Source organism: Gymnodraco acuticeps, unplaced genomic scaffold, assembly GCF_902827175.1.
Source record: "Gymnodraco acuticeps unplaced genomic scaffold, fGymAcu1.1, whole genome shotgun sequence".
NCBI lineage: Eukaryota > Metazoa > Chordata > Actinopteri > Perciformes > Bathydraconidae > Gymnodraco > Gymnodraco acuticeps.
In genome coordinates, this window is record NW_022991320.1 from 638056 (window position 1) to 776866 (window position 138811).

General features: G+C 41.4%; 1 protein-coding gene and 2 long non-coding RNA genes across 8 annotated transcripts; 2 read left to right on the plus strand and 1 right to left on the minus strand.

Moving 5' to 3' along the window:
- Positions 1 to 8895: 8895 nt before the first annotated feature.
- mef2cb (myocyte enhancer factor 2cb) lies at positions 8896 to 79727 on the plus strand. 6 transcript variants are annotated; one of them, XM_034240313.1, is made up of 12 exons: positions 8896 to 9137; positions 16446 to 16575; positions 39834 to 40047; positions 50141 to 50344; positions 64409 to 64552; positions 64733 to 64870; positions 67423 to 67600; positions 68410 to 68457; positions 73591 to 73763; positions 75082 to 75211; positions 75593 to 75728; positions 76000 to 79727. In XM_034240313.1, exons 3-12 carry the CDS (start codon positions 39994 to 39996, stop codon positions 76340 to 76342), a joined length of 1548 nt encoding a protein of 515 aa, XP_034096204.1. In that variant the 5' UTR covers positions 8896 to 9137; positions 16446 to 16575; positions 39834 to 39993; the 3' UTR covers positions 76343 to 79727. The 6 variants fall into 6 exon arrangements, with proteins under 6 accessions (XP_034096204.1, XP_034096199.1, XP_034096203.1 ...); XM_034240308.1 differs by lacking the exon at positions 64733 to 64870 and having other exon boundaries at positions 67420 to 67600; XM_034240312.1 differs by lacking the exon at positions 64733 to 64870 and having other exon boundaries at positions 67420 to 67600; positions 75082 to 75205.
- Positions 57898 to 65188, minus strand: LOC117562479. The gene is made up of 3 exons (XR_004571548.1): positions 65035 to 65188; positions 58927 to 59074; positions 57898 to 58805 (listed from the first exon to the last, which is right to left on the minus strand). It is a non-coding gene; the product is annotated as an uncharacterized LOC117562479 (long non-coding RNA).
- A 6191-nt stretch (positions 79728 to 85918) lies between the features above and the next one.
- On the plus strand, positions 85919 to 121054 carry LOC117562478. Its single transcript, XR_004571547.1, has 4 exons — positions 85919 to 86258; positions 100183 to 100242; positions 117748 to 117842; positions 120688 to 121054. It is a non-coding gene; the product is annotated as an uncharacterized LOC117562478 (long non-coding RNA).
- Positions 121055 to 138811: the final 17757 nt, after the last annotated feature.

Here is a 138811-nt window from a genome sequence, read left to right on the forward strand (position 1 = left end):
ATTATATATATATATAAAACAATCAAGATGTTCATGTAATGTTGTCTGTGTGCAGATAGTATGTATGCATGTATCCTCTTTTGTTCAAATAGATCAACACAACAATAATACAAAACAAATCTTACCCCATTCTTATAAATCTGTGTATACACTGTAATCCTTACAGTATTTTTAAACAAGTTCCGACTTTCTTTTCTTTGCATGCGTGGCAGCCATACAGAATATGCCACAATGAAACAAATGACATATCACTTTTTCCCCTGACATAGTCAGAAGTTTTCTATCTATGTGGTCTGAGTCAGAGTTGTGTTCTGTCAGGTTAAATGCAGTTGACAGAAGAGCCAGGCACCACCCTAAACCTCTGGCCTGAGACTTTGTTTTTCCCTGGGCACGAAGCACTGTATTCCCTCTGGCTTTGGTCTGCTGTGAGCTGCAGGCTGTGGCTGTTTTACTGTACTCAGTCATGTCATACATTTAACATGAATGAGTGTTACACTCCTTTGTCATCATAATCTCAAAGGGTGTAGCCACGTATGGATTTACCTCAGCAGTCAAGAACGTACACACTAGGACTGTTGACAATATATTTTCTAAATGTATATTACTAAGAATATTACAAAGGGTGTGAAGACAAAGATAGACATTTATTATACGTCCTTTTTCTCGTATCAACATTCAAATATTCCAATGTGACATTTGGAAATTAAATCTGGAAGTACCATACAAAGTTTATTTCACATTTAATTCTACAACAATGTGTGTCTGTTAATAAAAGGGCATGTCATACTTACAACCAACAACATAGAATAAGAGAAGGACAGAACATTTTTAATTTCCTCAGTTGGCTAGTACAAAAGAAAATGGGGATTGTTGTTAGCGTTTATGGAGAAAAACACATTTGAGTCCTAAAGTGTGGTTGCAGCTCGGCAGGAAGAGAGCAGATGCAATTTCGGACACGGATGGCTGGCTAATTAGCAAGGTAGTTTCACTGAAGTGAGGAAGAGGGACAGTTTGACCCAGAACAGTTCCAAGCCACCATGGTTCCTGTTTTTACTGCAAAACCTCACCTCAGAGAGTCTGCTACTTGTTGAGAGGGTTTGTGTGGCAGTAAGCCAGTTGTGATTGATGCAATAGCAACAGTACAGAGTGATTTTAGTCAACATATGAGTTTTTTCCAACTGGGTTGATTGTTTTCTGTTACGGTTGAGTGAAGGAAGCAGGACCCAAATGCAGATAACTCTGATTAACCTTTATTTCAAGGATAATGAAAATAACTCAAGACAAAACAGAACACTCACCGGTGAACTCAGTCACCAACAAAAGACGAACCAACACTGAACACAGGAAGAGACAAGACTAAATATAGGGAGGGGTAATCACAGGACGAGAAACAGCCGGGCAGGGGAGGAGAAACACAAGGGCCACAGGTGAACACAATCAGACAACTAGACACACCAGGGAAACTAACGACAGGGAGGAAAAACACAGAAGAGGTTTCTCAATACTCAAATTTCCCCTCCTCGACTCCTATCCTCGACTCCCCTCCTCGAGACTTGATGCCGCCCACAGGAGATGCGACCGGAGGACTGAGGAGGGGAACCGAGGAGAGAGGAGGGGAAGCAGCAGGCGGTTAGAGAAATGAGAACTCCTCTCCTCTGAGCGGTCATTTTAAAGAGACGTCCATTAATGATGACAGGAGGCACAGCAGCCCTCTGTCTGATGGACAGATGTGTTCATGATGACTTATATATTTACTTTTAATTCATTCACAGTGCGGTATAATGCGACAATAACAGGCTACAGATGCGGACATATACACACACACACATATATGTATATAAATATATACAATTTCAGAATCAAACAAGTATGAGAGCACTCTCATAATAACGTAACACAATCAGAGACTGGATATATCCCCCCCCACCCCTCTCTCTGGTCGCTGAAATGGGGAATTTAAATTACGGGCCACAAGTTGTACAAGTATTAAAAGTAAGCATAGGACACCAAACCAACTGAGACCCGTCTGTCCGCCGCATCTACGCACTGTACCACACACACACCTACACACTGTACCACACGCACCTACTGCTCCTAAAGCATAATCAGGCTACAGCCGTTGTGTATTTTATTATGTGAAGCACTAAATGGTCTTAGAAAAATATCGACTCTTTGTTTGTAGATATCTACTAAACTAAAGCAAATAAAGAGAGTGCCTGTTATACTGAGTGATATATATTATACACACTGCTCTGCTTTCTGCACGGACCTCACAGCTGTTCTCTCTGGAAACATCGCGTTGCGATGAAAACAGTTACTAATATAATATCCAAGGGATCCATGCAGAGCTGTCATTGGCTGAGATAAGTCCGGCCGTGCGTCACGCCTCCACCGTTCCCGGAAATGCATCCGTGGAGGAGCCGTGGAGGACCCATCAGTGTATCCTCGGTTATAGCTCCTCCAGAGAGCCTCCTCGACGCTCGATCCTCGGTCCTCGAAGTGCATTTAGAGAAATGAGATGTCCTTCAACATGGCGCGCTGAAATTCATTTCCGGGTCACTACCGGAGGACCGAGGAGTCGAGGAGTCGAGGAGGGGAAATTTGAGTATTGAGAAACCTCTAGAGAGAGGGACCAGACAATACACAAGGGAGACAGGGGCCCTTTATCATTTCATCAAATCCCCCTCCTCGACTCCTCGGTCCTCCGGTAGTGACCCGGAAATGAATTTTAGCGCGCCATGTTGAAGGACATCTCATTTCTCTAAATGCACTTCGAGGATCGAGCGTCGAGGAGGCTCTCTGGAGGAGCTATAACCGAGGATACACTGATGGGTCCTCCACGGTCCTCCTCGGCTCCTTCGTGGATGCATCTCCGGGAACAGAGATGTTTCAAAGAGTCGTGACGCACGGCCGGACTTATCTCAGCCAATGACAGCTCTGCATGCATCCCCTGGATATTATTTTATTAACTGCTCTCATCGCGACGCGATGTTTACAGTGAGAACAGCTGTGAGGTCCGTGCAGAAAGCAGAGCAGTGTGTATAATATATATCACTCAGTATAACAGGCCTACTCTCTTTATTTGCTTTAGTTTAGTAGATATCTACAAACAAAGAGTCGATATTTTTCTAAAACCATTTAGTGCTTCACATAATAAAATATACAACGGCTGTAGCCTGATTATGCTTTAGGAGCAGTAGGTGCGTGTGGTACAGTGTGTAGGTGTGTGTGTTGTACAGTGTGTAGGTGTGTGTTGTACAGTGCGTAGATACAGGTCTCAGTTGGTTTGGTGTCCTCTGCTTACTTTTAATACTTGTAAATAAAACTTTTGGCCCGTAATTTATTTCCCTCATTGTAGCGACCAGAGAGGGGGGGGGGGATATATATCCAGTCTCTGATAGTGTTACGTTATTATGAGAGTGCTCTGTTTGATTCTGAAATGGTATATATTTATATAAATATATATATATATGTGTGTGTGTATGTGTGTGTCCGCATCTGTAGCCTGTTATTGTCTCATTATACCGCACTGTGAATGAATCAAAGTAAATATATAAGTCATCATGAACACATCTGTCCATCAGACAGAGGGCTGCTTTGCCTCCTGTCATCATTAATGGACGTCTCTTTAAAATGACCGCTCAGAGGAGAGGAGTTCTCATTTCTCTAACCGCCTGCTGCTTCCCCTCCTCTCTCCTCGGCTCCCCTCCTCGACTCCTCCGTTCGCATCTCCTGTGGGTGGGACTAAGTCTCGAGGATAGGAGTCGAGGAGGGGAGTCGAGGAGGGGAGTCGAGGAGGGGAGTTAGAGAAATGAGAAAGGGCCAGGGAGAACCGAACAGCAACATAAACCCAAACCTAGACATACAAAACTAAAAACGTGACATAACATGAGAATCGTGATATTTTCAACATTTTGTTCTTAGTTTGAATTAGCTCCAAGGGACCGAGGGTCAAGTAAAACGTCCTCTTCCACACCAAATACATAACACATAAATTGAAGCAAAACCACAAAGATCTTTTTCGCAAAATGAAAACCTTAGCTGTTGAAAGTGATAAATGAATTGGATGTTGGTGGAAATCTAACTGTATATTTGATAAACATTGAAAATGAGCTATCAAAGTGACATATCACTTACAACAAAGCACGGAAATAATGGGTTGGATAACATGAAAGTGTGAATTTCCTGTGAGGTGTCTAATGAGAAATAAAGCAAACACATTTCTCTCCCATTAGAGGTTGCCAATAACTACAAAGTTGCTGTGCTTGTCAAAGCTGTGTGTCTGTCAGACAAAACAATGTCAACTCTTAATACACTTGACTCCCCATCCTGTGTGAAATGTAAAACTATAGATTATTTTAAGAAAATGAAATGTTCTTTACATTTTAGGCTTCCTCTTTTGGGTAGCATAGAGGTTTAGCACATTGACCAACAGTACTCATGAGACGTATACTATGCAAACCATGGTCTGCATAGTAATGTTAATTGTACACACCAATTCTCAGTTAATTAATAATATATACTGCTGTTTTTCAGGCAATGCTGTTATCTTACTTTCATTTAAAGACCCTACAACCCGTGTACAAATAGAAAAGGAAATATTCTTAAACAAAGATGATCTGCATGGTTAATTACACTGACATTTATGGTTATGGTAGAGTATGCAATGCGCCAATTCAACAAGCTTAGGATCAACCCTTACAGTATGTGTTGCTCCTAAATATAGCCTTACTTTGAAAAGTGCACTAATAGGCAATTTCTTGCTTGGCATGCGTTCAAAGGAAATCAGGATCATATACTGAGTTAATATAGCATTATTGAATACGGTACAGTATGTAGTTTAGTTGGGTTCATATGGCATCACAAGTGCATCACTGTCTCCGTTCCTATTGGCTTTTAAACAATATCTGCCATGGAGGTTTACTCAGGGGTGAGAACACTCAAAGGGCAAAATGAGGAGAAAATTAGAGTTTAAAGCATTGAGATTTCATTGATTGATATCGTTTCTTGGTATTTAACGTCAGTGATTACATTTTAAAGCGTGAATATTAATCAAGTGCTTCATTTTGATGTTGTGAGTTTGGTCCAATATACTGTACTTGTGAAAGCTTATGAGATGTGGCTAATCGAGAAGTCATCCTATTCTTTTCTTATTCTTTTGCCAATATCTTTGATGTTCGGCCTAAATTGCAGATATGGTAGTGACGTTTCAAATGGACTGCCCGTCCCTTGAAAATGGTGCCTTAGGCCATAGTTTGAATCACAGTATGGGAGAAAAGGAGGGGAGTCTGTGGCTCAGTGGATAGTGTGCTGTACTTGGAATCAGGGGATAGCAAGTTCGAGTCCCACTGCAGTCAGCATGTTGTTGTGTCCCCTGGGCAAGACACTTCACCCCAAATTGCTCCTGTGGGGATTGTCCACAGTACTGAATGTATGTAAGTCGCTTTGGATAAAAGCGTCTAACAAATTACATGTAATGTAATGAGGAGAGCTTATACTGCCACTCACATCTCTGAGTTCAGAAAGTACCACAGTAAATGTATTTCATTATTTATTTTACAAATATTTAATTTATCGCATCTGTTAATTTGATCTTCAATTAAAACATGTGCAACGTTTGTGTGATTTACATTCTGAGTTCCTGGTACAGGACTTACATTTATTTCCTGTACAACTATCCTTTAGGAAAAATGTCAGAGTGGACTTACAGAAGGAACAGTGTGGGATAAAGAGTTAGACATGGCACCAGTCATAATCCACCCTTCAAAAGAGCCAGATGGAGAGGGTAAGGTTTCAGTCAAAATATTGTTTTTGGATTGAGGTGTGGACTTGCTCTCTCACTCTCTGGCTCTCTCAATCTCCCTATGTCCTTGTCTCTCTCAATCTCTCTCTCTCTCTCTTGTACTCTCCAGCTCTCTTTCAAACCCTCCTCCTGCTGTGTTTTATCAGATCCTGTCACAGGGGGCCTCTTATAAAACCAACAGAGCTCATCAGGATAGAGCTCCAGAGGACCGGTTCGGTCAACCCTCGTTAATCTACTGCGGTCCGGGTTGAGTTAAGGCCTCAGCTGGTATTTACCAAGCATCAGATTTTGAGTGCTGATTTAAACTCAGCGCTCGAAAACCTTTTCATTGAGAGTGATTCGCGATGAAAACGATGGTTAAAGGGACCTGAGCAGTGGTGCTAAATCAGCAGTCTTGCCCTGAGACGCTTGATAAACATACAGCCCCTGGGTTTGTGTCTGGGCTGGTGGGGCTGTGGGGCAGAAAGGTATGTGCTTAGTGGTGATTGTGCGCCGTGGCCTCCCCTCATTCTCCGAGGCCGAACACACACAGAGCGACCTTGTGTGGAGCAGAGGGCTGGGCAGACACGCTGAAGTCAGCTCACACCATGCAGTGTACTGTAGGCACAAGAAGAAATGATCCTTCTGGATTACACACGCACACATGCATTACTTCTACCATGGTTTTCTGCATCATTATCATTTAAAAAACTAAAATATGGCATGTTTTCTTTTTTTTTTACAATTGATTCTCAAAATCCTTCTCTTTAAGTCGGTCTGTAGGGCTGCCTAGGACTACTGTAGAGTTCTTACAGGAGCACTCGTAAATCCACCCAGTTCCATAAACTTGTCAGTGGGTTCATTACAATAATTGCTTTAATTTTCTGTTGATGATTTAATGATAAAGCAACAGAAAAAGAGAGGAAATAAAACAGAGTGAAAGGAGTCTTCAGAGGAGATGCCGTGCCACGTTTCCTGTAGAGCGCCTGTCACCTCTCAGCTGACATAACACTTTGTTTAACTGTTGGCGTAGCCCGAAGTGTTGTGAGCCACAGCACGGACACACGGCCTCACCCTCCGGACACACACTAATATGCGCAAGAACACACACATTTGCACTAATGAGTGCATTTGATAATTACAATACACTTTCATGAACACACACATATATAAATAGGCCACACAAAGTGTATACATCTAAATCAAACAGAGTGTATTTGCACTGAGCAGTCTCCGTTTGATTAGGACAGGATGTACTCTTAAAGTTAACGGACTGTACTGCTGCCACGCCGGCTTCTTGTGGTCGACAGTGTGCAACAGACTGCCATGCGGCTCGCTGTTTTTCCCCTTCTTGACCGTGCCACAGTCATAAAAAGACAGCCAGCCTTTAGTCCTCTGTCCCTTAAGTCCCTCCACAAGCCCCATTAAAAGGCAGCTAAAAATGCCCTCTCACCAGGCCCCTACTGGCAAAGCAGTGTATTAAAAGGAAGTGTTTAGTCAAAATACACAAGGTAATACAAATGAAAGCAGCACACTGTGGATATGTGTGTACATGCAAATGATTGTGTCTAATTCTCTGTTGTATCGAGAACAACAAGCTGGCACAACACAGATCACGTCACCATAGTTAAGCTTTGATCAAGTCAAGTATCCCTCTGTGCTATTGGGATGTCTAATTAAATTCACTCCCACCAAAATCCATCAAACCCCCAAAGACATCCCTGAATTCCTGTCCATGAGGTCATCACAAATACCAGACTGGGCAGACACTGATCCTTCAATGTATAGCGGGTAGTCATGGCGACAGACATTTCCCAAAACAAAAAGATGAGTTGATTACCTGTGCCCAGAAACATGTAAACAATACAACCGGATCAATACAAAATATATTTCACTGTCAGAAGAGTTTGAATACCTATCGTCAAGGGAACACCTCTGTTTTATCTCTTCTGACGCAGATTCCCTATTTTGGATATTTTCTGGGAATTTTCCAATCTATAATCTACTTATCTTTCATTTATTTCATCACTCTCCACATTCACAAATCGGTTGATTTAAGAGGGATACATAAAACACTCATTTGTGTGTATGATTCAGTGTCATTATCTGCATTAGATTTTGGCATCAGGTATAAAACCTTGACTGGAAAATGCTTGATCAAAAATACAATTATCCCTGTGCCACCCCCACACAACTCTAATGTGAAAACAGTCACAGAAGATATTACGCTTTAAGCTTGTTGATACTTAAATTCTACTGAATGTATCATTTAGAAGGAGAAATGGCTTACAGTCAGGATGCCAGCAGCAGAGGGAAACTCAAAACTTTTCTGTTGGATGGAAATGTATGATTTTTATCAGGTATTAATGGAAAAATGACATTTCCTGGGCATTGCGGTTCTTTGAAAAAACAAGACTGTAGGCGGATTTTAGTCATAGATAAACTTGGGTAAATGAGTTTATAATTACCAAATTATAGGTGTATACCATTGCACCTGGTATTTAGACATTGGAGAAGATGCTATCAATGTCGGCTAATCTCTTCTGTTGAGTAATGTATTTATGATTCACATAGATTACACTGTTGCTTGTTATAAAAGTGGCAAAGTTTATTTAATAGGTTTTGCAAGGTCATCAAATTACAGAAATAATAACATTGTAAATTAGCTCCTAAGCGGAAATCCTCTGTTTTACAAGGGCTAAAGATCCGGGTCATTTAATACAGTCATTGTCTGTCAGATGTATACAGAAAGGTTAAGGAAACACACTGATGCGGATCTGTTTTAAAAGATGAATGTCATCTGAACAGTTTCAAGTTGTGGATGTGTGAAGGGGGTAAAAAGGGGAGGGGGATCTTTTTTTGCCACTGTGAAGACGGCGGCATTCTTTGGGGGGGCAATAATCCCCGGCATATATGCCAGTGCTGACAAAGATATGGGGTGTGTACTGTATGTGTGTTTGCTTGGAAGGGGAGTGTGGGGGGGGGGGGGGGGGGGGTGTCACTGATCCCTCAGAAGGCTAAATTTACCCATGAGTGATGGGGGCAGGTGGATTCAGCTGGGACAGTGGGGTGGTGGGGGGGTGGTTAGGCAGCACCGGACCTGGTTTCAGTTCAGACGGAGATCGTTGGAAACACACAACCCAAATCGGGGTTTCTATTCAAAGCCAGCTGGTCTGGCTTTATCACATGCAGGACATTTATTTGAAGCCATTTGTTGGTATATTTTTTTATTTCTTTGGTCAACTATCTCTTTAGTTTTCCTTTCTTTTTTAAAACTTTTGAACTTTTGAGTTGAGCTGGGCCTTAGCTGGTGCTGCGGGGTGTAACTTCCTGGGGAAGCAGAGGAACGGCACGGGTGAGTTTTCACAGCACACTATTCCCTTCCTTTTCCCCTCTCCTCTGGATCTGATTCTGCTGGTGGAAAACCTGTCTCTGCCAAGATTTCAAACCATTCACAGTTGGGTCGTGACATGTTAAACAGATTAAGCCTTAATTTTGATATGTGAGCTGCTCAATTTCACAATCCTACACTGTTGCCTAATTGTTACATTATAGCCTTGCTGGATTTAGTGAATGCTGTCTTTGTCATGTGATCCAATATTAAAAAAAACAGTATGAACTAGGCAAAAAGATACTCTTAATTGTTATTTACTTAGACTTGTTCCTGCTCTTGACAACAAGCCCCCATAGAAGCTCTAAATCTGCTGAAGGAGGAGTCAGGGCTCAGCTGTTGCCAATCACCTCCGTGGAGCACTTGGGGAATAGCCTATTAAGGCTCCTGTGTGTTTAAGTTTTAAAAGTCTACATTTTTATTTCTTTCATGCAAGACAAATGTTTTCAGGCACTTAAGTGGAACTTTATATTGTGTTGTTTCCCTGCTTCTAATTCTTCACAGTCAGTTTATGTTACCGGTACTTTTAAGGGTAATTGCTTAGAACTCATTGCACAATCTGGAATTATCAGCGAGAGAAAAGAGCATAGCCTTAACATGCTGTTTGCTTTAGAAATGACTCATTCCCTCAAGGTAGCTACCTAAGTGGCTAAGACACACTTCAGTAGCAATATGTTTCTCACAGTTTGGAGTTTAAGTAAGACATATTGGGCAAACTTTTGAAACAAAGGAGTAAACTTTTTGTCATATTAAAAGAACAAAGAGGTGTTTATCCCTAACCGAATGGAGACATTAGAAAGGGGCTCTACTGGGCACTCGTCCCAAAACAACCAAATGGAATTTCATACTAGAGCAAAGGCTTTGTTTGATTTTAATGAGTGGTGAAAGCCTCCGTTGGACATTTTCCTTCAACTTTTGATTTCACCATAGGTTTTGGATCAAATAAGAGAAGTAATATTGTTCCTGAATTTGATATCCTCGTATTTCGAGTACATTTTATTTCTGACTTGAGATACTGTACAATATGCTACTATTAACTATGGTAGCAATGGAAATAAAACCCTTAACAAGCTAAAATAGAGGAAATAAACATGTATAAAAATGTATATCGTACAAGTGGACATTCACTTGTGTCCCTTTTTTCATGAAGAGTTACTTGTCCTCTTGCTATTAACCCAAAGAGGCAGGACTTGAAAAACTTCGACCCAGTTTACAGGAACCGCTTAGTCTTCACATATTAGTTTTTCTGCCTCTGAATTCCACGGCTTTGATGGTCAGCCGAGTTGAGGAAACGCGTTGTTTTCCCTCTCTGTAGGGTGGCGAGCGCTCTTACGCAGTTGCCTCTCTGCCTTTGAAACTCTCCTCATCCTGTCACTTCACCTTCACACTCTGCTATTAGTTTCATTGTTGCTGTTCTTTGTGCAGTATGAAAAGCAGAGCGACATTTGTTTATCTTCACTGAAATGTGAATAAAGATGAAATCAAATGTTATTCAAGGCTTATGAAAATGGCTTAAATGTATTAAAGACATGAAGATTAGTGGTTACTTCCTGTTTCAGTCTGTTTAACTTTGAGTAAAATATATTTGTATTTGAGGTTTCCACTGGTGTTTTTGTGTAAATGAATAGGAATATTAAGATACAGTGTAGGAGTAATTTGCTGTTTATTTATTCTGTAACAGTTGCTGACAGAAGCATAGCAGAAGTTAGGGCAAGCGTTTCCATAGTTATTTAGTGGGCTGTACTGATCCAGATTCTCTTGAGTTACCTAAGTATTTAATAATAAAAGGTGTATTACATTTTAAAACAAATTATCAAGACGTATTACACATACAGTATGGAAGTAGTTTAAATTGGGATGGCATGAAAGTGCAAGTTAGTTTCACTCTAATGGGTGACAGTAATGGCATAGTGACTTTCTCTTATTTTTCCTTTTCATTCTCCTCCATTATCCCTATTATTTAATGTTGGAAGATTTCCAGCAGTAGTCCAACCTCCTGTATAAACACTCTCTTTCCATCTACCCCCCTGAGCACTGCCGAGGCCAGAAAACAGTATGACGCTCTGCCGCCACTATGCAACGCCTGTGCGCCAGGGCCGCCTAAATCTACAAAACACGAGTGCTGGCGCGAGGCAGCTCCTTTGATCTGCAGCTAATCTCAGTTGCCTGCCTCCCCTCTGATCATGTCTGAATAAGAATGAGTTGGGGTGATCCTGCAGGCACAAAGAGCTTTAGACGCCGCTGCTCGTCTGCCGCGCTCCACCGTGTAACACGGGCCTGCGCCGATGGTCGCTAGGACGCGCTATCACACATCAGAGCTGGGAAACCCTCATTTAGACACACATTATATTCCGCTCCACTTTCTTTTCCTCACATTGAGATGCTATCAGCTGCTTGTAGAGAGTGTGGGAGAAGTTGCATAGCCATGCTGAGTGATCTTTAATTGTCAAGGGAATTGGCTGAGGTCAACAGCTGCAGGAGGGACTTCTGCTGTGTAATGGTTACTATGGGAATTGGAAACAGTGATGACTGTAGACTTTAATGCCGTATCTGTATGTATTACAGCACATTTGTTAGACTACTGAACACATTTCCAGTAAAATGGTGATCATAAGATGACCTACACAGGTCTATACTCCAAATCATGATCTGAAATCACTGAGATCACACTACATTTAACATAGTCTGAAATTAAGATTTGGTTAAGGAAATATGGTAGTTTTATTTTAAAAACAACTATTTCTAAAGTTTGGAGAACTATCTGTTTGAATTCTACAGGAAATGGTCAACAAACTGCTTTTTATTTTTGATTGGTATGGAAAGAGAGGGGATATTGCTATTGTGGTCTATTAATTCCGGTCTTAACATTTCAAATCGTGACAGCGCTGATTGTCATTTTAAATTTCACATTTTTATCTATTTTATTTCTGCATTATTATATACTAGTTATGTTTCAGTCACAGCTTTTGCATCACTTCATGAAACACCAGAGGACAGAGATAAATACAATCTAACATTGGCATCTCCCCTTTATGGGCACAATTAGAGAAGGGCAGTGAGAAGAATGTGAGAACTGTGCCTGTGTTGGAGCAGTTCAGAGCCTAAGTGTTCAACCATTCAAAAGGAGGAACAATTACACTAGAGTCTGGAGAACACACAGGATGAGGAGAGGGGAGTCGGGGATTGGTATAAAAAGGAAGAACATTGAAATAACAGTAATTTAAATGTTTGCATAAGGAATAATTATAAGAAATTTGGAATTTCTGTTCAATTAAAATGAATCTGCTTAAATCTTTAGATGATTCTTCTAAATGAAAATGTTATTATGGTATCCCCTGAATAACGATAACATTGAGTAAAAATAAATACTGGTTAAACTTTGCATGGGGGATACCTGCAGTTAACCTGTGTGGTACACCAGGTTGTTCTGTGCTGGGAAGGATGCAGAGCTCCCCTGCAGGCAGCACATTGCCCTGAATGCACATTGACAGGCAAAATGTGCCCTTCATATGTAGCAGGTGGCACACGGATGGCACCTGTCACATATACATTTATGACATATATTATATTACAGCATTTTGATTTTAAAATCAGCAAGCAGTTTTGACAGTTTAATCAAGCTAATTGATCAGCAGATTTTAAGCCAGTATAATCAAATAATAGGCAATATGTAGTCAACAGCTGCTTTTTCCTTTAACTATCAAAATGTTATTTGAAAATGTGTCTTGTGGGAATAATTCATTATCATTAATTACATTTAATTGATGGCATGTGTATTCGTTACATTTTGAAGATTAATATAAATCAAACAAATGTGAATTTTCTTAGTAGGCACCACTGTAAGTCACAGTGTGTGTATCTATATATTCACATAGGCATGACAGTAGAACATGCAAGAAAAAGCAACAGGTCTGATCAACAGCGTGGCCAGCGGCGTCTCAGCAGTCAGGGCAGTCACAGGACCATGGGGCTTTTCCTATGATGTAACAGGAGCATCAGGCAGAACAAAGGGAGGGCTTGTTGTTCAGCTTGTGCCTCATCCATAATGCATACAAGGTGTACAGACAGAATACTGTTGGTTAAACACGACACATGCAAATCACCAGCGCTGTCTCTCGTTTGACTCCGCTCGGTAAGGGGTCCTTATGTGGCTATAAGAATGTCAGAGGCCTTCAGATTTGTTGTTATTGCATTGAGTCTGTTCTGTATGGTTAGATTCAACTGTTCTTAAACTGAACTATAAGGACAAGGAAATATATGAAATGGAACAGTGAATTTACTGCTGGCCAGACTCAGTTTAATGGCCAAACCACACAGACAAATGCTTATTGAAAATAAGGCACTGCATGGTTTCAGTGAAAAATGAGTCATACCATTATAAAACGGCAGCTAATGATAAGTAGACATAACTCTTTTCCTTCGCTTTTTCTCTTAGCCGACCAAAGCAGTAATATTTAAAACTACAGAGGTGGCTTCTGGTTTATGAGAAATGTGGGATCACTAAATATCCAGATCAGAAATGTATTAATTTCTGAGTGATTTAATTTAGATTGTTTAAAGTTATACAGATGAAAATAAATGAAATGGCTCTGTTTAATAAGCTTTTATTCAAGACTTGATCATTTAAAGCAATTTAAAAGGTAACTTATTGGCATAACATATCCATAAATACTATATTTACATTACAACTATTTTTCTAAAAATATATGGTTTGGACTAAGACATATACAGATAAACTGTTTTCAGTGGTATAATAATCAAGGTGATATTAAGGCAATCAAAGTTTAGAAAGGGAACTTCACCTTTATATTACTAAAGCTAATTTGACTGTACAAATAAATACTTCCCCAGAATCCTGAATTCCTTTGTTTTATATATTTTGTAATATGAGGACAAATGATTTCAGTTAATTAAAACAAGATTTTCTCACCTTTTCTCCCGTAATTATACTGTACAGTGGTAGAATTCCTGCAACTATAATTACTGATGATATTGCCCTCTGAGTTTCATTATAAACCTTATTAACAAGGATCTCTGAAACTGGTGTAATATAACACTTTTGATGACTTACACATAGACCAAGCAGGGATCGGCAGGGAAATGTCTCACATCTCTCCTACAAAGTGTGAGATTACTTCTAAAGTAACTCTGTTTTCCCTGAGAACAGAACCCAGATGTTCTGGCGGATCAAGTCCTGTACATTATGGATATCATATGTTAATATATGTAAGATGATGCCGATTAAATTCATATTTTATTAAACAATAATATGTTTGTGTCATAAATAAACCAGAAGGTGTTTCACAGTGCTGATATTACACATTATATATGTTACTTTTGGAAATGACTAATTTATTTCCTTAGGTTTCCCCAGTGTTCACAACTTAATATAAACAGCAAATGAATGAGGCATGACATTTTTAACACCTTCAAATGCTCTTCCAGTCTGTCAATAATAATGTAATATAAAATAATTATATTTATTTATTTACAATATCACAATTTAATATCAGCACAATGTAATAAGACATCAGTCTTAAAATGATTCAGGAAGACGCATGAATACACACACACACTGATCCATAGATCCCCAGCTGAGCCTGTGAGTTAAATTGGCCTGCAGGTCTATCTGTAACCCCCGAGAAACTTGGTCGTCACATCATGTCGCATCAATCTAGTGTCAGAACACCAAATGTCTCTCAAATCCATTAGGGAACCAACACAGAAAGAATGACTGAAAGCAGTAAATACCAGATAGAAGATGGAAGCATCCCTCAGACATGTCTGACACACAACAAGCAATCCATGTGTCTCGTAGTGCTTCTGTTATAGCTGGCTAATTCTCAGGAGCAGTGAGGCAGAGTGCTTGACAACATCATCTACTGTGACAGGCAGATTGTGTTTTCACGTGAGCGTGATCGACAACAGATTGCACTGAGCCCGGGCTGTTCCTGTTTGCCCTGGAAATGTGTTAGTGTTTATCTGTTGCTTGAGAGGCATTCCTTTCTTTCTCCTTCCGTTACAAAAAAAACCACATTTTCAGGCGAGCTTTTTTACATGTGTGTGTGTGTGTGTATGCGTATGACACACACTGTGAAGTGACTGCCAGCAGAGGCTTAAGAAACAATCCAAGCAAGATCAATATCAGCAAACCGCACTTATGTGTTTGACTTAACATGCAGTCGCAGTTTCCCCTCTTCCCTTTTTATACACAGCTGATGCCAAACCTCACAAAATTGCATTTACCCAAACGCCTAAAGTGTGTGTATACACAATGTGACATATTTGAAATGACATAATTGTTTTGGCAAACTGTTGATTGTTCTACATCAGGCTTTGATGAGACTCACACTTGAACACACACACACATACACACACACACACACACACACACACACACACACACACACACACACACACACACACACACACACCACACACACACACACACATACACACAAACCAGTACACAAGGTTGGGTTTGCATGTTCTAAGAGTAGTAGTGAGTGACTAATGATGAGTTGAACATGGAAAGTTTCAGACAAAAATAAACTAATAATCTAGTCTGTTTTAATTAAACATAAAATAATTTAGATTCACAAACACAAAAGCAGCAAATATTTCACTTACAATATTTAACTTACAATTATAACTCTACAGATATTTAAGTTACAATGCACTATGCTTGCACACACTTATTGGTTACCTCACTCTAAATGTATTAAGTGTAAAAGGCATAATGTGACTTACTCTGAACAACATTATACAATGTTACAATGATCTGGCTATAATGCTTTGAGTTTTTTTCTATCATATTCAAATGTAGCCGAAGACCCCCACTTGGTAGTCTCAAGAGCAAAATATACATAAGGTCTTCCCTACTTTGCATTAAATGTGTGAGAATAAAACGAGGCTGTAAGCATGCCTTCACCATAAGTTTATCCCTGTAGACAAGTCAGACAGCCATTTATGAATATGCATGAACCAAGTGTTTGCCTCGTTTAATGATTTTTTTTTTAACATTCATATATATTCAGTCTATTCCCCCCCATTTATTTCACTGTTCTTCATATGGACCTTAAACACACACACACACACACACACACACACACACACACACACACACACACACACACACACACACACACACACACACATAGATGCTAACAAGGATCCTGCTCACTATGTGCAAGGTGCATGCAAACAATTACCATTTCACTGGCAGGTTCTCTCTCCCCTCCTCACACTTCCCTATGTTACTTCTCCTCACAGGTGCCAACCTAAGACAACCTCAAGCATTGTGAACACTGAAAGGACCTATCTAATGAACCACTGACAGACAGCAAAGAAGGCTTCAGGACTGAGGGCTCGCGAGACGGCAAAAGAAGGAACATTGAACGTGGTATGTACAATTATCCAGGCACTCATAGGTGACATATTTAATTCAATTGTCGCATGTGCGCAACTGAGGATTTGTCTATTATAGTTGTCAAATCTGTATGTTTCACACGAGGCAATATGTGATGCCATTGATATCTGCCATGTTGCATTTATGAACCTACTGTGTCTAACATACTACACCTTATTGATTATTATGGAGGTCTGGGGGCCAGAGGAAATGCTATTAAAGATTAAAGGGTCAGGTGATGTGAAGGTGGTATTCCAGGTCATCAGACACCAGCGGGTTCAGTTACAGGCTGTAATGTCCGGCCGTCAACAAAATTAGCTTGATTTATTTATTAACTGATTTCATGTCCTGACTGACAGGGTGACTGGCTGCATACATGGCTTATGCTTCACAGGTGAACTTCAAAGGAAGGGAAAGATTAGGATGCTGCTTGGTGTCCACTTACACTTCACGCAGTCTAGTGAGAGGCATGTTCTGCAAAGCTATAAGCTTATAAGGGTAATATTTGTTGTTTGTCTGCATTTGGATACAAGTTCAGAAGTTGGGTTAACATTTACATTTTCTTTAGTAAGATAGGATGATTCAATATACAATTATAGTGAGGATATCATTAAAAGTCCAAACAAATATAGAAATTGTTTTCAACATCTTGAATGTTTTTAGTGTGGAAATGATCAAAAATCCTAACTCTATTTTAAACGTTGACCATCCAAAAAACCCTTCAAAGCTCTCTGTAAATCAAAACCCAGTTGATTCTGTTTCTGAGGATGGGTTGATAAAAAAACTAAAGTGAGATCTGATTATGTATTTCAGTATAACAGGCTCCATTCAATACAACCTTTCTTTAAACTGATACTACACCCATATAATGCGAGTATAAAAGAAGCACAGTATTACAAGGCGTATCTGGGAAACATCTCTGTACAGACTGCCTGTCTGTGTCTTATCTGAAGTGGCAAACTTGCTGTTCTAATTGTTATCTTCACACTAATAGAGTGGATGTTTTGAAATCATTTGGTTGGATGGATAAAGGCTTGGTAATTCCCCCATGCTTACTGTCTGTGTCAGTGCTTATCTGGAGGAGATAGCTGGGTCCTGGAGAATGATTGGCGGCTCGCAGGAGGGGGAAAGTTTGTAAGTGACTGAGAAAGAAGGCAGCATTTATGTTCCTCAGGCGTGGAATAAATCAGTTTAGAACTAAATGGTGGGATTATGTATGGTTTATTGGACAACATAAATTAGTTGAATCTACTTTTAACAATATATTTAAAACAGGTTTTTACCTTCAAATAAGCTTGGAGTGGATAATTCATTTTGAAAACTGTTTCATGTTCTTTCTACCAGTTTCTTGATTAAAGAGACTTGCCTTTTCTGGGTTGTTCTTGTGTGCATGCTTGAAACAAAAGGCCACAGCAAAAACATGAACTTTACCGGCTGGATTTAGCTTTCGAAGTCTGCTAAAGATGCTTAACGTGCCCTCCGTTGGATCATTAGTTTAAGCATTCCTCATGATCTTCCTCTAGTGGTCCTCTGAGCGCTTAATTGTGCGTCCACCCTATCGGGGCTGGCGCGATAATAAAGCAATACGAGCAGAGGCTCGTTCATTAAAGTAGAGTTGGGAACATGTGAGCCCGCCCCCTTTCAGGAGTCAAAAAAAGAGGAAAGAAATCGATTATTTCTCTTCGCGCTGGGAGAGGAAAGGGTTTGGGGGAAAGACTCGGCCAGGGTTTCTCGAAGGAACAGAACCAGCCATCACCATAAGGCTCCAGACGTCCAGCAGTACTCCACCTCCACCTCCACGGCTCCACCACCGCTCCACCAGGTCCATCTCCGCTCACCGGCACCTCGCGGAGAGAGAGCAGCCCTCAGCGCCTCCTGAGCAGACACTGCCCGATCAGAGAGAGGGGGAGAGAGAGAGAGAGTAGAGAGTGAGAGTAGAGAGAGAGAGAGAGAGAGAGAGAGAGAGAGAGAGAGAGAGAGAGAGAGAGAGAGAGAGAGAGAGAGATAGAGAGAGAGAGAGAGAGAGAGAGAGAGAGAGAGAGAGAGAGAGAGAGAGAGAGAGAGAGAGAGAGCAGTTGTCTCTGACATTATAGAGACTCCTACCACGTACTGTAGGTTACTTTTTTTTTCCTCCCGGCGACGTCCTCAGCTAAGTTGCGCTCCTGGATTTTAAGTGCGTCTTGGCGAAAGTCCGTCACCACCGAGCAGCAGCTTCAGCCTTCCTGTCAACCGGCCGGACCCAACAAGCGGCGGACCGCTTGAATCTTTCACTTCACCCGGACAAGATTTCACGCGAAATAAAGTAAGTACCGCGCTCACACTCACTCACAAACATCAAGGAGACACGTTGCGTCATATGATCTGTATTTTTAATCTTCCCGAGCGAAACTTGAGGGTCTATTTTGATGCGCGCTTCCTCAACAACAAAGTACAGTAACTGCGTTTATTGATTGGTTGTGACCCTGATCGACTTATGGCGGTGACAACTCTGTCATATAACTACAGCCTGACATCAAATAGCTGTTTATGATCTATTAGGAGAATTAAGGACTGTCTCGTGTTTTAGTGGTACTGTTTTGTCGACCTTGTCTAGCTTTCGCATGTCCACATGCAGGCGCACAGCCACAGCTACTGAATACGCTGCCCTCCTTAATGTATGATACAACTATGTTAAACCCTACTGCGCTTTTGGTGGCATATTAAAAGTTACATTTTCACTTTAAAATGTAGTGTTTAATCAACTTGATGTTTTCAATTTTACAAAATAATATAATAAATAAAAAAGAATCTTTAAAAAAAGAAAATTACATGCAGTTCAAATGTTTTTAATTGTCAGATAATTAGCTTAATTAAAGCAACAGTATGCAGTGTAACTCACTGTACATATAATGGCCTTACTTTGTGAATATGCAAAAAAAAAGTCATCAGTGGTTTAAACTACCAATCTGAGTAGCACTCATTATCAACATTATCCTATTATTATGCATGGAAATCAGGATAACTTGCATATCAAACTTTCATAAAAACATAAAAAAATGACTGAATTATGTAAATATGAATCATTTCCAAAGTACAATACAGGAGAACACAGTTTTCCAGACTTATTTTAACGTTAGTTCACGCAGACAAGAGACACAGTAAACACTAAATTAGTGTTTTATAAAAGGTTTGACACGTTCAGACTTAATTATAATGTATTCTCTTTGAATTTCTGACTGACATTGTTTCAACTTGTTTTAATAAAGCTATAATTGCATATTTTTACAGTTAAGTTATGTCTTGTGTGGCTCAATTGAACCTGTTGTAGTTAGAGCATTAATAATGACACACACAATTAACCTGTGGCAACTTTCACAGGTTACAGCTTAAGATATCTAATTGGATTTATTTGTTTTATTCTTTAAGTATTTGTATAAGGCCCACTGATCAAATGTGCACACATTTCTCCATCACACTTTATTATATTTTAGAATATGGTTGAACTGACTAGGCTGTGTGCATTTAACTTACGTTCATTAATACAAACATACAAGTCATTATCTTTACCCATATGCTTCTGATTTTGTTATAAAGTTAAAGAGCAATTATTTGTAACTGAAACAATACAATCTATTTTAACAGTTAAAGATGCTATGAATGTTGAGATAGTGGCATTTTTTATCTAAATAAATAAAAGTTTCACTGCACATTTTGGGATTTAAAAAAATGGTTACATTTGAAATAGTCTGTTATTGAGATATTTGTTATGCAAAGTACATTTTTAAAGTGATAAAGTGTTGCTTCCTACTACAGTTTATCAATCTAATTTGTGGCTTTGTAAAAAGCGTACTGCATTCTCTCAGTCACTTAATGTGTTATTGCGTTTCACAGTTAGTATTTAAAAATAAATATGCAGCCTACATGACTTATATGCAACCTTTGAGGTACATTTTATTTGAATAAGATATAGTCTCCTGTGTATTGTCCCATCACTTTTTTTTAATCATCTTTATTTTATATGAGTTGTTTACTCTTGAAAAATATGTAAAACTGTATATAGATTTTACACATGGCCTTCCCTCTTCTGCCCATCGTCAATGAAGTTGTTCTGTGTGGCCTGTCTGGCCTGTTGCTCTCTTGGGATTTAGCGTTAGGTTAATCCGCTCAGAGGAAGGTGAGCGCTCGCATGTGGACCCACGATTACACACAGAGGACTCTGTCAGCCAAGCTCTGTAATCTCAGAGACCCTGTACAAACACACACACACACACACACACACACACACACACACACACACACACACACACACACACACACACACACACACACACACACACACACACACATGCGCGCGCCCGCACGTATGCAGTAGCACAGAAACTCACACAAATGCCTAAGTCAAAGTATGATCTTCCTCCTTTCTCTGTCTTTTTATTACACACACACACATGCACACACTGACACCCACACAATCTGGCCTGCGCAGCTTTTGTTTCTCTTATTCTCTTGATACCTCTCCCTCTTCACAAATCATTTGAGATTTTGGGTGCTGATTCACAAAACCAACATTGACAACAAACTCTTACCCCTTCACACAGAGAGGGATTAGAAGGTCACGTGTCCCTGTGATTGGCCAGGGCATTGAGCCGATTGTCAGGGCACTTTGCTGTACACCAGGGGCTCAGTAGAGCTTTAGTTAAGTGAAGGGAAGGAACACATTGTGTGCCATGCTCAGGGTTTGGACATGTGTTTTAAACATTGCCAAACTAAATATGCATTGGGTGGACTGTTTTTTATATCTTAAATCATATACATCTAATATATGAGCAACATTAATGAGTAATGTAAAATATGTGCTTTCAAGCCTGCCTCGTTGTTTTAAGGAAGTAAAGTATACCACTGTGCTGCCTGACAGCATTGGCATTTAATACTGTACAGAAGGCACTTTTCAAGATAACCTCCTTCAATGAAAACATTATTCTTAATGGAAACATCAGAAGCATTTATGTTTAAGCAAACAATTTAACTTTTGCTATGCTGTTGCTTTAACGTTTTTTTTTCACTAATGATTTCAAATATTTTGGAAGGGGTTAGCAGAGTTTACTCAGTTCAACATCAGTAAAACACTCATTTGCAGATTGCAGGTTGGCAAGATCTGCTGGTAGATATAGAAGTACTGTAATTGGACTTCATGCCCTTTGGCTCAAATGCGAAAGGTAATATAAGAGTCAATTGTAGGGAATCATATGTACCCCATATATAAGGAGAATAACTTAAACTGCCAAGAGACACCCCTGTAAATAATGCAGTATACTTTGCTTTACGTTCTTTCAAATAAATGTACCATGAAGCACCAACTACCCAGATTTCATAGAAAAAATGACAACCTCTGTTTTTAGTGAATGTATCTCACACAAATAGTGTAGAATGTTAAGCCATTTCATAAGATTCACTTTTTTACTGCCTGTTAATAAGCAGATGAAAATACTTTATTTATACAATACCTCAAGGGCATGTTGTATTCTTACGTACTGCTCATGCAGGTGTTAGCTTTTGCTGCATGAAGGAAAAAGTATCTTTTTGGTTTCCATACATTTGAATAGTACTAATGAAAAGTGTAGGGCTCAAACACACCATGTGTTAATTGACTTATTTTAAACAGATCTCCCTGTCTTTGTCCTAACTGTTGTGTATGTCAAGCAAATGTTTCTTTGCCTTAAGATAACTGTCTGTATAGCTTCATCAGAGCTGCAATTACTCATAGAACTTAGAAAAAAATAATTTAAAGTAAATAACAAAGTCCTTGAATGGTTTATGGTGGAGTGAATGCATATATTTGAATATGTCCTGGTTTTTGCATAATGATGCAAAATCTTCTTCTGTCTCTATCTAGTAATTAGCGGTGACGTTCAGCAACTTTCTCTGTACGCTGTAAGTGGATGGGGGTGTATGGGGTTTGTTCACTGGGGTGTTAAAGATCACAGAGGAATATATCAGCCTTTGATGTTTAATTGTATTGTAAAACACACTTTAGAATATTTCTGCATAAAGTAGAGTTCTGACTGTGCTGTGCTTTGTGTTTGCTGTTTCTTTGTGTGTTTGTCTGTCAGTATGTGCTGTGTGTCTGGGAGGTGTGTGTGCGTGCGTGCATTCAAGTTTGTGTGTCGTCTCTGTCTGTTTGCGCGTCGAAATGTTTGTGCTTTTGTGTTTTTTTGTCTGAGTTTTGTGGGGTTGTTGCTGGTGTTTATTCAAATGGAAATGTGTGTATTTCTTTTCTTCCTTTATTCTCACACTGAAGAGGGTAGGATTTGATGTTTTGGATGATGGAGCAGTCTGGAAAACAGTGTCAGTGTGAGGGCTGAAAAGGCAAACTGAGAAGACGGATGCGAGAGAGACAGAGAAAGACACCCACAGAGAGAAAACGCAGTTAGAAATGTATTTGGGCTTAGGCGATTCAAGAGCAGAATGACAATATATTTGGCCTCCACTCAGGTATTCTTCATTAAAAAGTGATGCCTTCGTGATGTCATTTTTAACAAAGCGATCTAGATGAACAGGATGTCCTGCCTTCTTCTTCCTGTTTCCTGTTTCCTGCCCGGCCTGTTGGCCATTATGGCTGCAGCTGCCTGCTGGGTGGTCTTTGCTCAGTAGTGCTGACCACACAATCATATCGTCAGCTGCAGCCCACCTAAAGAGACACCCAAAACACCTCACCATACTTGAGGCCTGCTCCCTGAAATATTTGGACAAGGAGAAAGTCCTGGGAGGCAAGAAGGCAGAAGTTATAAAGACAGCAGAGGACTGAATGATAAGACAAAGAGAAACATTTAGAGTAGGACTGAGGTTGGATTTATTTGTCTAAACAGTGGATATCAGAATGAATGCCTCAGCATCTAAGCATGAAGCTTAACATAAGAGTTAAATGAACATGTTTATAAATGAGTTCATTAACTTCCCCAGCAGACACTTACTTTAGCTGCCTTCCTCTGAGAATGTTCGTCTTTATTCAGTAGCAGTGTAACTGACAGAATCCTAGCAGCCTAGTCTGTAATGCCCCTTACAGTGTATATCTGTAATAGCTGCTCTAAACATGTTTTGCGGTAAATCCAGAATTAACTGGGAATCCTTTTTTAGTGAGTTCTAGAGGTTATTTTGTGGGAGAGGTGTTTGCTGTCCATGTCCATAAATCTGGCGACAGAAGACATGTTCCATCATAAAACACAGTGCCTGACCTGTGAATGGTGTGGGGCAACTTCTTACCCCTAATATATTTTCAGAGAGAGAGCCTTCACCATCTCCCTTTAGTGTGGCACACATTTGGATTAGACCCAATGCCAAGAAAAAGAAAAGAGGTGTGGAGACGGGGAGAGAGTGAGAAAAAAATGTAGAAATGTTTTCCAGTGGCTGTAATTTATCTTTGTCACGACTGCAACATAGCCGAGTCATTCTGCAACATAGTCCAGTGAGACGCACAGAGGTAGCTCTGTGCCTTGGTCTCACACAAGCTCACATCCATCTGAAACCCCTGTTCACTCGGCTGCCACAATCTGCGCCGCTGCCGCCACTGCTCCCAATCCACGCTGCTGCCGAGCTTCACATGGTTATTGCATATTTGTAGCAGGTCTTGTGTTCACACCAGATTCAGAGGAATAAGAACTTGCATTTTACTCAGTCAGGCTTTTGTGTGAGGTTGCTGTTGTAAAGAAAGAGTCTCACACTAAATTGCCGCTAATAGGCGGCACGATTGATACATCTTTCTCCCTTTTCTCTCTATGAAAGAATATAACGGTTTTAAATGTGATGCTTATTTTTCACTTTTTTAGTGTCAGATGTCAGGGCAAAGTCTGTAAGATCAGGAGGCTTGCTGCTAAACTCCGAGGGGAGCATGCTGTTGAAAATGCTAACACCGTCTAAGTTGAGAAAAAGCTAAGAATCCAAGCTCAGTTCTCTCCCTCTTCTGCACACCACACAGCTTCACCAGGCGGTGTCCTGCCAAAGTCCACACCAGTGTTCCTTTCCACTGTCATCTGTGCCATTCCCACACCAAAGGCCAGCCTGTAAAAGAATGCGCAGCCCAGGACTGACCGTAAAAAGAGTCCGAAAAAAGTCAGGACAAAGAATACTAGAAAAAGAAAACGGGTGTCACTGCTACATAATGACATTTGAAATAAAAAAATGAATTGTGCTCAAACCTTTTAGCTCAAGTGTATCTAAAATCAAACGTAATAACATACGGCGATATGAAAGGCCCTGAGGGTGGAGAAGGGTGAAGCAACACCCACCCCCTACACACACACACACACACACACACACACACACACACCTCTCTTCTCTCTCTCCGTACATTTTTTTGTATTCTTTTTCTTTTAGAATTCTTTTTTTTCCGTTTCAACTCCTTCTGCCCCGTGATGTATGGCTTTTTCCTACAGTGGCTCTTCCAAAGTGCAACTCGTGATGTCATTAATTTTATTCATACTTTATGGATGCTCTGTCTGGAAAAAAAAAAACGAGACAAAAAGGAGAGGGACGATGTGAGGAGAGAAGGAGGAAGATAGAGAGGAAGATAGAGGCAGAGTGAGAGAGGAGGAGAGATGGTGTTGCGGAAGGAGAATTTCAGTGCAGTTGCATGTATAATGAATGAGGGGGCACTTTGTTTGAAACTCCAGCCCGGCGCTTCACTTCAAGGTTTGCTGGGCAGAGTGGGGCCTTGTGATCTCACACCAGCCACTCTCTTTATCCTGCCAATAGATGCTTTCACCTGGCACTGTGGTTCGACCCAATGGAAAAACAAATAACCTTGTGTGTGTATAACAGAATCGCACAGAGGGAGAGAGAGCACTGACAATGGAGCAAGGGGTTGGGTGGAAAGGGTGAGGAGCGGGTGAGAGAGGAAAGAGGTGAGTTTGTATAACAGCAGCAGTGCAATGACGCCCAGACGATACTGAGGAGAATACTGGCACCCAGCCCACACTTCCTAAATAGTGCTCTCTACAGAAATAGCTCAGCCTTGATATTGACTTTTGTCTGGTGTGTGTGTGTGTGTGTGTGTGTGTGTGTGTGTGTGTGTGTGTGTGTGTGTGTGTGTGTGTGTGTGTGTGTGTGTGTGTGTGTGTGTGTGTGTGTGTGTGTGTGTGTGTGTGTGTGTGTGTGTGTGTGTGTGTGTGTGTGTGGGTGTGGGTGTGGGTGTGGGTGTGTGTGTGTGTGTGTGTGTTCACGTTTGAGCCTGCTCAATATGAGGATAGAGAGGTTTCATCATCTAGTAAGTAGTTTTTCACGTTGTTAGTATCTGTTGCTAATTCTCGTACAGTGTGGGTAGATATGTTTCGCTCATTGTGCGTGTTTTAGTGTACGAACATTAAGTGTGTGTGTGTGTAAAGAAGCTAGCCAACTTTGTTATTTGGGATAAAAATGGCCTCTGTCTTATTTTTGGCCCTGCTGGACTCATGGTTTTATAAATAGCTGAGGAAGTGCGGGGGATACCTGTCGTGGCTCCAGCCTCCCTCCAGCAGAGTCCCAGTGCCTCGACGTCACATCCATCCAACGCCGGCCCACTCCGGGCGACAGAGCAGCCCCCTCGGGGCCAAGCAAACAGGATGGGACTCAAATTGAGGGTGTGAGAAAATCCGTCTCTGGAGTAAAACACAAAGGAGCTTGCAGTTCAGCATAAGGAGCCTAGCTGACACTGTCAGATTTTGTAGGGATTAAAAAAACACTACTAAGTTAATTCCTTTTCACAAACACTGAGCTGAGTATAATGCTTTGATAGGAGTGTCAAAATGGCAACACAATAGAATGTCTTCAAAATGAGAAGTGTGTTTTTTCGACACTTAGTCTATGAGTGTAAGGTCATAGGGTGGTTTTCTCTCCTCTCTGCCATCTGTGTGCCGAGGTGTCTTGTTAATTTCATTTCTGCTTCTCAGGCATATGCCATGTGAACAGCACTCTGAGTGTTAATTTTCTCTCAATGTTGTACACTGTTTCCCTCACATTCCGCTCTCACTTTCTTACGGGAGGATCTGGCTCCACATTTAAAAGGGTCTAATCAGTGTTTTTTGGGATAACGTAGCGCTGAATAAATCTCTGAATAAATCTCTGAATAAACTATGTCTTCACTGGAAATTATGTTTGAGAGTAGATTTTAAATATTAAAACGTGTTTATAGTTTATCTAACAGTTATTTATTCATGGAAAATGTCAGATATTCTAAAGAAAAACTGATATTTAATGACTTAATCACGTGGACCGATAACAGTTTTCTCTCCTTTACTGGGCATCATATTCCTCCATAATCATTTGGTCTTGAATCCACATTATCACCCTGAGATGCTCTTTTATCTGTTTATCTGGCATCCACCAGAAGTGGAGTCTGTCTTGTAGAAAGTGAAAAAACCGCACCAGTTATGCCCATAATTCAAACATGAGCATCATCCCTGCTGCATCTAGCCCGATATATTGTTCACCCTCCAAATGAGTGGCACTCTACATCTTTGCCCCTCATAAAAGGGTCCTAATAATCACATTACGAATGGGACAGATAGAGAGAAATATAGAAAGGGAGAAATCTTTGATAAGCTTTACGGCCCTTGGTGGACTGTCTCTTTACACCGTGAAAAAAAAATCATTTATTTTTTTCCCTCCGAATGTACTTTTTCCCTCTTTCTCTGTGAAGGGAATTGTGTTGCCTGTTATTAATGTGCTTGTGACAGCTTAATTTGATAAGCGGGCTACTTGTTAAAGAAGCCTTGGATTGTTCTCATAGAAAGAACACGCTTTTTTTTCCCTTCCATGTTCTTCAAAATGCTGCCGCACAGTCTGTCGATGACCCAGTTCTAAGAGATGGTCGAAAACAAGGAAAAGCAGCTCAAAATCCACAGGGAAAAGCGAGGAGAAAGGCAGGAGGGTATAGCGGGAGAGGCAGAGAGAAGTATAGAGAGAAGGGATACTTTAAGTAAAAAAGGCACTTGTGGGAAGTTAACTCAAATGCTTTCCTTTCTTCTCTCTCCCTCTCGCCTCCTCTTCACTCTTCCTCCTCGTGCACTGAGCAGCCTACCTTCTTGCGATCCTCTTCCCTGTAGCCTAATCGGAAAAGAGAAACGCTAGGAACGATAACGGGGATTAACTTCCACTGCTTACCGGCTCCCCTTGGTTAAGTACACGTGTAATGAGTTGTTTATATGGGATAATGCTCAGTAGGTGCAGCAGAAGCCCAGAGCTGCCCTCACCTCCCTCCTCCTCTACTTACATAGACACACACACACACACACACACACACCCCCCCCCCCCACACACACATAAACGCATTCGGTAACACAGTAATGTACAGGCAGCATATGCGGTGTGAACATTGATGTACGCAGGTATGTGCAAATACATATATTCACACACTCAACTCTCACAAACACACCCACTCGTAGAAATTCCCACACACAGCTGTGATGCAGGTCACTTGCTGTGCAGGGGTGAACAGAGGGAGAAAAAAACGGGAGTTTGGAGTTGAAGGGGTGGGTTTAGTGTGTTTGTGTGTGTCAGTCTGTGGCGGGGGGGGGCTATCGTTCTCAGGCCTACATGGGTCATAAGGCCAGGGGATTTTTCTCAGGGTGAAGAGAAGGGGAAGAAATTGAATGATATGAGAAAATATGAAGGGAAGGAACCCGAGAGAAGGCAAAGGGATACGTTGTGCCCGTCTGCGCGCGTGTTCAACAATCTTGTGTGCGCGTACGCCAAGTTTGTGTGTATGTACATGAAGTGGAAAAAGCTGTTGCCTTGTGGAGGGGACGTGCTCTGCTATCATTAGCAGGGGGGGGGGGTGTAGGAGGGGGCAGTGGAGGTTATGTGAACGGTGCAGCTGTGCTCGCAGCAGAGGGATTTGAGTGGAGGGGGGGAACTCCAGGCAGCCAGGTCCTTCGCTGAACCACCAGCTCGCAACACAGAGGAGAAGAGAAGACAACAATTCAGCAAGCAGCGAGTCTTGTGAACCAAACACAACTCGCCGCCGCCCCCTCTGTCCGCCATCCCTCCATCCCCCACTCCTTCACTCCTTCACTCCTCCGCTTCTCCACTCTAGCCCTTTACTTCCCAAATAGGAAAAATAAATAAATAACGATTGATGCTTGATGGCAAGGATAAGAGTGGAAGAGGAGGAAACAAGTCATGATTTATATATATAGTGAAGGCTTTTCTTTTCTGTCCGCCACTTGTTGTTTTACTGTCCATTTTATTCTCTGACTTCCGTCTAAATAACGTTTAATTAATTTTACAACAATGTTTATTTAAAACTGTATTAGAAATACAGCAGTGTTGTTTAAGTTTTCTGCCTTTTTATTTGGGGGGATTTCCCCACGACTTGACGTACAAACCCAAAATCACTCAAATGTGTTTAAAGCTTCCTCCCCTCTCTTATTTTGCACGCTAAAAGAGTCAGAGCCCACGTAGCGAAGGATGGCGCGGCAGACGAAGACCCAAACTTGCTTGTCAGCCCGTGTGATCAGGCGCAGTAGAGACGAGGCAGAGGTGGCTGAGAGACGACAGAACACAGAATGGCATTGGCGCGCACTGCTAATGCATTCAGCTGCCACCATATCCAACAACAAGGAAAAATATCACACAACTCACTTCACAAGATGTTCCTACAACAACAACATCAACAATAACAGACATATAAATGCACACACACGCGCAGACACACAGGCGCACACAGGCGTGCACACATGCATAAATAACCACACTGCGTGTTAAAAACCAACCATGAGGAACAAGAATTTGAAAGCAAACAAACAAGTGAGAATGTAAGCAACTTGTCTGAGACTTTGTGACAGAAAAATAAATGAAAAAACACCTTTTTGTTTCTTGAGAAAGGGAGCTAAATATCTGTGGCGTACCGAGCATTCAAATGTTGTATTAAAAGAGGTAAAAAAACTGTGAACCACATTAAGCACAATGGTTAGCACTCAGCCAAAAATAGAGCGTGGTCAAACAGCAAGAGGGTCATCTCCGTGTGATACAGTGGCCGTCACTGTAGCCACATATTGAGAGTAGAGGCACTCTGCCAAAGCATGTAGCTTCACAGCAGTAATTTAATATTTGTTTGTCTCTATTATTTCATTCACCCGCTCTCTCCTTCTCCCTCTCTCCCTTTGCTTATGGGGGTTAAGTAACAGTAAGCTTTATCAGATTACTGGGTCTGAGGTCTCTTTCAAACCACTCTTTGCCATCTTGATTTTGTGCAGCTGTGCAGACTCTTTAATCATACGCTATCTTTTTTCACTCGCCCTCCCCTCCTCTCCTCCCTTCTTCACGTCGTGCCTCCTCCCTTAACATATGTTAATTGGCTGCTTTCTGTGACAAATTACGAGCGCTCGCTTTGATGAGGTCGGGTTGTGATGGTGCTGGGAGTGGAGTATAGTGGGACTGCCAGACCCTCGCCGGTTCCCCCCTAACCACTCCAAAAGGGACCGCGGCACCCAGCCGATGACTAATGAGAGGCTTGGACTGGGTCTGGCCCGCTCTGGCCTTGGTGGGCCACTCCCCTAAACAGAGGCTGATCTGTAGGTACCACCACACACTCCAGTCAACCTTTATCCTCATCCACCCCTCACTGGGAACTGTAAAGCACTGGGAGCGCAGTCCAGGCTACATGCTGCAAAATAGTTATATCTTTAAGACCCTTATGTATGTCACATTTTTAACCAAAGAGACTGAAACAGTTTTCAAGAGAATAGTTTTTTATTCAATTTGCTTTCTTTTTATGTTTGACTTGAAACAGAGAACACGAGTAACATCAATTATAGATGCAATGCGTCTAACTTGTGTCTCAAGTTTACATTGTGTGTGTGTGTGTTTGTGTGTTTGTGTGTCTGTGGTAAAGAGACGGTGCCTGGAAACATTACACCAGCCTTGCTTAAACAAACACTAAGAGTGGAACAATCTCTGTTTAATGATGCGCAGCGTCAACAGGAAAACAATGCCCACCAATAATCAGCACAATCAGCTTGCGGTAACCTGAAGAAAAAAAAACTGAACCTGACATCATCCTAGTAAGGTTTTTTAAAAAAAAAAACATTTTCAAGTGCTGGGTTGGGTGATGGGGTGTCATATTCTGACTCCCTTCAATATGCACTACTGCTTCTTTTTCTCTCTCTCTCTCTCTCTCTCTTTATTTCTGTCTCTCTCTTTCTCTGTCACATTCCCTCTCTCTCCCTACCCTACGATCTAGGTTACTCGGTTTCCTAGCGGAGCACAGGGACCGGAGGAAGAAAAAAAAAAAACAGAAGGTCGAATCTATGAAGGACATCCTTGTTGAAGTGTGCAACCTTCTACTTCTCTACAAATTACCCGCACGCTGTGCATAGACTCAAAGCAGTGCTCTGGCTCTCACTTCAGCGCAGCAAGGATGTGACCATGACACATAATGCTGTGGCAGTATCACAACTACAGGGAGAGGCAGAGTACTGAGCGAATGTTAACTGTAATTATTTTTTTTGTTTTTTTGAAGATATAGCCAAACCTGAAGAAGTGTGTTCCCAGTGCCATACAAAGAGTCTTATTTTATAGTTTATTTATGTCCATAAGTTGAATCCCACAGCAAATATAAACTCACAGCATTTAACAATAGAGAAGTAGAACAGCTTAAGTTTGTGCTTGTTACGGTCACACCATCAAAAATAATCACTTCACGTAATAGTGGATTCCAAATTTGCTGATCAAGCGAGACTATGAAAAATAGTAAATTCCACCACTTCCCTGTAAGGTTGCTCACTTGCTGACTTAGTTACAACAAGCACAAAAAGAAAAGAAAAAGGGAAATCATTGTATTTACCTCTTCCCATCAGCAAGGATGTAAAATAACAACCCATAAGTAGCACGATTTCCATACCCAGCGAGTTCATAGACACGCACAGATGCACATTCATACACACATGCAGGGTGACAAAACGAAGAAAAAGGAAGTGCACTGGCACCTCGTGGTTGCATGAGGGTTAGCCATGTTAGCATTAGCCTGCGGGCCTTAATTGAGGCCAGGAGGGAGCATTTAATAATTGCTGTCAGAAGATCAAATTTAATTCTCCTCTCTTCACAGCCACCACTGCTGTAGGGTAGAGTGAAACAAATTGTCATCAGAGATTTCTAAATTAACAAAGCTTTTAATTAGGGTGATTAGAATGCTGTGGCAAAGAGAAAGAGTAAGGGGTTGGGGTGTGATGAAATCATCAGCGGATCGTCTTATTCATGATGTCTGGTGTTGATACAATGTGGGTTTGGGGAAAAGCAGGAGGAGCAGGGGCACGCGACTACTGGGAAGTTTGCTGTGCTTGAACATAAGTAAGCCTGGCCCAGGCAGCCCTTAGCCTCCGTTTCAGACCTCTGACACAAACACACACACATACACACACGCTCTGCCCTTCTCCCCCACTGGAGAACATTGCTAACATCCTGAGACATTGTCATACTCGGCAGGGAACATAATTGGGTGAATATGTCAGTGCTTTGTGTTCTTAGTGACATGACTCCCGGCTGTTCCTGTGGGGGCTGGGTACACTCATTGAAGGGTTTATCCTGCAATTCCACTGCATTGGTTCACTGTTCATTACAGTGTTGTTTTTCCCGTTGTTTTATGAACATGATAGATAAGCAGGGGATGAGTTATCAGTGCACCTAGATGTACATTTGTGCTCCTTCATGTACACGTGTGTGTTATTTTTCTGTTCTTCCCCTCACTGTCAGCACCTGGGTTCTGCAGCGCACAGGGCAACATGTGAATTTAAAAAAAACATGAGAGATTTATAAATGACTTTACAATGACTGGAAATAGATAGAGAAAGAGGAAGAAGTGAAATAAATCATGGCAGTGATGATAAAGTGAAACTTGAGAGAAGTGAGTTGCGTTTAGACATCATCTGTGCGTATCACCACAATCTGCACCACTTCCATATTCAAATCCATTTTAATACTTGGCTTTTTAACCTTCTGCCCAACTTCTCTTTGTTTCCTCCTTGTACCGTGTCACCTTTATTAATTTGATTATTTGTTTTTCTCTATCATCTTTTCTATATCTACTTTATACCTCATTGCGTCCATTGCCCCTCCTTATGCTCATGCCATGGAAAGACTGAATGCACTAAATGGTGATTCATTCCAGTCTTTCCGGGGCCTCTGCAAATTGTGGCTTGCCTATGCTTCTGCTTTTTCTTTCCTTCTCCTTTTTTCTGATACCATTTTTCCAGCTTGGCACAGGGGTATGTGTGTGGTGCTCCTCTTAGTTTATTTGTTTTTATAAACCACAACACAAAGCTGCAGACAATCGACAGGGAATGCTTTTCAACCACACCGGCTACTCTTTTTCCCTGTTCATATCCAACTAGATTTGCCTGGCATTCACATTTGTGCTCTTGTTCATCTGCCTTTTGCCAGCAGCTGAGGCTATACAGCCCTTGGCCTACGTTCAAAACGGGGGGTTGACGCAATGTGTCAAGTCATTTTGTCCTTGGGGAAGTCAGCAATGGGCTATGGAAAGATGGTTCTCACCTGCCCCTATACTTGCTCTGACGGATGGCTACCTGCCTTCATTGCGGCTGTGATGGCCCAAGGCCTCTGTCTACTGGTGCTGAATGAGACGTGCAGCTGCCCAAACCAAGGACAGGGCTACGGACTCCCCCCTTATACTATCATACAGCAGTTGGCAAAACTCTTATAAATCTAAAAATACATACCAGAATTAATAATATTAAATTGAACCGAAAGTCTTTTACATCAACAACAGGAAATTAAATAAAATTAGGCTTTTTTTCCCTCTGGAAATACAGCTAGATTCAGCCGGGACCTTTAGAAGAAAGTACATTTTCTTTGGACCGTAGTGAAATGCTACAGAGGCCAAGTGGGGAAACATACGAAGAAAAATACCTTTTTGAATTCATCATAAAAGAAAATAGATCGTATACAGTATAGTGTATAAAAAAGATGTATAATTGTATATCATATTTTACATTACACATAAGTAATTATAACACATCGTCTTTGTCTGAATAGTAATTCTATTTATTATTCAATGTGAAGACAGGTACAAAAAATTAATTGCTCTTTTAATCAAAACGGTTTTATTTAGTTCAAAAGGCTCATCCTGTTATAGTTTGATTGCCGTTGCGATGAAGAACTAGTGCAGCTAAAGGGAAAAACCTGTAGCGTGAAAATATGTTAATGCCAATGTTTTAATCTCATAGTGGGACCAATCAGAGGGACACATTTATCCAAACATATGTTTCATACAAGGTTCAATGCCTTAAATGTACTCAAAAGTTAAGGCAACATTTTTCTTTCCATTTTGTACTTTTCCTTTTTCAAGCCAGTTTCCCAGTTAGTGTTTTCACAAAATGATGTGTTGCTTCATTGACATGTAAACATGAAATGAATAGTTATTTACTTATGTGACCGCTTTAAACAAAATCAGTAATCTAGGGATATTTTTAAGTATTTCATATTCAGAGAGCCTATTTGTTCAGTTCATTTGCACTCAACATCGGAGCCTGGGGAGTGTATTTTGATTCCCAATTTCTTCTCTCTTAAGAGAGAAGTTTACGGAAGGAAGCACCTTTAGCACCTTTGATTGTCTTAGCCTGCTGATGTCACATCCTTCCGCTAAGTGTGTGTGTGTGTGTTTGTGTGTGTGCGTGTCTGTGTTTCCTGTCCTTCTAGACCCCGTAGCTGTTGGATTGAGGGATAAGAGAAAAAAGTGCTGGCAGAGTCTCATTAGTATGAAATCAATTATGTTTAAAGTTAAATATAAAGTTTTTAAGTTGAGGAATTATTCGCCACAAATTTAGAGTTAATCTTGTAGCACTTGAGCTGCTACCTACATCAATATAGTTTCTTCCATAATGTCAATCACACATATAAGTGCTTGACAGTGTTAACACTTGTGCCAACCACAGGCTATTGGCTCACTTTCCTCCTCATCTATAGACAGGTGTCTCAGTTCTAAGTCGCATAGAGATTGAAAATAGAATACATGTAAAACCGTCTCTGTCTCACTAATGATACAAGTAAACCATGAGTTAATAGAGAGAGACAGGTGAAGACGTATCTCCTGCAGTACACACATAAGAACGCACACACACACACCACCACCTCTTAAATTCAAGTTTAGCCAGAACGCTCACTGGGAAAAAAAAGAGGAATGAACACATTATAAGATGATCCACCACTATCACTCTAATCCCCAGATGTACATGTTGCTAATCTCTTTAGCCGCTAACATGTTAAATTAGCCCTAATATCTGCTGAAATTCAGAGCCATAGAGGCCCACCTACGCGTGGGCTACCACCCAGGTTTAGGTCACTCTTTTCCCTCAGCACTTGAAAAAGATACGGATATTGGAGTGGGGGTTGGGGTGGTGGGGGCTGAAGGAAGTAGCTGTGATAGATAGCCATTCGTCACCCTGCCTATCTCACTCTGACAGATGGGGAGTGCAGTGTGCCACATAGAGGAGTCACTGCCTGTAATGACATTAGAGGCACAATGAGATCTGATACACATTTTTTCTGCTCCCATTCTGCCTGGCCATCGACTCGCTCCTTTGCTTGATCCTTCCCCTCCTCTCATTTCTGCTGGTTCATCTCCATCCATCCTGACAGGAGATAAAGTGCTGTGTCCCTCTACATCCAAATAAAGCACAAACTCACATAGATGCACCCACAGACACATTTATACCGGCACACGCGTAAATAGCTACATCAAAAGCAGAACGAATACACCTCCAAAAATCTACACATCTGAAAAAGAAACAACTTAAATGTTCTTTAGGAAACAATCTTCTACATGACAGACATGCTCAAGTAAAAATGGAGCACTGTGAGTGTGTACTGACATTCAGATTGTATTTGGAAAACCATGTTAAAGCTCTTTTTTTCCTCCTCCTCTTCAAGGAAATGGGAGTTTATTTAAAAAGAGAGCGTTTATTTAATGTACCATACACCTCCTAAAAGGTTTACTTACTGCAGTGTAATATGTTATTTCAAATCCTCACAACCACATTTCCTTGGAGGATAGGGGATACTGGCGTTATATATTTATTTTTTTCAGGACACATGCTATTACCAAATGTGTTGCAGATGTACCATGAGCCGAGGCTGTGCTGCCGAGGTGGGGTTTCTTGGAAAAACATCGCCAATCGTGTCATGATAAATCACCTTCCCCAATTTGCTATAACGTGTAGAATTAGGATTGCAGAACTGCGGCATCAGCAGAATTCTACACACGTTGCATTTACAGGCGTGCCAGTTTCATCTGAACATGTCCTCACAGTCCAATTCTGCAGAAGTGATCGGATAAATGATTGGGCGAAACTTTTGTTCTTGGAACTAGTGTTCATCTGCACTTCTTCTACGTTTGCCTAGTTGTTTTCTAAAGTGACGAATTAGTCTCAAGAGTGAGTCAAGCTAAAGGTCCTCTTCCCACCCCCCCTTGATTCAAAGGAGTCATCTTCAGTGTATGTCCTCAATAACAAAGCGACATTAACAAGCACCCTAGAGACCGTCTATTAGAATGTGAAAAAGCGCCATGTGCTGTATATTAGTTTTTAGTGACTAAACACTTGGGAGAGAGGCGACCTAGAATCAAGGCTTGTGGTGCACTGAGTGTATATGTTCTCATCGTCCTCTCAGCTCCACTTCTGAGACTCGGAGAGAGAGAGTGCTCATTAGATCTATGTGCTGAATCTCTGCTCCCTCTCCATCTCTCCCATCCTCCCCCAACCTTCATCCCTCTCTCTCTCTCTCTCTCCGTCCGTCTGCTTAACAGATGGGAGGGTCGTGGGTACAGCTCTTCCCCTCCCCCTGGAGAGGCCTGGTGCCTGTTCAAAAAGATCCCTCTTTATGCTTCTCTCTATTTCCCTTCTCTGTTTTCCTTTCTCCACTCTCCTTCTCTTTCATTGTCACCTCTCCAACTCAAAGCACAGAGAGTTGAGACCCAGGTTATAAAACAAGCAGAGGGGCAGCTGTTGTCTTTCTGTCTGTCTCGGTGCCAGCATGCTCTCTGACCCTAGCAGTCGCTCGCTCAAGCTCCCTTCCAGTTACCAGGCGTGTGTGAATGTATGCATACCATAAGTCAGACTCCGCAGAGAAGATAAATACATTCTGAGGTGTATTCTTCATTGTCCACGGCTTATTCCCTCTACCCCTACGCCTTACTTTGGGATTAGTTAATTGGCTTAATGTGACCAAGCCTGTTAGGTCTTTCTTTTCCTCTGTCTGTCGTCATTTCTCCTCTTGTTTCTTTCTCACCTCATTTGCCCTCTCAAGGTCAGGTGTCAGTGTCAGTCCCCTGCGAAAAAATTCCTGCTGAGGATTACTACCTTGCGCCACTTGACCGTGTTCACTAAGCAGTGCTTGTTTCCTGCATTTCCCCACCTTTTGCTGTCTTAGCGTCATGAGGCTAAATTGGATTGAGTGATTCAGTGGTAATCTGTTAAGTTAACTGATGCTCTATCCACCACGAGGGGAAGGAGAGGGAAGGCAGCCCGATGAGGAGGTGGGCACTCGGTCCTTATCCAGAAATTGCCTGGCACTCATGTGGGACGGGGGCGGGTGTGAGGAAAAGTGGGGGGTGTTGGCGGAGCGAGAAAGGGGGGACGTGGGGAAGGGATCGTTGTGTAGGAGGAGGTAGAGGAGGCAAGAGTGAGAAGGGATGGGGAAGGAGGGGGTGGCTGAGGAGGGGAGGCGCCGACACGGGGCTAAGCGGCAGCAGAGCCTCACCTCGGGGAGCGTTGGCTGGTGCTGGGAGCCAAAAGCAGGGATTAAATGTTCAGGACACGGGCTTAGTCTTAGCGTTAATGTTGCGTAAGGCCTAAGGTGTTGCCCCAGCGGTTGTTGACATTGAGAGGTTCAGCTCGCTCAGTGGGCTGTGGGAGGAACGAGGTGGAGGCGGAGGCCAGGAGGCAGGGATCACCAAGGTAACGCCTCCTTGTTTGGAGCGGTGCCCGGGCTGGGTACTGTTGAGCACAAAGACTGGGAGGGGATGCTGCTGTCAGCATGTGATTGAAGTATGCCGGCTTGATTGATATCCTTGTTTGGCTGTCTTGTGCCAAGCGCCTTAGTGTTGGCTTGTAATCCTAGTTTGTCTGACACGATCCTTCTTTGTTTTCTTCCAGGGGGCAGCTCTTTGTTTTTCTGTCTGTGGATGGGTGTGTTTGCCGAAGCAATGCTAAAATATTTTGGATAGCCTCTTCAGAGCTGCCACAGATTTATTTTAGATATTGTTGTTATTATGATGGTGCAGTCCGGCTGTTGTCCCAACTGCCAAACGATGTGTTTATGTTTGTTTTTCATTCTTCCATAAGTGGGTGTATTCCAAACCATCAACTCAGGAAGTTTTTTGTCATGAATTTAATCATTGTTCAAATTGTATTGTTTCATTTTTTTTGTTTGATTCTTTGTGTATTGGAGGTTTTTGGTAGAGAAAATCCTAAAGAACATTTACCAAATCTTTGTTATGCATATGGACTTTAAAAGTACACATACTTATTTTAGTCTTAGCTCTAACTAAACTGAAGTTTAAACTAACAAATGCTAGATTTTGAAATAACAAATCGGTAGTTCACAGCCTGTGTTTTCTGTTGAAATAAAAAAATACAGTTAATCTCTACTGCTACAGGCCTCCGTCTGTCACTAAGAGACACAGCATCCCTAGATGTCCCTATTACGCACTTTCATTATCAATGTCCTACTCTCCAGCACAAAGAGGTCAAGTGCATAGCAATGTGCTGCACTCACCTCAGGGGTGTAGTGCTTTCTTTTGCTTTCTCATGCATGTTACTCAATAAATACATGGATTCAGGTTAGGTGAAGATAAGGAAAAAGGAAATGCATTACAATATGCATGCATGTGTGCGGGAATGTGCAAAAGAGAGAATATGAGAGAGTGAAGAAGAGAGCAAGGGTGCATGAGAGAAAAGAGAGAGAGAGTGATCGAGAGAGAGACTGAGAATGACATGTCTTTTGGTGAAGCGGTGTCGTCTTCCACATCAATGTCTGATGCTTGTGCTGCCAGGTGCCGGAAATCTGGTTCAGAAAGGAGAGAAGAGAGAAGAAGGGGAAAGTAGAGAAAAAAAGGCAGGGTAGATGGAGGATTTTTTTTATGTGACGGCGCTGACAGCTCCCCTGCATTGCACTGAGCTTAAATAATGGGATGCTCATTTGCATAACGAGGGACGTTATCACCTCTACTGTCAAAAGAAAACACAACAACAGTTCTTCTGCTCCTCCCTGAGATAGATTGGGTTGGCCTACTTTAGCACTCTGGAGAGATGCACTGGAGCTCTGGCTTAGCCAAGCTCACACAAGAGCGCACACATGTGCACACTCACACACACACACACACACACACACACACACACACACACACACACACACAACACACACACACACACACACACACACACACACACACACACACACACACACACACGGATGCACGGACACACGGTAACACACTTACTCAAACTTTTTAGAGCGCAGGTTCTTTCTTTGCACATGCTGTCCAGCTCATCAGTTTCTGGCCTCAACTCCTGAACAGGGGTAAACACACTTTGCCGTGCGCTCATAAACAAATGTGTTTATTCGGATGCCCCTCAGATGCTCTCATTGACATGTCTCCAGCTGGATTTAGTTTGTGTTGGAATTCTCTTTGAATTCTGTCTCAAAGAAATATGATTTTACTGTGTTTTAAAAGATCAGTCTCTGCACTGTTCTTCTTTTTTTTAAATTATTTTGGCTTTATGTTGCCAGTATATGGCAAGACTGAACTCAGTTTTACAGTACATCTGTATTCTATCCTGCAACCATTTTGGATATGAGCTGCAGGAAGAGTAGAGAAATCTGTGTCTGGCAGTTCCACCGTCAATACAGTGCAGTTCGTGGGAAGAAACAAAATGTATTTCTCAGTCTGGAGGTAATGTTACAGTGTCGGTGATTAGAGCGTTTAAGTTAGCGGCACTTCCAAAACACTGTCAAACTCTCTGTGAACGAAGCGAGATCCTGACAGCGCTGTCTCCTCTCATAGTCGGTGCCTGGGAAAAAAAAATGGAAAAACTGATTTGCATGATATCGACAGTGAAAAACACAGCAGTTCTCACAACATTGTTGACAGATTCTTTGTCTTTCTTCACCCTCCCTTGTGGCTGCCATGATGCCACTTTTATTATTTTTTCTCTCAGTATTTTGCCATATTTCATTTCATTTAATGCTGATCCTCTCCTCTCCTCCCCCTCCCCATTTCTTTCTTGCAGGTACGGATGCTGAAATCTTTGAGTTGATTGGAACAAATAGAAAGCAGAAAAAAGACAGATAAAGGAAGAGCAGAAGATTGAAGAGAAAGAAGAAGAAGGAGGACAGAGAAGAAAGCATAAAGTTCTTTAGAAAGAGGAGAGAAAGAAAGAGACGGGGACGATGGGGAGGAAAAAGATTCAGATCACGCGGATTATGGATGAACGCAACAGACAGGTAAGTCCTAGGGGGGTGGGAGGATGGATGAGTGTGAGGGTGAGGGAGAGGAGGGGTGGAGGATGGAGGAAGGAGAAACACCCTACACCCCACATAGCCCTACAACAATGAAGGTCTTCTGGGAGTCTGGGCAATATGTGCACTGGGCGACAGAGGAGTGTATGTGGGAATAGCACAGTTATTGCTTTGGGTGGAAGACTTCCATTGGGTTATAACAGCAGGCCTGTTTCCCCTATAGCTAACAACCCAGTGTGATCGCACCAGTAGGGTTTTTATTTTCTCCAAAAAAGGAATTTGCATGAGGATTCTCCAAAACCGTTCTGCATATCACTGCTTGTTATGAGGGCTGCGGCCTACACGCTTCACACACCCAACCGCTCACACCATGCCACCCAGTTTAGGTCACTGGCAGTGGAATATTACCGGGAAGAGGGTGGTAGCACCGGAGAGTCAGGGTGGGAAAAAACATAAACAAACAACCAAACAGAGATGGGATGGTCTATAGAGACACACTGTATTGGGCCAACAGGGTGGAGATGAAGGGCAGCCTGGCAGACAAACACTGAAACTGTATGCTTTCCTCTGCAAAGCACAAGTGATACATTTTCAAACCAGCAATACTGTACAAACAATCCTGATAAAATAACACACTAGACAAAATGAGACACTTTTTAACAGCAGCTGGCATTACTTGAGAGAGAGACATAATCCATTGTGGACTGCTTGATTCAAGCAGACACCACCTTCTGTGGCAGGAAATAGATAGAGACAGAGCTCTCCCACTGCCCTGGAGGCACACAATTGATCACTTCCTGTGGCACGACTGACCACTGACACTCTGTCAGCTTCCTGGCAGCCCAATTGGATCCATACGCTGCTAACGTGGCCCCTGAATCACAGGTCAAACACGCACACAGGCACACACACCTTGTCTGAACACACAGGCCCACTTCATCGCTTCTTATCTGACATCCACAAGAATAGTCAACAACAGTTTCTCACTGTGTGCTTTATCAAACACAGTCATTTGCAGCCAGAGTAGTGACATAAAAAGGCTTAAGGAATCGATTGGGCAATACTGGAGGAGTAATTGAGACAGATTGCAACCTCTCTCATGACTGATCTCAATGATTGTGATTGCAAGTAACAAGAGGATAGTGAGAGGGGAGTGAGGATGTAAGTGTAAGAAGAAAATCCCCCAGTAATCATGATTTGACTATTGCTGATACACAGCGTGTTCATCTTGAAAACAGAGTGACTTTAGAGTGCAAAAAAAAGAAGGAGAGTGAGAAAAATACATAGGAAGAAATGTTTAATAAAGTGGACACAGCATGTGACGGCATGCACCTATGTGCTCTATAGTCTGATTCATGTGTTTTGGTTTTGAAAGAAAGACGTGCAAACAGAGACAAGAGCGAGGAGGTCACAGAGTTTCAGATGAAGACTAAAGCTATCGTGTTGCTGCAGCACCCACACTTCCTCCTTGCTGTTATCTCAGCCCTTCTCTCTCATCCCACCTTGGACTGAGCCCGCCAGTTGCACCAGGCTCTCCGGCTCCTGCGGATAAGGAGGGAAAGAGAGGGACAGGAAGGACACCTGAGGGGAATCGATGCCTGAGATATCCTGGCTTTACTTACAGAGCGAGGAGGGAGCAGAGAAGGGAGAAAGGGTTCAGGGAAAGGCAAATCAATATATCACTGGATTTTGTAATTCTGATCCCTTATTTGATAGATTACGTATGTATTTGTTTGTTCCTACTAATATGATGTCATGAAATCACGAGGAACATATTGCATACATGATGAGCAAAAGGCGTTTGGCTTCATTGCACCTACACCCTAAATAAATGACATCACTGCATTTTGTAAAGGCAGATATCACAAGACAGAGACTGACACAGAAACTCAAATTGTACTTCTTAAAGGGGAAAAAAATCAAACGGAAGCTTTGCATATTTTCACTTCCTTTTTAAGGAAGCCAAATAAACACTGGAGGAATTTGTTGCGTTGTTTTCAACCTCAGATTCTTCTCGTCAGATTTTTTATTTCTAAAACCTTTTTCTTTAATTAAGTATTTGGCTCTAAGACATTTGGTCCTATCTGATTAACATATTGATATTTTTGTAATGATCAGTGCAACATATAGGTGAAACTAGTTTGACATAATATTAACATCCAACAGCTCATAAAGTTGTATATAACAGAATATAGAACACTTCCTGTTCTAGTCCAAAATAGCAAATTACAGCTACTGTAACATTTCCACAGATTTGTACATGCTTCTTACGGCAATCCTCTTCGGAGTGGCACCACTCGGTGTGCCTGTCAACGCTACCTTGCCACCTACAGGGCAACACAGCCCCCCCCCTGCCCTCCCTGAAGCGGCAGTATCACAGTGGGCACAGGGCCTGGCTCTCTCTGGGCGGCCACTTTGGGCTGCCACCCCCAGACCCCGAAACACTTCCCCAGAGCAGGGGCAGAAGGGCCAGGCCTCCCTGGCGTTGACTGGCTGCCCGGAGCTCCGGACAGTGGGCAGCAGTGTGTGAGCCCTGGCTCCAAGCCCCCCGACCACTCAGACCCTCTCCCAGCCTCGGGCACATGAAAGGGCCCCCTGTGCCATAAACTCATGGGCTGCACACAGAGAGCAGACTCTCTTGCACCAGCTAGTACACAGAAACACACACACACACACCTACAGTACAAGATGTATCCACGTGTGTGTTTTTGTGCACACACATTAATATGAATTTGAGAAATAGCAGATTATACACTCAGACACACACTTAGATAGTGTATTTAGTGCTTTGTTTAAACAGCATAGACAAATGCTTGCTTGTGAGCACATGTACACATCTAAAACGCATCTAACTCTCTAGAGTCGGTCTTTGGGATCGACTAATTTGCCGCAATTGGCTCTAATTAGTGTTACCTCTCCAGCCAGTACACTCAGTGGGCTTAATTTAGGATGACTTGTGTGTGTGTGAGTGTGTGTGTGTGTGTGTGTGTGTGTGTGTGTGTGTGTGTGTGTGTGTGTGTGTGTGTGTGTGTGTGTGTGTGTGTTGTGTGTGTGTGTGTGTGTGTGTGTGTGTGTGTGTGTGTGTGTGTGTGTGTGTGTGTGTGTGTGTGTGTGTGTGTGTGTGTGTGTGTGTGTGTGTGTGTGTGTGTGTGTGTGTGTGTGTGTGTGTGTGTGTGTGTGTGTGTGTGTGTGTGTGTGTGTGTGTGTGTGGGTGGGTGGGTGGGTGGGTGGGTGGGTGTGTGTGTGTGTGGTTTCCCAAAGGGGAAGGGGCCAAAGGTTAAACATGGATCAGGTCATCAGTGACAGGAAGTAAAACGACAGGATCTCCTAACTCCCCCAAACAACAGTCAATATAACGTACTTTGCTGGAGAAGATAAGAACAAAAAAACAACATTATTTTTCATATCTTTCACCATATGGCGCTTCTTTTCCCTCACTACGTTAACTGCAGCGCTGACAGTGAAATAAGGGGTCTTTTTGTTTCAACGACAAAGCATTCTTTTCTCTAATCAACAGCACTGGGGTGAGAAAATTAACAGCAGGAAAATAATGAGGCCCACAGGGTAAACCCTCACCCCTGCGCCCCTCATCTCATTCCATGTTTCCCACCTTCTCGCATCTCCTTCTTTTACCACAGCGTGTGGCACTCCGCTCTGTCATATTATGTTCAGCGCCTAGAGACCTCACCTGTAAAGGGCTTACTCGGCTCTCACCTTCTCTCTGCTGTATTGTTATTCTCTTTTGCCTTCCCAGCTTCTGCCTGGTTTCTTTTCACGTTCACATGTTCTACACTTGGTTCATTTTGCTCTCTCACCTCTCTTCTCTTAATTTTCACTCACTTTAAAGTCTTTCGGCCGTCCACACGGCGGCGTGCGTTGAAGCTTCAACGCTTCTGCCCATTCACTTTGAATGGGGTGACGTCACGCTTTGCCGAACTGCATTGTGGTTCCGTCGCTTCACTTTGCTCGCTTCAAAAGTTGAGCAATGTTCAACTTTTGAAGCTTCAACGGAAGCATCAGCCAATCAAATCATATGCCAGTACAAGCTCTAGCCAATCAAACCGTGTGCTTGTGTGTCCGGGGCGGGAGATTCATGTGATTGGTTGTTGGTCGAGTTTCAGACACGCCTGCCAGCAAGCTTCAACGCACGCCACCGTGTGGACTTTACGTTAATGTTTCATCTGGCTTAGCCTCGTGTTTTTCTTTACCTGCTATAATGCTCATTATGTTATGTTTTCATTTTCAAAGTAAATGTTAGTTTTCTAAAATAATTGTAAATACAGGAATAGGTAAGAATTATATTATAAAAATATGTTTGATTTGTATGCAATCTATAGAGTTGCCATTAATGAATTCCTCTCCAGCCCCCCCTTTTTAACAATTACATTTAGGGACTGGCTCATCATCGACAGCTCATTAGCATATTTTCTCCATATTTTCTTTAGCTTTTTACTACTAGAGGCCAATTCTGAGCTGTGCTTGTCATAAAAAGACTTCACTTAGTGAAAACTGAGGTTAATAGGGTAGCAGCATACATCTATTAAATGTGTTCGGATATACAATCTGTGTGAAAACCAGATTAAACTAAATATTAGATGAAAAGTGAAATAATGTGCCTCTAGCTAAGAGTGGCAGCCTTAGTGCCACGACAAAAGTTTAGCCACCGCAAATGAATGACAACAAAGTTATTTTTGTCATTCCGGCCACTAACTTGGGCCTTGCAATGTAACATCCACTTTTTATTTTAGTCAGTGGGCATACCCTTTTCAAGTTGTGGTTTTTCAACATAAACCGGAGCATACCAAGAAGGAACCGTTACAGTGCTGTCCTGAAATATAATTATGAGTTTAGGTTAGAAGAAGAATCGAAACTGGTATGTATTTTAGGACACCATAACTCAAATCTGCACAATTAAGACACTGCTCAATCAGCTCCACAGGTTAGCTTTTAGCTACTCAAAGTGGAGACTTTCGATTTCGACTGAATGAAGAAATGTTTGGAGTGTGCTGCCTCCTTTTCAGACTGTATAATGAGAAACACTCAAAAATGTTGATGAGTGTTTGAGGAGAGAGAAGAGCAAAGCATATATTAGAGGTTGGACAAAGCCTCTTTTGTCGTAATGCCCCTCTTAACAGCTTCTTTGGCTGCGAGGCAGAGTTCAGGTCCAGGTCCTGGGCTCCTCTTATTCCTTTTGCGTAAGCCCGTGTCTTCCTGCTTGGCCCCTGACAATGGGATAAGTGTTTGTCTCAAGACAAATCGTGCTGCTCCATGGTTGACTGACATTTATGTGAGTGTGTGTGTGTTTGTGTTTGCGTGTGTGTGTGTCCCACACGGCCATGTTTGGTTTGCTAACCAGCAGTTTTTGGTGCCTGTCTCTCCACTCCTCCTCTTCCTCCACCTCCTCCTCCCCCAGGGAAGCAGGCAGGAGGTGGGAAGCAGAAGCGAAGCCATTGTGAAGGGGAAGCCACTGGCCTCTTCCTGTTATGAGAGGAAATGCATACAAATGTGCTTCCTGTGCGTCCGCCCCCTCTCTTCTCCCTCCACTCTTTCTCTCTCCCCTCTCACCCATGTGGCAGAGAATCAGCCACTATCCCTCCTTTCTCCTCGTCCCTCTGTTTATCCTTACCGTTTTTTCTCCCATTTTTGCCAGAGGAAATGTGACAGGTCAATTGTGCAGATCACAACTGATTGTTTTCATTTTTATAATTATGTTGTTCTTCTGTTGGTTCTCCAGCTATAGAATACGTAATATATTATAACATATAATCATTCATATGTGGAAAGAAAAAATAATATTAAACAAAAAGGCATTCAAATGTGTTAAATACAATTTTACAATATAGAGGCATATGCTCTGAAAGGATATGTGACGATAACAAGTTTAGGTGTTTACATGGGTGTGTGTCTGAATGCATTTGTGTGTGCATGTGTCAGAATCTCCCTTGGGATGCGGTTGTGGAGGAGGTTAGGGGTGAACGAATAAGGCTGGTGTGTTACTCTGAGTGTACAGTGTATGTTCAAGATGCTATGAATGCCTATGACTGAGTGCTAATAATGAGCCAAAATACATTTGATATATACTATAAAGTGTAACAGTAATTACAATTATTTTTGAAGGAAAATATTGGCCCATCTCTGATCGTTGTTTCACGCTTTTCCATAACGGAGTAATCTTTTGGAATCTTAACATTTGTTTAGTTTTGATCATGGAGAGGTTAAAAAGTTATTAGGATTGTTCTGCTGTTAGACATGTTGCTTATTTTTAAATAAAGAAAATGTGTCACAAGAACACTTTGATAGTCCTGGAAACGTACAATACATACAAACATACAAGTTAAGTGACCTAACATGACATGGTTTAGTCTTTACCTCAACTAATGCCAAAAATGGTATATCAAATGATTGTGTGTGTGTGTGTGTGTGTGTGTGTGTGTGTGTGTGTGTGTGTGTGTCTGTGTGTGTGTGTGTGTGTGTGTGTGTGTGTGTGTGTGTGTGTGTGTGTGTGTGTGTGTGTGTGTGTGTGTGTGTGTGTGTGTGTGTTAAGATAGGTTACCAATTTAGTGTGAAAATACACACCACACACTCACACTGGTCTCTTTTACCAGTATGCACAGTTGCAAATGTGCTTTAACGTCATTCTCTGTGTTATTAACACAGTGGTGTGTCTAAGCACCCACTAACCAACAAAACAAAGATTACACCCACACTGACACACGGGTGGTTTACAATGTGTTTTTTTGGTTTAACAACAAGGACAGGGGCCTCAAGAAAAGGCTATACACCATTACACCACATTATTTCATGATCATAGACTATAAGATCTACTTTATTGATTACTTAATATTTTTGCAGATAAAGGTTTCAGGGTCAGGTATCTTCAATTGTTTTAAGATAAGGTGTGCCATTCATAAGCATCTGTTTTACTTCTCCACTCAAAACACAGAGCAGTCGCTTATCAATTACAGATCCAGCGCAGTATTTAGCAGCTGCTGTGTGGGCCGGGAGATTTTTTGGAATTACACAAAAAAGGCCAGTGGTGACAACACCAGCATGAGTGTTGATGGGCTGAAAGGATCACATGACAGCATCATGTGAAGTCACGACAAAGTTACCTCTTTCAGTGAAATTGAAAACAGAATATAATATTTGTTAGCACATTTCACATGATGTTTGGCACCATCATTTACCTACAGGACAGTATTGATGTCCAACTGTCCTTTAAAATGGGTGTTAATGTTATATTTGCCTGTGTATTCATGGATCTATAGGCATAGCATTAGTAATATATGTGATTTTGAAGTAGGCATGTTGTACGTGTCAGATTGAGATATGGGGGTGCAGTGTGATATTTATGTAGGTGTTATTGTTTGGTCAGTTGAGGCTTTTCATAATCACACTCATTTTCATCCTGTGGTGTTGTTAAAGTCACTCTATGTGAGAATTATATATTATGTGGGAATTGCACACTCAGTTCCTTATTTAAAGTGTGAGGCTCAAGACAACTTTGATTGGATTGTGTTTTTAATTTTTACATGTTGAATTTAGAAGCAGCACAAAAGTGGGTTTCAAGTTAAAACTTACAAACACTGCTTTGTTTGTATGTGTCTGCGGTTGTGCTGATGTTTGCAAGTGGTCAACTAATATGAGCTATCTAAGCCTGCATGTGGACCTCCCTTATGGGACACGCTGCTATGGACCTCTGGGACTAACACCCAGCCCACTGTGTGTGCCACGTGCCACCTTTTAAAACATTAATGGCCGCTGCAGAGTGTGAGACTGAGTGTGTGGGTGATAACGGATCTGGGCCGGCAGCTAGCTGTGTCCTGCGTGTGCCCCAGTGCCCCTTGAATCAAAACACTAGGGGAAGACAACACTCGACATGTCCCCGAATAGTCTGTTTTGACCTTTTGTCCTACAGTACTGTCATCTTATTGACACTCATGTACAATTTGCACTGTAGCTCTGCGGTTCTAAGGCTGGCAGACCTCTTTGGAGTGAGTGCTTTTTCAGTTTCAGACAATACAGCTCAGGGTAGGTTGCATATGACAATTAATTTTATTGTCACAAGATGCCTTTTGATCTTTCAGCGTTAAGAATGAGGCTTGTTTCTTTTCATATTTCAGTGAGACTGTGTAAATGTCAGCTTGGTATTTACAGCCCAGGGGAGTTTTCTCCGCTGATGTCGTCGGTGAATAAGATGTGTGTTTGTGCCGAGGTAAAATAACCTGACATTGCACACAATGCTTTGCAAGGAGTAAGAATGTCGTCCGTGTCTCTGGTTTCAGCCTCTTCGGGCTGACACATAGCTTGGCGTGACGCAATGACATCACTGTGAAACTTTAGGCGGAAGCTGGTCGAGGTTACGTTTTACCCACTCTCAGTGAAGAAGAAGACAGGGTGGAGTTCATGGTTTGATATTCAGTTTCACTGGTGCATCCTGGGAGATATGATTTCAGGAAATTCAAAACTACCTATCAATATCATTCCAACCCTATCTCCTCTTTCAGGCCCCGAGTTGTAAAGAGAAAATGTGAAGGGCAATCCATGATAGATTAATGCTGCAAGATCGATTCCTGCATTACCCTGGTCTACCACACACAAAGATCTCTTATTTAAAGGCTGTCTTTGTAAAGGTTTTTAGAGCCTTTTACAATTGTATTCAGAGCATGTTTAATGAGTGTTGGGAGGTTTTCATTCTGTGATTTTTGGCCCACTTAAGTGTCAGAAGAGAATAGACAAACATGCAGTTAATCAACAAACTGATATCATTAGCTACCAGCTGGGCACAGTTCTGGCAGTATTTCCTCTCTGTAAAAAAAAAGCTTTGTCAATACAGATCTCCAATGTAAATAATACACACAGTCACAGAAGGAAATGAAAGAAATCTCAATATGAAAAAAGCTGTGTTGCTCAGGGAAGAAAGCTGGCAGTGGCACATTTTCTCGTTTTCCCGTTCAGCCAAAGAGCGTGCACACATGGCTTGGAGAAGAAGCCAGGTGCAGCTCACTGGAATTAACTCACTTTCAATGCTCTAGTTTTGAACCAAACAATAGAGGAATAGTGGCTGTTCTATTTTGACAATGTGGGCACTTGTATGCGTGTGTTATTAAAGGTACCAGTATTGGGCCTCAGACACATACACACACACACACACACACACACACACACACACACACACACACACACACACACACACACACACACACACACAAACACACACACACACACACACACACACACACACACACACACACACACACACACACACACACACACACACACACACACACACACACACACAAATACCCAGAGAGAAAGAGAGAGAAAATAAAGAGAGAAAAAGAGACAGAGGGAACGAGAGAAAAATGCCCTATTAGAGATTTATTTTTGTGTGGTTTAAGTAGAGTGCATTGTCATTATTTGAACACTCACAAATAGCTTCAAGCACAGACAGGGAACCCATCCATTATTTATATTAATGTCTTGTTATTCACTATGAGAGGTAGTTCATTGGGCAACAAAACAACTTAACAATGTGTGTTAATTTCACAATGAAATTCACATTTTGTTTTGGATTACTATAGTTATAGGTCATTCTCTTAGTGTAAAAGCATGACTGAGCGTGAGAGCACAGTAGGGGTATTTAAAATGGAGAATTTAACATTACATATTTTCCAAGATGAACGTCTGTGAGCTTTGATGTACTAGCATTAACTGATCTTCTTTACCGTTATCTGTCTGAGACACAGTATTTTCAGTTCCTTAAAAACAAGCCCAACTTCTTTTTTTCTTCTTTTCCTGGTAGAGTAGGGTGTTGAACTATCAGCAGACTTCACTTTCCTTTAATTCAGTTTCTCTGAAAATTACTCATTTTATTGAGGAAAAGTTGTCACTTCGGATTTCTAACATGTTGAGGGTGGGGACTGTAATTTAATTTAATGATGACTACCATTTAGGGGGAACAAAAGATTGATTTGATTATAGGTGAGCCAATTTTAGTTCAGTGACACTGTATGTGTGAACATAAATCTTCCGTGCCTCTGCCTAACTATTTGTTTTCTATCCGCTTCTTTTTTAGGTGACATTTACAAAGCGAAAGTTCGGCCTGATGAAGAAGGCGTATGAGCTGAGTGTGCTGTGTGACTGTGAGATTGCCCTGATCATCTTCAATAGCACCAACAAGCTGTTCCAGTATGCCAGCACAGACATGGACAAGGTCCTGCTTAAATACACCGAGTACAACGAGCCCCATGAGAGCAGGACCAACTCCGATATTGTGGAGGTAAGTTACAAAAATGATGCACACGGCACTCTTGTATGCACGCATAGGAGCACAGGAGCACAGGAACACACACACACATGCACAGGCTCATGCAAAAACACAGAAACACATAAGCAGACAGATGGTTACAGCATTGTGACTCATTCAGCAAACCATTACTTCTCTCTTTTGGTCTTCACACTTCACATAGTGTAAGAAATAATTGCTCCCATAGGTTGTGTGTCCATATCAATAATGTATTTTAAGAATTATAGTAGGGCTATCAAATAAATGTAAAGAAAATGTGTTAATTTAAATTGCTTGTTTTTGTTGTGTAATACTTTTTAACAAAAGAAGTGGTAGCCTATCCGTGATTTGGACCTCTTAGTCTTTCCCCTGCGGGGTGCAATTACCAGCCCCTGCCCTCTGTGTTTTTACGCCAGTACGTGCCTCAGACAAGGATGTTGCTTTGGACACATGTCGCTACTGTGGCTCAAGGTGATGTTAAACAGCGCTGTAAGGCCAGCCAGTAGGCAGGTAGATAAAGCAGGAAATGACACTGACCCCCTCCAGGATCCTTAAGCTCTCAACATGAACCTGTTATGCAACATTCACACTGTCGCTCTGACAAACCCTATGGGCCACACACACGCATTAATGCACGTGCTTGCTGCTTATCTGCACCTGTCCCACAAAACTAATGTTAAATACATGTTATTTGTCTGCTTGTTGCATTAATTATTTAAAGCAACTTTGCAAACCAAATTACATTTTTAATGCTTCCTGACATTACATATATTTTGTTCTTGTTTTACACTATAAAGGTTAGAAATTCCAAATAATAATACATATAAAATCTCAAAACTGTCTATATCCACTTTTTTTTGTCAATGTTTTTTGTCTGTGATTCAACAGACACCTGATGGCGACAAATTGTTAACATGTTACATTGACTTGATCACAATTAATGCATAACACATTCGTCTCCCATTCTTAGCCTAGCATTTGTAATTATGTTTTACATTATACCCTTATAAAACATGCACACCTGCTGGCTGGCAGATCTGACACAGGATCAAACAGCATGAGGCATGTTTTTATCTTTTCACATGGGTGTTGCTGGGCTTGTCGCCCGCCCACGGGTGGACAAACCCACCGGGAACAGTCCTGCCATTCCAGATGGCACTCTGCACCTGAACACAAGCCTTCTGAATTACCATATTCATATCAAATGTATTTTGTTTTAGAAGAGATTTCGCCTTACGTTGTTGCCATCCTTATATAATTACCTCTTCCTTCATATCATGTTTGGAGGTTCAAAAGCAGCATAAATAAATGTTGTCTGCTGTTGTTATTATTGCTTTGGTTCCATCACCATTTCAATTTGGTGCAGTCAAATATGTACTGGGTAAATGTCGCTCATACATCAAGGGATACAGCACTCAACATATGGCTAACCTTAATGACAAGAGAGAATGGACTAGGTGCATTAACATGGAAAGCATTTAGAAACACAAATAAATGCAATAGAGGCAGCATGACAGCTTATATTCTTGTTTACAATGCATTGTATGCTTTAATTAACTTCCTATAACTCATCTTATTGAGTTTTTGAATTGTAAATGTGGCTGAGGCTAAAACTTTGTAAGTTTTAAAACATCAATGTATTTTTTTTAATAGTTACAATATCATATGCAACTCTTTAATGCAAAACAATTATTAAAGCTGTTTACATCTATGATCTGTCCCCAAAGCTTAGTTTGAGTTTTATTAGAAATCTAAATGAATTGCCACAGTTTGTAAAAAGTATCTCAGTATACAAGAAGGGATAGGAAATAATCCTTTATGCATTATACCATTTACATTAACCCCTTTAGCATCCACTCATAGCTCTAGAGTGCCTTTAAGCACTGATATCCTTTATGCGCCAACCCTTCAGTCACTATATACTCAGTGTATTACCGTGCCCTAGCTGAACCCATGAAGAGTGTCATCACATGTTTCAGCAAGTGCCTGTGACGAGAGCTCCCTGCTTTGAAGCTCTCTCTTTAACTGTGTCTCCATTAGAGAGCAGAGGATGGCTAACGTGTAAACAGCCGTGTCAGGGGAAGACGCTAAAGAGCCTAGTGGGAGAGAGAGTGCTGTGGAGCACTATACCTACACTGTGATCCCTGGAGGACTCTGAGCGAGTCACAGCGGGAGAAATCGATCTGAAGAGGCCTTCAGCCTTAGCAGCGGCGTGCTAACAGGATTGGCCACAGGCCTGACACTAGCACGTTTAGCATGGGTGGGAGGCGGTTCTGTGGAGAGAGAGGGCGAGCGAGGGGAAAAGGGGGGTGGATGTCTCCTGCCGAGCCTTGTGTGCCGCTGCTAGGCTACGTCACAGGTGCAGGAACATGGGTGGGTTGTTGAGTTTAGGGGGAGGCATGAGCGAAGTGGACTTCCTGCTGAGATGGCAGGATGATGAGGAGGAGGTCAAGAACAACATGGACAGCTGGATTTAGGGGTGTAGACAGAGAAGCAATTAGGCTTTAGATTTGACATCTGTCTGTGACATATTTAATTTTCAATTTGTAGGAAAGCTCATGTCTTTAGAAGTAAACAAACTGCTTGCATCTCTCTCCCTCTGTTGCTGCTGTGCCTGAAGGTGTAGTGGGAGGAGAGGCAGAGGTAGGGGAGCGGAGCTCAGAGTGTGGGCGGCTGGCATAGAGGCCTGCTACATTAGCAATAAAGCTCTATGTAATTAGCATGTCTTTGGTTGATAATTAGCGTTGTTGAGAGAGTGGCACTGGGAGCGTTGCACAGCCTCTCTAGCTACAGCATGTTTACAAAAGGCTGGAGGCCTTTTTTCTATCATTCCCTCACTTTTTTTCTATTCATTGTTTTCTCTAGTTTTTCATTGAACATATACAATCTTTAAGAGATTGTTTTGCATTAGGTTGAATCTAAGCATGGGTCAACGGGTTTATGTATGTAAGAGACAGATTGTGGGGGAATGAAAAAGAAAGATTGAGAGAGAGAGGTAAAGAAGGTCTTGATGACTCAGTTGAAACAGTCTCAGTTGGGAATGATACTTCCATAAATATCTCTGGAAGCAAAAGCCAAAGAAACCAAAGCCAACCCTTCTCTGAGACAGTGGTAAAACAAAAGAAAATATCAGCCATCAAATTGACTGCACATTAAGTATTATTATTATTATTATCTCAATGTATGACATCAAGAAACTCTTAACAATCACATTAAAACAGTGGCATCCAAAACATATTTTAATCTATTTTTGTAATGTTTTAAATGCTTTCATTTAATCACAAACATGTATTGCCATGCAGGATACAGTAATATCTCAATTCGCAGAGACTCCCCCAAGAGACTTTGATAAAATATGTAGTACACAATCTTCCCAGCTGGTATATAGTAGGGATGTCCACTTAATTAAAGCTAATTGTTCAAAGTAAGCTCATCTTAGTTCTCCAAACGTGATGAAAGCAAACACAGAGGTGGATCCGCCCATCGTCTGATGTCAAAGCTGGTTCCAAATGTGTCGTCCTGGCAGGTCTACAGTACACTCTGAGTCTGGCTCCAGATAAAACAGTCAAACACGCAGATAGATTTCCTATACTTGCTGTCTGCCAGGCCGGTTTCCTGGACATGCGAACAGCATTAGAGGAGAAATGGGGATCTGTGTTGGGAAATGACAAGAGAACAGATCCATCTCTCCTTTTTCCTCTTTTCTCCCCGGCTTAAGAACAATCACTTTCAGCTCTTATTGGTGATTTATTATGCGGGAACGGGGTTTGCTAATTGCAATAGCACATGAAAGAGTCCTTTCTTTCCCCTCCCCATGATTGCAGATCAACCCCAGGCCCCAGACCTAAACGGCATTGGCTGGTTCTTGCTGTGAATGCCCCAAATCCAACAACACACTTGGGCTGTGCCAAATCCCTGTTCCACAATGTGTTTGTTTTCCTCTCTGTTGAAGCAAAGAACACAGGTTTTTGAAACAACTAAAGGGTTAGTAACTGAGGTGTGAAAAAATGATATCCCCTTAATGCCTGGATATACCTGTGCTAAGACGTTAAACCATTCCTGTGTACTGTATGTGCAAATAAGCTGTGCCTATTTTCACACAGAAAAAGGGTGTTTGGCCTTTGTAAGTGTGTGTTTGAAAAGACTGCACTGCATGGGTGTATGTGTGTGCAAATGCACGGTGACAATTAGCTTGAACCCTGCAGAGCCATCGGCATTGTGATGACCTCAGCCACAAAGCACACTCTGGCTCAAGTATCACATGGAATGGCACATGCCTCTTGGTTCTGGGCTGACCTGCCTACCTGCCAGAGGAAAGGCTGTTGGCCAATCCCATTTCCAGCAGATTAACCTAATCTGAAAATTCAGCTCACCCTGTAATCTTAAACAGCAGCAGCAGGGACCTGCCTCACCACCCATCCTCAACTCATTTCTCTCCCTTCTTTTCTCCTTCTCTTCCTCTGCCCTCACCTAGAAAGAACTATCGAGTTAGAATGAGAAGGGGAAGGGGAGGGACAGAGGGATGGATGAGTGCAAGAATAGGAGGGAGGGAAAGAGGGATGGAGGGAGGAAGGCTGGTAATTATTTCCAAAGGTCATTCTGTTAATGACTACCCGCTTGGCTAATGAGATTCAGCAAAGCTCCCTCACCATGTTTCACCCTGCGTATGTTTCACCCGTGTGCTGAGATGTGTGAGAAGCACAGGTGTGATTTCAGCCCAGTGACAGTCCACTGGAGGGAGGGAGGGTGGTAGAGAAAGGAGGCGTTGGGGGCTGGGGTGAAAATGATAAAACATAAAGAGAAAATAAATCAAGCAGGTATGTCTGGGAGATGGCAAAAAGAAAACGAGTAATGAAGCGCACCCACATCAGTTCACTTCATGCCTCGCTTGCACAATGCTTCAATTGGCAATAAAATATCATTTTCCACACATAAAAAATACTACAGATATTCTTTTAGATTATTTCACTGTCATGTACCTAAATTCCGTTCTTTATTCATTTAAACCCTCTGCTTTCAACACAACATGTGATCTCCCCCTCCGAAGTGCCAGTGGGCTCATGTTCTGCCGCGTTCTTGTGAAAATATTTTCCAGCATGTGTGCTATTCTGTATGCTTATTTGGTTTCTAAACAAGCATGGAGAACATTAGCCTTAAGGAGTTTTCTGTGTTGATCAGGCCACTGAATGACTTCTTCTCATGGCTCTGAAACCCTGTATAATTACTCTGGCCTGAATGCCTTCTCTAATTTATCCTGAACGACTTTAACATGTGTCAGCATCCAAAAGAAATAAAGGCGTCAGGTCATATCTCCTGCCTTACAGTTGTCCATAGTAATTTTGTGGAGAGTCGTTTAGAGGTTTTCATGTTTCATGTGGTGTAACTTGAAGGTAAGGCGTGGGGTAGTCAAATAGATCACAGTACCTCAGTGTTTACTGGCGACAGAGATCAGCAACTTGACTTGTTTTTCCCCGTGAGCTGAGAATTAAGGTCTGAAGCTGCTTTGACTGACTAAGTAAATGAACCTTGTGACATTGGAAAGCTAACAGTATCAGTTTGTTAAAACAAAGAGTCTGATGACAGTCTGTGTACACACCACAGCACATCTTTTAAAAGATATTAGTGGAGAATTACGTGTTGAAGAGTGGGTGACAGAAATCGGATAACTGTTAGTAACTTTTCCCACACCTCTACCCATGTATTTACAGTGTTAACGATAATGGGAAAGTTGGCCCTTAAAGTCCTTCACAGAGTTACAAACAAGCTTTAAGGTTGGTAGAAACTATTAACAAGCACAACATATGATATATATATACTGTATGTGAAACCTCTTTCCGGTGTTCAAAGTGTGGTGAATTCCACAAACAGAGGCGAACCTTTGCCCTCCTCCTCTTCCCGTCTACACCCGCCGCCTCACCTCTTCGGTTTGGACTTGAGGCTTCCAGATAATTGTTTGTTGTATTGCATAGAAAAGGGCGTTGACAAAAAACAAGGCAAAACACGTGTACACATTTAGTTCCTACATTTCTTTTTTTCTTTTAACATAAACAATATATAATGATATGTTAAAAATAAAGAACGAACCCCCAATAAAACCACCAATATCACTCATTTGTTTGATCTACGATTAAGTGCCTCAAAAAGTGGTAGTGGTCTAAAAATAGTGTGTGGTGAAGCTAAAAATAGTCGCCTAGCTGGCGGTCCTTGCTCGAGAGGGTAGAAGAATAGGCATGGAATATCTCTCTCTCTTTCACTCCCCCCTCTTTGTGTTTCAAACAGGGTGGGTGGGGGTTGTTTTTGAAACTATGGCGTGAGTAAGCGAAGTGTCAAGAGTAATCATTCAGCCCCCGTCTCCCTTTCCAAGGAGCGACTTGCCCTTCGGCGACCACATGCATAAGACCATTGATCTGAGACCCCGCTGTGCCTATAAACATTTGATTCCTTGGATAAAGAAGTCTATTATTTAATTTACTTGTTTTTCTACGCCCCATATCTTACCAAACAAGAGGTTTCCTGTCTGGTTGTTTACGAAACATTTTATAAAAGAGAAAATACATTTCTGGCAAGTTATATTATCTATGTCAATAGCATCAAGAGCATTTTGAATCAGCCAGTCTGCCTATGATACGAGTGAAAATGCTATCACAAACATATTAGTCTCCTCACACGGCTGAACCCTGTCTGCTCCAAGTTTCAAGCTGGCACATGAGAACACATCTGTCTGCGGCGCCAGCCTCAGACATAAAGAGAGCAAGTTTACTGAGGTCCTATTTTATAGACTATATGCCTCTTCCACTTCTTAAGACTGGCTAAAAGCAAGATGACAGATAAAGTATGTGATCTACGGGCTCAGCATTATATTCCACATCAGACGGCCGCTGCCCAGAAAAGCAGAACCTCAGACAAGCAACTAAGTACCAGTTGGATCTCCGTCAGAGGTGTTTCTTAAGGTCAATATACTGAAGCGGAAGTCTGAGGTACTCACACAACAACAAGAGGTTTTATAAATAGACTGTTTGAAATGTGCCAATATGTGGTCCCTGTGGTGTGGAGCGGTGAAAAAGGCAGGCCACTTCTGAGGCCACGCTGCCAAATGCAAGGCTTTTCCATTACACAGCCCAAAACAATTCACGCCAGCCATTAAGATGAAATGATGCCTTGTTCTTTGAAACTATTTGTGGAAAATTCAGAATAATGAAGGCTATTTTTATAGATGGCATTCCCTGCCCTGCCTGGAGCTTCCCCCCTGGCCTCAGCCCCTCCCATGCCATGATTGCTGCTTTGGACAGGGTGTGGAAACTCAAGGTCACACTATAGAGGTCAACCGGCTGGACATTGTTACTCAAGGCCTCCCTCAGGCTCCCTTTTCCTGCTGTGGCACCACGCGATAAGAGACAGTGAGACAAAAGACGATAAGTGACGATTGGTGGGGGGACAAAGAAGGAATAGAGCGTGGCTGGAGGGGTACTTGAAGTTTTGCACATATACAACTGAAGTGATTTTTCTGAGGATGTTACAGTGTTTCTATTTGATAATGACTTAATATAAGCAATTGAAGACCTTATTGTTAATATTACAGTGCAGTAAAATAGTGGTGCGTGAATAACTGAAACAAACTGCTCATAAAGCGTTGCAAAGTAAGTATGAGAGTATTTTCCACACATAATTGAGCCTTGGCAAATTGATTTGTATGTTGAATCAGAAATATATAGACTCATGCCCATTCATCTCATGTGAAGAGAGACAAATTATGCAACTGGAGCACAGACAGGATGAACGATGGGTAGGTTGAGGGTACAGACATAAGTGCCCTCTTTATCCAGTTTTACTGAGCTGGCATTGTGTCTCATAATGTCTATCTGGGTAATTATACAGTGCACTGACTAGTGTGAATGACCACTTTGTTCCCAAGGCTAGGATGCTGCTGGAGCAAACAGTGTTGGATTCTGACATGTGCTTAGTGTTTGTCTATTCCATATGGGAAACACTGCACCATCTGGTATTGTGCCGTGTACTGGCTAGCTAAGACTGTCTGTCCATTAGTGGGCTCTCATCCACACTGGGCTCTTTTTAATGGTGAATTCAGCACATGCACCATCACAATGTCACAGTTTGGAGAAATGTGAAGGAACATTAACACACACAGTCTCTCTTACATACTCTTGATCATTTTCACAAATGTTTGCTCTACTTCTTACTCGCTCTTTTTAATGTTTAGTCAATCAAGTAATCTCTAGACAGCTAGTAATTACATACTCAGTTAGCCAGCGTTACTGAACACACGACCACTTTGCCAGAGATGATGGATCCCAGGCGCCAGCCTTTGATTCCTGATTATAGTGCAGCAGGGCACCAGGAGTAAGGGGCTTCAAAGCCACCAATTCACTGAAAAGTCATTGATGCATAGTTCTTCAAACGTCGCCTCAACCAGTGCATTGGGATGCACAGATGATGACTGAAAAAAAGAAAGGGACAGGCTGTGATTTGGGGGTCCCATTGCTCAGATCGGTAACCTACAAAATCAACCATTTCCCTCCCAAATGCTCACTCACACACATGCACACACTCATACACACCATGTAGCCATCATCCATGGGCATGCCCCTCGACATGGTCCTGGCATGTTCAAACCACGCTTCATGAAACTGTGGCCTTCTTGCCTTTGGTCTGCCATCTGCTTCCAATAAGCTAAGCCAGCCTGATCCCTCTGATGTTCCCTCCACGCTGAAAAGCACAGAGAAAGAAAGAGTGAGCGAGAGAGACAGAGAGAGTGAGGGGGAGAGACAAAAAACGAGAGCAAGTAAGATTGAGCCAGACAGACAGAAAAAGAAATAAAAGTAGAATTAAAGCGAATGAGAGCACATATCAAACATACGACTACTCCATCTCTGCCAGCAAGCCCACCCTGAGTGTGCGTATTGTTCAGTGGTTCTGTGGGGTCTTAATACACTGCAGGTCTACTTCATGGCCACCTTCATCTTGTTATTTGTGATGAAAAGGGACAACGTTTCTCCCCACTGCCTCAGTCCTACTGACACTGAGCCACACTGCTCTCAACCAATCTGTCTTGACAAAATTGAGTTAGCCAATAGGTTAAGGCAAGGGAGCTCCCTGATGTCCAGTGGTTTTCCAAACGTCTTCTCTTTACCCATCTTTTTCCACTTTGAAAGTCATGCTCTAGATGGGTTTGTAATTTAGTGTAAAGACCAGTCAAAAAGATGTACTGTATATTTGATAATATATTATTCAGATTATCGTACGTTGTCTGATTTTAAAGAAGCCTGAATTATTATTGTAGCCCTAAACTTTAGATTTTCTTAAAGATTATTTGGGAGCCTTTTAAATTCCATTGTGATTCAGTCTTGGGTCTTAAACTAGCTACTGAGAAGACTGTAGTGCCCACTGTAGATGCACTCCCTGGTTACACTCAACCTACACACATTCTCAGACATTATGAACACAGGTCTGTATAATTTGCATACTGTCGTTTCTTCAAGGAGTGATTCTGATAGTCAGAGTGAATTAATCTGTTCTGTACACTTTTTCACATTGTGACAGAGGCTGAGACCCTGCCAGGCAAAGCTGTGTATTCCAGTACAATTGTATTATACATTAACAGCACAGCCAACATTATTAACCATAAGTGGCACCGTTATAAATGATTTTATATTCTGCTTGTCTGCAACTTGTTTTCCATCGACTGCTGTAATATACTGAAAAACCATAAAATGCTCCATTTATTGGGGGAAATCTTTGTGCTCTAGTACTATAGTGTCTTCTTTTATAAGTCTTTGTTTTGCTTACAATGGTATGTGTATTCTGAAGACCATACAATGTTGGCAAATATATAAAAGGGCTATTATAAACTGGCTGTTTTTGTTGAGGGTTTTTTCACTGATGCTGTCAGCCATTGGGTTGAAGACATTGAGAAACATTCACTGGCCTGGCCGTCGCCAATAGCCATAAACACAATATTGAATGTGTCGTACCCTTCAGCCACTGCCAAAATAACTGCAGATGGGAATGGTCAGCAATAAAGTTCTCTCCAAACACAACCCATCCACTAGCCCGAGTCTTTCAGAAATAAAGATGTAGCCATCAAGCCAACAATGTTTTGATTCAGCTTCTGTTGAGCCGTGGTATTATTGCAGAAAATGAGGAGAAGAGGACAGTGGTAGGGAGACAGAGACAGACTGAGCAGCAGGACGAGACAGAAAGAAGGGGGCAGAAAGATGGATAGAGGGTGAGCAGGGTGGCAGAATGCCGAGCAGACGGATCCTGGTATGGCAGGGGCTCTGGGCAGGCGTCAGCTGTCCCTAGCAGACCCCCTGGGGCCACCCAGAATTCACACCCAAATACCCTCCACAGTTTTTCTCAAGAGCGACATGAAGTTATTACCCACACCCCAAACTATGAAATTAGTATAAGGCTGGACCTTTTCCTGCAATTAAAACATCAGAGAACTCAAATCTTTGACAGATGTACTAACACCAAGCAATATATTCAATACAAATCAGTTCCCCTGTAGCTCATTCCTGCGTCTACTAGCCTTTTATCGTCTTAATCCAGCCCAGGTTGCCTTGCTAAATGTAGTAATATAGCCCATCTTAGGCCAGCCTAGCTGAGGGTGCAAAGCTGAAGGGTACCAATGAGACAGGTGTCTAAATATGTAGGACACTGTCTATGCTGTGCCTGCTTCACACAGGCCCTGTGACAAGTCAACTCATGAGGGAGCATCATGAAGAAGGAGTTTAATTAGGAGCAAGCCTCCAAAGGGGCCACAGAGAAAGACATTGAGACGAGCAAGCATACACAGATTTCTTTGCAGTTTTCCTCTCTGTAATACGTTTTTCTCCTTGCTCTTCTTTTACTAAATTCAATGTCTGTACCAAGCCTGGTGACTTCGCATTGTAGTAGTTTATAGCTTGTTATTTCCCCATCAATCTTTCCCTCTTATGGACAGTTTGCTTACTTCATGTCACATAACATTTTAAACAGCAGGAGCAAGGGTAAAGGATATGTTAATGTGGTTCTTAGTAATGGTAATTAGGTAAGCTGACATGTCAAAAAGATGATTGGGTAAGAGTAAAAAACAATACTTGTATGTAAACAGAGGCAATACAATTGCTACAAACTTAGTTAATGATCAACAAACAAGTGTTCCTTGTATGACAGCAGTCATTTTGTAAGAATAAAAATAATGAGCATTTCCATGTGATATCAAAAACCCCAGTTACTTGTGAAATGTAGTTAAAAAAGAATCGAAATGTGTGGGAATATTTTGTTCATAGAATTATTGGCACAAGTGAACTGCACCGAAGTGTTTTCGCTTAATCCTCATCCTATTAACATATTCCCCAAAGACTCTATTTTGATGCCAGCTCTTCATACCCAGGGTAAGGGTAGCAGCTTCTTTTGCAATGATCATTATTCTCTACTTCATTTTGAAATGTATGTTTGTGATGTGTTCTTTCATATAGTCATGATGTCACTGAAGCCATTTTTGGAGCAGCATTCGATGACTTTGTGGCGCAGAGCCATGAAACACAACACATTGAGGGCACAGATTAAGCAATGGGCTATTAAAGAAGGGGACAACATATAGGATGACGAGAGTAGAGCGGTAGGGTGGTGAGGTGAAGAGCGCAAGAGGGCCCTTCTATGGCTATATGAGCACTCCAACAGATCTGATTGGTTGTTGGGTTGTGTGTCAGTCTTTGGCAACAGGTGTGATGTCTTAAAACAGGTGGGCATAACTGGGATGAGCAGCATACCGTCCTTGTACCCAACCCTCAATGTGCTGAGCCCCTGGGCCACATGCTTCAAAGTCATATAACACTCAAGCTCCCTGCACCCAATCAACACCCAACGCAACCGCTGCCCAACCCCCTGCGAGACCACCAGCTCAGTTTCCCCCATTTGGGTGTCACCGTTACCCAAGCCCTAGTTCTCCTCTTCCAGCAATGCCCCACTGCTAGTCTTCCTAGAATGGAAGTGAATCCCTCATGCACTCTGTGCTGGCGGGGGTAGGTGGAGGAAAGCTGTGCAAGTAGGAAGAAAAGTTATTTCTTGCATGCATTCTCATGCGAAAAGAAAAGGCCAGTGGTTCAGCTCTTGTCAGTTCGATATGATGCATCGCCAGGGTCAGAATGAAACTACACAAAAGAAATAGCAAAAGTTTTACATCTCACGCCTTTGCCAAAAAAGACAGCGTGCTAAACCTCTGCAACCCCTTTGTTCTTTTGACTCATCCACCTCTGATAGAGCAAGAGTGCCTGATTCACTGAAGGTCTGTTAGAAGTCAGATCTCCTGCACCGCCTCGGTTGATTTGTTTGGTGTGATTTCCTGAAGACTGTCAAAGATGTGAGAGACACTTTCAAATTCAGAATTCCAGATTTCCACTCTGGGGGCCAAGTGAGGATTCAGAGAGAGAAGAGGAGAGCCAGCAAATGTTGACACGCTTACAGTAGCTGCCTCGCCACGAGACGCCTCAGGAATCAAACAGTTATCACACACACAAAAGAAGCCCTCTAAGTTCACTAAAACCACACTCAAAACAGGCCTTTGTTGTGCTGACATGAGAGATGACTGGATTGCTATTTGTTTTCTAAGCAGGCAGATCGCTCCCTGTCACATCTGCCGCTGGTTGTGATGGAGGAGCTAGCACTCGTATCTCCTCCATGAGTGAGTACTGACGGAGACAAACAAATGAGAGGAAGAAGTTCACTGAGATTAACTTATCTTAGCATCTATCTTCCTCCTTGCTCCTGCTCAGTCTCTCTTTCTTTTTTCTTGACGCTAACACCCACTCTCACACACCCACACATGCACAGACTCATTCCCCTCTTTCCCCTCCCACACACACACTCACACCAGTAGACACATACACACACTCCAACATGTACAGAGAAAGACACACACACTTGATCAGCATCAAATACAGGGTGTGCTAAAGTAAATTTAATTACGTCTGTCTGATATGGAGCTTCAGATGAAAGTGCGCACAGTGTGAAGCGACAACTGCACAGACAGGAGCAGGCCCGTGATATTCCTCCTGTAGACTAATATCCCTTTATTAAAGCCAGGAGGAGAGAGGGGAGGAGGAGGAGGAGGAGGAGAGTGAAAGTGGGGTGTAGTGGAGGGGAGGGGGGTGCCTTTGATGAGAGCTCTAACTGTCAGCTACTGTACTTTTCTTCTTTTCCGCTTCGTCTTTGTCTCTCACTTTACGAGGCAAATGAACGGAGCACCTATCGGTACATGCCTACTTGCTCAAGCAAACATACCCTTGTGCTATCACACTCAGTAATGTGCTCTGAAACTGATCCCTGTTGTTATGGTTGTCAACAATATCTAAAAAAGGACAGAGGCAGCTCCACCGCTCTCTCTCTCCCTCTTCTTCACTTTGTCTGTGTCTCTCTTCCTCTCAGTGAGTGGAGAGTGCGCTTTCTGCCGGTCTGCTGTTTTCTGGCCACTGTAATGGTGGCAGGTGGCCATCAGGTGGCCAAAACAGAAACTGCCACATTTAATAGCACATATACCACAGAAATTAACTCCACATTAACTGTATTTTATTTCCGTTTCATGACACACCAATAATTATGGTTAATAAAATATCTTTTATTTGTATTCATTTTCCCTGTGTTATTATGAGGTTTCAAGGGCCCGTGATTTGTCATTTGGTCAAGAGTTTGATCACTTTTTATGTCTCAATCATTTGTGCCATCTTGAATGTTTGGCTGCATGCTTTCTTGTTGACAATGCAGCCAATGTATCCTCTTGCCATGCCAAAATGATGAATGTCTTTGTAGAACAATGTCTCAGGAACAGACCATAATTTTAATAGAGAAGAAGTACTTTTGTAATGTGTTAAATTAAAAAAAATCAATATACACTTTTGTTAAATGGTTTAAAAAACTTCTTCTAATTGGTATTTGTCAGGGTTGATTCTAAATGGAAGCTCCTCACAGTTCATCTGCATTTGTCCATCCCAAGCTGTTTGACTTCACTTTTTCTTACCAAAGCCCTTCAACTATGTTGTGCAAATGCTCTGTTTGCAGACATTGAGAAAGAAGGGCCTAAACGGCTGTGACAGCCCAGACCCCGACGCAGACGACTCAGTCGGCCACAGCCCCGAGTCCGAGGACAAGTACAGGAAAATAAACGAGGACATTGATCTGATGATCAGCAGACAGAGACTTTGTGTAAGTACCTCTTGTTAAATCCCTCTCACCTTTCTTTCCTCTGTCTCCCTTTTCCCCCCTATGCTTTCTGTCGCTACGGCCTCGTCTCCTCGTTTTTGTCATCTGTATCTACCACCCCATCTCTCCGTCCCTTCACCTGTGTCTCCCTCCGTCCGTCTCTGTGGTTGTGGGACCTGGCAGGCATTAAGCAAGAAGGAGAACAAAGGCTGCGAAAGCCCGGAGCTCGAGTCTGCTCTCATCCTCACCCCACGCACAGAGGAGAAATACAAACAGATTAATGAGGAGTTTGATCACATGATTCAAACTCATAAGATACCTGTAAGTACTGGGTGACGCTAGCCGCTTCCTCAGCAGGCTAACAAAATGCTGACTGGCCAGTAACTGTTGAGCTAACCCAGCTAACCACAAATGTTTGCCGCTAGACTAAATACACAAAGTGAGAGTGAGTGTAAGACTAGAATGAAATTATATTGTATACTTACATTGAAAAATAACAGTCCTTTGATTTAGCTTGATTACAGTTGAGGAACAGTCCTCTAATTTAACCTAACTGTAACCGTAACTAGCAGGCATTTTGCTATAGTAATTGCAGACTCTCTCTCATGACAAATTTTAACCTTACTGGGTTCCCTCCTTGAACCTGTTACCCATAATGCCTTGCCTGGCTCTCAGGGGAGGTGTGGTCTGCATGCGCTTTTCCTTTCCTTCACCAAAACACAGCGCTCAGTCAACCGAAAAAACAAGGACATGCAGTGTGGCAATGAAACAGCAGCAGACATTAAAAACGCTTAAGCACATCTCCTACCTTACAAAACTCAATTATCTCTCCCCATTGCGGAAATAATTGAAGGCAAAGTCTTTGATAGCCTTTAACGCATCTTTTTTAATAGACTCGGAAGTGTCAAGACATGTGAATCGCTGGATTTAAAATATATAGTGTTAATTTATCAAAAGAACCAAATCTGTAGCTAGCTGCCAGAGACCTCAAAATAAAGGCTGCTTTCTATGTAAACTGAGCCTGCATTTCATTCAGAAAGCACCATATTGGAATGGTTAGTGCTCTAGACTTACAGAGAAAGAGATAATTCCATGGTAGCTCATTTAGAGATGAACAGTAGTGTCTAAGCAACGGGAGAAGGGAGATATGTGGTTAGAAGCAAGGCAGGGGTAAGTGAGATGGGATGGTGTGGCGGTGTAGGGTGGGCTTGGGATCGGAGCTGGGTGGGGATGGGGGTTGGAACAGAAGGGGTGGTGGTGTTTTGGGGGGTGGGGGGGTTGACTCTACACACAACAAGTGGCAGTTCAGTGTGTGGTCAGGGTGGCTGCCAAGCACTGGGCCTCTGGATTGCAGGGGACTGTTGAGGGGACTGTGGGGAGAGGCGGAGGAGGAAGATGAGTGAAAACAGGAAGGATGGCACCAGTTAAAGGACAGCTTACAGATGGGGGCCTTACAACCAGCAAAAGGGATGTGTGTGCACGCAAATGTGTGCACAGAGACAGCTCGCCCACTCTTAGAAAACACTGCATAGGGAATTCATGAGGTATAATATCTCCAACAAGGAATCCGAGATGGAAGAAATGACTGAGAGTCTTCAGAAAATAAAACAGAACCAGAGACAGCTCTTGAATGGTTATAAAAGAAAGCTTCCATAGCGTTTGGCTAGCCCACTGCTTCATAAAGTTGCAGTAAAAGCGAAACGTTCACAGCGCCGCAATAAAATAATATTTGGCCTGCAGAAAGAACATTAGCAAAAGGGAGAAAATTGAAGACGACGAAGCAGCGCTATAAGGCACATATCCCACTTCCACATAAGCCGGGCTGATGATCCCCTGATGCGCTCCCTCCATGGCTCTGAGACACATGGCAATAATTTAGGGCCCTATTTTCTACTTCCTAAAGCTAACATGCAGGATCAACCACTTCCAGGGCACTCCCAAGGTTAAGCCCTTCTACCAAGTGACACAATAAACATGACAAACTAGACGCCTGGGGCCGACAGGCTACCTCTGCTCATGTTGCTGATGAGACTGCTGACGGATCTGAGTCTACCCTTTAATACTTTGCATTAGCTCCATGTGACAGTAAAACAAATGATTCCTAATTACATGCAGTTATCCAGTGTTGAAGCTACTTTAGCAAAAGTAGTGTAGCCTTTTTTTACTGAGGGGAAGACAGACAGGTGCCATTGACTTTTCCTCTGAGTAAACCATAGCCTTCTGATTTAATCGAACAAACCAGGAAAGTTTTCGGGGGAATATAAATGTGAAACTGTGTATGTCACTGTTTGTCCAGGAATTACAAGTGATAATTTATCTCCCAAAGACTCCACTGGCTCAAAAAGGAGTAAACAAAAACATATATAAATACATTTATATTATCTAACATCCAAAGAAGCCTACCAAATCAAGATCAAGTTTGAGTGACAAACAATTGCCAACCCATACATCATCTCCTGGGCAAATGAGTACCTCTGAGAGGAGTCTTCTAGGCGCCTACCCTTTTAATTTCAGTGCTCCCCTCCTAATTCCATGCTCAATCATATTTTTAGTTCTTGTTTTAGTTGTTCTCTGTACAATTCATCTATGCATGTCTATTGTTAGTTGTCCATTTGTCCTTTTGAACTTGGCTGTCTGTCTTTTTTTCTTTTGTGTTTGACTGCTTTGACTGTAGAAAGTCAAACAATTTAAAATTCCTTTGTGTTCCTGGAGTGTTTCTGAGTTGTCATGTCTCTTTCTCTCTTTCTGTGTCCATTTCTTTTCTTGAAAGCCTTGTTGTACTTTTTCACTCACTGCAATCATTAGTGTCCTTAGTCTAATCCAACTTCTCTCTGTTTCTTTTTTTCCCTCTCTCTCTCTCTCTCTCTCAGCAGGCCGTGCCCCAATCAAACTATGACATGTCTGTGTCCATTCCCATTAGCAACCAGAACAATCTCATTTACAGCCATCCTGGTGGTTCCCTTGGCAACCACAACCTGTTGCCACTTGCGCACCATGGCCTACAGAGAAACAGCATGTCCCCCGGAGTTACACACAGACCCCCCAGTGCAGGTAACCCAGAAGGGCATCACCCGCACTCATGCACCCATGTACATGCTGTTATCCCATCTGTCTATCTGTGCCCTTGTCTGTCTAGCTAATGGACTCACACGTCTACCCACAATATGTCCCCTTAAGGCAGCAAATGAATCCAAAGTCCCTCCTATATATAGTCACATATTGCCTGCTCAGTATTTTGTTCAAACTAAGGTAAACATTTAATATCATAATAAATCCCTGCCCTGAATCTTGTTGATTTAGTGTTCTAAATATGGGATGTTTTGCACTATGTATAGGATTTAAGTTGCCGGTGACATAAGCAAATCAGGTCTGTTGGTTTGTTATTGTTGTCCAAAGTCCTTTTTCTTTCCCTCTGGTCTGAAGGCTGCTGCCCACACCCTCACCCTGTCATTACAACTGGATGTTAGAGGCGGTAGCACAAACTCAATATGAGTTTTGGCGCTCATAGCATCCACACCAAACCGCACACGTTCTCGACCCTCCCACTCTTCCACCTCACATGGCTTAAGAATAATAATGTATCATTTTTCTTGGACGGTAGCTTAATGTATCCACTCACAGTGTCCAGTTGCTTAGAGTGTTACTGTTTGAGTGGAAAGGAGTATAACCTCTGGTATCCATACACATATAAAAGTGACACACAAACACGAGCACATGCACACACTGTGGATTGTGATTAAATTGAGTTAGCTTCTGAAAGGCCAGCAAGGTAACAGACAGGAGGCTTAGTGGATGTTATGTGGGTGTCTATCCTCTAATGGTTTTCTCTCTTTTGCTCTCCTATCTCTTTCATCTTTCAGGTGGCCTCATGGGTGCTGACCTCACCACTGGCGCAGGCACCAGTGCTGGTAAGAATGGCCTCTTCTCGCTCACAGTTGTCTGCTAATATGCACACACACTTACACTCACCCACACACACACACACACACATGGCACCCACTCACCCACTCTGGGCCATAAAATGCATGAGTAATAGTAACCCAAACCCAAGTGGAGATTTTGTCCATGATGTGTTGATGTTAGTGGTCGTGGAGTTCATCTGGGAATGTTTGCCTAGTGCTGGGGCTGTGACACATCCTGCCTGGGTTCAGCTATAAAATGGTAGAACAAGTGTGTGGAAACAGAAATAAAATCACACTAAATACTGAAGCAGCAAATTGACTGACGTGCAGTCAGAAAATATGGACTTTTGAATGTAGAGCTGAATTCTCTGTTTCTCTATATGATGAGCCGTCCTTTTTATATTTACCACATCTTGGATTTAGATGTAAATTCAAAATGACAACACCCATAGCTCCCATTTGGAGCACACACAAACGTGTTGCTCAGTAACTGCTAGCATATGTTTTGAGTGGCTCACCACGCCATAATGATCCCTTGGAGAGTGGAGCAACCAATGTTTAAGGAACATGTGTAAGAAATCGTATGTGTTAGCTTCTGTGTGTCAATGGATTTTCATCCCTAAGGACATGTCAGGCGCAAGTTTATGGAAAGAGACTCCCTATTAAAGGGTTACATTTTACAGCCTACGTACAGTGCCGAGTGTAAAAATGGAGAGCGTTGGGGTCAGAGGGGTACAGCTGGGTAGCCTTGTCTGGCCCCTAGGGCTCCATCACAAGGGGTCAATGCCTGGTTTCTCTGTCTGGTCGCTCATCACACACACACAACAGGACCATTTGTTATGGCGTGTGTTCCTTCGACGGCGTGCTGCAGAGCATGCTTCAAATGTACCCTTTGTGTCACCGTGTTGAAGGAACAGAGGCGCTCTGTGTGAGCGGCGCGTCGCTCAGCAGCAGCGAAAAACACGGCGTGGAGAGAGAGTCATGTGGGAGCTAAAAGATTCCATTCAAAGCTCTCTTAAATCTCATCTAGGGGGGAGAGAAAGAGAGTGTGGGGAGGGGGGAACCCCAGTGATGAATATCCACTGATGGTGGAGGCATGTGTGCAAAGAAGAAACACTGGGGAAACACAGATGGAAGTGTTCTGTGAACTTGGTCAGCCATTTTAATGATGTTCCTCTAAGTGACTCAGTGTGAGGTGGCCCAGCCACTGTGGCACCACAAAGGCTGTTTTAATGTTCCTCTTCTCTCCACTGTAAGTTTTGATAAAATGATTGTATAACTAGTTTGTCACGAGAATTCTGGCTCGTGTTTGAGTGTCTTAAGTGTCGTGGCCCAAGTGGCATAGGAAGATGATGCCTTTTGTGTGTGTTTTCTGTAGAAGTGTGTATGAGTGTGTGGTTCAGACATGCATATAAACACAACACCTCCTTTGTGCCTTAGTCATGGTTCCACTGTCTATAAAGACAGAGTGAAGAGCAAAGATTACAACACACATGTATTTAGCATTACATGGGGTCCTTATGTAGTCTGTAAGGATTTTAGAATTAATGTATGCCTTAGTCCAGTAAGAATCTGCAATGTCTTCAATTTGTAAAGTTATAATTCCACAGCTACCACATTAAACCAAACACAGGTCAACTGAGTAAACAACAGTTTTATATGTTATCAGTGTCCATAAAATATTCCCCTATTTGTTTCCTTTTGCTGGGATAACATTGATGAAGTAGGATTATGAGATTTGATGGCTTTTTAAAGGGACAATTCTACAGGCTCATGTAACTATAATGTATGGCGACATGGAGTCATATTTTCCACATTCGTAAGAACAGTGCAAATGGCTTCAGGCTGTTTCACAAGTTGTGACACAAACTGAATTTGTTTTTAAATGTCCCAGACCAGTACTTGAATGTCCTGTACTCAACTTCCCATGTTCATTTTCATTGCAGTATGAGCGTGAATATGACTGTGTTTCAATCCTATCTGTTGATAATCCTCCGATGTGGCAAGTCAAATTAATTAAGACACAGGCTTTTTGTTTATCCTGTGCAAAATCCCAACATACTGGTAAAGTCTAAATCACACAAGGTCCCTAGGTAATTCCAGTCCATTGGAAATGGGGCATGTTACTGAAAGGCTGAGTCATCATGTCTCTTCTATGGAAATATTATGAGAAGTGTATACGTGCAAGCGCAAGTTCGCTCATTTATATACTGTATGTGTTCAATCTGTCATCTCCTTTACTGGCTCGAAGAGAGTGTGAAGTGAGGGAAGAGACAGAAAGTGAGTGAAGGAGAAGAAGAGAGCTGATGAAGGGAGCTTAGTCTGGACCAAGGCCCTAGCTTGTAGAAACCTCCCACCTTCATTTGTGCAATTATGCAGCTGTCATCTATGCTCCGATCAGCACTCTGCTCACCAAAGCACTGCGAGAAATTAACAAGAACCTCTTGTCACCTCTCACCTTGTTCACACACCAATTACTCCCTCAAATGAGTTCCATTCAAGCTACATCTTTAAGACATCTCTGGTCAAAATAACTCAGAAACACAAGCTAAAAAGCATACATAGAAGAACTGACAACAAGTCAGGCTCAGTAGATCAAACAATGTGTGTCTCAATCTTGGCAGCACCTCACACCAACTGTACAAGTTGTAAGCGTGACACCTTAGTTCAGTTGGAGAATTCAGGGGTTGAATGCACGTTTGGCCAAACCGCAACGGAAGAGTGTGTGTGTATGGGGAATAGAATGGAGCACGCCTGTTAGACCACAACAGGACATCAGTAATTTGTTCAGTAACAGTAAAATGTGTGTGTGTGTGTGTGTGTGTGTGTGTGTGTGTGTGTGTGTGTGTGTGTGTGTGTGTGTGTGTGTGTGTGTGTGTGTGTGTGTGTGTGTGTGTGTGTGTGTGTGTGTGTGTGTGTGGTGTGTGTGTGTGTGTGTGTGTGTGTGTGTGTGTGTGTGTGTGAGACAGTGGGAGGATGAAGACTAGGGGTGGCTTGTCAAACACATGGCTTTCGAAGTGCGATGGTTGTAACCATGGCACCTATAGTGACATCTTCCCCTCAGATGTCCCCTCCACACATCAGAATTAGCTAAATGCTGTGTATCTGAATCACAGATCTGATGTCGATCTCTATGTGTGATCTTTATGCAGCAGCAAAACAGACTAAAGGCTGTGCTGTGTTTAATTTTGGTACTTCCTGTAAACGGTTGACGCCAGCCTGTGCCACAGCTCGACCGTGCAAAGTCGCATTAGAGAAGCAGAGTGTAAATTAACTCTGGATATCATGTCCTCCGCTGGTGTGATACTCGAGCAAATGAATCGAATTGAATGCAACTGTCTTCAAAATCAGAGTGATCAAGCTACAGTACAAAAATATTTCAGTCTGCATTTCCTTAATTAGCCAATGATTTTACTTTTGAAGTGCTTAGGGACTGGCCTATGCCACTCATGATCATATCATCTAGCAGATAATTGACTGGACTGCAGCCCTCTTCACAGGGTGGCAATACACAGATGTCTGATTAACTGTCACTGAGATGAAGTCTGTGTCATCTCGACCAAAGTGTGTATAAATGTCTCTCTATAGCTCAGTCATCTGTATTCATTTGTACAGAAACACTGATGTACTTCCTGCTGGGTTATTTACTAAAGTGTGTGTATGTGTGCTGTGTGTGTGTGTTTTACGTGTGTGTGAGGTCTTATTCATCTATCTCCACATGCACCCACTCGATCCCACAAAGGGCCAGCCATGAGAATGAGAGAGCGGGAAAACTGAAGCGGCAGCTGCCTCTTAGCTAATGTGAGATTGACACTGGAACTAAGAGGGTCCAATACAAAACACACATGTGCATCCAAATGCATGGCTTGCGTATAAGCAGTCATACAGAATGTCTCATAGAGTCTCAAGTCGCACTGTGCTTATGTGCACTCAGTGTGAAAAAAAAATGCTTATGTAGAATCATGCACATGCAACATTTTATAAAGTCTAACATACAATAAGGACAACGTCTGTGTTGTTAACACCAACTTCTATGTCTCACACATCACACATGCCAGCAGAGGAACTGCTGGAGTGACTGCTAGTGTGTGTATGTACACACTCCAGCAGTCACACACTGTTTTTCTCGTTTTCTGTCAGACGGCCTCATTTTCTCTCACCGCTAGCGGTCGTTACTCTTCAGATTGTTCAAATTGAGCTTTTGAGACTTTTCATTTCCAAACAACAAAAACCTCGCTCTCAAATTAAACAAAGATCAGCGAGGGAAATTGCCCAGGAAGACATCTGCGACTCATTTTCCCTTGGAGTATATGATTAGGAAATTCATTTATGTCTAACGTATAATTCCTGCCCGTCTTTCAAGTGGGAACGTCCACACAGTGCCCTGTGTTCTACCCCTTGGAAGAAGGAAGCAGAAGTAAGGGAAAAAACAGCCTGTGGGATTGGGTTAGAAACAAAGACTATGTTGCTTGCAAGAATGCTCTACTCTTAGTTATTTTAATGATGTTGCTGGGATTACGCCCCACCGGTTGTTAGGAGGAAATGGGTGCTGCACTGGGCCCTCCATATTTAGGGGAATGCAGTTCTGGTGGCAACCCCAAGGCAGGGTCTTTGTCTCAGAGAACCACACGTGTCTTTAACTCTGATGGCTAAATGATGGGTCCCATCCCTCTGTGGTCTTGCTAGCCATAATTAGATGTTTTTACACAATTTGCTGGCTGTTGCAGGGCACATGTAGCCTTAACTGACAGTGACAGAGGTGGAGGGTGAGGTCCCCTTAAGCGGGTGCCTTCATTGTATGTCTGCCTAGCAAACAGCGGTGATCATCAAGGCAAATACAATATGCTTGTTTGACTATATGCCCCGCCAACCAGCTCCACTTTCATGACACACCATTTACAACTCCTGGTCTCTTTAGCCTGAGATTATAAAATGTCTACCACAGGAAGTGGAGATGAGACAGAAACACTGAAACGGGGCACGAGGTGTAACTTGATTACTGTGGTTCTTCATTAGAGTTTCCAACATTAAACTTTTGTAACAAGTGTATAACATATAGATGGGTCTTTGGTTAATTGATCGTTAAAGTATTTAATGATTCTTTGTCTCTTTCTCCCCAACCTTTATTTACTTTTTTAGGAAATGGATATGGGAATCACCGCAACTCGCCCGGTCTGCTGGTCTCTCCTGGTGGCATGAACAAGAACATGCAGGCTAAGTCTCCCCCGCCCATGAACTTAGGCATGAACAACCGCAAACCTGACCTACGTGTGCTCATCCCCCCTGGCGTCAAGAACAACATGCCCTCCATCGTGAGTAATCTCTCCCTCTTTTCATTTCCCTACTGTATATCTTCCCTATCTATGGGGGGTCTTTATTTGTGTGTGCTATTGTTGATTTCCTTTCATGTCGCCTCCGCTGCTTTCATCTCCTCATATCAGACTTGGGTTGATGAGGTTATGTTTGTGATAAGCTGGACTTTTGGCACATTTTGTTTGTATCATGTGCCTGGGCTGCTTCTTAAACTAACATCCTTTTAGAAAAAAAAATACATTTGGCCCATGTCTGATATACTGTCAGATATTTGTCCTCCGCTGTGTCTGTGTGTGTCTGTGATTTCTTATATATTAGACCCTGATATTTTTCCTTCATCTCTTTCCACTTATTAAGTTAGTATAGTTACAATTGTTTCTAGCATCCTCGCTGCGGTATTTGTATTTCCGTTTGACTAAAACCTATAGCAGCTCCCTAGGTCCAACACTTCTATTTTCTCACTCACTAATTTGAATGTATTGCCCTCCCCTTTTAATGCCGTCAGTCTGAGGATTTGGACCTGCTATTGGTAAGTCAGACTGCCACTCAGATTTAGAGTTTAAAACAAATTACAAATTGGAAAGGAGACACTGGTTATCGAGAGTATGCCTCATAGAACTGAGAGTATTGCTGTCATCTAAGTCTGACGTCTTGATTCACACTAGATTTTTTCCATCACTTCTGAGATTATTAGAGCTCGATACATTTTTTTTTTACTTTCACCTTTATTCTTGCTGACTCTGCTGAAGGCTCCAATGTCATCTCTCACTACATTTTGTGAGGGCACAGTGCCATCCAGTGGAGAGTCAGAGTAAAAGCAGCCTGGCCTCTTTTCTGCCTCAGCCCTTGTGTATCTACTCCTCCCTTCCTTAATTGTATCTTTCCGACTGAGTCTTGCGCCGCACACGTACAGCTCACAGTTTTTATTACTCAGAATGTACAAATGAAGGACGACAAAAGAGTCATTTTGCATCAAACCTCCATTATTTTCTGCCAAACCCTCCCCTCTGCTAAAGTAAATTGCCTCTCCCTTACTGTCGCTACCCTGCGTTGCCTTGGAGACCAATGGTGTTACTATAGCGACAGTGGGCCCTCGGAAAGGGTGGTAAATGATAGGGTTGGCAGGGTTCAGCCGTGCCGCATGTCAAGTGATTAATTTCCCCTGAAGTTGGCATCACATTCATTCTCTCAGCATCTGTTGAGTAAAAGAAAGAAATGAAAGGGAAAAGAACTTTCTTGGTTTATATAGTTTTCTGTTTGTTTTGTCTGGGAGTTGACTTTGTGTTTTAAAGCTTCTCCCGTCTCTCTTGTTCACAGAACCAGAGAATAAACAACTCCCAGTCTGCTCAGTCATTGGCCACCCCAGTGGTATCAGTAGCAACTCCAACTCTACCAGGACAAGGCATGGGTGGTTACCCATCTGCCATCTCTACTTCTTATGGTACCGGTATGTACTGTTTGTACATCTTTATACACTAATTTCAAATGTGTCCATTAAACCCATTCACTGTAATAAGCTTTTATTTATTTTTAGATAATTAAAATAAGTTAAAGTAAGCCTGTTGTATACCGTTAAGCACAAAACATTTACTTTATTTTGAGATGTGTAAAATGTGTGATTTCATTTCATTATACAGTATATGTGCTGCTTTTGAAACCTACTTCTCAAAAGTGTTATACAGCGCTCTGACAGCAGAGGGTGTTATTGTCACACCAATCACAGCAGCATTTATCAGAGCTGCATTCTCTTTGCTACCTTACTTGAACTTCTTTGAACAACCTCTAATTGTCATCGTCCTCTTCCTTTCTCCTCGTTGTTTGTACACAGAGTATTCCCTGAATAGCGCAGACTTGTCCTCCCTGTCTGGCTTCAACAGCGGCAGCTCCCTTCACCTCGGCTCAATGAGCGGGTGGCAACAGCAACACCTTCAGAACATGCAGCATTCAGCCCTCGGCCAGCTAGGGTGAGTGCATTGAACTTAATTTGAGGTGTTGTGTTGTTGTGAAATGCATGATTGACACATCAAGAGTCCTTCACTGTTTCAACTTTCACTTGCGAGGTCCAACACAAATATGACACCTCCTTGTTTTCACGAATACGAGTGTTTGTGTGTCTGTGTGTGTCTGTGTGTGTGTTTGCGCCTGCATGCATATTTGCGTGCGACAGATTGACTTTGAAATCACTCTGTTTCTTGCTCTATAACTCTGTAACCCCTTTTCCTTTCCTTCCTACAGAAATTGCTCTAACTCTCACTTATGTCAGGGTTCAAATCTCTCCCTGCCCTCTGCTCAAAGCCTGCACATCAAGTCCGAACCTGTTTCTCCTCCTAGAGATCGCACCAGCAGCACGGGGTGCTACGGTGGGATGCCACAACCCCAGAACCCCTCTTCCCGCCTGGACTCGGGACGCTCCCCTGTTGATAGCCTGAGCAGTTGTAGCAGCTCCCATGAGGGCAGCGACCGTGATGAGCACAGGAATGAGTTCCACTCCCCTCTGGGACTGGCCCGGCCCTCCCTGGACGAGCGCGAGAGCCCCTCCATCAAACGGGTGCGCATGTCAGAAGGATGGGCCACATGATAGCCCTGTCCTCTCCCCGGCAATGCCCCGAGTTGCCCTGAGCCCCCCGACAACGCAGCGCTACGATGCCCCCACGTCAGCTCCCTCCTCTTCCTCGATATCACAAGCCACCCACCACCCGACCCCATGGCCTCCCTCCTTTTATCTATTTAACGCTGAAGGAAAGAAAAGGGACAGCCCTTTTCTAAAATATGTTTGTAATTTCTTTTCCTTTTTTCTTTTCTTTTTGCTGAGTGTGTGTGCTATACATATTGACATTATATAAACCAGTGGGGTGTTGTAATGGGGGTTTTAGGGGAGGGTCGGTGTTGGTTGGGATGGGATCTTGGGGTGTTTTTGTTGGGGAACTATGCATAAATTGTATTGTGTGTGGCTAAAAAGAATCACGTATGCATATATCTTTACACGTGTGTGTATATATATATGCATATCAACAAATAAACAAAAAAATAGTCAGGTACTCTGTTTCATAAAACGTACTTACACTTTGCCTCAGCGATATATCAGTGACTAGAGAAAAAAAAACAAAAAAAAACAAATTACCTTGAGAGTGAGTGTGTCCAATGGAAAACACCTTAGCACTTGATTTGGACAAACAGTACATGTGTACAGTGTTGGTTGCATTGCTATATACCTTCTCTGCAGTTCTCCCTTGCAAAAATGTGTGTTAACATTAGATGATGTCATGTTGCAGGTTCAACGTATTTATGTAAATAGAGGGTCAAGGGGGGAAGGGCAGGGGTCAAAAGTTGCCAGACATTACAAGATTTATTTACTCACTAAATGAAAAGCTATTATGCAACATTTGAAGGATTGTACAGGTAGACCCAATGCTAGACGTGTGGAACCTTTGATCATTTTAGCGCTCCCATTAAAGAACGGAGCTGAGTGAGGACCACCCTTTGATCTAAGAGCCTCGTTAGTGTAATCAAGAAAACTCTGGATCTAGTATTAATATTCAGTATTAATAAACAAAAAAAGTAAAACAAAATAAAAAACAATTGTACGATACACTTGCTTATATTTTCATATGAAAGGAATACAATGCAAAGCATTTTTGTGGCTTTTTGTAGTTTCTATAAGCCAGAATGTGTTTTTGATAGCTTTGCTAATAAGAGATGGATAGTTCGCCCAGAGGGGAAATGACAGGGCTCCGCAGTCCTAAGCCATGAAAAACAGACTGAGATCCAATGCTTTGCTGAACTGTTTTATCTTTGTAGAGGTTTGTTTTTAAACGTGTATTTCTAATTATATATAATAATGGTAATATTAAGATTCTTTTAAAAAAAAATCTGTGAAATTAACATGCTTGTGTATAGCTTTCTAATATATAAATATATATACTAATGATTTTGGTTGGTTTCTTAGTGGAGTTTCTATGTGCAGTTGCACATGTTGTCTGGTTTGTTTAATTTGAGCCCTGAGCAGTGCTGTTCAGGCGTGTATTTAGTCTAACCTTAAAAACCAGCTGGAAAGCATTGCCAGGGTTTGTGTGACGGAGGAAAGACAGGCCTGAATGCTAAAACACAACCTGTTAGTGGGAAATGTCACGAGACTGGAACTGGGGACGACACAGAAATAAATGTAGACACATGATGTACATGATTGTCACACTGATGAGGAGATATGACCCACCCTCAGTCCATGTATAGATGCATTTGAATGCATCAGATATGTCATTCTTAACTTGAATGATATAATTTAATATATTTAATCTCATCAAACATGATTTTGACGTTAGCGATGTTCAGTTCCATCTTAAATCTTTACCACTTGAGATTTTGCACAAGCCAAGATCAAATGTATACAACATTCATTTTGAATCATGTAATATAATTTAGCAAAGTGCATTGTGATAAATTATCCCCATCATTTGCAAACCTAATTTGATTTGACGTCGTCCTGTGACTCCTCATGTTCCAGTCTTCAAAACAGGGCTCCACATCATTTACCAAATGTCACATAACAGCTCAGCGTCAGATACACAAGGACAGATTGATCATGCTGGTATGAAAGAAGCACAATTGTTTATTTTAAATAAATAGCTGTTTGATTTCTCTTTTTTAAACAATGAAACTATCCACATATCTCTCTGCCTCCCACTCCCGTATCTGCTGTCACTTAAGTGTTATAATCTTTCTGTGTGCATATTTCATGCAGGTTCACTATGTTGTTACTGTATACAGTCTGTGTAGTCAAACAGGGGCAGAGCCTCTATGGTGTTCTTCTCTCTTTTTTTTTATTCAATACAAAAAGGTTGAGAAAAAAATAAACATGATGTTTCAGGCAGCATAAGTGTGGAGAAACCAAAGCCAGTGGCATTTCTTTGTTGTAAACCCAACTTTTATTTTCACATTCATTTATGGTTTTTGCAAGCATTGAAACAAGACAATAAAAGAATTTGCTCAAATGTACAATTGGTTTCACAGTTCAATCTCAGTCATAAAAACGTAGCTTTAGATCTTATACCAACCACAGTAATGTACCTGTTTTGTTGCTCATTTGTCTCCCTGTGCAATGAAAAGGTTATATTAAAAAATCTATTTTGTTTCTACAATTTGTAATTTACTGAAAATCAACTGAATCATTTAGGTCTCATCATGTGAATCGCTTGCTTGCTGTCCACTCGATCAAAACACACTACACAAATTGTCATGCTATTGATAATGGATTCAAAATATACCAACATGTCCTGATGGTTGATTAGAGTACTGTCGTTTTGACAATAAGTTTAACCAAAGACACAGAGAAAACTTGTCTTTATATCTCTGTTTTTTCTTCTTCTTGTGTTTGTTAAATTTAAAGGCGTTATTTTTCATCACCTGTTGATCAGTGGTTCTTTGTCATTCTTATAATAGATGCAATGTTGGTACCTCAGAAGTGACACAAGCAGTACCTCAGCTGGTGTTTTGATTAAAGGGGGAGACCTGTACAGCCATGTGTAATAACCATGTAATAACATTGCTTGAGGTCCCTACATTCACATGGGATTCTTTGTTGCTCCACTGTGTTTGTGGTTTATTTAAGTTGTATTCGAAAGCTCAAAAAAAAGTTTTTTTCTTTAAAAGGTAATATGTTAAAATGCTTAAAAAGTCAGCCTGTAGTATCAAATGTAGCTTGTATAAACCTGAAAATGGGGAGGTTGGAGCTAAGGTTTTCTGGAACGCAAGAGCGGCTTTTAGCGGCATAAGCTGGCCTTTGTCGCCACTTGAGACTAAGATGGTATTCAATTAAATCCACATCTCTGTAACTCAAGGGACTTGATTCAGCTGTATGTAGTGAAAACCTATGGGGATGAAAAACAAAATCTGCTCTGCTGGAGGGAAAGGCTATTTGTATTTTGCAGAGATTTCAGTAAAGTTACTGGCTTTCTTAGTTATCCTGATGTGACTTGGTGTGAATTCATTGTGTGTGACTTGTTTCTGCATGCATCTCCAACTAATGGCAACTGTATAAACCAAAAACATAAAACAAGTTCTGTCTGCATGTTGACACATGGCAGCCTTACAATAGGAGACATTTTATGATATTGAAATAATGACAACAGCATATTTTGAACATTTGCTTCTTCCCATTTACATTTAAAAGTAATGACATTTTGACATATTCATACTGAAGACATTTATTTGACATTTAAAGCCAAGGTTTATCTCACTTAACATTCAGTAGCATTATATTTCTCAGTGTTACATTATTCCTCAGACAACACACATTCACAGGGAAAAACATGTTCATAAACAATGCAAACAAAGTGTGCTGCTCTTACCATTTTAAAGAGATGTAAAAAAAGAAGAAGAAATCCCTGAACACACATATTCAGATGGTCAAGGCCTGCTACAGGACAACCTTGAGTTCCAGAATTAAAAAAGACGAGAAATAGAAAATATCGAATAAAAACATAATGTTCACAGTGTGGCACTTTTTAATGCAAATAAACTGTAGTGGAACTGTAAAGAACTGCATATTAATAATAATGGCAATCATCAAATGTTTAATTTTTTTTCATTCAAGTAGTGGATAAAGATAAAAACAAGCAAACAAACAGACATTCGATAGCGAGCTGTTCTTACTCTTTTGTTTTACGAAGTTTCTCTTCTATATTGTAACTATTAATGATGGTAAGGGGCTTTTTTGTTTGAGTCTTAGATAGTAAATGTTTTAAAAACCAATTGAAATAATTATCCTGCATGCTGACTCCTCCGAAGACCAACCAAGCTTGAGGATAAGTTTGTCTTTCAAATAATTGTCGAGTTCGTTACAGGCCGGTTTGTTTATCTGAATAAATCCGGTTCATTATATTGAATCATTTTAAACTAAAAGTGTGTTAATGGAGCCAAAGCTGTAGGATGATAAAACATTCAAACCTTGTTTCATCATCATGATTCATTTCAAATGTTTATTGTAGACTAATAGCAACACAGTCAAGACATGTTATCTTTCAAAACATCCAAATAAACTCTCGATTTGTTTTTGTCTATTTGCGAATCTTACAATTGAATTAAATGCAATTACATTTTCTGAAAGAAAGACCGAATGTATTAAAGGCCCTAAAGGGTATGATCAGAGTCGGATAGAGCCTCTGGACGTCGATTCTTCTTTTTTAAAGACGCGAAAATTGAAGAAAAATAGGAGTGATAACGTTGCATCAAAGGAGTGGATTCAACCCAATTTAATCTATTTACTTACCTCGAAATTATTGTAACGAAACACACACAGACGCGTCTCTATCATTACACTTGTGCACGAAATAACGAGAGATAACGAAACAATCATTTTTAATTAAAGCCTTTAACATTCAACAGCAGGCTGCAGTCAAAACAATATAATGTTAATAAACGCTCAATGATTTACGTTCCTCAATAGTTGATGACATTACAGTAACGGTACATTTAATGTGCTGTAATATGCACTGCAGTATTCCGATAGGGATCCGTGTATATGCTATTACACATTGAGTTGTATGGTATTTTATGGTAGCCTATAGTATTTTTATCTTGTCAATATTCCTGCAGTAGCCTATTATGATTCCTTTATGGGTCTTCCAGGTTAATGTGTTGCGTGTTTGCAGGTTTTCATTAGGCCGCACTGCATGAAGTCCCTCATCTATTAAGCTTCTCAATTATTTGAAGGGTTAAATTCAGTAGCCTGTGGTGAAGAAGACTGATACAGCCAATGGAGTCATATTATAATGTATTATCTGTCAGAAATAATCGATTCTGACAGCAGTTCACACAATTTCTAAAAAGTTCAGACACGTCCCCGTTTTAACCGGCAAACAGCATCTGACCAATCTCTGGCGAAACACCTCAGATGCGGAGAACATCGGAGAAAAGTAGGCGATGCTCAGAGAATATGAAATAACGAGCACATTAAATATTAAATCTAAATAATTAAAACATATTTAATTCACCCTATTCACCTAATAATGTTTAAACACTACATGAACCATACGGAATTATGTCCCAGTCACGTGCAGGAACTGTAATGTGTAGCACATTTGACTGAGCTGTAGCCATTTAACATTTCCACAAAAACAGCACTTTATTTAAGGTGCTCTTATGCTATGATTATGGATAGTTTCACGCATTCATTTGGGTGTGGTCAGCAGGTGTAGGCTATGTTGGGTATTTCAGTGACCGTGCAGGCCGTCCACGTTTTCCTCATTAACACTCCCTACATCCACCACTAGATGTCACCATTTAGTCGTCTAACCGAACCTCCAGAACCTCCTCCCTCCTCATCCTCAGTCTCTAAATCTATTCATGTAGATCCACCATACATAAATAAGCCTTTGTACTCTCCTCTACTGTTTCATGACATATATAAATATTCCACTCAGAATATTTAAATATACACATTATTTTTTTCAACATTCGATTTTGATAAGAAGGTACTGTGAAAGAAAATACTGAGTAGTGATAATAAATAATAATAATAATAATAATAATAATAATAATGATAATAATCATCATCATAATAATAATAATGATAATAATAATAATAATAATAATAATAATAATAATAATAATAATAATAATAATAATAATAATAATAATAATAAGGAAAGTAGACTTTCACATTGAAATGCAGTGGTCTATAAAAACGATAGTGCATTATTTGTTCCCAATTAATGAGATGCAACGTTTAAAAAAGGAGACAAAAAAAGTGAATCGGTGCATGGTCTATGGTGCAGTAGACACGTTGCGTCGGTAACTACAGGTATGATATTGAAAAAGTATTCTGGCTGCTTCTTTAACTTGTAAGGGTTTCATTACATCAATGTCAAAGTACTGTTTGCCAGAAAAGGCTCGCCTGTTCCTGTTCCCATCTGCATTGTGAGCTGGTGTCTAGCCACAAATTGGAGGAAAAATATGTATTTTAATATGGGATTTGCTTCTTCACTGGACATTTCTGAGAATATTACCCCACAAGCTTATTGAGTTTTCCTCATTTTAAATCACACGTTGAGCCGTATTATTTGCTTACATTACCATACCGGATGGAAATACAAAAATCGGTCTTATTTTGTTTGTCCCTGTTTGGAATCTGCAAGGCTGTTTTATTTCTTTGAATCGAGCACGCGGCCCTTGTGGATGTATTGTCACAAAACGGCGTAATATTGCAACCAAGTCGATTAATCATGAGGAACATAGAGAATACACGGTTTCCATAGATTGTGTGTCTGCTATAGGCCTACATGATTTAAATGAGGATCACTGAGCAGCACAGCGGGCTGCTTTCCTCGCTAACTCCCATTACAGAAGTTGGTCCTGCAGGCAACAGAAATATAGGCTAGACAAATAAAATAATAATAACGTTTACCCTGCTAATGTTGAAGGTTCACCTTTTGCAGAAAAAGGGGATGTTAACAAACGTTTTTTTGTGAGAACATAACATCCATCAATCGATAGTAGGCTAAGAGGTTACATTAGTTTTGTCAAATCATTTACTACCACCATCTTTTCTAAAACCGTACTCGCATCGAGCTGTCATTAAAAAATATATTATATTAGAAGCATTCTAGTTTGATTGTATCAATAGCCAAATCATGAAACAATACACACTCTTAACACTTAATGAGCGTTTTTTTCCATATGTGCAAGTAAACGGTCCTTTAGATGGGGATGAAATGTGGGTGATACAACAGAGGATGATGAGAGGACTATTTAAGCTTATACCAGTAACGTAATATTCTAATATTTTACAACAAGTAATAAGAAAATATGAGTTTGCAGAGTGAGGGACCTATAGGTGGGGTGATGGACTCCTGTGGCTCTGAATATCTTTACGTGAGCCAGCCTGACCACTGGTGTTGAGCCACGAGCAGTTTAGAGCAAGGTTCAATGACGAGGGGAGTAGCCTATAGGGACTGTACGAGCTTTGGCTGAAACCAGAAAGTTTGCCCTTCTGGAAAACGTCCCACCAACTTGATAGAAACATCGCACTCAGTTCCAGCAGCTGCACCGTTGGATTTTGATAATTTGAGGTAAGTTATAATGTTTTTATTTAGGATTTGCTTTCTGTATGGACATCACAAAGATGAATTTTAAGTGATTCTACAATATAATCCAAGTAGAAGTGCTTGAATATATGTATTGTATTTTATATAATGTGGGAATAGATATGTTTCTCTAAACGCAATCTGCACCTGCATGGGCACGCTCGTCCCTGGTACCACTGTGCGCGTGCACGGAGACCGAGAAGACAGCCTGATAAATTGTAGCCTAAATGTCAGCGCTGCGTCACGGATTTTGCTCCAAACTGGGCAAGGGACTTTTTGGTTATAAGTTTTTGCACAGCCAGTGTCATTCTCATGTTATGAGAATTAAAGTAGCACCTCTTCAGCATTGCCTCTGAATCTCCTCCATTGTGTGCCCACCATAGAGCTCTTTGTTCATGCATGCTGTAAATGAGTATTCAAAGGCTTTTGCCGATTCACATCATTCACATTAAAGACAATTGTAACTATTAAGACCTCAACGCTGCCGGTATCGTGTCACTGCAACCAACATCACATTACCTGACAATTAGAGTGTGAAATCTGAGATTTTAGGTAGGCTAATACACTTCATCGCTACAACAGAATTTACATCGATCCAAAAGCACAAACATGTAAAATAAACACTGAGCGACAAGTATAAAATGCAAATATACCCACTGAATATGCATCAATATTAAAAAATAATACGCACACCAGAGCCAACGAAGGAGAATGGAGGAGCGAGTCGTCTCATTATGCATGGGCGGTTTTCCACGCAGGAGCCACGGTTCTCCTCTTCATGCCTGCCTTCTGTCCCGTTCACGTTATCGAAGCCTTTTGGAAAAACAAACAAGACTAGGTTGGCTTTCAAATCGGCAATCAAACACCCAAGAACTGGCTTGGGGGGGGGGAATTACTCCGACTGCGGCCGGGCGGACTATAGTAAACGGGATTTGCATATTTTGATGCGCTAATTGCCTTGATGTATTTAAATATGGCTGCACGTAGCTGATATGCTTGTCTACGTCATAGAACGTGCCTCGCTGTTAAACTAAAACGTGAATCCGGTTGAATCTAATGGATACGCCTGCAATTAGGAAAAGAGGGAGGGGGTAATAACATATTTACGTTCCCAGTTTCTGTATTTTAAGTCACATGATGATTTCTTGAAATTATTTTGTAATGACACATAAAGAAAATGAAAAAAAAAAAAAAAAAAGAGAGAAGATGTTTCTAATATCTGAAAAAAGCAGAGCAGGTGTAGTCTGCTGCGTTTTCACCAAGGATAGAGGGAAGTTATATCAAAAGTGGTCCAACTCGTTTTGCAGAAAAGTCGAGCATTAGTAACCTAATATTCACAAAAACAGAAAAAAGCATGTCATCACCAAGAGAATTAGCTGAAGACACTGATAGGCTACTGATAAGTAGGTCACCTCATTCAAACTTTTTCTATGTGAAAGATCTTTCTTATCTTTATTTTCCCTTCTCTCTCAAGGGCTGTGTGTGTGTCAATGTGTATGTGTCCACTTTGGGAGGGGGCACGCGCCTGTGTGGGAGTCTTATACGATTACTTCTTATTAGGCTCATGGGAGCAAGGTTCAATTCACAAGTCCAGGGCCTGTACACACAGATCCAATCAAAACATTCTGAATGAAGTTTAAAGCCTTGTGTTTTTTCCCTTTTCTTTTTATTATAGACCTCATTCTAGACATAGTTTGGGAATTGCATGTAGCAAATCATTTCTCCTCTGTCTGAAAACCGGTAAATGCGTTCCGTTTGTCAAAGCGTGTTAGCGAAGTGCCTGCAGCAAATTCATTACCACCCAACTGCGAGGCTCACTCCGTAACCTGGTCAGGGGAAGGGACGGAGAGGTCCACGCCAAACCGCGAACAATGCTGCCTCAGTTCGTGCGTGCAACAAAAGAACCGAGGGAACTTGTTTGAATTTCAGAGCACGTCCTCTCCTCACACAGAAGGATGGACTTTACACCCCCCCCCCCTCCTCCTCCTCCTCCTCCTCATCCCCTCCTCCCTCCTCATCCCACCCCACCACCAACAGGGGGAGAAACTTGCACACTCTGAGAGCTTAACTGTGCATGCACTTTTCTATTTGGCGCTTAGACGTTATGGGAAAGTTGTCTCTCTCCCTCATCTCGCTCCCTCTCCCCATACCTCCCTCCTCCTCCTCTTCTTCTATCATGTGCTTGGGATATGCTCATGCTTTGCACAGAGCAGCCGAAGCACGTCTAATGCAGGCTACTGAGTGTTAGCGGCAATTTTAAAGTGATGCCCCCCCTCCCAACCACATAATACGGCTGGGATACTTGAGGGGACCATATACCACATCACGGTACACACGGACCCCACTGAACACTGGTGTACTTCTCCTGCTTGGGACGCTTTCTGGACGATTGCAGTGAACTGACTCTCCTAGGAAGTAAGTGCAACTTTCTGCCGGTGTTAATAGACTGCGTAGAGGTAATTGTGTGCGCAAAGGTTTCCAATGTGCGTAAAAGTTAAATAAATGCTGTCGATTAAAAAAAGTAGGTGTAGTTGTTGTATCAATAGTTTAGCAGGACTGTTGAGTCGTAGGGAGAATGCACTTGTTTGGAATTAATTGTGAAGTTTGTGACTGGGAATGTTTTCTCAGCACACACTGATTAGACTTTTTGCGCATTTTAGCAGCAAATGTAAACTGACCGGTAACTTCAGGTGTGTGAAATAAATGTATATCAATATAGTTGGCTTTATGGTGTACTTTATGGACAGTTCTCGTTCATTCTGAAATAAAAGTCACTTTAGACTTTATTCGACAGTATCCAGAATGTGCAGTATGTTCCTTTAACTTTAAAAAGGAACATCTTGTTAAAAGTGGTATTGCCTGAAATTATTATTAGATATATATGACAGCAAGACACTGTCTGTGGCTATGGGACTTGATAAAGTGTTAGTAATATGATTTCGGGAGCGAAGTGTGACTCATTTACGCGCAGAAACACTTCACCAAACCACATACAAATTGCTTAGCAAGATTTTTTACATTTTAACAAAAGATTTGACAGGCAATAGCAATAGGTTGGGCTTATATGAAAAAAGGTCAGCAAAATTGCCACACAAGATATGTAACAAAGTGTGTATTTTATTGTTTATCCATGAGATATTGCGCACTAATAGCTCGTTTGTTTGAATAATATAGGTTACAATGCGAACAGAATAATGCACATGGTATTATGTTGGCATCTCGGCAATTAATTAACCCTCACGGATATACAGCTTATTAAAACTTCAAGTGGATCAGCAGGTTGTGCGTTTAAAAAATGGTGTGATGTGATTAAATCATGGCCTCTGTGTGGGAGGCCTATTCTGAAGCCTCCTTTACCCTAATGAGGTGAGCTTTATAATGTTGATCTTAATGATATCAGGTTGGCCTTGTCTCATATTCATCAGATCTAGATCAGGAGCACAAAATGATTGTGAACGTGTGAAAATTGGCACACAAGAAATGAAGTGATGAAATACGCATGATACGAGGATTTGGGGTAGTATGAATTACAGTTGATACATTCTTGTATATGTGGCAGGTGGATAGTTTATTTAGAAAGGAATGACTGAAACATAGAAATAGGATTACAATAGCTTTGGCTGGACATTTGAGAGACTAAGTGCTGTTTATAGTAAGTAGTTCCTTATTGAAATGCACAGGCCCTGTGACTCATATTTGCTCATTAAAACACCTCCGCTTGCCCCTCCCACCGACGAATCGAGAGTAAACTTGAAAGCCAGATTTAAAAAGTGAATGGGACACAAACAAAGAGGATGATGCCATTGACAAATAAACCGGTGTTAATTTGTCACCACCTGATACTTCTCCTGTCACACGCACGCACATATGCACTCTCACACAAGACCTACCTCTCCCACACACATATTCATTAAGTTGATTACTGTCAGAGGCTAACTTTTTGCTGAATAGTAATTGATATATGGACATCCATAATCAAAGTTGTGCACAATGTAGGCTACCTTAAACTGACCTGCAGTTTCATGTAATCCTGCGCATGGTGCATCGCATGTTTCACTGCTAGTTATTGTTGACCCACTTACAAATAGCCTATATATTAATCAATTAGTGCAAAGCATTTGTTCACTTCTTATACTTCTGTGGAAAAGTGAGCGGCTTGACACGCGTACACGGTAAAGCTCTTGGGCTTCATTTAGCTGTGAAGCGACATCGCCAGCCTACCTGAACAGCATTGTAGTCTACCGTTCGGATGCGACGATGAAAAAACACAGGGTTTGTAAGGATTCGACGCGAAATCGAGAACGTGAGAGCCATTTAACCACAGTGATGACTGTTAGACTATATGAGAAGGAGCGCAATGAGCGAGCGAGTAGCGTGTTATTGCGATGAGAAAATGCAGCCTGCATTGGATAGAAAGAAGAAGCCCATGCAGCTCCAGGATGCTGTCTTCATAGAGTTGTTTCATTTGTATTATTTATATAAATCTGATTGCAGCTTCCCTTTAAAGCAGTTGAATCGCTCTCATTCTGTGTAAAAAAAACATACGGTTGCCCTGCCATCCATTTTCATCCCTGTGTGAGAGAAGGTGTGCAGACTGCTCGATGCAAGGCGGATTTATTCCAGCGCGCTCAGTGTTATGGATGGATATTGTGCATGCATTGATAGGAGGGTGCATTTGCGATTTTTTTTTCATGACATCATCGCAGTTACATTGTCGTGGTCCGAGGCCTTTGACCTCACCGGGGTTGGTCCATATTTTGGCCACCCCCAGCCCCCTATCGTGTGGGGATGGCCCTTATTCCCCCACTCTTTCCACACCGCCCGGCCGTGCAGCAGAACGGACCCTTTGGCTCAATCATCGGCTTTATCTCTCCTTAAATACACGCTGGATGTGAACGGACAACATGACACTCTTTGGCCAAAAAACAAGCTCCTGTCTTCATAATCCGAAACATTTGCGTCGTAATTCCTTGTGCCGTTATTGCACTTTTCACAGGAAACCGGATTTCCCCCTTCACTATCGTGTTTCTTCTCCGCCGGCCTCACAGGATATCTATTGCTACTGCCACAACGACTTAATAGAGGCGAAAGAGCCTTTTGTGGGATTGGAGCTATTTGCATTGCAAATTAGGGCCCCCTGTGCAAGGATGACTGCACCTTACCCGCGATTTCCAAGGCCTACTTCAACTCAGTAATATGTGGTAATGTCAAGTGAATATGACATTAACATTGGGATTATATATCATTTTTTCCGAAGAATTGCTGCCCTTTTACGCCGGGTGTATAACAGTTCGGGCTGTGCAGTATGGTCTTCAATGGCAAAAAGGGAATATAAGGAATATAATGCACAATGTCACTTGAAAAAGCAACACTGATGACTTTTACATAATATATTTGATCTCGGAGAGATGGAAACACGGGGACCAGAAGAGGAAACCTACATGTGGATTATTGCTGAAGATTGGGAAGTAGGTTGTTATCTTTGGTTATCTAGCTGTATGAGTGTTCTGCTCGTCATAAAGCTAGATAACCGAAAGTAAAAACTACTTCCAAACTCATCGAGGACTTGTGGAGGACTCATGACATATAATGGAAAAGAGATGTAGATGCTATTCATAACTTTATTTTGATATTAGTTTTATTTTTGCTTCTTCCCCCCCATGTACATGTGCATTTATAAATGTTCACCATTAAGGGGCATTTTTGTTTGTCCACTTTGCTTATTTGTTTGTTTGTTCCTATTGATTAATAACTTTCAGGTGGTATGTAGGCTATACAATATTTTCGTAAACACACACACACACACACACATACACACACACACATACACACACACACACACACAGAGAGACACACACTTCTGTTAATACAGTTTACATTTGAAAAGTTATTAAATTCGCATGTTAATCTTAAGATATTTCATGAGGATGAAAGAGTGACATTTAGGGCTTCTGTGGAAACCCACGTGCGACTCCCTGCCATGCAGCATGATCGAGCCCGGCCAGGAAACGGCGCTGGCATCCCAAACAGTAATAATTAGGACGTATACAGAACTGACACAAATTGAGAGAGAGGGAGAGAGAGAGGTGGGGGAGTTGGGGTAGGAAAAGGAGGGAGGTGGCAGAAGAGGGAGGAGAGGAGAGGAGGGTGGGAGTGAGTGAGGGGATTGGGGAAATATGGGGGGGGGGGTCGGGCCTGCTTAATTGATTCCGTTAACCGCAGTGCAGGAGATGTGAACGACTGGACGATCCCATTCCCACGCTCGGTGGGGCAAGTGGCAATGCCATGCCCAGGCCCAATGTGACAGACAGCGCAGTGAGAGCCTGGAGGGGCTGGGAGGGGGGATGGGGGGCGACAGGGGTCATGAAAAGACGTCAAGTGCACCAGACTCATCTGCATCCCCAAAGAAAGAGGCGACGTTTCCCAGCCCCTGCCGACGCGGCGCTCCTAAACTTGGAGTAGTAACGGTCTTGAATGCGTAATGTCTCGCCAATTGTACTGATAATGAGGACTTTGGGTCATTATCTTAAAACTATGCGGGTTTATGAATTTGAAAGAGATGGGCTGCAACTCTGTAATCCTGCAGACCCACTTCACTGCGCGGATCCTGGCGTTGTAGGCAACTTATTCTTCTAAGAATTAGTAAAAAGCACAGATAATGTTGCATACATAAGTATGGGGCATTTCAATAGTGCCATTTATGTGCATTATTTGTATTTGATCTTGAACCCTAAACGGATTTAAGATCAAGGTTGCTGAGAGGACATTTGTTAGCAGCATATTATATATAGGCTAGACAACATAGGCTATATTTTTGGAACAAAAAAAGTGCAAATTGGATCAGCAGTTTTAAGGATAACCCTAACGCTCACTTTTAATGGTTTCCATTTTATCAGACAAAAGATTATTTGGCCGATCTCAGATATGCCTGAAAATATATTAGGCTCTGTTTGCCGCGAATTATTTAATGTGCACAATTTAAAGCACAATACCACTGTAATAAGAATGTAACACTTATAGCTGAGTTGCAAAATTGTATTATAAATAAGTGATATAGTCCTCCCCTAATTTATCCACACAACGTGAGGTGGCTGTTGCACTTGGCGACTGTTTCATACGTCATAAGCTTCTTCCGGTGCAAAACCACGTGTTTAAAACCGTCTTGATTAATTCAAAGACATGTAAAATAATTGTTTATCTTTGTATACATGTTTATGTATTATCATTTCCATGTTTTAAAATGTCTGATTGAGTCATAGTTGAAGTTCACACTATGTTCATAAATCTGTTCTTCTCTTTTTGCAACAGAGGATTATTCAAATGCAGTGTTAAATAGAGTGGCTGAATTCAACACCTCCTTTACTGAAAAGGTCTCTTGCCGACTTTCTCACACCGTCAGGCAAAACTAGTGTCTCTTGTTCCCGACCCCCATCAAAGAAGCCATACAATAAAAGGTCGTTTACCAAAGAACATTTGAGAACACAGTTTGGGTTGAGCAGCGCAGAAAAAAAACAAGTCTTATTGTCCTCGGTTAAGTCGATTAAAATAGTTGTCTAGTTTTATGAAAGGGAACACTGTTTTCAAGTCTGGGGGTCACACTAATGTCAACCCAGAGGACGAAATAACTCAGTATCTGTAGCCCCCAGCACATGCACATTTCCATTGCAGTTGTTTTTTTTACAAATGTATTCTTAAAACAATGCCACATTTTGGTTCTTAACTCAAACAAGAAATGTAATTCAATTTATTTTTCTATTTTGATCAGATCCAATAGATTTGTAGATTTTAAGAAGTTTAAGTCAGTGTAAAAACCATAAACTAAATCACTGACTTTATCATCCCTCCACAAAACTAACCTTTAGGTCCATCCTTAAAAGCATAATATAAAAAGGACCTTAGTCCACTGAATGAATAGCGAATGTGAAGCAATGCTGTGATGCACTGTACTGGCAGAGAGCAGCATCACATGTCTCAAACAGCTGCAAATCACACATGCATGCATCTCCCTTCACAGCCTCTTTTAGTACTCATGGGTTGCATGGAGGAGAGATGCAGTGTGGGTTGGCAGAGGTTAGCATGGTGCTTACTGTCTGTCTCTGGAGATTGAGTAAATCTTTCTAATATGGGTAACATTACTGCTTTTTATGAACACTGACAGCCACTGCTGCCTTAAAATAATGAACTGCATTCTCTATCAGTGATGCCGACTCTATATCAATCATCAATATCATTTCAAATTCACCTGCAAGTGTGAAGGTTCAAACTATTTCCCGGTGTCTTTATAAATGAGGCTGAACTGTGTCTTCTAGTGTGAAGTTGACAAAAGTATGCTTTTATATTATTATTTATAGATGTGTCCCTGCCATACAAGCATGTTGGGAAAAAAAGGACCTGCTATTCCGTTCATGGAGACCCATTTCCATATAAAAAAAAATATATATAGCCGTGTAATCTGACTATTCGTGTTGAAATGGGTGGTGGCGGTTCCCTTTCCTTCTCCTCAGTAAATGGGGGCTATGTGCTTTGCTCTGCCCTCCTTCCACGCTGACAACTACAGTGTGTAGCAGCCATTGTTGTCACGTGATATGTTGAGTAACAAAACCATGGCGACCATGGAAGGTGTTTTCATATTCATTTGATGGGCAATCAGCATATTTTATGCGAGCGTGCCCAGGGTTTTTATTTGCGTCCACTGTGCCTCTGTGCTGTGTATGGCAGGTGCAGTAGCAGGTTTATAATGTGCATCGGCCCAGGTACATTTCTGTTGCAGACAAAGGATGTGAATATAGTTGACATAAGGTTGACATTCTTTAATATGTGCTGCGTGGCTGTATTTATAGTTACTCCCAGAATGTTTTGCACAAACAAATTGGTAAGATATATGGCTTATTTTTCAGTAGGAAAAGTTGTCATACTCAGAGCTACCATGAAGTGTCATCTGCCATATCAGCCATAGACAGTCAAAAATGTTTAATCCAGAGAAGAAATTCAGGACTATATTCATGCTGCTGTGGCTTGTGGTGGGGAGCATCCTCCACGTGTATCTACATATATATGCATGAATGTATGTCTTGGTTTGCATGATGTGTATGTTTTCCTGTGTGTTCGTCTCAACGATTAACTGACGGAAGTGTCTCGGCTAGCTAGTGAGGCCACTACATCATGTTGATGAAAGGGAACAATAGCTGTGTCTCAGTCAACAACGTCTGTCTGTCTGGCTTGCTTGGGCCATGTCTCTCTCTTCCTCTGTGTGTGTGTGTGTGTGTGTGTGTGTGTGTGTGTGTGTGTGTGTGTGTGTGTGTGTGTGTGTGTGTCTCCTGGACATGAACTTGAACTTGAGACAGGCAGCCAGACACCATCTGTGCACCAGGGGTAATGAATTTGGTGCATTCAGGGCTGTGGAGCAAGCTAGGCCACTGCCACCCATTGATGAGCAGATGACCCCTATAGTCTGAGTTAGCTCTTCATTACTAATATAATTCAACAATACCAGCTGGTAGTAGGAGATTTTATTTTGCTGTTTGCCTAAAGAGCAATAAGAGAAGTGGTGCTGCTAACATGCATGTGTGGAGTATGCATATTTGCCCGTGTCTCTATGCTTGTCAGTATTGGAGCATCCTGTTTTTCTTTATCTCTCTCTATATAGCTCATGCTAATTAATTGACATACACCCTTTCCCATCCCATATACTGTCCCTTTCCCTATTAAAGCACTGGCCTGCTTTTTTAACGACACGGCCATGCTGAATTTATTGCCTTAATTGAAAGGGCCGGTTCAGTATTCTCTCTGATGAAGGGTAGTAAGTGAATGAGGCATAAACCTTAAACAAGCCGGGCACAATGTGAATTTCTACAGGCCCTCCTCCTCCTCCTCCTCCTCCTCCTCCTCCTCCTCCTCCTCCTCCTCCTCCTCCTCCTCCTCCTCCTCCTCCTCCTCCTCCTCCTCCTCCAGATCAAGCTTCTGCCACAATCACAAGTGCACGCACACACACGCATGCGCACACACAATAAGGCTTTTCCCTCTGGTTGGTGTCACCACGGCAACGGTAGGTGAGATCACCGTGCGCATGGCAGCATCAGCCCTTGCCAATGCAGGACAGACTGTGTGTGTGTGTGTTGTGTGTGTGTGTGTGTGTGTGTGTGTGTGTGTGTGTTGTGTGTGTGTGTGTGTGTGTGTGTGTGTGTGTGTGTGTGTGTGTGTGTGTGTGTGTGTGTGTGTGTGTGTGTGTGTGTGTGTGTGTGTGTGTGTGTGTGTGTGTGTGTGTGTGTGTGAGCATGTGTGTGAGCATGTGTGTGGGTGAGCATGTGTGTGTGTGAGCATGTGCTGTATGCAAAAAAACATTAAGCCTCTTTAAATGGTTCAATTTACACATTTTAGTTTATAATATGTTTCCTGTCAGGTAAACTTACATTCACTGGTTTGTTTATTTAGTCAAAGTTTCTCTAATTGAAGCCATAATGTGGTTGTTCAATGAGTTGTGCGAATCTGAGGTTATGGTTTCCATATAAGGCAAAACAGATTCTGAGAATATAAGGGCCTTTTACACACATACTGACACACACCCTCAAAAGGTGTCATCGCCTTCATTAATGGTGTCAATGGCGATTAAAAGGGATCTGATCGACCTACTCCATAACAGAGCAGTCAGCCATAATTTGCCAATAATCCACAGAGGAATGTCATGGTTGGACCCTTTTTAATGACATCATGCATGGCCACTTGAGCGTCTTGTTGGGAGCAGCGGGCATGCTGTGCTCTGCCACGCTGTACGGCCCTCCCCATCAGCTAACTACATGGATATGCACGGCCAACATGCTGTATCTATTCCATACATTGCATTATGTGATCGTCTTTGAAAGTGTTGCGTTGTATGTATGGGCTTGTTATCTGGAATTAGCAGATTATTCAGCTCGTGTGGTATTAAAACGTTGTTTTTGGTAGTTGACAGTTGGTAGTTTAGAGTTTTACCACTAAGTACAATTTCAGCTGAGAATAAAAATTCCCAGAAAATGTATGTACAATATAACACTACATGACTGAGATACATTCTTCTGACATTGTGATTGTTGTAAACAAAGTGAAGCAAAAATGATGTTGTCCCTAAAATGAAACCACTAACATCTTATTGGCCAAACTATTGTTTTATCAAAATCAAATCTCCATCAGTATGCTTGCGAATCTGCCACAGCACTACAGCCTACATTCCCCCTTTATTTAAGTGCTGACCATAGAACCAATCACTGCACAATGTCTAAATCAAGAGGCAAGGAAAACAGAGAAAAAGGATATTTTGATATAAGTCTTGAGTATAAAAATATCACTGTGATTATGTTGTTTTCTAAAATGTCTTTAATTGTGTACTGTGTTGGCTGATAATGGCATCCACAGTGCCTCAACATTTAAAATGACCAGGCATTGTTGCTTAAACCATACAACTGGGCATATGATCATACTTACATTCAACCTACATATGCTCTTTTTATTTTAATACAACTGTGAAAGTTGTAAGAGGAGGAAGCATAAGCTATGCCACATTGTTCTCTTTGTACCTGCATTTCCAACCATAATAATGCTTCAGCTCTGTAGCAGCATTGTTAGATGTTAATACTGTAGCAGCAGAAGTGCACAATAAGGCTGTGTGCATAAATGCTATTTTTACACTCCAGGTCTAAAGCTGGCTGTCAGCCTGTCTTCCAAGATATTTGTGCTCCGCTGGCTCTTGATTATGCAAATACTATGCACTATAAATAAATTAGTATAATTGCATCTGAAATATGCTTTGAATCTTTCTCGAAGATGAAAGGGTGTAAATAATATATTTCGTGTCACTGCATTATTCATCCTCTATTAATTACAAACATCGGGGGCTTCTCACCATGCTATATTCTATTCTCATATTTTAGGTCATCGACATCTTATTTTTATACACCGTATACGGCGACGATCTCACAGTATCAAGTCATTTGTTTCTAAATTATGAGGCTAATTGTCTAACTGTATTTACCCTCAACATCCCATTAGTCAACGCTATTAGCGTTATGCAGTTTTCAAACCTTAATTATCTTTTATTGTTGAAATGGTAATTCATGTTTGAACAAGCTCTGACTCTATAAAAAAACAACATACCTGTATTCATTGTCTGAACACCCTGATGTTATGCATAAGCAGGTCTATATTATCATTTCATAGAAGAGGAGTGGCTTCGGAAAACATTAAATAAGCATAAATACTGTAGTGGTGCCGCCACTACAATTAAAATATGGCCGTCTTTGCGCTCTTTGTAGAGCATACGATATTGAGGCCTAGATGCAATTTGAATACGGGGAACCATTTGAAAAATATATGCTGTTCGGCAATTAAATTATATGGGCACTCGGACTAGCCTGTTCCACTGCATATAGAATAGTGAGCAGTAGTTGCTACGCTCGCATTAGCATCTGGCCCTTTTATGTAAATTTGATGAGAAAGGACTCATGCATATACGCCAGGGCTGGGGTGTACTCGCCTAATATCCTTATTAGAGAGGGATGAATTAAATATTTATCAGGGGGGCTAAGGGTTAGGAAGGGGGGCCTGTCCTGTGTTGTCGTGAGGACCCGAGGTGGAAGAAGGGGGAAAGGGAGGAGGAGGTTGGCTTTCTCTGAGTGTCTCTCTCTGCCTCAAGGTGCCACCATCTTAAGGCGTTTGGCAGTAGTGAGAGTGTGAGGAGGGTAGACCTAAAATGTCCGCTGGCATAGACACGTGCACGCATACACATTAACGCATACAATTTCTGTGTGGTATGAATCACGGGGCATTGAAAGTGGATTATTCATTTACTGTCATCGGCCTCTCTGCATGCTGAACGTTTCATTTGCATGTATTAATTTCCTCGATAACTGTCACCTACAAGATCGGACTGTGTTTAGTTTTCGGTTGCACGCCGTTTATTGGGTAAAAGCGTTAATACTTGCACCATCATCAAAACCAAACCAGTGTGTGGTAATATTTAATCATTTCAATTTATTTGGAGCCCAATAATCAATTTGCTAATTGGATTTGATTGAGTTGAGTTTAACTAAACATTGTTATGCGACACAAAAATCATTTATATTTGAAACTATTTAATCTAAGATGCATTTATGTGGTAATTTAAAGTGATATAATGTCCATTAAATATATTGATTGGCGTCATCTTGAACGAGTGCCTGCCATCTTAAACACATCATAGAAATAAAAGTCAGTGTATTGTATCTATGATGAATGTATCAGTGTACTAACTTCAACCTCAAGGATAAAGGTGCAAGATTTTACCTTTTGGGAACAGTTACTGATAAAACATTGCTCTTTTTGTGAGAGTATTTCTTGAAAATGTAACGCCAAAAATGACAGTAGAATTGCTTCAGAGCAGAGAAAGTAAGTCAGTGACAATATTGCCAATTTATGTAAATCAGCGCTATACTGTTCCCCTATCATTTTCTGTCTCCTTCTCTCTTACTCACTATCACTGTCACATACACACACTGTAGCTGACCTCTCCTATCTGTTAATTATCATACATTTGCTTAGTGAGGCGGCATACACACAGGCACACACACACATACACAAACACACACACTCATACACACACAAACACACATGGGCACAGCGCACACACACACACACATTGTTCAGTGAGATACAGACACAGCATTAGCATTCTCTTTCATCCTGAAGTGCTCCTGAGGCATAGCATGAGGAAGAATGTGCAGGAAATTATTCAAGATGAATTATACCACACATCATCCTTATTTTTTAGGGCACACACACACACACACACACACACACACACACACACACACACACACACACACACACACACACACACACACACACACACACACACACACACCACACACACACACACACACACACACACACACACAGCTTGGTTAAATTGGTTGACAAAGTTTATATTGATAAATGTATATTGTGTGTATAATGTATAGTGTGTGAATTCATCTGGAAGTTTTCATGTTAATAAACTATATGTATATACTATATGTACGAGGATAATATATGAGGTGTGTGCACTTGTCATAGTCAGCCTGGTGTCCTTTTTACGCAACATAAGGTATAGAATATCAGCTGTTTCTTCTGATGAGTGGTACGCCCCGGCGTGCTGCCAAAGAAGTGGGAATAATTAAGCGGCTGCATGTTTGAGCCTGGCGTTGGCTAATGGATTGTTACCGGGAGGAAATGAGACAGGCATCATGGGGGAGCCGGTGGCAAAGCAGACATCGACTTTGGATAATGAAACACTGAAAGCCACCGGGGTGGAGAGTAGGAACACCTCTCGTAAAGGAAATGTTTTTGTTTTATGAATACTTCTTTTTGTCATATAGGTAGGAGCAATTGGCGAGGAGTCACACAGTGTGAGAAGGGCACAGTTGGTTCTGCATCACTTAAGTCAAGATGTAGTTTTTCCTATTTTCAATTACTTACACTGTGTTTCAAATCAGTGCAGCTCACTTAAACATCATTTTTATTTGTACACTCTATAAAAAGAAGGGCTTGTGGACCTACAGTCTTTATGTTCCTTTTCATGTTATCTCATTTTGCCTGTGTGTGATTGTGTATATAAATATGCAATTTGCATTAGAGCTAGCATCCTCTGCATCAGCACACTGCTGCTTTAGAGAAAGCAGGTGGACGATTCTTGGCACCGTCGTCACCCACCCACCCCCAACCCATCCTACACACACACACACACACACACACACACACACACACACACACACACACCACACACACACACACACACACACACACACACACACACACACATATATGTAGGCTAGAAACAGAGTAGTGTTGGAGAGAGGGGGAGCAGAGCAGAGGAGGGAGATAGAGGAGCAGGAGGGAGATGGGATAAGACAAGCCACACAAGCCGCAAAGGGAACGGGGTGAAGGTGGAGGGGGATGCTGTATAGTTACCCTAAACCCTGCCGTAGGGCTAAAAAGACACACACACACCCCCCCCCACACACACACACACACGCACGCACGCATGCACGCACACACACACACACACACACACACACACACACATTCACTGGTTTGCAACACAACCGCAAAACGCACTCAGAACATTGTAGAACATTGCAATGGGGAGTATAAGAATACGCCCTGGGTGAAGATGTTGGTTGTTTATTATTATCACTGAATTAATAATTGCATTTAAAGATAATGGTTGTCAGAGGTTTATGTTTTTTTATAATTTTATCGGGATCCTTGATTTTTATGTATATTCAGAGTTTGTATTTTATATAAAATATAAATAAAATTGAGAAAACAATAATATAATAATATGAATCTTGTGTGGTTCTGTTATTGTTTATTGCCATGCAGCACTGTCATGACATTGTGTGTGCCTGTGCAAGTGTTTGAATATGATGTGTGTGTGAGTGTGTGTGCACTTTGAAACAGAGCTCTAATAAAATGTGGCATCTATCAGTTTGATATTGACATGCCAGAAGAGCCTCACAATCACTGGGGAACATAACCCGAATGAAATCCAGAAAACAAAAACGACGTAGTGTCATAACCACCACATGGTAATGAAATGTACTTATCGAATATGTAATATCAAAGGTGCAACATTCTTGTCCAAATACAGTATTTTTAATATGAGACCAGTTATTAAATTGGTTCTCGTTCATCATTTAAAGATCCATCCAAGTTCATCGGCATGTTGCTGTGTGAGGTCAATAATTTGGTTTAAAACGAACCAAAGACTGATGAAATCTACCATGTTTACCTTTGACCTCAAACTAGGCTTGTCCTTTAGCCTTGACATTTGACTTGTAACCTTTTCACTCCAGTGAGAGGAAGCAGAGGTCAAGGGTGGTTTGGTTCAACAACATGCCTGCTGACACTGAGTTAGCATTCACCAGCTGGATAGATTCACAATTTCTAAAATTATCAAAATGTTAATATGACAAAAATACAAGTTTAGAGCTCTAGGTTAACATTTACACAATTTCTGATATTAATAAAGTCTTAAAAGGTGTATACCTCCAATTACCTTCAAATTATCTGCAAACCAGAAGCTCACTTGCCATAAAGATATCAAGTTAACTTACTTCATAGGCGAAGTGTAAAGGTTGAGAAGACGTTTGCACAAAGTTATTGCCAATTTGATTTCCTGCAAGTCAATTTAGCGATGGCAAATGCTACCCCTGTTTCCTTACTCTACCATATAACTTTTTTTGTGGAAACACGATAATTGTGATTTGCTCAAAAAGAGCAACTCAACATGTAAAGGTTAACTCTTGGTAAATGTATTTACTCTGCCTTTTTGTGTCTTTCTTTGCTGTAGTGATGGAGACATTGAGCTGTGGAGAACTGAAGGCAGCAGGAAGTAGAAGACCCCCATGAGGTGAGCTTTGGTTCATAAACAAAAATGCATAAATGTGTGTGTGTGTGTGTGTGTGTGTGTGTGTGTGTGTGTGTGTGTGTGTGTGTGTGTGTGTGTGTGTGTGTGTGTGTGTGTGTGTGTGTGTGTGTGTGTGTGTGTGTGTGTTGGGGAGGGGGGTCTTTTTGAGATTATTGCGACCACTTGTAATTAAAGGACACAATCAAATAATTGATAATCAGTCTTTACATTTCTGATTAAATGCCGAGCATCATAATCACCATTATATTTTAAATGTACAAATCACGCTGTTGTTGAAAAAAACACAGTGTTTAGGATTACTTACCAAATACATGGATTCGATTTTGTTCGGACACATTTTGATACAAAGTATTACAAAACATGGTCAAAAATGTTTTATTTTTTCGAACTGTGCCTATCTTTGCTGATGTGTGAGTCTGTGTCCATGTGTGTCTGTTGGCCTGCAGCAAAGTTAGCTCATGTGTGTGTTGGATAAAGGCATGGATGTTAGTAATGGTCCAGAGGACACAGTAAACAGAATAGCAGTGGTTTGAAGGGAGCTCAGGCGATGTGCGCAATATCAAATCCCATGACCCACTCTTTGCCCTGTGGTCCATAACAAAGACAAAAGCCCAGGGGAAACAGAGGTTACTGTTCACTGTTCAACACAACACAACACACATACGCACCAACAGTAGCTATAACCAGGAAGTGATTAAACTGTTCCTGTGGCCATTGAAATCCATGCGGTAACAGTAATCAGTGCTCAACCCTAGTACTGTTTGCATTGCGTGCAGGACATCTCGCTCCATCAATTAGATCCCCACCGCCTTTTTAACGTGTGACATTATATGTTATTGAAACGATAGAAACAATTTAATGAGCTGAGATGTGTTCATGACATGGACATATTTATCACATTAGTTGCAAACAGCAACCAATCGCCGTCTGTGCTGTCTTTATTTCAACTTTGACCACATTTTTCCGACAATTAAGTGACCTCTAAAGTGGCTTTGTTGGTTCAAAGTGTTAAGATAAAAGGTGTACACACTGTGCACAACTAGCTGAAACGTTTTACATCTGCTAGTGTCAGCTACAAACATATAACAGCACTATACTATGCTTATAATAAGACAATATTTCGCCCATAAAATAATACCACACAGTGGCCTCTTTGGTAGGAAGAATCAAACCAAATCAAAACACCCCATTGATTCTACAAGTTTTGTTTTGAGAGTTGAAAAGTTGATTTCTTAGCTAAAGAGAAGAGGCATGTCAGCACCCATGGGCCTCAGTATACTCGTCCTAATTACTCTCAATACTGTCTCACACATATTTGGTGGACTGCTCAGAAGGGCCAATTAGAAAGGCAGGGCAAGTCACTGGGTAGGAAAAGGTAGTGCTCACGTCTGTAGCTCCATCTATACCACAGAGAGATGGAGCCTTATATCAAATACTGCAGTACATTTCCCAAAAATAACCCTGTTGGCATGAAATTAATGGTTTTGCCACCATAACATTGATTTGAATAGAATATGTTATAGCTGACCATTGGTATCTTTCTGTATGTACTATATACATATTTTCATTCCAGCATAACTTCAGTGTGCAGAGTGTAGCCAGGATAATTTCGATAGGTGTTTAAAGGGCTAAAGTGAAACCCATTAGCCCTCTGTGAAAGAGAATGTTGTTACCTGAGACTTCAGAACTGTGTCATTGTATAAAGAGGTAGGTCAACAGCTTTTCAGTTTTTCAACACTTGGCTGAATAGCATTAAAAGCTGACTTTTGACTTTAGTTTAATTGGGTTTCACTAGATAATTGAATAACTGAAGACCATCTGCTGAGAATCTTTGCAAATATTTTCTATACATACAACACTATCATCTTACATATCCTTCCTTCTGCTAAAAGTCTAGCTAAAAGTGTGTCACGGTCATTAGACCCCTATATCTGACTTTGCATTATTTAGTTTGAGAGGTAGGCTTTTTTATGAGTAACCCCCCACCCTCAGCCATTACCTGTGTGCAGAATAAAGCAAGGTCATGGGGCTTGAAGCTGAAACAGGAACTCAGAGCACCTTTTCTATTTTGCAGTATTTTGTGAGACAATATCAAGAAAGGACATGGACTTTTTACAACCCATGTATTTCTCTCTCTCACTCTCTCTCTCTTATGTGTATGGTCATGATTGATATTATTTCAAGCTCAGACAATAAAAAAGCATATAGCATATAATGAATATTAAAAAAGATCCCCCATAAAAAGACAGTATGTTTACTATACATTATAGTTTGTTTATATTGCACTGCCTCATTTCCTATTCTATACTCATAATCATTTATCAACCATGCATATTTGGAGTACAGCTGCTTACTATTATGGTGCCAGCGGGGGTAAGTATTTAAAATGTGGCGCCCGTATTCCTGGATATTATCCCTCCAGTCTAGTAGGCTGGCTTCTGCATCATCAGTGCAAGCCCACAGCGATTAATGAAGTCGTCTGCATGTGTCTGCATGATTAAGGAGTGTTAAAGCGCCAGCGTGTGTGTGTGTGTGTGTGTGTGTGTGGGGTGTGTGTGTGTGTGTGTGTGTGGTGTGTGTGTGTGTGTGTGTGTGTGTGTGTGTGTGTGTGTGTGTGTGTGTGTGTGTGTGTGTGTGTGTGTGTGTGTGAGTGTGTGTATGTTGTCTCGAATAATACAACAGAGAACAAAAGACACCAGAATACAATGAGGCTTGCAGTAGGTATAGGTCCATTCACAAACATACAAATAAACAATTTTGCACAGTAAAGATAATATGGTAAATGCAAAGGTGGAATTATTCATGATGCCAGCAATTATAAATGATGACTAAAAGTTGGAGGCCACAGAAGGAGTACAGTATTTATGAAAATATTGTAAAATAGGTGAAAGGCTTTTTTTATTTTCAATGATTTAGTTGCAATCTATAATTTTCCTTTTTCCTATTTGTCAAGTAATTCCATATGTCATGCTTGGATGCAACCTCTACCCCGTGCTATATATTGCACATGCTCACGCCTCTTAGCAATAGCACACTATGTCATTTCCATGGTTGTTCAAAGATTCCACAAAACTAGGACATAGTCATTTTTATTTTCCTCATTCTGATGCACCACATTATTATTGGTGTAGCATGGGATGAGTCTGGTATTTGCAGAAATGTCTTCTTATCCATTTAAAATTAAACCAGATTAAAATACAGGTTTTTTTAAATGCAAGTAGCTTTCATAGGGCTGTGTAATAGCGATGTGTAGGGATGGTTTCTTCTGCATCATGATACAGTCAGAACAAAGGGTATGCACATTGTAAAATCATGCAAATTAATGCAAATCGCTGGCAGCAAGGAATAGCGAGGTGGTTTGTATAAGCGGAGGGATGCCAAGGACTTTGTATACACTTGCCGGACAATCTAAGTTGTGGCAGACAACTAAAAATATATGTGTTTGAATCTGATTCTAATTTTTGTGTGTTCAGCAAAACAAGACTACTTAATTTCCTCTGCATACAAGTACTGAATACATCCCAGTACGACTCCTAAGGCCTAAACGATATGTACCTTTTTGTTTACTTTTTGCATAATTATTTTCCTTATTTCATAATGCAACAATATGCCGTGTTCGCTGAAGAGGCTGTCGTAAAACAAAATGGATGCAAATGTGATACAATATCTGCTAATAGCATTGCAGTAATTGTGTCTGTGCGTGGGGGGAATATTTATACCGTAGTGTCTCAGAAAAATGTAGAGCAGACATTAACACCAGCGCTAATGAAAGTCCTCCTCAACCTCCCAGTAAATATGTATCAAACATGTGACATTTCCTCGAGTGCGTTCAGTAACTGGGGGGATTTAGGTAATGATGAACTGGGTCTGTCTCCACAGTAAGAACAAGATTCTCCACTTATTTCCCCGGATATTTGATTTGGTTCTTACCATAAATATTTAAAACACTAGTAGGGTTACCTATATACTGTGCCAAGACAATATTACAGATGCATGAGCATAGAAAGTGCAAAAACATTCATTTGAGTATTTACAACTTTAAAGTCCAGTTGCTTCCATCCTAAATTATATATCATTTTTACATTAATACATAATACAACACAGCAGTGTGTGTGTGGTATAGAATTGCGTGTGTATTTTGGTACCATTGGATTATTCACTATAGCAATCACCTTAAATCAATGCTAATATGAAAATCAGCAGTCAATTGGTTTCAACTTGCGTAAATAAAAATAATTGCGCCCTTCTTTCAGACACACACACACACACACACACGCACACACACGCACGCACGCACGCACACACCACACACACACACACACACACACACACACCACACACACACACACACACACACACACACACACACACACACGCACGCACACGCACGCACGCACGCACACGCACACACACACACACACACACACACACACACACACACACACACACACACACACACACACACACACACGCACACACACACACACACACACACACGCAGACACAATATGGTTGAGGAGTAAAAGGGGGGAGGGCAGAGACAGACATTCACAATTGTGCATAATGATGTTAACATTGCTGCATGTCTAATGCAGGGGATATTGAGACAGGCACTGGCTGGTCGGGGTTCTGCTGTGTTGTATGTGTTTACAGGTATAAACTGTAGCAGTGCATAATGATGTATTAATTGTGGCCTGCTCTCGCTTGTGGTGTTTGGGCCCCTTGCCGAGGTTACTACGCGGCCTTTGATGCCGTCGTTAATCTTATCAAACATATGCAAGATCACACTGCATTTTATATTCTAGTCTGCTTGCGTGAAATCAGACTGTTACGGAGTCACTACTGCTGTTATTGCTTTGTACAAAATATCCACCAGTGGACATTTGTTTATTTTTTGTATTCTCAAATGATGGTTAATCTTGGAGGGATCAAGCCAGATATACAAAGCTGTTTGAATTTAACTACTCAGCAAAGAGATAGATGAATCAGAGGAAGGGTCTAATGAGATAAATGTGGAAAGAATTGCGTGGAAACAACAATTTGAAACATCCTAATCATAACTTAATGAATATTTATATTCATAAGGAATAGCTTGAAAGGTGGGACTTGGTTTCAAACACACCACCAGTCATTTATTTTTAATATCCTCCCAAATTGAATGACAGAGAGTCAGAGGGAGGGGAACTGGATATGAAAATGGATCGCCGGCATCATAAAAGATGGAAACAAAGAGGGACAGACAGCATACACAGGGAAGGACAGGCAAAAGATGAAGCTCATTTTTTCGTGGGCACCAAGTGGCGTCTGCATTGCAGATCGCTAAAATCCCCTTTGAATGTGTCCCTGGGCTTAAGGGGGGATGGGGTGGGGAAGGGTGAACAAGGGATGGGTTTATGCTATCTCTGCTTTAGTACACTTTGTTTTTTTTCCCTCCCCCCACCGAAATATATTTTTTCTGTCTGCATCAAATGTCAAGTTAATTTCCTGGGTGCTATGAGGGATGTGTCCTCCCCTTCGGTATGTGTGGCAGGGCGGTGGATTGTGGCAGGGTGCTGTGTGTGCCGGTGTGTGTGTGCTCCTGTATGTGTGTCTGTATGGGTGAAATGGGAAAGGGAAAGGGGCATGGCAAGGCAAAGAGAGAGACGAGAGGTGGCGAGGGGGGTTCAGTACAGTATCTATAAATTGGCCCTCTCTGAAGAGCCAGAGAGGTGTGTTGAAAATGTGCATGAATTTGTGTGTGTGAGTGAGTGCGTGTCTGGTTGTTAAGAATATGATCCAATTATTAATGGATGCTTTTGTCAGTGTGCCTAAGCCCTTGTGCCTGTCCATTTGTGCATTCACATGTTCAGTTCTTTTGTTGGTTCTTCCAAATTGAATATTAACGCAGGAAAAAATGAAAGAGAAAAAAAACATACCGCATTACGTATGCTTATTGCTTAGTAATTCAATGTTGTGTAAAAAAAAAGGATAGATTTCTATGTATTTCTTAACCACATAGTACGGTGTGGAGGGAAATTAGCTTGGACTCGCTCATCAGCTCTCCTGCATTTCCTGGTCGCTAACAACAATGTGTAAAGCTCATTACCGACTGATAGCTAGTAGCATATTATGTTAAACATCCATGCGTATCATCCCTTTTTTATCCTCGTTGCTTGGCAATAGGAGTCTGTGTATCATGCCTTCTAATGCTAGGCCCTATTTTATTTCATTTTTCATTTCTTTCAGGTTTCCTCCATCATCATTGAGTTATCGTGTCCCTCTCATATTCTCATGTCTATGCCTTTAGATGAAGCACAACCTTTATATTTTCCTTTTACTAGTAAACACAAATGTACTATCTGTCTCTCCGTTGTTGTGTTACTTGTGCTTTTAAAAAAATGGACTGTGATCTAGAGTTTTCTATTTTCCAATCTTACAGATTTATTTCAGTGCCAAATGCACATTCCTTTTTCCAGTTTCTTTACGGCATGTTTCCAACTGGGCTTTTCTTTACATTTATGTGTGTGTACCTGTGTGTGTTTGTTTATCTGAATTACTTTGTGCATTTTTGCAGGCAGCTGTAAAGTGTATGAAGGGAAACTGCATGTTTTGTATTGTAAAGTGTAAAATGCCTTATTGCAGAGAAAGTGATGTTGCCTTTGTCAGTCGTGCTTATGCTGATGTATGCTCCTGCTCCACAAATGTCACATCCCATAACCCAGAAAGATTACACCAGTCCCACCTAATTACGCATATTCATGATGCTGTTTTGCATAGTGCTGGTAGCATACTTCTGTTACAAGCCACAGAGCTGAGGGATGTGGTTGAGTGAAAAGGCTTTCAATCCACTGATTCAGTGCTTCTCCGCCACAAGCATAAACTTGATAACACTACCTCCATGCCAATTATTTGTATGATCTTACACCATTATGGGAAAAGAGTTGTCTCTTATTTTTTGCAGTCAGTCATATTGCCGATGCCTGCATGTTCAAACCAACTGGGAATTTATAATAAAGAAATTAGCTTTGTCCTAGATTATGAAGGTCATTTGAAAATAGATCAGATTCAAACTAATGCTTTGAAATATTTTGCCATTTATCCACCATTTCAGCTATGTTACTCTTTTCTCTGTGTGTTTATTGGATGGATGGATCATTGATAATGAACAATACCTAAATCAAGGTGTGAGAATGCTAACAAGTGAAAGCATGGACACTCATATACTGAGTAAGAAATACAAATAAAGTTTGGACTTCAAAAGACAAGGGAGGAAGTGTTGGAGAAAGAGATGGAGGGAGAGTGAGGTGACAGAGGAGAGTGGATGAGTCTTGCTGGCTGGCTCAGTGGCTTATTGTACTCGCGGAACTGACTTAATCAGTCTTGGCCCGGCTGTAATGAAGGAGAGGGTCCAGGCTGTGCCCCTGCTTGGGTAAACAGCGATTGTTTCAGTCCAGGGTTCCCAAACACGGGCAACAATGGTACTATTGTCCCGCCAGCTCTTATTAAGAGGCATATCAGAGATGGGGTGAGGAGCAGAAGCGGGGAGGTAAAGGGGGTAAAAAGAAAATGTGTGGGGGGAGAGCAGAAGCGTGTGGGAACCTGACAGGAATAGAGGATGGGTTGGGAGGGGGACGTGGAGGAAAAAGAGAGGAATGGAGGCAGATGGAGAGAGGTGCTTCTCTGATCTTGATTTTTTTTCCCTCTTCGTTTCCTACTATCTTCCTCTTGTTTCCATACTCTTCTACCTCCTCAGCCATCAACTCTCATCCTTGACTTTTCCTCTCATCCTCTCATCCATACTTCCTTCCTGCACCATCCTTCCAGCCACCTACTCTATTCCTTACATCTGTCCTTTGTTCCCCTTCGTTTTTTGCATTTGGGGTAGCGAGGGATGCTTTGCCTGTCATACCACCTTTACATCACCTTTTCCATCCGGCAATGGAGTGTGAGAGAACGATGGACCGAGAGAAGAGGAGCGAGAGAAAAAAAGGGGATTGGGAGGGGGGGGATGAGAGGAGCATGGGAGAGAAAAGGGGCAGGAGCGAGACAAAAAGAAAGATCACGCTGCTTCCTGGCTTAATGAACATGGGCAAAGGATGATCACAATAGAATACATTATGCCCTTGTTAGTAGAGGCAATCAATTAGCACAGAGCAGACCACTGGCACACCATCTTTCCCGCTTGGGCATTGGCTCATTCACGGCCCAAACGAGTGGCCTAAGGAACCCCTTTGCCTCGCCGTTTTTCCCACCCTCAATGCCCAGCAGCCACAAAAGATTTTATTTCATTCCTCAATGTGAAAGGGGACAGCGTTGTATTTGCATTTCCGGCCCATTCACGCCACATTAGTTGAAATATTGGTCAGGTTCCACTACAGTCAAAGGTCCTGGCTCATTGTTAAATACGTGTGTTCGTGTGTATGTACATTAAATGGCATATTCACTCAAATAAATTCCCACAGCCTTTGTAAACCCAGCTATACCAACAAAGGCGCTGTGATGCTGATTGGACTTCCTCAATGGAAAACTGTCCTCTGACAACACAGTGTAACCCCTATAGCTTGGCTCCACACGATGGGAATCAGACATGACAATGTCTCTGTGACTGACACTGACAATTGCATACCAAATTGTCACTCAGGCCCCATCAGCAATTCATACAGCGGTTGGGTGAAATTCCTTCATCCTTTTGCCACCATGTTTTCTGCTTCTTTTTTGTGTCAGCCTGAGGAATAGCTCCAGATAATGGCAGCAATCTATATTGTGAAAGAGGCAAGGAATAGTTCTGCCTTAACACAGGCACAAATCACCACTGTCTGGCAGGGGATCTGAAAAATGTCGGTGATAAGTAGAACACACTGCTTTCACTCGGGAACTTTGCTGTGATTCCAGGCAGAGGTTGGAAATGGTGGAAACAAAAAGGAAATGAAGTAAAAGGGGAATAGAGGAAAAATTGTATTAAGAGTCAGATGTAGGACTGTTTTTTTTTACTGAAGACACATCATGCATCTCTTAGGAGAAGATGGCCTCGAGATGTGCTTCAGGGAAGCTGCTGTTGTTGTGTTTTAACACAAATGTACACTCTATGGCCATCTGAATAAAAAAAGTTTGTGTGTGTTTAAGTGTATAAGTATTATCAATCACATTTCCCTTTATGGTATGGATCATATTACTAAGTTAAGAAATTATTACCATCATTTTGGTATGAGTGAATGAGTACAAAGGTGTTTGTATTTCCAATTTGTAACATAAACCCCACTACACTGCAGTTTCTAACTATGCAAAAACGAGCATACAAGGCTCCTACCTACAGTCCACTTGTTGTCTATAAGAGCTTCTTCACTAATGCATAGATGAATGGAAAATGCATCAAAATATACATATTTTCAGTTGTTACCAAAGGAACTGTAAATTGGATGTTATCTTTTTTAACGTTGAGTGCCTGGGTAAAATGTTTTTGTGATCTTCAAAGTACTTTAGAATGGCGCAGGGTTGTGTTTTGACCTTTAAAAGAGAGAAGAAACATTGCATTCTCCTCTGTGTATACTGTATGCAGCCTGCTTGTTTGTACTTGTTGGAATATTCAGTTGCTAGTGCAAAATGTTGAAATATATTCATTGTTTCCAGGCTGCAGAGGGCATAGTGTTCTCTCTTCACTTTGAAATGTTCAACATCTAATGCATAGGGAGCAGGAATGGTAACATGTGGCGTGCAAGGGAAGGATGCACACAGTGAGTGTTTAATAAGTTAAGTTAAAACACTATATAATCCACTACTGTTTAAATAAGTTAAGAAAAATGTCTTCATAGTTTTGCATGGACAACTTCTAATAATAAGAAAAAACACAAAACATAGATAAAACGAAACAGCTATTCTTTCTACTTTCACACATCATTCAGTCTTTTTTAAATTAATTATTCTAGGTTCCACGTCAGACAAATCATTAAAACGTGGTCTCAAATGTGTCCTTCACAAGCTTTTCTATTTGCCTTATTTACTCTAGCTTGCTTGTTTTGCTGTAAGACATCTTGCTCTCCTCTTTATCTATTTTTCTTGATTGTCTCCTGTGCCCTCACCGCTGGGGGTCCATGTACAGGTAGTCATGCTGCTGACATTTGTGTCCAAGCCCGGTGACATGGCCTTTACGACCCCTTGCTGGGTATTCCTTCTCTTTACTTACCCCCTACCGCCATTCTTAACCCACCAAGTCCTCTTCATCTGCGTACACACGTATGTGTGTCTATTGGTCTGCTTTGGGACCATCCTGTGTGTTTAAGCCATGTCCTGATCAGACTCTTTCGTACTGCCTTTAGCTTCTGTGCACAGTAGGGGACATGGTATGGTGCAAGCCTCTTTCTCTGCTGGATGCAGGGTGAGCAAATACAGTCACTGCATGCTGGGAGGTAGTGTGGCACACGTGAAAAAGGATACTCAATCTGATGTGATAAAATAGTAGAAACATATGAGCTCTATCCTAATAAGGACAATAACCTGATAATGTGTCTTTGAATGTCTCACAAGATGTCAAAAATGTTCACTTCAGTAGAGCAATACTTACTTTTTCATAAATGTAATGACCATATAATCTCATCTACGTTATTCACTATAGATTATCTGGAAATATTCTGACCTTGACTGTGATACAGAATTTTGGAAGAGTTATAAGGTGCACACACAAAGTGCAAAGCCTCATTGTTCTTCTTCTCAAACGCACACGCACAAACACACAGACGTGCTCACCGTCCCTGCAGCCATGGGAATGGAGAATGCTGAGGTTCAAGGTCATTTCAAGTATTCAGCAGCCTGGGGCTCTCCATTGTCAGTGCATCACATCATTTTGCACACACACACATGAACTCAGATGCAAGCATTGTTGGTAGGCGTATATTCTACACACCGCATCTCACTAACACTCGCATCCGAGACAGCAAAGTGTCTGTCAGGTGAGACCATGACACCTCGAAAGTCCGCTCACGTGCACTAACAGTCACAGGTGTGAGTCTTCAATGGAGACACAATTATCCTGTTTTGTTTTTAGGTCTAGATACAAAAGAATGAAAGGTATGACAATTGGACAATTTCTGTTTTCTTTCATCATTTAGCTATTCTGCTGTGATTGCTTATTCTTCATGCTCTACAGTCTACAGATGGTGCAGTATTTTCTAATTTTGCATGGCACTTACCATTATTTGGCCGACTGATTATTTATATTTGGTTTCTATTAGGTAAAGGAGTGAGAATTTGTGGAAATAGTGGAGTTTTTAAATACAGAGTGGAGGTGAGGGAGAGAGAGAGAGCAGCAGTGGGTGTGATTAGCTCCTTTGTTGGAGGTCTGTTGAGCTTCATTGGCTCCAGAGAATAGGTTCCTAATGAACCCAGTCAAGCTTGGACCAAACTTTGTGCTGAAGACAAACTAAGTTATGGTGGTCTGGCAGAGCGCTGAGGGCGAGCCAACTGATATACAACGCTTGGACATATGGTCCCCCCCCCCATCAGGGCCTCTCCCAGCCACTTTCTCATGTCCTGGTTTCTGTGTGTGTGCTTTTGTCTGTGTTTGTCTCAGAGGCACATAAGAAGAATATTTATAATGTGATTTTTTATACATTTTTGATAAGTCAATGGAACAGAGAACTGGAAAAGAAAAACAGAGAGCAAAGAGGGAGGGGGGGGTGCTGCTTGATGCTTACTGAAAGCGACAAAAGAGAGAGGGCTGCAGGCTTTGTCTTTCCAGCTGACCCCAATACTGAATCCTTTCTGACACATCCTACAAGACATGGAGTAACTGAGTAAATCAGGCCAACCTGGCTGTGGTGCAGCAGTGAATGCACCATAACAGATGCAATATGGAAGTGAACCACATGGTAGCTCAACTCATTACATAGAAAAACATATGAAAGAAAGAACACCTTTTACTGTACGGTTTTAAAATGGCATGTTGCAAAAGTGTTCTTTATTTGTAGAGAAGTGGAAGATTAGATAGCATATGTAAAGTATGTAAAGAGGAGGCGCATGTGAGCTTTGAGGGTAATTGTTTGGGTCAGGGTGGGAGCGTGGGGACGGATGGCTTCCGTGTACCACCAACAAGGCTCTCGGTAACTGAGCCGGCGAGGGGGAGAATGGGTCCACTACAGGGCCACACAGCAGGCTCAAACAACACTTATTCTACTGGCCAAACTGTCAGCCAGAACAACTTCATTGTGCCCAAAATTGGAGTTGAAAGCAAGGCAGAGACTTGGAAAGGGAGGGGGGCGGTGGGAAGGTAGTGAGAAAGAAGGGGAAGAAGCATAGAGAGAGAGGGAGTGAAGAGAGAGGGGGTCTGTGGGAAAAAGGGGGAGTCCTAGAGAAAGTGCAGTCCTGGGGATGAATAGGGTCAGACGGTGTGAGTTCATTTCAGTGAGGAGAATTCCCACAGATCCTAACTGAGGAGCAGACGACCACTAGCAAGGCAGTGGTTCCAATGGAAATGTATTAAAATGCATTCTGGGTAGATGGACTGAGATTTGTAATTCCTGTATCTATATTGCCACCACTATTTGTTCACACCATGAAAAACATAGCTCTTAGAGAATGATGATATAACTGGATTATGCTACATACAGAATGCTACTAATGTGCATCAATTGACTGCTTCTTTTAGGTTTATATTTATTTGTTGTAGACCTGAGTAGAAATACAATATTATGCTGGTTCTCTTCTTGTACTCCCATTTTGTACAACCCCTCCCCCAACATATCATGGCAATATTTAATCATATATTTGAAAAAGTATTATCAGGGCTGTGTAATAAATAACTGTGCCACATACCCAGAGGCATTATTCACCTTCCTGCAGGATTTCCCTGTATTGGACCCCAGGAGGGAGCCCACAGGCTCTGATCTGTAGTATAATAAAACCTCTTTAGACTGACACTAAAGCAGTCTAAAACACTGATTTACCCAACTATTCTCCACTTTGTCTCTTCTCTTGCTGGCTATTTCAAATTCTCTCTGCCCTTGGTAACTACTGCAAAAGGGTGAAGAAGTTTACTTAGTCACACCGAGTCAAGGGAGATGAAGAAACTCTCTGATTCTGTGTGTGTGTGGGCGAAGGTGTGTGTTTGTGTGTGTGCACTCTCGCATGTCAGTGTGGTTTGCACTTGCATTAGTGTGTATGTGTGCGGGTGCAAAATGCAGAAACGTACACACAGCCCTGTTTGATCCAGAGCTAGCCCTGCAGCTCCCAGATACTCAACAAAAGGCCTCCTCTATCTATTGTATGAGCTGTGTGTTTCCCAGGAGAGCTCGGGCTCAGCGAGAGAAGGGCCCCAGATCGCTTTCTCCTCACATGGATGTTATTCGCTCCGCGGTCCAGCAGAACACTGTCCAAAAGGACTGGCCTTAGCATCTTGACGTAATTGACACATAGTGTTGGGAAAGAGAGCCAGAGGGTGTGAGGAAGAAGGGGAAAAAAGTGAGTGTCTTGACAGGTGACATATGAGACAGACAGACAAAGAGAAGGCCTGTCTATAAAGGTGTTCTCATAAGAAAAATAATATGTATTGTGTTCTCCACCATTTTATGTGCTACTTGTCTTTACACAAGTCAGTTTTCTTGTCAACCTTGTTCATGAATGTAGATCCGCCCGGTGGGTGGGTAGAGATTTCGCCCTGATCTTGACAAGCTCTCCCATCCCTGACTGCATACTAATTTCCCCAGAACTACTGAACCAATGTAAAACAAATACAAATGTCCCGGGCTGCTGTTCATAGCTTGAGAGGCAGGGTCTTTGGAGGTTAGCAGAAAGTAGCTATCTATTGTGTGTATGTGATTAATCAGATTGTCTGCTGTGGACAGAGGAGCTTAAAGGGACAGCTAGTCGGCTTTACGATATCTGTAGGAATCGGTCAATATTCTGAGCTAATGAAGGGAAGTGTAAAAAAAAGATGAATTAATTCACCAGTCAATTAAAAGTCCATCAAATGTCCAACGCGATCAGGCAGACAACAACTCATTTTGACAAAGACATGTCTGTATTTCACTTTACGGGCAATCCTCAGCTGCTCTCTCTTCACCAGCTGTCTTTATCTAAGAGTTTTGAACGCTATATCTATCAGAGTACTTCACTTTCTCTAACGATATCTAAACGTTTCCTTGAGATTGCGAGTGCCTGCGGAGTTGACCATAGATCTTAGTAGAGCTTCAGAAGCAGACAGTTGAAAACAAACAGGGTAGGCTGATACCATCTAATCTGTTGAACACCATTATCGTCTGAGATATCGCTATACCCCCCTCCATACATGCATGCACCCACCCTCCAAACCAGACTTACTCTCTCTCCACCCTTTGAGGTAAAAAGCTTGTGTGTTGAGGCTGAGAGTGAATGTAAGCCATTGTTATGGAGTAACCGGACTCCACAGCAGGTTGTTTGATCCTGTTTGGTCCTGAAAAGCCCTTTTTTCTTGAACTACCACATCAGCTGAGAGGTTCAGACAACAGACTCTATTTGTAGAGTCCTCTGTCTGTCTGCTTCTCTTTCCTTTCTTTCTACTTTCCATTCTCACTTCATCGGTCTTAATCTGTCATCCACATTCAAATGTTTAGTCCAAAGCTTTGATTACCATATAGAGGAGCGTGCACTCATTCACAAACTGTACTTAGACACAAACGTATGCTTTTAGGCACACTCTGTCGCTCTCAATTACTCCTTCTTTCTCTCTACCTTTTTTCCCCTTCTTGTACCTTTTTCTCTGTACAGACACTGGGATTATATTCCTCACTTACACCTCTGTTATGGAAACAGCAGAAGAAAATGTTACTGGGAAGTGTTTGAATGACAAAAGCTGGAAATTGTTTTGTTTGCTCACAATACTAGTGATACCTCCACGCTCTTGTTGTGTTCCTGTTTACCCAACATCATCTCATTATTTAAATTACAACATAGAATCAGGCTGCCGTATTGTCGAATGTGTTGGGCGCCTACTTGCAGTTCTACGCCTTTGTTACTGTTTTGGCATTGTGTTCTGAATTTATGATCTGTTTGGCGTTCAGTGTGGACAATGTGCATGCAAATATCTTCGTCCCATTCTGCCAGCTGTCGTTGTACATCAGCTTTCTTTCCTTAGAGGTATAGATGTAAAGTTGGAGGGGGGGGTGGAATGGCCCTGTAGGTTTTTGTAGGGAGATTTGTGCGGGCACACATACACACACACACCACACACACACACACACACACACACACACACACACACACCCACACAAACACACACACACACACACACACACACACACACACACACACACACACACACACACACACACACACACACACACACACACACACCCCCATCTGTGCCCCCAACCCATTTCAGATGTGAGAAACTGTCCCGTCATTTGCATAAGACAAATTGACACTTCAACTTAGCCTTCCAAAGAGGATTCTTTTTTTCAGCAGATGTGCAGCCATTGCCATATTGGAGAATATAAAAAGGGAGGTAAAAAACGAGCATGGATAGGGGGACACACGTCATAAAAGATTAACCCTTTAATTTGCTCATCTCAGAGTAGAGGATTTGATATGCCTTTTTATTGCAAATATAACTTGATATGCAGTAAAACAGACTTTTGTAGAGAATATAAAGTGTTTTCTTCTCGCCTCAATCAAGAGTTCCTATGACTGCCAGTTAGGGCACAATGTATTTTTTTTCCTGACTGATAGGTATTTATGTTTTGAAGCATTAGGTGCACTGACTGTGTTATGTGCACGTTTACACATCTATATTCACCTCAGTGGCATTGGACGTAGGGCAAGAGAGTGAGTGCTATTAAGTAGAGTGTGCATGTGAAAGTGTGCGGATCGAGGATTTGCTCACATCAAAGCATTAAAGCAAGTGCAATGATGAATTATTGATAATGGCTAATGAAAAGGATCAGTTCAGGATGAACTACAAGCTTAGCCCTGAGGGTTAACACACATTCACACAAGCACCATTCAAACACCTATTTGAGGTTTTAACATGAAAACTGGTGCAAGCATACTAGGTATTCTCTGTCTATATCTCATTGTTTGCTCCATGTTCTATTTTATCCACTCCAGTTAAGAGCAATGGATGCCCAACACTGGGACAAGATAAAAGCACTGTGCTTCCTGGCCTACAAGCTGACAAGCAGGAAGCCTTTATGAGGCTGAGCTTTTTTGGGGGGAGAATAAGGGAGAAGGCTTCAGTTTTGGGGGAAGGGGATAGAGAATGGGGGTTGACGGTTTGAGGGCTGAGGGGGGAAAGCCTCGGCGCCAGCCCCTCTGAAGCGCTCAGCATCCCCCCACTTATGGGATGGCGGATGCGTCTGGGGGTAGCCATGACAACACTGCTGCATGCCAGGGACATACCACGGCAACAGGGACAAGTAGAGTTGGTGTCGATGTGTGTGTGTGTGAAGATCCATTAAGGCCCACATATCTCGTTGACATTAATATTCACTTGGTCAGACAGGAACGCCACTGCTGCCTCAATCAGTTTGCTGTTAGTCAGGCACAAATCACAGACACCTTTATTTTAGACTTGGAGGCTTAACATGAAAATATCCACAGTATACATGCCCTCTTGTAAGTGAATGTAAGCTAGTTTCTGTAGTTTGACACAGTTGTCAAGGAAAGCACCTACTTGCTAATGTTTGGACATGGCACAGTTTTATACTTGTAGTATATAGTTTATACTCTCACAGACACAGAGAGGTGCACCCTCACATTCACTCAGGTCATGAAGCATGGTCAGGTCTCACTAACTCTCTAACAAACATGCTCCCACACACTGACACACACACACACACACACACACACACACACACACACACACACACACACACACACACACACACACACACACACACACACAATATCACACTCCTGGCCCTTGCACAGATCAAGCTTTGTTATAATAATCCCATATGGGACAGCAGAGATTCTCAATCAGAAAGTACCAATATAATGATGCTCTGATGAGTTGTGTGTGAGTGTGTGTCTGTAGAAAAGAGAGTGTAAGTTGCTATATGTGTCATAGGTTATATACTGTTTTATTTGTTACCAAATCCCAGCCCACACACATACACACGCTCACATACACATGCATGAAGAGTCAAACTCAGATCCTGTGGGAGTGCATTTTTAACCCCGGCTGCCTGTGCATTTGCTGAGGGGTTAAAGGGCCGAATGGTGAATCAAGTAAATAATTCAAAATAGCTGAAACTCTTTCGATGTAACCTCAGAATGCATGTGGGGAAGTAGACCAAAGAGACTTAGTTACGTACTTGCACACAATAGTCACTTCCAATATTGCTTGGTGTTTTGAGTTTACTGAGAAAAAAGTAGGCCAACAAGAAATATCCATTAAGTCAAACAGGGCTCGCATCTTCTGATAAAGTCTGACTCTATTCAGGGTCGGAAAAATGAAATCAATACCTTCCATGTATGTGTGTTAATTTCCAGGTAAACTTACAACTATAGTACTAAAATGTTTTGTCTATTTTGTGTTTCTAGGTTGGATGGTGACCTCGTAGATCATGACCCAGAAACAAATGGCTGACTGAAGTCTCCAGACAAAGGATGTCAAGGATATTCAGCTGATCTCAGAGGTGACTGTGCGCTCCCCTTTCAAGCATTGACATTTCTTCCATCTTATTATATGGGCAATATTTTACGAATTCCCTGCTATGGATCAGTGGTATCTGCATCCTTTTTCTCTGAGTATTCTATATGAAAGTGTCTGTAAGACATTTTGAGTGACATTGCTTCTGTCAAACGGCTGATTGAAGGAGACACAGAGAGAAATGCTGTGCTAATGAAATCGCCTGACCCACATCTTTTAATGCTATCCATTTCCCCAAAGACACAGAAAGGGCATTTATACAGGTAAACCATGACTGGTCCCTGAAGTGAAAGAAGGGTTTTTCAGAAGGATGAGGAGCATCCATTATTTACTATACTGGGGTTGCTAGACACTTAGGATATAATGCAGTGCTTCAAGCATACAAAACATAGAGCCTCCTCTGTGCTGGCAACGCCATTGTTGTGTGTTTTGAACATGTCTGTTTCCATCCATACTGACAGATGAAAAAGAATATGTCTCCCTATGGTTCAGAAGCACGGACAGAGATAGAGAAATAAGGAGAGAATAGGATGGTGGAGAGATATGTGTGTTAGCCATATCTTTGTGTATGTTTTGTTTATTCATGTCTGTGCATTTGTACATGTGTGTCTTTTTATTGCCACCAATCTGTGTGTTGGCCTCTGCATGTACAACAGTGTCCTAACCTACCCATGTTTATATAGTCTAAATTAAGTAATGGTACACAGTGCAAGCACATGTTTGTTGTGTATGCATCTTGTTTCTCATGCAATGATTCTCAGTAGTCTCTAGCAGGCCTCATGGGCTTCAGTCAAGACTTATTCTCTGCAGATCAGCAGCAGCCTGCTCCTCATGGAGAGTGGAGGCATCTGACTGTAGTCTACTGGGAGTAGTTAGCATAAGGGAAGCAAAGCATACAACTCCTCCACCCTGTTACCAGACTTGGGCAACAAGTTGTCGATTTCCTGAGGGACAATTTGCAATGAAATCCTTTTGTGTGGATGAGGGGAGACCACTCCCAAACAACCCTGTATTTTTCTGCGTATATGTGCATTGTGATGGAGAGCATGACAACTGTCTATGTGTATTGATCTCGTCTGGGAAAATCAGGGTCCACTAAAAATCACAAAAATTTGAAGGACAAAATAAATATATATGTTTTAACCAAGTTATGTTGGTGATGTACAACATTATTTTAAAGGTATCATACTATAAGGAATGAGTTTGAGTCAAAGTAAGTAAATCTGACTTAAAGAAACATCTTTACAAGTCCACATTCGTAATTGGTGAAAGAAAGTACAACTGTTGGTTATCATGCATGGTAGTGTTTGTACTGATTTTACTTGGGCTGCATTGTTGCAGCTATTTTCATTTACATTATAAACATTAAGCTCAGATCTACCTGTTCAGTCTGTACATTTCAAATTTGATGTAACCTGAATATCAGAGATACTGAGAACTATCAGCAACGTTGTGGATCCACACACACACACAAACACACAAACACACACACACAAGCACTGCAGACATCATCCTTATAAGGCATCAAACTGCAGTGTCAGCAGAGAAGATGGGGAGGTTGCAGAGAGAGGCACAGGCACATCTAGCGTTGACTAAGATCAGCTGCCACAAATAGACAGGCAGGCCAGGAAGGCAGTATGTGCCCTTGAGGTGCTGTGTGCAGGCTGATGGTGTGCTTCAGTTGTCTGAATCCACCTTCCTTCTTCTTTATACAGATGGGCTGAGTTGGACTGTTGATGGCTCAGGGACCCTCTGCCAATCCTGAACTGCTCTTTACTGTCAGCCAAAAATCAGAGAAATGTGTTGAAAGAGAAAGTATGGTCAAAACAGTTTTCTAAATGCTTGTAAAAAAAATAGGGGAGGAGTTGCTGAATAGCAAGAGTGTCAGAAAAGATAAATCAGCAATTTAGAGTTTACCTTAAGGAAACTCTTTTGCTAAGTCATTGGATCTTCAAATTACGTGTTACTCGGCCATTGTGGTGTGATGTAGACAATACACAGAAGATGTAACTGAACCAGTCAGACAACCTTACTGTCTCAAATAACCCCAGCTGTTCTCTACAGCCTATACGTTCATATTGGGCCCCAGAATACCTTTCATGCTTGTCAACAAGCTCTATAGTTCTGGGGAAATATAATACCATAATGTCCTCGTAAAGAAGGGAGTGTCAAGTATGGGAAGAGTAGTGGGGGAGGGCTGGAGGTGCAGGTAACCGTTAGCTGGGTGTACAGGGGATCCGATAAGGCGTTCCCCAGACCCTACAGTCTACCAGTCTCCTCTATGAGAGAATAATAAGCAGCTGTAACCCTGAGACACTCCCAGGCCTGTGTCCTCAGCTACAAAAACATTCACCGGTCGTCTTATCAGGTTCTAAGGATATCACGTAAGACAATACATGTGAGAAGTGCAGTGGGAACAATGGGAGGAAAGTGCAGCGTGATATGAGGGGGACTTATGTCAGCGGCTATTGTTCAGGCCTTTGTCACTGTCAAGTACACCGGGAACTCACAGCTCACTGAACTCCTTTCATTCAAAGATCTTGCTTTGGGATGTGATGAAACTCTACAACATGTGCTGGACACACTGAGATGATGTGTTTGTTGAAAAATGTAACATACAGGTTGCTTTAAGAGGCTGGGGATGATGATTTAGTCTCACACTTCATAGTTTCTAAGATGAACTTTTTTAGGCGTAGATGTAACACACACAGGATATTATTAAAGCCCATTAAAAGTTTACACCTTGATGCTTTGATATTGTTAATGTAAGGTATATCAAATGAGATTTCCTGGATTTGTAATCATTGTCATATTTCTCTTTTTTTGTATAGGTATACAAGTTCTTCTGATCAACAAGAGATGAGCTTGAATATCGTCAAGACCGAAGCTTCAAGATGTCCCATCCGAAATCTCACAATCTCTAGGAGTTTCATGTTACTCTCTACGACTCTTGAACCTGCACCATATTCTTGTTTCAGTCTTTGTGTCAAATGGTGATATAAGATTGACCAAACTGAAAAGTATTGTGACCTTGCACTAATATATATATATGTATTTATTTGTATATGGGAGAATACTTTATAAGAAGAAATTATGAAAATATACTCCACTTTGAAAATTGCATTTATTTCATGTAACTGATTGAGTCTAACAAGTATATTTTTTGACAGCAAAATAAAGGCATTTTTTTTACTTAAAGTGATGTTTTAGTGTGAGTTATTTCCTCTTCTCTGTGTAGTGCTATGGCACTCCAGGTAGAGAACAATGTGCTTGACATAATTGGGTCCTATTTGGTTATGAAAAGAGCATGCACACTGATAAAAGCTGGCAGAGTGATCAAAGCCCAATGCGTCCCGATCAAAATCATACACCTGACACAGCTGTAGTTTATCCTGACAGACTAACGAAATGTGGGGGAAAGGTTCAGACAGAAGCCTCCCAGTTTAGAATTAGCTCAATTTCACACTCTGTGCTATTTCTGGTGTACTTCTCTATGTCTGTCAAATCAAATATATCTGTGCGAAATACAAAATAGCAATTAAGAATTTGAATGATATGCTTCTTTTTGTTGCCATTTCCTCTCCATGCTGCATGTCAGGTTTATGTTTTTGAAAGAAAAATACAACAATCTAACTTTCGTATCGCTGTTAAAGTTTCCCCTGAATCTACTCAATGTACAACAAGAAGGATCACAAGTAAGAGCCATAACATCTTGACAAATAGTTTCTTATAGGAAAGAAGCGTCATTTTCTTCCCTTCTCTATCTTTCATTACTCTCCATTCATCTTTTTTGCTTTCCCATTTTCCCTTCTCCTTCCTAATCATATTAATTCTCACTGTCCCTTCCTACTTAACATTCATTCTCACTATTTTTCTCACACTTACACCATCTTCATTTCCTTTACAGCATCACTCTTCTTTTCTACAACCATCTTTCAGTCCCGCCCGTCCCCCCTCATATTCCCCCACCCGAACCATTCTCTTGCTCCCTTTCTCTCTCCGTTGTCTCTCTCCTTCTCAGATGTCAGATCACAGTCTACTCTTCCGCTTGCCCTGTCATCACATTTTTCACACAACCCCATCCCTTAATTGGGCCTGTATCATCATATCATGTAGAATATCTGATCACAGCAAGAGATGAAAGATGGCCTCCACCTATCCCCTCCCAGACAGATAGACACAAACACACACACACACACACACACACACACACACACACACACACACACACACACACACACACACACACACACACACACACACACGCACGCACATGCTGATACCTGTGTACATTTTTACACACCATGTTTGCACCAAGTTGTCGATGTGATTGTTACAACGTGACAGGTGAGATGGTGGGTATTCCGTGAATGTCCACTGATGTTTGTATCAGCTGCTAGTGGCTTTTGTGATGAGACAAAGGATGCCCTGGAGCCAGCAGTGTCACAGCTACAGGTAACTAGCGAAATAAAGGAAACAACAACAAAAAGTGTCTCCGGAGTACAAAAATAGCTCCAACATGTCTCTGCATCAACTTGAAGGATTCAACATGAAATCTTGAGAAAAATGTGCAGTAATTTCTGTTGCTGGCAGACAATGCTTCCCAAATATGGTGTACTATAACAATTACTCATATAATGGAATACAATTATGAAAAGGGCTACACCTTCAAAGTGCCGAGTAAAACTGAAACGCTCTTGACAAGCATATCGTGTCACACAGCTGCAAAATCTTACTTTTCCTTAAGTTTCTAATTCTGAAAATCCAAGATCTAATTTCTGGCTGAAACTTTATATTAGTATGTTGGCATTACATCACAATAAATCTAATCATGTTATTTTGAGTAATCTTTAAATGTAAATAAAAATTGTAATGTTTGCACAAGCAGAAGCCCACTTTCTTTTGGAGGCCTTACCAGGTGAAACTACACAATTTCCCCAAAAAACAGGCTGCACCCATTGTTGGTGTTCACATAATTTTGCCAGTTGTACCTGACACCTGCACTCAGATGTTTAGGAAAAAAATATTTTCCATTTAATTACCATAGTGTATACAGAACATATACTGTGTCACTATGTGGGTGTAAAGTCTAGAAAAAGTTCAAATGTCAGAAGTAAAACTGCAATAATTAAACCGCTCCTAAAAAAGCATAACCTAGACAAAACCATTATGAATAATTACAGGCCAATATCAAACCTTCCCTTTTTAAGCAAATTGATTGAAAAAGCAATTTTTCAACAGTTGAGTAATTTCATGTTTTTAACTGACGGTTTTGATGTGTTTCAGTCGGGCTTTAGACCTAACCACAGCACTGAGACTTCACTTGTTAAGGTCTTAAATGACATTACATTACATTATTACATTGCATTTAGCTGACGCTTTTGTCCAAAGCGACTTACAATAAGTACATTCGACCAGGAAGACACAACCTTGAAGAAAACAGAATCATATAAGTATATCAGGTTTCATAGAGCCAAACATTTCAAGTGCTACTCAACTGGCTTTAGGTAATCCAGTCCTTTATTGGTATAAAAGTGCTTCGTTAATCGTTCTAACGCTCGAAGTGGAGTCGAAAGAGATGAGTTTTCAGTTTGCGCCGGAAGATGTGCAAGCTATCTGCCGTCCTGATGTCAATGGGGAGCTCATTCCACCATCTTGGAGCCAGGATAGTAAACCCACGTGTTTTCGCCGATGGGAACTTGGGTCCCCCTCGCAGCGAGGGCGCAACGAGTCGTTTGGCTGATGCAGAGCGTAGTGCACGCGCTGGGGTGTACGGTTTAACCATGTCCTGGATGTAGGAAGGGCCAGATCCATTCGCAGCACGGTAAGCAAGTACCAGTGTCTTGAAGTGGATTCTAGCAGTTACCGGAATCCAGTGAAGGGAGCGGAGGAGCGGAGTGGTGTGGGAGAATTTAGGAAGGTTGAAAACCAGACGAGCCGCTGCATTCTGGATGAGCTGCAGAGGTCGGATGGCACATGCAGGTAGACCAGCCAGGAGGGAGTTGCAGTAGTCTAGGCGTGAGATGACGAGAGCCTGGACCAGAACCTGAGTCGCTTTCTGAGTCAGCTGGGGACGTATCTTCCTGATGTTGTAAAGCGTGTATCTGCAGCAGCGGGTTTGTAGCAGCGATGTTTGCAGTGAAGGACAGGTTGTTATCTAGGGTCACACCCAGATTCCTTGCAGTCTGAGTCGGGGAAACAACAGAGGTGCCAATGTTGATTGTTAGGTCAAGAGTGGGACAATCTTTTCCCGGGAGGAAGAGCAGCTCAGTCTTGTCAAGGTTGAGCTTGAGGTGGTGAGCAGACATCCACTGAGAGATGTCAGCTAGACAAGCAGAGATGCGTGCGACGACCTGGGTCTCTGAGCGGGGAAAGGACAGAATTAATTGGGTGTCGTCAGCGTAGCAGTGGTAAGAAAAACCATGCGGGCTAATGACTGATCCGAGCGAGTTTGTGTACAAGGAGAAGAGGAGGGGACCAAGAACAGAGCCCTGAGGGACCCCCGTAGTTAATTGACAAGGGTCGGACTCAGACCCTCTCCAAGTCACCCTGTAGGTACGGTCTTTCAGGTATGAGGTGAGGAGGGAAAGTGCAGAGCCAGAAACTCCAAGTTTTTGGAGAGTGCGAAGGAGGATCTGATGATTCACCGTGTCGAATGCAGCAGACAGGTCCAACAGGATGATGACAGAGGAGAGGGATGCAGTTTTGGCAGTGTGAAGTTCCTCCGTGACAGCAATGAGAGCAGTTTCTGTGGAGTGACCTGCCTTGAAACCAGACTGGTGCGGATCCAGAAGGTTGTTCTGATTGAGATAACAGGAGAGTTGTTTAAAGACAGCGCGTTCAAGTGATTTAGACAGGAACGGGAGGAGAGAGACAGGCCTGTAGTTTATAACATCAGACGGGTTGAGAGTGGGTTTCTTTAGGAGAGGGTTTACTCTTGCCTCCTTGAGACTGTTTGGAAAGTGACCAGAAGTTAGAGAAGTGTTGATGAAATGGGTGAGAAACGGTAGAATATCAGGAGCAATAGTCTGAAGGAGGTTTGAAGGGATAGGGTCCAGAGGACAGGTGGTAGGGCGGGCAGAGGTAATGAGGGTAAGAACCTCACTGACATCTATTTGAACACAGACAGTGGCAGAATATCAGTGTTAGTATTATTAGATCTCAGCACTGCCTGTTGACCACAACATATTGCTAGACCGTCTTGAAAACTAGGTGGGAGTTTCAGCAACAGCTCTAAACTGGTTTAGCTCCTACTTGAAGGACAGAACAAACTTTGTCTCAACAGGCAATTACAAATCAATCCTGATAAATATGTCATGCGGGGTTCCTCAAGGCTCCATCTTAGGACCTTTGTTTTTTAATATTTATATGCTACCTCTGGCTGAGATTATTAAAAAGAGCGATCTAAGCTATCACATCTACTGTATGCAGACAACACCCAGATTTATTTTTAAATTACACCGGGAGATTACTCTCCGATTAGAACACTGAGCAAGTGCATTGAGCACATCCCTGACTGGATGACTCAGAACTTTCTCCAACTGAACAAACAAAAAGCTGAGATCATTATTTTTGGAGCAAAGATGGACCGATTAAAAGTAATCACGGGGCTTCAGTCGGCAGACTACAAAGTAACTCACAAAGCAAGACATCTGGGTGTAGTGATGGACTCAGACCTGAATTTTAACAGTCACATTACAACAGTTATTAGGTCTGCATACTACCACCTGAAGAATATATCTAGGATTAAAAAACTAATGTCGCAACAGGATTTAGAAAAACTTGTCTATGCTTTTATTTTCAGTAGACTCGACTACTGCAATAGTGTATGCCCCAACAATTTGGAACAAACTGCCTAAATCATGCACATCCGCCGAAACAATTCCTATTTTTAAATCCCGACTAAAAACGCACCTATTTGCCACTGCTTTTAATTGAGCTGCCCATACTCACACTACAGTAGGCTATGCCTTTTCAGTCATGTATTCTGTACCTGCTGTGTTTATTTATTTTATTTATTTCATTACCTTTGCTTATTATGCCTGTTTTTAAATGCCTTTTTAATAATGTATTTATGCTGTATTTGTTCTTAAATGTCTTTTGCTTTTAATCTGTAAAGCACTTTGAATCGCCACTTGCTGAAAAGTACATAAATAAAATTGCCTTGCCTTGCCTAGAAGTACATCCTGATCATAGAACATGCAAATGTAGTTCTATTTACATGTGGAAAACAAAATGCAGTGGTCTGCAACAAAACAGTTTTGATGGAACCTTTTCTACATCAAAAACAAAAACCGGTATATCCACAGATAGATATAGAGGAAGGAAAATGTGTTTTTTGGTTAAAGCGAGGACTCTAGTTTTAATTAGGACACAATAGAGGTCACAGGCCTGCTTTTTGCAGGTGATGTCAAACAAAGTATTTTAATTATTGTAATTCACTACATTTGTTTTCCTTAGCATTTGGACATTTTTAAGATCACAGTTTTATTTATTGTTAGACTGCAAAGCCCAACAAAGTTATAAGCCTGTTTATCTGTTCTGCTGACATGACAAGAATATTAATATGCTTTAATGCAGTGGTTCCCAAAGTGGGGGGCGCATCCCCCCTGGGGGGCGCAGAGGCATGACAGGGGCGAGAGACCAGGAGGAAAAATGGTTATAAAAAAAATAAAAAAACATAAAAACATAAATAATCATAATTTAAAAAATGATTGATTCGAAAATAATATGATACAGTACTATTACGTCTGGGTCTCTGTTTCATTAAAGCTCGGCTCTGTGTGTGTGTGTGAAACGAGCCATTTTGTGTGCGTGCGCGAGCGAGAGAGAGAGAGAACGCACCAGTACCGGAGATTGTTGTTGTTAGCTTCTGGTGCTAGCGAGCTATGCTAACGGTAATAAGGAGTTTTTTCAACAACAAAGTGGAGGAGAGCTCTCCTCTCAGACTGAGAGGCTCAGTGAACTAAAGGACTCTCTGAGTGTTTAGATAGTTAACTTTAGTCTAAGTTATCTCAGTGGGTCTCAAACGTTTTGGTCACCATTAATGTAAACAACTATTTCCGAGGCACACGTTTATATGATCATTATAGTTATAAAAAAATAAGAGAATAAATGAAAAACAGGTATGAAATACTATATGACAGAAAAAAAGAATAACGTTTACAGTAAAAGGGTGATTTGTAAAATATCCATAAAGAAAAAGGAAATCTGTTTACAGTTCTGTTCATATGGGTGTTGAGAGAGGTATCCATAGATCTCTTAATTTTGCTCTCAAAGTGCACCAGATTGATGCTTTTAACTTCAATATTTAAAAATAAATCTTCCCAGGGGAGCTTGCCCCCGGACCCCCCTATGTAAGGTCCACACACCACCTATAAAAATAGCACTTTAGCCCTGCTTACACCTACTGTATATGCCGTGAGCTGATTATCGAGCCTTCATTGTAACAGTTGCGGGTACACTGTATATATGCGTGTGGGGAGTGTTGCAGTAGAACATTCCACTGTAGCGACCAGTACATTAATGGGAAACCCTAAATGTTTGAGCACCCTCTATGAAACGTCAAGCTACCCCACAGCACCCCCAAAATAAATCTCTGGCGCCGCCACTGAGCCTGACTTGTGTTGAGGGGGCCCGACTTTTTCTTTTCTCCACAGGGGGGCCTGACAGAAAAAGTTTGGGAACCACTGGTTTAATGAGTAGGTTATAGCATGGGACTATATTTCGTAATTAGATTTTGGGCTGGATACATGCAAAATCATTGATCGTGTTATAAACTGCACACATGCACTACATGACTGTATTGTAATGAAGACTTTATCAATAACCAGGCTTTATCCATGAAATAAAATGCTCACTACAGATCATTCCGTAATGCAGTGCTTGTTAAATGAATGTGTAGTTTAAAAGAGACATAAGAAACGTGCGAGACATGGACCCTAGTTTAAATGTGTCTTCCTGGAATTGTAATGCAGCTGTCTACCTCTTTCAGTACAATTTAATTGAGCTGGGAGCAGTTGGGAACCACAAAGATCTCAGATGGCACTTAGGATAGATCTCCTTAAGGCAGTAAAAATAAAATGCAAGAATTGTACTATTGAAGCAGAGCTTTAAAGAAAAAAATCTTCTTTTTACATTAAGGTATTTTTTGGCCCAGAAACATGACCTTGGAAGCTGCTGGCAGGCAGAGTAAAGAGTAAAACTTCTAAACTCCATTATGTGATAGAACTTTTTTGCTCCTTTCTTTGTCCCCCTGCTCTTTTTTCTACTCGGCACAGTATTTCACTTTTATCTACAGATAGCAGGACTTTGTGTTATCTTATTTTGTTGGGTAGAAGATTCACAAGTACTATCCGCCCCGTGATCCCAACAGACGACAAGATACAGAACTCTAGGTCTGGAAACTTCAGAGTGAGAAAAATGAGGTCTTACTGAAACTACATTTGGTTTGTGTTTAACTCTGGTTATTGCCTAAGAGGATCTGGAAACCAAAGAAGCTGCCGGCTGCATCGGGTTACAGAGCTATGAGATATAATACAAGGATGTGTGCAGATTGTTAAAAAGCAGCTTGTTTAAGATCACATCTGAAATGTGGTGCAGAAACGTGGAGTGTTATTGAATTATTCAAGGTTGTTGGGTGTTGGAACTTTACAAAAAAAAGCACTACTTCTCAAATGAAAATGTAGTCGCATGTTATGAGCAACTTTACACTCCTCATCAGATACAGCAACCTTAATATCTCATTCTGTAAATAAGCACTACCAGGCACCCTTGCATTGACACCACCCATAACGTTCAAGAGTGTTTATTTGAACTGGTTTGAACTGAATGTCATTCATCACTATCAACTTTATAAAAGTGGGTATCATTGTATACAACGTGACTGTTTGGGTTTGTTTGGACAAATTGTGTTCACACTGCTACATCTTTTGACTCTCTATCCACTATTATTATTTCGCCATCAGTTTTAAACATTTATTCAATACTTATTTCAACCATTTATTCAATACTTATAGCTAAACGTTTGAACTTCCCTGCTTAACTATTTTTCTGCATCCTCCATCGCAAAAGATTAGTGTCTTTGACCGTTACTATATAGTAAGGGCAGATAGACTGGAAAGGGTCCAGTCTATCTGCCCTATCATACCATAGAGAAGGAATGACATGCAACTTACAGGGTGGTTTTGAAGCCATAGCGCAGTAAGGACTCAGTGTCGATACATAGGCTGCAACTGTACCAGGGAGCTACAGTATGCGGTTAAATCCTAACTTATATTGTTGAAATTGTACAGCTGACTCAATACTAACATTCATTTTGCTTAATTAGTTGAGCTACTCCACATTCCTTCCATGTACCCTCTATACTGCAGAAACCCCCTCTGGTATATAACCAAGTATATGATCGTGTAACAGATCACACAGTCCAGTAGTGCCTCTGTTTTGGAGAAACTTGGTGCTCTGGTGACCTTTCCTTACAACGGCTCACTATCCCACATTGCCGTGACATGCCAAGGCTGCCGTGTTGAAACTGGGCAAGAACAGAAGACATTGCCTGTACACTTGTTTGCGTGTGTGAGTGTGCACAAGCGTGTGAATGTATGTGTCTTTCTCTTTGTGCTCAGTCTAGAGTGATTGATTTTGAAGTGTAGAATCTTGACAGAGTGTTTGGCTATCCCAGGAGGCACAAGACCACAGGCCCGAAACAGACTAGCAGCCATGGCTTTCTTCTTCTCTCTCTTTCTTCTGTTTCTCTCTCTGTATCCATTCTCTTCTGGCCTCTCTCATGCTCCATCAATCCCCCTTTCAATCTAACCCCTTTTCCTCCTTGCAATTCCTACCCACCTCTTTGATGGGTTTATTGATATGTAATATTGATATTTATTGCTGGCTAAAATGAACCGCATTCTTGCAGGTGGTGGGTGGGGATTCCTGATGTGGGTCAATAAGAGACAGACATGCCAGCTGATGTAGCTGCTGAGATTTAGCCCGTGTCAAACTCTCATCAATAGGAAGAAGAAAAGCAACAGAGATGTGAAATGGAGGGGTCTCAGGGAACATTGCAGATTTTCAATATTGTTTAAATAGATTGTATAGAGTGTGAATAAGCTATCTATCACCTATCACTTACTGTCCTCAGCTATGTGTATATACTGTACCAGGAAGAGAGTGAGGAAATAAAGAGGTTCTGTTATACTCGCAGTAGCAAATGAATCCATAAGTGCTCCTTCTGCCCTTATGTCATGTATTTGTGGGAGTCTGAAAACTACATCAAAGTGGAAAATATTGAATTAAATGTACACTACACATATGATATCCCCATGGCTACACAACTCAGAGGAATTTCTTGAAATTACGCTGATGATTGGCTATATATTTCCTGAAATAAAAGAAAATAACTCTGGAAATATCTACCAGTAGAGTTGTGATGGATCCCGCTAAACTAACTCAATACAGCTGTGAAAATCTCAGATTTGAGTTTGTGAATTGTACTGTAGTATCTCCAACCTGCAGGTTGTCAGGAGGACTGAGGGTAACAAAACAGAGGCACTGTTCCTCTCTGCTGCGCCATTAGTGATGTTGTGTCACCCACTCCTGGGGCTCCGGCTTTGTTTTCCCATCATGCCCTCTCTGCCTGCTGGTTGGTTTAATCAAGCAGTATTCTTCTTCAGCCTTTCAATTATACCATGCCCCGCAGCAGCACCCTGCACCCTCTATACACTGAGACGGGAGCTGAGAGAGTGGGAGGGATTGATTTGAATTTGGCATTTAATTGTGTTTCTGTATATTGGTATTGTCATTGGTTGGTTTAACTCCTTTTCACAAGATGTATTTTCTGTAGTGTTTGGAGGGACACACCCATACAGAGAAAACGGAAAATATTGAAAGTAACCCTTGATGAAAGACCCCATTTAGGGGTGAAACAATGTAACCTAAGAGTTAAAAAGACAAAATATAATCTGGTTTCCACCATTAAATATAAGGGAAAAAATCACTTTCTCAACTTCTTACACTGCTGTTCCACTGTCTTCATAGCACATCTCTCCCTGTCTCCTTGACTCTGAGTCCCACGGCAGCTAGACACGGGTCAAGTTCTCCTATTGAAAGGGTGAGAGGCTGAAACCCTGAAACCACAAAAGCAGGCCGTCTAGACAAGGCCCCACAGTCCTGACCCCAGTTAGACCCTGTCCCCCCAGGGGCCCATCATACCTTTGTTTCCATGTTGATAAATTCTATTTCCTGTCGCACTAGCCGTACAACAAATATCGTGACATTAAAACTAAACTAGGACTGCAGGCATGTGTATAGATGTAGGTTACTTTGAGAATTAGAAAAAAATAATTCAGGCTTTCTTTTACGGATAATTTTTATATTTATTAAAACAAATGATTAAACAAAATAAACCAAAGTGCTTCTTATTGAGGTAACAAAACAATTGGAGAAATGTGCATCAGTAAATGGTGTTAAAAAATAAAGTGATCTGTGGTTGAAATAATACTTAGTCTGTTTCACTCAACTGATTTGTCTCGGTGTGACGGTGATGTCCATAATATCCGTTGACTTAGGGTCTTTGGTTCCCATGGACACTTGTCTGGATTTGGGTTTTTTGGGGGTGCAGTCTGGTGATTTGGACATGAATTATCATCTAGCCGTAAATTAACATACAGCCTTAGACAGAGTACACAAGAGCAGGACACCTCTATTCAACGGCCCACAGGGGAACACGGTCTGCTGGCCGTAGACTCACAGTGTCTGTCTTAGCACCCGGCCTGCTCATCGGAGGTGTTATGCTAATTAGCTCTTGTTTACACATAAGCGCGCACTCTGCCATCAATAATACAGTGTTTTTTGTCTACATGCCAACACTGATAATTTGACCAGGAGCAAGGAGCTGAATAAGACAAAGTTGTGAAAACAAGTATAATCAATAAAAGAAAAGCAAGAGCACTGGAGATACATTTTGACAGCAGTTCAGTAATTAATTGAATCAGCCACCATTTTTTATCTTTCAAAATCTAAGGGAATACCCTTTGTTGTATAATCTGCGTTAGAAGCCTGGGACTATCAGAAAAGTAGACTGTATAAAGATAATACATGAAAACAAAGGGCAATAATATAGCAGTTGTTAACCACAAAACTGCGATAAATGACTTGTTTTGCATCATTTAAAAAAAAGAAAAGTCAAACACTTTTTAAATCGATTATCTGTCTGGGTAATTCATTTTACCATACCAGATCAGTACCAGAAAATCATCATTCAGTAACTGAATACAGTACGGGGGGGAAACTACTTCCTGTTCTTTGTCCTCCATTTTCTGCCAGCGTGCCAACGAGGAGATGGGAGCTAAAATGAACACAGAGAAAACCACAACACGGGGTCTTGCTAGCTATCTACCATTGTGCCGTACAGACTCCTTGTCCTCCCCTCTCCATCTTGTGCCTCCCCACAGAGAGCCATCATGTGTAGTCTGAGTCATTCTCGATTACAGTATGTATTTATAGCCAGTCAGGACCCAGGCCCTGTGTGCATGCATCTGTAAAAGTGTGTACTGCGTGTGTGTGTGTGTGTGTGTGTGTGTGTGTGGGTGTGTGTGTGTGTGTGTGTGTGTGTGTGTGTGTGTGTGTGTGTGTGTGTGTGTGTGTGTGTGTGTGTGTGTGTGTGTGTGTGTGTGTGTGTGTGTGTTTCTACCTCAAACTGCCTAAAACCTAGGGCCCAGAGTCCGGTGACTCACCCAGCAACTGGACGCTCTTTGATGGGCGAGATTTACTGCCCGCACTGCCCTCACTCTGATCCAGGTCAGAGAGGAAAAGTGCCACAGATTATCTGTCATGTCGCAGCTTAAAGACACTGCTTAATTTCCCAATTTTCAGAGCACAGGTCAAAGTAAATATGTGGCATTGCACTTTGTGAAAATGAAGGTGGAGAGGCCAAAGCTGTTTTTAGAAGCCAGACAGTACAGTAATATTGTAAAATTGCACATTACAGTTGTTATCGCACTCTTTGTCTTATCCATCACCAACACTGTCATTCACTTGCTGTCTATGTGTGTGTCCAGCTTTATACAGGCATGGACAGTCTTTCATGCTAAAGTTTGGAAGAAGCAGACCAGTTCACATGCATACAATCACATATGCACACACATGCACAAACACAGGGCTTAGGCCTTCGTGTGGCTGATGTTTGAACATTTCAATTGAGAAGACTATAAGACCTGCAGCTGCCTGTCTCGTCTGGTTGAAAAGGAGGGGCTTTTTTGGGCGGGAAGGCGAGGAGGCGGTGAATCCCCGATGAGAGATGAGGCATATTGAAAACTATATTAAATTACCCTGATTAACAATTTAGCCACGATCAGGCTAGCCGTGGGGATGCTCTATGGGGAGGCCCACAGACTATTCTTCCCCACAGCGCCAGGGTCGAAAGGTGCCCCAAGTTCACAGGCTCAGGCCCTTTGTTATGCTAACACCCTATCCCAAATCAGCTGCCTGCTTCATGGCCAGACACAAGCACTTCCCTGAGAACTTTCAGGGAGTCGTCATTCCACTTCATCTTAACCCCCCCTTTCTCTCAACACACACACATAGACAGTCTGTATTGCCAAATTCCATCTGCAATTCGACATTTGTTTCAAGTAGAAAATGGGTGGGAGTTTTGGGGTATTCTGTCTATGTCCTCAAACAATATTAAAGATGTCTTTATATCTACATTTGTTTTGTATATTTCAGGCTAAAATACTCCAAGTGTCAAATATTGCATTGTTTATTTTATTGTTATGTCAAATTTGTTTTTGTATTATGAAGTAAAGGGGAAACATCTCATTTCAATTTCTTTGCAAGTGCGGGTTCAATTTGAATAACAACAACTAGGTACTCCATTTTACAAAAAATGACTGAAAATAATATGTTTCCGTTTCTCTGTCTCTGGGGAGGGATGATCCATAAACATTAAAAGGCCAGTTGATAAGACATGTAGAGGTCAAGAGTCTACTGCGGGTCAAACACCCTTGACCTAAGGTTAAAGTGTTTAGCGTGAACATGCCGTTGGTGCAGAGTCACATATGTGTAAAATCTTGACTCTTTAATGATGACAGTGCATGTTGGGGGGAATTAAGAGTTTTTACAAACAGATGTAGATAGTGAGGCTTTTATTTTTCAAAACATTTTTATCATATCAGAAAAGTCAAACATATCACAATATTTCACAATATTCATTAATCCAAAAATAATGTAGATACCGTGTTTGCTCAGAATTATTTGTATGTCCTTAGGACAATCAATTTATAATAATAATGTATTTCAATGTAAGAGATACATAACATATGATGCACACACATACATAACCTCTCTCACACACACTTTGTCACTGACAATAACAAAAACAACAACAGCAATGCATATATATATCGCATAAGAATTGAATAAATGTCTCGAAAAACATGTAATATAATTATATACCACTGTTTGGAAGGCACTGATTGCGTACAGCCATGGTCCTGAGCTGTAGGCGTGTATAACTGCCCTCGTCTCTCACTCACTACCGCTGAGCCAAAACCTCAACCATGGGAGGGAAGGAAAAAGATTCTCATCAATGCAAATTAGAGCCCAGAACCTGGAAAGCCCTGTTTAAGTCACCGGTTTTCCAAAAAGCCAAAATCAAAGGCTTTCACCTCCAAATGTTGTTGTCAAACACAACTACAGATGCTCCACATTACAAGATAGTCACATCCATGGATTAGTCTGCAGTCGCTTAAAAAAACGTCTCCACACTCAGGCTGCCACAAGAGAAAATAAGGACGCTTCTAATTCTGCCAGCATAATTGCCTGATTATAATGAGCTACTCTCTCTCTCCCTCTCTCTCTAGCTCTGCCTTTATTTCTGTGTGTCTGTTTCTGTATGTGCACACACACACACACACACACACACACACACACACACACACACACACACACACACACACACACACACACACACACACACACACACACACACACACACACACACACACACACACACACACACACACACACACACACACACAATGTAGCCTAATTCTGATATAAATCAGTCTTCAATTGAAAAGGGGGAAAAAATCTGCATTAATATTTCCCGGTGCTGCAATGGCGCTCAACAGTGTTTTTCTGAGACTTAAACAGCCAACAGAGATTTAGAAAAGGAATACATATAAATATACAGTTAAACAACACAAAATAGTAAAACAAGCCACCAAGCCTAACAGTCAGACAAATAATTGATTTTGTGGTTTTCAGGCAGGTAAGTCTGAAGGTAACCGTGAGGTAATGTGAGGTAAAGCATATGCCACTTTGCTTTATGTTGCATTGTTATTACATTATGACTTTGAATGTGTGAGACGTATAGAAGATGAAGAAAGAAAACTGCAGTGTTCAAGATTAATCCAACCCCAAGGAACAAACACTTAACTAAATTAGATTTTTTTTTTTAAATATACAAATTGCAAATCTTTAAATCGTATACTCAGTGTAGGAGTGAGTTTTTATATAAATAGCATCAAAGTGAAATCTATATTTTTAACTCTTTATTATTATACATCAACAAAGTCTTGTCGCTGATAAATACTTTGAGTACGAAAAATCCTGAAACAATTAAGGAGAGGCCCAAAAACGTCAGTCTGAACCGATTAATCCCATGGTTCACAAAGAGAAACCCCCAGAAGATAATTATGATTTAATATCGAGATTTTATTACAGTCATATCAACTAGAGTCAATTTAATTGCATTTTTGTGACCATTTTATATTCAAATGAGAATAGAACGGCTTCATTAAAATTGTAGCGTAATAAATTCATTTTCTGTTCGATTTTATGCAACTTAAAATAAGAGAAAATATACACACCTGACATGCCAGATACTCAGAACAGCAAATGTTACTAAAACACATGCGTCCAAAGTTTTAAAGCATAGTTGTTATTCTGTCTGCAATGTTTCCACTTAGCTATAGCATACGTTGCCTTGTTCCACCAGGATTTGTTCTTTCATCCCTCCAAAGCTGTCTAAACCCGGACGCAGGCTAAATGAGCATGCCCACTCATGAATGCTGTTGCTTAATTACAATCCCTGATGGAAAAAACGCCAAAGGAGATGCTTGAAAGCAGCGACACTTTAGGATAGAAACAGAACCTATTTCAAGCAAAAATAAATAAATGTATGTGTTCAAGTGTATATGAATGCCATTAATTGTAATAGGTGTAATTTTTTCCCAGCCCCCACACGAAATACAAAGGCATTCTTCAAGTGTGTCAATTTCATTGCCAGAAATTAGAATGACGTATTGAACGGGGACCTTGGAAGGCTCTGTTACTATGTTTGATGCAAAGGCACTGTGGTATCTGAAATGAGGTCTAATGTCAACAGTTGTTTGGATTGACATTTATATACAGTATTTATTTAAATAGCTCTAGAGAATCCAGAACTAATCGGGAAAAAAAAGTAACTACTGTTGGTTACAGCCTACATTAAATTCAACAACAGGCTAAATTACACATCAACACCAAAGAGGAATGAAGCATGTACTGTACAATATAATTATTGTTTGACCGGTCGGATTAAGAGTCATCTGTTGTTTAATGTATCAAAACCTTGACTTTGTCCAGTATTATACTATAAACACACAGTACAGTACATAATTTGAGGTAATATCATTAAGAAATTAAGATTTTTCATCCTTGATATTTAATCCTGACACCTTCAAAACCTGCACGAAATTGTTAAACAGAATTTTCCACAGTGAATTTCTATGCTAAGATATTGTGGTTAACCAAATGTGTGTTTCGAAAACCACATTACTCTATTTAAGCAAAAAGCTCACAGTTTCTTTAAAGGAACTCAACGCTACACATCAATTATTCAGTAGTATTTGCATTTGCATTGTAATTTGCATCCTTGTAGATTACACAGAATGGAGAAGGCGGCGCTGCACCAAAGAGAATTACATTCTGATCCATTTCAGTCTTACTGGTGACGGGTTGAAATGGATTTTTGTTCCACTTTCCTCCTCTGCTTCGAGGTATACTGCTGAGATGAGTGACAAACATTTCAAACTGTTGTTTGATTAATAAAAGAAGGAAACGATGTATAATGTTAACCAGCACTCACACAAAAAAGCGCTGCCATTAAAAATGAATGGTGACATTGAACAATGAGTCTATTTGATTGACTAGGCTGAGATTTTTACTGTAACATTCTCATCATCTTTATTTATATTGTAAGGCTTGTGAGTTGAAACTCAAAGAAACTAGTAGGCACGGAGGAGATGTCATATGGATTAAACATTAGGAAGAAGTGTGAAACTCTCACAGTAACTGAAGATTCTGGCTATTATGTTTCATCTAAAAATAACAAGCCTGACTAAAAAGAACAGACAACACTGGATAAGAAAAAGAAAAAAAGACACAAGCTCCAGAGAGAATAGAGTTCAAACAGCAGCAGTAATAGTGCTGAGTGTGATATGGAACGCAACGAGGAGAATGTACAGTATGAGACTCCCTTCAATTATAAATGAAAAGTAAATCAGTGTGAAATGTATGGAATAACCCAGATACTGAAATAACACATTGCCAGTGTTCCTCTAGAGCCACTTTTGTAAGACGTCATTCTGTTTCAGAATCAAACTGAATTTATGTCTGGATTTAAAAAAAAAAAATTCAATTAAAGTACATATATGTTCATGTGAATCAACTCATTGCTTTATATTCATTGCTGACATAATCATTAGTAAACAGTTATCTTTATAATGACACCTTCCAGGCCTCAGGGCAGAATTTGCATTTTTTAGAGAGGAAAATGTGCAAGAGAGTAGATTGAGACAGTGTGGTAACACACTCCTGCAGTGTGTGTGTGTTTGTGTGCCTACATACCACGAGGGGCTGGTACGATGCATCAAGGGGGTGGGGTAGGTATCCCTGCAATAAGAGAGGAGGGATTAGACAACGTCTGCGCATGTGCAAATACAGCCTAGCCATATCACACCCACATGTTGATGTACATCATAGTCTGTGTCTACAGCTGCAAACACATCACTGAAAAAACATGTCTACTGTGTGTTTGAGAGTTCCACCTTTAATCTTAGCCATGCTGTAAATAGAACTCAAACGTTTAAAAATAAATAAATGTAGAAAATTGACATGTTTTAAAATAATGTATAAAGAAGACACAAGGAAATAAATAAATACAATAGTACATTAATATAGTGCAAGAGAAATAAGATGACAAATAATTGTAAATGACATACTGTACAGTACAATAAATACTGTATACTGTAAATATATATACAGGCAAACTTGTGGCCCCACGCAAAGTTGTATGATGAGGCCCTCTGAGCGTTGACGGGCCTATTGGCTAAAACCCTGTATCTGGTGGTCTTGGCAGTGTAATGTGTGTAATGTTACTTAATAGTAAACTACTCTATATCAAGTATACTCAAAGTATGCATGAAAAAAGAAACATCTGAAAGTATGAGCAATGGCCTACGATACAATCAAGTAGCATATCAAAAGTAATATTGTGAAATGTTCCCTTTAAAAAAAAAATATAGAATGTATTTCATTCAATGTGTGAAATAGCTTTAAGTGATGCAGATAACACTATGCCTAATTGTACTTAAAGGTCCCATGTCATGGCCATTTCTACTGATCATAATTCCATTGTTGAGGTATACTAAAATAGATTTATATTGTGCAATTTTCCAAAATCACATTGGTTTCTCATACAGCATCTCTGTATAGTATGTGTATTCACTCTCTGTCCTAAATGAGCCCAGTGGCCGTCTGCGAGACAGCGAGACACAGCAAAACCCAGCCCGAACACACACACACCCGCAGCCTGGCTGGGACTTTGTGTGTGTGCTCACACACCGACTCACAGCCTTGCCGCGTCCCGCCGTCTCAGGAAGGAGAAATCGGCGGAGCTGCAGCTGAGAAAAG

Excerpts from the sequence above, each read along its gene's own strand:
- mef2cb (XM_034240313.1), top strand. The coding sequence starts at position 39,994 with ATGGGGAGGAAAAAGATTCAGATCACGCGGATTATGGATGAACGCAAC. Across the intron at positions 68,458-73,590 it reads TGGCGCAGGCACCAGTGCTG|GAAATGGATATGGGAATCAC; the intron begins GTAAGAATGGCC and ends TTACTTTTTTAG. Across the intron at positions 75,212-75,592 it reads CTCTACTTCTTATGGTACCG|AGTATTCCCTGAATAGCGCA; the intron begins GTATGTACTGTT and ends GTTTGTACACAG.